The sequence below is a fragment of the Ruditapes philippinarum genome, unplaced genomic scaffold (assembly GCF_026571515.1).
Source record: "Ruditapes philippinarum isolate M1 unplaced genomic scaffold, ASM2657151v2 ctg2413_1_1_1_1, whole genome shotgun sequence".
In the NCBI taxonomy this organism is placed as follows: Eukaryota; Metazoa; Mollusca; class Bivalvia; order Venerida; family Veneridae; genus Ruditapes; species Ruditapes philippinarum.
This window is the reverse complement of record NW_026857187.1, coordinates 89,293-210,937: the sequence shown is the minus strand read 5'-3', so window position 1 is coordinate 210,937 and position 121,645 is coordinate 89,293. Positions and strand designations below refer to the sequence as shown.

Genomic DNA, 121,645 nt, shown 5'->3' with positions numbered 1-121,645 from the left:
TGGATCCAGACCAGCCTGCGCATCCGCGCAGTCTGATCAGGATCCATGCTGTTCGCTATCAGTTTCTCTACTTGTTATAGGATTTGTACGCGAACAGCATGGATGCTGATTAGACTGCGCGGATGTGCAGGCTGGTCTGGATCCATGCTGGTCGCAAACCCATTATGTTTTTTTTGTCATGACGCGGCTCATATAATTTTCTATGATATATTGTGCAACCATTGATTGCAGGTAAAAAAACTCACCAAGCGCACAGCTGTTCTACGTGCAAACAGTGAACAGGTGTGTCTATAATTTAAGTCAAAATTCAACCAATTAAAACATTGCAATGATATTAAATTACAGCATGTGAAAATTGCAAAAAATTTAACTTAGATGTTTTTACTGTTGATCAAAACATGTATTTATCATCTAGTTTCATATAAATGTAAAAGGCTGTGTTGAAATTTCATCTTTTGATGACATTTTATTTCAAAAACACCCAAACTACAATGTGTGGGATAGTAGCTTTAAACTTCATTATAAACATAAAGTTTTATGGGGTGGGGCATTTAGATTGACACTTGTCTGTCCATTCTCAGCTCAAAGTATTTGACCAAGAGTCATAAAACTCTACAGGAATGTTAGTCAGCATGTGTAGTTGTGAACAAAGTCCTGGGGTTTTGCCTGTGGATTTTTCTCAGTTATTGCCTTTGACATAGTATAAATTTGCATTTTTCCACTTGTTCATGCAAAGCTCAAAAGTATTTGATCTGTAATACTGATAATTTACAAGCATGTTAGTCAGCATGTGTAGCTGTGTGCCTTAATTTAGGTTTGCTTGTGGTTTTATTCAGTATTTGTAGAGTTTTTGCCCTTGACTTAGTAAAAAGAGTTTCAATTTGTGTTGCATGTACACCCAAAAACTATTTGACCTAGAGCCAGTAGATTGGCAAAATAGTGGAGTATTGGGCCACCCGTGTCCTTTGGACACATTTCTAGTTCATCTAAAGAATCATAATTACTGTATGCAGTGTGATAGGTTTGGCTACAGTAAAGGCTGCTCACAATTTATTGGATGCTGCACAATGCTTTGACTTGAATTGTCAACTAGCTTTCCTGTTTTGCTGTGAAAAACTTTGCTGTTACTTAGTAAGATATCAACATTGCATTTACTCTAGTAAAAAGTAAAGACATAATTTAGAGCCGTATTTAAAATTATACTCCATGGGATGTAGCAATTATCCAGTGTAGGTCCTGACCACATGGTACGAATGCTCCTCCCTATGTGCAAAGTTATAACTAAAAAGCATGTTTTGTGACAAGCGTGTGTCGGGAGCATTCGGCACTTCTGGCAATTTCTAGTTTTGGATTGAAATAAGTTTTGTTATTGTTTCCTTTGCTATACATATTTATTATCTTGTACAGCTTTATTGCCCAAGATCATCTAAATGATGAGACTGCATTATCAAATTTGTTAAGCTATGGATATTTTTGGGTGTTTTTATAATAATATATTAAGTTTGTAAATAATTTTTGGTTTTCATATATGAACACATTAAACCTTTACTTCATAGGTACTCCATTATTGCATGGCTGGACAGTGTAGATCTAGATAAGCAGGCACAGCTGTTCTCTTTAAGATTCATTAGCTTATGTCAGACTGCAGATCCAGATCAAACCTGAATGTGCCAGCTGATTAGATCTACCCTGGTGGGACAATAGTTATAATGCTTATATATGGAGTTAAGAAGATGAGTGTTAATAATAATTTATCACATACCTGTGTTGATTTTAAGACTGTCAAAATGGTATTGCACGGCCGCGCATATATTTTGTTGTGCAGTCATTTAAGTTATATAAACATGGTGTTAAAACGCCCTAAATGTTAGCAGTTATAATACTATAGGTGCGTCAATGATAAATGTTACTTTATCACTTCAAACGGTCTTTATTATGAGTATGTGATAAATAGAATATTAAATATGTGAAAGTTAATTGCTAAATTTATTGAACTCGTTGAATGAAATTATGGTATGCTCGCCTGAGGCTTGCGTAATATAATTTTGTTCACCTCGTTCAATAAATTCAGTATTAAACTTACACTTATTCTGTATCCTCTTTATAGCACATGTATTAATGAAATGAAAAACTTATGAAATGAAATTTTAAATGTGTAAACTCCTGATTGTGGTTATTTTACCCACAGAAACAAAGTGGTTGGGGGGTATATAGGAGTCAGCTTGTCGGTCGGTCTTTCCACTTTATGGTTTACGGACCATTTCTAGAGTTTGGAATGAGTTAATGTAATCAAACTTGATATATAGCAACCGTATGTGAAAATTTCATTGGTTATTGCTTGTGGTCTTCCTCGGGTCAAGGTCCTTATTACTAAAAATAGAAAAATGTTTTCCGGACAATAACTAGAGTTAGGAATGGCTCTGATATTGTAATCAAACTTGGTATATAACAAGCTTATGTGAAAATCCTGGTTGGTATTCCTTTTTGACTTCCTTTGGTCAAGCACACTGACTGTTACTCAACATATTATAATCAAACTTGGTATATAGCAAGTTTATTTGGATTGCTTTTGCGCCCCCTTTAAAAAGTTCAAGTTGCTGGTGGGAGTATGAATCACCTTATGTGAAAGCTCTTGTTTTAATTTTTAGTGATTTCCTTAGATTATGTAAAGACAAAATAATGACAGAAATTGGGGTCTGCATGCTTTATTATGAGTCCTTTAATTTTTGTTTTGTGCATTTCAAGGGCACGGAAACTGGCACATGTGCCTTGAAAGAGAGTGCTACCAGATTTTCATAGGAATTGTTATGGTTGTAGCGGGATCAATCACATAGTACATTTGTTATACTTTGTTTCATTTTTTATTTTATTTTGTAAATAAATGCACATTAAATTTGATTGAATGAGATAATTAAAATATGTGTTTGTAATTTTAGCACAACTTTACAAAGTATATTTATGGCTGTCCTACTCACCCGGCCTCGGCGTCCCCGTCCATATTTCAGATTAAAGTTTTGGTGCAGTAAAATATTGTCCACTATAACTTTGTCTTTTCTTTAGGTATCAACTTCAATTATATGTTCTTTATCATTAACCACATCTTAGATTTTTTCTTTAAAAATATTATTTTTACTGTTACTTCTTTATTTCCTAAGGGATCAACTTCATACTTCACATATATGTTCCTTATCATCAACCACATCTTATGTGACACAGTTCATAACTCTAGCACCAATATTTTCAGATTTATCTCCCCTTCAACTAGCGGATTAGGATGGTAAAATATCCGGTGTGCACCCCACTAAAATTGTCCTAGTTAATATTTATTGTCAATATAATTAAGTGTTAACATTATTAACAAAGTGATGCATATGTTCATTTGATATGCAACCGTTTCAAGTAAAAACTGTCAAATTTTACGTCCCGGATGTGAAATAAAATTTTCAAATACTTCGTGTCATTTAGATAATTTAAACAGATGGAAAATGAACTTTGAAAATAACTGAACTCAACACATATTTTAATTTTAATCACACTGACATCTTCCACGACGCCTAAGGCTCCATCCACTGTAACTAAGGTAGGAGTGCCAGCATCCACCTCAGAGCTCCCCAGGTATGATCCTTTGAGGCCTGGGCTCCATGATTTTGACGACCTGAGCGACCTTCCCAGCATGCCAACGTCTCGCCAGTTTCACACCCAGTTATCCAGTAGCGTGTATGTCCCTACGCCACAGAGCAGTTCTCTTTCTGTGGCGAAGCGGACGCCTCTTCATACACCAGTACTGCATAATGACGAGGATGACCTCCACACACATGTGCAACACCAGGCCAACAGGGAGGAGAACGTCCTTGATCAAATACTAGGTACCAGCACTCCCATGACGTTCTCCCCTGTAGGAGCGGCATCTGTCACAGAGGCAGAGAACCCCATGATACGTACCACCCGGGAGCAGGCGACCCAGACAAAAACACATCAGGAAGAACTGGCCCAAAAGTACCAGCCTCTAACAGCTACTATCGGTCACCTGGAAAATACCCTCCAGGTATCGTTGGGAAAGGTCACTTTCGCCATGGATTCTAACACCAGAGCAACTCGCCACTTAGGGCAGACCTTAGAATCCATGGCCGAATCCCTTAAAACCCTTTCAAGGTCTATGGAAAGGTACGTTGAGGACACCAGAAGGTACAGACGTGATGAGAGCGCAACAAGATCCGAGAAGAGGCCCCGCACAGAGGACAAAGAGAACTCTCCCACTCTGAAGTCGGTAGTCAACAAGAAAAAGAACAACAGAAATTAATTTGTAAAACTTGTACTTATAATTAATGTAAACTCTAAGATGAATTTTCAAATTTAAGGTTTAATGTTTTTGAATTTAGACATGCAGATATATTAAGATTTGAATCAATTTGTGATGCAAAAGTATTTCATTAGTAAGAATTATTACGGTTCATTACTCTCTATCTTTAAGTGTATTCAATGTAATGTTAAAACTGAGGAGATTATTTGAATATTTTATGTATAAAAGGACTTCATACTGTTATCTTGGTAATTACTAGTCTCTTGTTTGAAATTTATGACTATGATGATGTTAATGTTCACATAGTAATATTTATGTAAAAAAAAAATTTTTTCTTAAGGTGCTGCATCACATCACTGAATTGTTAAGGTGGTTCACCACATCTTCAATATTTGTGTAACATGACATGAATTTAATGTTATGGCAACAGGAGTTTTGCCATGGAAAACCGGGGGGTAATGTAATGATCTAGAAAAGTTTACCTGTTTACTTCATTTGTTCATTTTTACTTTCTGTCATTCATTGATCCTACTTTCGTTTTTGAAGCTTTTACTGGCAATAGCACATTAGTTGACTGGTGTCTTAGTAAATTTTCACAAGACATCAGATCAATGTCACGTATCATGCCAGATTTTATTCTAGTCTGTGAGTTAAGTTTAAATCCCTATATGTTTTCCATGCCAGAATCTGTTGTGTCATGTGTTTTCACGACTTGTTTATCTTTCCATGTAATTTGAATAATCCCTCTTATAAGTCACTATTTATGTTGCATATCAAATTAATCCATGTTTATGAATGTTTCTGCAAGGTAACTTTTCTAGAAACTTGTTAAATCCTTCACATTTTATATTTGACCTCGTTCTGTATTGTGCAGATCCGCCATCTTGGAATTGACTGTGAGCAGTTGCTACTAGCAACAGTCTGAGGCGGGCTATTTGAAATCGCATTTATTATTGTTTAAACTATCGTATTTTTGCAAAGAATGATGTTTAACTCAAGAAAGAGAACCTTTGAGGTAAATGAGTGAATTATATATTAATTATGTATTTTTCCATATATTTTTAAGTAAGATATTGATGTTTTTTATTTTTAAGAGCACCTTGCACTTTGTACACAATACACAGTTGTGAGCTGTGAGCCGCACATCTCACAATGGTGGGCAGTGAGTCTCACATCACAGACATGTGAACTGTGAGCCCCACATCACACATTGTGAGCTGTGAGCTCTGCTAGTATTTAAACCCAGCTCACAAATAATCTTGGCTCCACACATTTTTTTCTTGCTCCGAACTTACGGACGTTTTCGTCAGTATTTTAAACTTAAGGTGCGCTCTAGATTTCTGAAGATAAATATTTTTCATAAGTGATAACTTTACAACAGTCATTCTTAATTGTTCAGAAAAGTTAAATTTACACATTATATAGAGTTTTTATTCTTGTTTATTATATAACAAAGAATTAGTACTTGATATAGATCTTTTATGCTTTGTTCAACTGGTATCTCAATTCGGCGAATCTATCAGTCTTAAATTAAAGATTCGTGTATTTTATGGATACCGTATAATCTCGTGCATTTTTAAAGAAATAATAGCGATTATAAGAATTGTTTTCCTGTTATTGCTAATGCATACATGTTTTGATCTCATTTATTTATTTAATGTTATTCAAGTCTAATTATTAACTGTTGAAATATACTAAATTTCTATATACTTAATAAATAAATTGAAGTGAAACGTCAAAATTTAAACAGACTTATTTGTTCTTCTCATTATAATTCAAACATTTGGTGAAGCCCAGAACTCTAGCAAAGTTCTGATAAATAGTACCTGGTCCATGATTAACAGGCCATAGAAAGCTACCAAAACTAAAGTGTCTTGATATACTGGTTTTAACAAGAGTGCAGCAAACTTATGAACTCCAGTCGACAACTTCTAGCCTAGAATTACCATATGCAGAGAGACTGATAAGAAGACCAGGTGCAAAGAGACTTTCAATTACTAGAGCGTAACAATATTTTTTGCAGAGGACGAGATTATCATTTTATCCATTTCATTTATGACGATGTCAATTTCGATTTTCTTCTAATAATTTTACATGTGTTTCTATTGTACAACAAAGGATTTTCGAGAATATGAAATTACATAGAGTAAGAAATGTTCAATTATTCACAACAACATTTCAAACGTCGTTGTTTTCGTTTTAATATTTAATAATTTATCAAAATATATTTTCAGTTCAGGAAAGGCACGGTGAATTATTACATTATTACAACGAATGTGTCTTTTACTGTTAAAGAGATAGGTGTAGGGATAGTTCACGTCAGAAAATCAAGTTTAGTATAAAACACCCTGCTGTTTAAAATGTTTGCTATATTCTGAAGTACCTTTTTCTAATAACATATTCAATAACAAATAAAAATATAAAGTCATGCTTAAATAATAAAACAACAATTTTAACACAAATGCCTTGACACATGTGCAATCATGAGGCGTCAAGGAGAAGAAAATAAAACAAACAAAATATTTGTTAGTAAAAAGTGAATACGCAGTTCCGGACCATTAAAAAAGCTCTTAATAAAACAGTATTTTATTGCTGTTTGAAAGTTTTAGCTTCCGTTGTATGTTTCAGCTATAGAGAATAACATGCTACTGTCCCTTTTAATATTAAAATAGAGAATCAGGCGAGGCCGATATAGGCTGGAAGAATCAAAACATGCAAACAAACAAAGACGGTAGTATTTTTGTCAAGTTATCATATAACAGTCATAAAAATCGTCAAAATTGCAAGAAAATACTTTAAACTTGAGATAATAATAATAATAATAATAATAATGATAATAATAATAATAATACAAAATGTATTAATTTAATAATAATAATGATAATAATAATAATAATTATTATTATTATTATTATTAGAACAAGAATAAAAGTAATTCTTGTAATCAAATTCCTCTGCCCATGAAACATTAACTTGTAAATCGTGGTATGACTTAATATAATTTATTCCATTGCTAATATAAATGAATAAAACATTATCGGAGAGGGTTTTACTACGAAAACTAATGTACAACACGTTCTGTCTAGTTAATATGTCTTTTCAAAAGTACCAACGTTTCATAATACAACACGAAGTAACGTACTTTATTATTATTATTATTATTATTATTTATCATAAACAAAGCGAACATTGACAAGGCTAGAAAAAAAACATCATTTATTATTTATTTGTTATGTTTATTTTTGAATGTGGCCATCGATGATGCCTATTGCTTACAAGTTATGATTTCATTTAAATATTTCGGTTCTTAAATTCTCGCTTTTTGGTTTATTCGTGATTGAGAACGAATTAATTAGATCATACCACAGCATATAACTTAAACGTCTCATATCTTGCAGTTATTGTTACACTGTTACAGAATGTAATTGTCCTTTTAAATGCTAAAACATATCAGTACATATGTCCCGACTTTAGAAAGGTAAAAGATTCTAAATTGTGCTTACAATATTATTAAACTTAAGGTAGTTTCTGATTGGGGAATTTTATTTCATAGAAAGTGTTGGGCCCACAATACACATATTTCTGTCCATATTATACCATTGTGTACTGGAATTTTTGAGAACACCAACACCTTCGCCTCCTTATCTTTTTTAGCTCTGAATATGATTTATTGGACTTCAGATGTCACATGGCTCCATTTCCCTGACCGTTTTGTACATTTCCTCTAACATGATTTAGCATATCCGAAACCATTTGTATAAGGTAGATTGTGACAAAACATTTTAGTATTTATTACTCCTTAAACAACTCAACACTTTTATTCACAAGTTTTTAAATTAAATGTATTGCAAAACAATTTGATGCAATACAAGATAAAACAGCAAACTTACATTCAAGCATTATGTACAAATAACATACTTTTATGAATAAAATAATGTTACATTCAAACGTCAATTGAAGAGTTTACGATGTACTCAGTACTTATTTGAGTGTAAAACTAAGTTTTAATAACAGTACATACATATCCTAAGGAACTCTTATATTTCCAGTATTGAAAGATGAACACATTAATAAGTATTGAATATTTTGGATTGATGTACTTTATGCTATCTGTTTTGAAATACATTACATATTCATTAAAAATGAATATTATTCTCAACCACATTTTACTGTAAAAATGACACATAGTGCTTTTCCGGTCAATGACAACCTATTTTACTCTGTACACAATTTGTATTCATGTGCAATTAGGATATAATATTTAAAGAGTTTGGCATGCTGCATACATTTGATACATTTGTTTGGAGTTACATACTTTTGATCGGAATCATAATAACTTTGCTCTGAGTAAACATATTAGTTTTGACGGAAACAATTAGATTATTGAAAGCACTTTTGAGCTTCGATATAGAGGTTAAGATTTATAAACAAACTTATAACAATTACATTTACAATACAAATTGATAGGTAAATATACTGCTCAAAATAATGCTTACTACAGGTATTTAGGAGGGGCGATCTAAAATGATAGGCCACTGTTAATATAACTTTCAATCATAGTACAATCAATGTTGGTATACATATGTTCATACATACGAACATAAAAGTATAAAAAGTATACGTATTGTAAAATATCATCCTAAGTTTGGTCTACATGAGCCAAAATGTTAATAAACAACAGATACATATCTGCACAATGCACATCAATGGCCAGCGATGCCCCCTCACCCCTCCTTCACCCACCCTCACCCCCACAAAAAAAAGAAAGAAAATGAAATAAAAATTATGAAATAGTCAAAACGTATACGACTGCAGATATCATATAAGCATAACATTTTAACATCATTCATTTTAAGAAGAAAAGAAAGAAAACATAAAAAACTAAATACAATGTATGCAAAAAACAACAAAACAAAACTAACCAAAAAAAAAGAAAAAAAAACACGATCAGCCTAAAAATATTGTTTGTCATTCAAGTCGGTACGCACATACCGCTTTCATTTTCAAGTCTCACACAAGAATGCGCTTTGCAGTACCGAAACCGAAATATTTATTTAGAAAGGATCCAAATGGTTACGTGGAAATCATTCTCAGTGATGTCGGAAATATTTCTGACATTGTCATTCGTTCGTGTTTCGAGCCGCCGATACTAGTAAAATCATCATTTGACTCGAAAACGGTTATACCTTGACATTTGTTTCACTAGAATTAACCCTAACACCATAAGTCAGGTTTAAGAACAAAAATAGTATGTCGTTGATTTATTGGCTTGAGATTCGAGACAACCTATCTAAAATCGTGTCTAGTTTTTCGTCCATTTCCTTGATTTTCTCACTAAGACGATGCCATCTAAAATCACAAAACTTTGAAATACCGAGATCCCCTTTAACGGCAGATATTGGGATAATAATACCGTGTGTATTTAGTTTACCAACACAAATCCCAATACATACTAACTGATTGTCAGAATCTTTCACGAACACGAAAGCTCCAGAATCACCAAAGTCATTGAACAATTGAGTGCATGAATTTAATTCAGGTCTAACTGCTATTTGATTTTTTAAAAGAAATGTATACTCATTGCTGCCAAGTGTATACTTACGCTCATATTTAATCATTCGGACCGTGATATTTTCAAACTCTATATATCCTCTAGTGAGTGCGGTCGTTCGCCCATATTTTAAGACCGGTGTATTGTATTTTAGGTCAGATGTCCCTAGAGTTCTTCCAGTTTCGAAACACATCTCTAGCATGAAAAAAAATCAGTGATTACTTATATGAAATTTAAAGATATACTATGCTCAAACTTGATATAAGAAAATATTGATAATTACTGCCTAGTCTCTTTGTAATTATGAAATAAACATGTTTTGACTTCACACATTAAGTTGATATGTCAAATTTAAAACTCTACACACTATAGGTCGCCACAATATGAATATATATAGTGTCGTTAAAAAAACTGGCAGTTTTTTTTAAAAAAAGACCAACTTTACTTGTCCTATAATAGGGAACGTGACTTCCAATGTACAGTTTTATTCATTTTTTTATACAAATTAAACATATTCAGTAAGAATTTCATAGGTTTTAATAAATTTCTTCGATCAAAATATTTTACTCAAAGATGAGCATAGTATATCTTTAACAAAAATACTATAACAGGGACGTTTTCACGACAAAGTATTCTAATGTCTTGTTAAGTTCATGTGACTGTCAACGTTGATGTTTTCTGTCTTTACTGTAAATGGCCTTTTTATAAAAATGGTTTAAGAAACATGGACCATGACATAATATCAAGCATAATATGTTTAATCATTAAGAATATGTAGGAATCTGGTAGATGCCATAAGCTAGTTTAGAAAGAAATTATGCAGTACAAAGTTTGGTATGCAGGAAGTGCTAAGTCTGCGACAAACTTTCAGAATCTAAAGATAAATATATCAAATAGATGTATTATAGGTCGAAGTTTGGTTAAGTACCTGATTCTTCTGGGAAAAACCCGGAATCAGGAGCTGCACCTTCTATTTTGAAAACAGCAATATCGATACCACTTGAATCTTCACTTCCAGTTCGGTAAACCGCTTCTTTCACAGGACCAAGCTTGTATTCATGTTGTGTTGTGTTTGGATGAAAAACCATTGGCGACTCCTCTTTTGACCAAATTTTCTTTTCTCCTCTGATATCATGTATCGTTGCTTCTTCTAACACAACATGTGCACAAGTGACACCGCATAATCCAAAATCTTTATGATAGAAAAAACCACCCAGTGTTCCAAATGATTCAAGAGGAGTCTTATTTGATGTAATTTGACAACCCATTTTGACAGGTTTGCTATACCTTTCCGACGGCAAAATTGTTCTCTGAAATATACCCTCTCTAACATCAACCGGAATGCCATCTAAATTGTCTTCAAATTTATTTTCGTGCAGTGGAATTTTACCTTTTGCAATAACATATAAAACAATGCATGGTTGGAAAGAAACAAGATGCTCGGATTGCCCTAAACTAAACCTTTCAGATCTAACATTACTTCCTGATATAGCAGATATATATTGGTGATTTCGAAGAAGACGGTCAGAGTGTTTATTAATTACGCTTCCTAAATCCTCTAATTTAGAGAAGCATTGATTTGTCTCCAGTTGATCTAATTTTTGTAAAACTTGTTCTGATTCTTTGCTACATGAGTCAACATGAATAACAAAGACATTGTAACCAGTCTTTTTAAGTTTGTCTTTGACCTGCAGATTGTCTTCGATGCCCTTAGAAGTGAGAACAACAAACACGATATCATCATTTGCCTTTGTGTCGTAAGCCGGCCAAACGTGCACAATGGAGCTTGACATATTTTCTAAGAACTTGCTTATCAGCTCACATTCGTCATAGATTTGAGTTTTGTTTTCTTCCCTTCTTTTCCATATCATGTTAAGTTTTTTCTGGTCTATCATAGATGGCTGTGGTGTGACTATAATGATAAATTGCAAAAAAAATCACAAACATTAAAGAACACAATATTTCCGTACGTATTTTATTATGCTGCTGATAGGTAATGATTTATATTATCCCTACGTGAGGCGACAGTGTTCAACCCTTTTCACCTGTATAGAACAAAACCAGCCTGTATATCTATATAGTCTGTCCAGCTCAATAAATATAGCTAACTAACATAAAGATCTAATGCCCTCAAAAAAGAACAGTAACATATTCATCTCATTGGTTATGAAATCCCTCTTTGCATGTAGATGTTTTGCTCTGGAAAAGCGGATTCAATCACCTCTCAGAGTAACCTTGGCCTTTGACCTCGAGATCTGGTTCATGCTTCTGACACTGCTTCTCATACTGGTGGACATTTCTATAAAGTTTAATTAGACTCCCTCCAAATGTGTAGGGGATATGCTCTGGACAAAAAATCTGCATTTTATCTACCTTTTGTGACCCTAACCTTGCACAAATTGACCGTTACTACATGTTTCAGCACTGTAGTCATGATAATGACCATTTGTGTTTCTACCCCTCAATAAATGAAGGCTAAATGGTCCGAAAACACATTTTCCTCTGAACTTTGACCTTTTGTGTGACAATGACCTTGGTCATAAATTTTGCACGCGACACTCCGCCTTACAAGAGTGAACATTTGTGCAAAGTCATAGAGATCCGTCTATGCATGTCGACGTTTTGCTCCGAACAAGCACTTTTTTAATGACTTCTAAGTGTGACCATGACCTTTGACATAGACACCTGATTTATAAGCACGAAATGTCATTAAAATTCCTCAATGTGTTTCAGAGATTTGCCCGGGACAAAATTGTCCTCCGCCCGTTCGCAAAACCGCAAGCCAGGGGAAAGAAATATTGAAAGAAAAATGTTTAGCATATAATATTTTGATACGTTTGGACTACATTTATCAAAAACTCAATTGCATGCATCTCCATTTGCATTTCAACACGTAAATCATGAATTTTAGCCCAAGCGACGCGATCCTGTCGATGATTTTGTGTTAACGATATCCCCACTTGAGGCCAACGTCTGGCAGCGTGAAGTCTACTGTCGCACTGTCCTGTCACAAATTCACGTCCCGGTAGAATTTCTGAGATGATTAGCCAACCTGCGACGGAACATAAATCGATTTCGCCCTGACGTCACAATAATAAAACGGTATTTTGCCAACGTTGTTTTTCGTGGTCTTTTACATCACCTGTTAGCTGATATCTAGTTTTTAGACGACTTATAGTCGATTCCCCTACGTGAAATTGCCGTTCAACTTCCCTTGCATACATACATTGAGCATGCCAATAGTCATTTGACATTGAGGTAATGTCATTCCTGGAACACGTACCATTAAATCATTTCCAAATACAAATGTAATTTGGTTATGGTATAAGATTGACAAGGGGGTATTATTTCTTGATTTTATACATGACAGATGTCGTGCTGCACGTGCTTACCATGGTTTATCAGTAACTACACGTTTTGACACATCATTACCACAGATGCGTACAACTGTACATGGAATCTATGGCATAGGTCAACCTAGACATTTTAACCGCATAAATCATGTATACATACATTGCACTTAAATCTAAATGTACCCTTACAGAACTTGCTAAATTTATTTCTTATTAGTATATTATGTAAGAATAATGATAATAAATTCGATTACTTATATATTTCAATAGCAAAAACAAAACGTTCTATTTCAGATAATGTGTTGTTTAAATATCTTATATTTAATAATATTTACGAATTTAGAAAACATTTTTTTTTCAAAACAATTATAATTGCACAGACTTATATAAAAGGGTTGAAAAATAAATACAAAAGGATTTAAACAAAGTCAATGTTTAAACACAACATAGTATCAATATATGTATAAACCTCTGAAATCGGTATCATCCTAGAATCAGACATTTTGTCAAGACGGACAGGGTCTTGTTACCATCAAGATAAATATCTTATAGAACAAATGTATTATTTAGTCAATATGAATGTACACGTATATTGTTCAGGTTTGAATTTTGAGAAGAATAAATTGAGGAGTGTGATGACAGTGAAATATTATCAATCTTCAGTAGTGAAATTAGAAGTAATGTCGGTTTCTTTTGCTCTTGGCTCTTGTTCGCTTATTTGTAGTGTTGATATTTGTGCCCTGGCATGTATAGTGGTAGTCTAAGGTTTTCAGAACTTTTTTTACTGTACAATTGTTGTACAATTTTTGGCATATATTTCTGTTTGATAAAAAGGATAATTTTTATTACATTGTGAGTTTACATCGCACCGACACAGGATAGTTCATATGGTGACTTTCCATCATCTTTACTGTGGGTTAAGACCTCAGGTGCCCTTCCGTTCATTATTTTAGGCATGAATTGGCGCTTATGTAGAACCCCTCGACGTTGCACAAGATAGCTAGATAGCTTTCTAACATAAAAGACTCCAAAGTCTCTTCTGGGATTCGAAACCACAGCAGTGAAAGGTAAATAGATTAAAGTCAACGACCTTTACCGTTTACCATCGTTAATTCAAAAACTTGTAGAGTTCTAATTCAAATCAATTTACTTGAAATAGCCAAATTAACATCGGTTGTCTATCACCAATTTAATAAATACTGCATATTTAATATTTTCTTTTAAAATGTTTTAGAAAAAATGCTTGTGAATTTAAACATCACATCAATTGAAACTTTACCTGTTTTTTGTGTTTGCTCAATGTCCCAAGGCTGTACCTACAAAATTGAAATTGAAGTGATTTGGAAACACTTTAAATTTGATATAATGGAGATGCAATTTAAATGAAAATCGATGGCAATATGACTATTTTACGAATAATACAAGTGCAAATATTGAAATTATACTAATGGATTAAAAAGATGATAGTGATGTCAAAAGTAAATGACATGTAAAATTGGTCGTACTTATTCAATGAAGCTATGGTTGGGTATCAACTTGAAACTAGACACTTTTGTAAGTCAAAATAAAGAAATTACCACCAGCTAGTAAAAGATTCCGATGAGCTTGATCATCAACTTACTTGTTGTCAAAGAATTATATAACATGTATGAAGTGAAAGGTATGAACATTAACTCCTTGAAAAATCACATATCCAAGGCAATTAAAGTACATAGGCGAAAAAGCCGGAATTAAAAAAATATATGTTCCGTTATCATCGTTTCTTTTCCTCGCCGACCACAAATCCGAAAGGATGAAACATGCAAAATATGTTGATATTAGACTTATATGAAAAATAGCATACGTAATAACCGTAGTTACCGTATCACTACTTTGGTGCCACGTGTTCCTTCGTCGCCGTATGGTTCCTGGCGAGGGTTTTCTCGCAATCGGAGGTGCATCAGCTTTAAAATATGTTGTTAAAGATTAATGTTAATAGTCATTAGCTTCCATTCTAACCAGGTACCAATTTATTTTTTATCGACTTCGATGAAGTTCGAAAGTAAACAAAGATGATAATAACTTTTGATAAAACAAAATCAAAACATTTCAAAGAATGTTTACTTAGAGACGAATAATAAAAGCCATATCATCACCATCGTTTTTACCAATTCCAAATCTTAAAGTTACCTTATCGTATTTATCATGTAAAAAAGGATTAAAGGAGATCCAATTTCAGTAAAAAATGAGTCATATTTCTTGAGAACAATTATATATGTCATTGCTGCTTGCATGTTGTATATAGAAATTTGAAACTTCTGCTATAATGGGCATTGTAAGGCATCTTCGTATCAACTTGTTCATCTTCAGCATCTGGATCCATGAATTCTTAATATAGAGAACAACATCAAATTAACAAGAGCTATAAGAGGATATAGTACGCTAGACCTTTTATATACTGGTCGCAGTAAAGAAAGTCTTAACTATTAAAAGAATCAATTATAATATTTATATAGAGGATATTGCATAAGTGTAGTTTAATACTACATTTATTGAACGAGTTGAATAAAATTATGATGCGGCCCCTCTGGCGAGCATAAATTGTTTTGATTCAACAGTTTAAATAAATTTGTATTGAATCTAACACGAAATAGAATATTTATTTTTAAATGTTAAAATGATAATTTTCGAATGACGGCCCTAGTGTCAGCTAAATTAGCGCTCTTTAACGCATGTTTTATAATAGCTAAATTTACGTCCGGGTCAAAGTGTTATAATTACACTAGTGTAATATCGTTTTTGTATTTTGTGATCGCAAGATCAGTAAATACATAGCTAACATCCACGGTCTAACACAAAATTTCCTAACAGTCCTAACGACGCAAAGTAGTTCTCACTCAAAACTGCTTAAAAACCAGGGCTGCGTTTCATGGAGAGTCCTAAGTCTTAAGTTTGTCTTAAGTCAAAAATAGTGACAATTTTGCGTTTCAAAGAAAGTCTTAAAAAAGGTCCTAACTTAGGAGTCCTAAATTTATGACCAAAAACAGTCCTAAGTCTAGGAGTGGTTTTAAAGGTATCTTAAGATTGTTTCTAAGTTAAACCACTCAAATCAAAAAATTCTTTGTTGAATTTTGTTTTTGAAAAAGCTATCTAGAATGATAGATAATGGTCTAACTAAGAAAATAAATCCGAATTTTTCCAAGTTTTTTTTTAAATTCAGCCCTTTAACGCTGAAAAACAGTTTTTTTAAAAGATTTGTTTACTTTATTTCCCCAAATGTACCCCAAATATGCGTGCAAAAAAAGACGCTCAAATAAATAAAAATTTAATTATTTTGGCGCTGTTTTCGTCCTTTTTTTAAAACTATGAAATTAAAAAAAAAGGGTTTTTTTTAAATCGTTTTTTTTAAAAAATGGTTAAAAATTTTAACTCAAACAGGATAAAGGGAAAATTTACTTATTTTTTAAAACTTAAATATTTTTTAAAAATTCCATAAAAAATTCCAATCCGGGATTATCGCATCCCATTGAAATTTTGAAAACTTTTTTCCCGGAGGGGAAAATTGGTCAAAAAGTTTTTAATTTTTAAGACAAAAGTGGACATTTATTTTGAACGGTTTTAAGTGCAAATCTTTTTTTTCCTAAAGGGGGTAAATTAAGTCCTAGGTTTTAAGGTTAATTTTAAGGATTTCTCCATAAAAACGCACCCCGCAATTTAAAAAAAAAGGGAACCCAATTTTTTTACAAGTGCCCAACCCAAATTACAACCAACCCAAATTTTTTTAAATTTGGGCTTTTGGGCTTATAAAATTTGTTAATAAATCAAAACTCAAAAAATTACGCGAGGGAATTTAAAATTTTAATTTCAAAAAAATGCTATTTACGTGTCGTTTACCAAATACTAAAAACAAATTAATCCGGGACGGGTTTAGTTGGAAAAATATAGTTTCTAAAATTTTTTTGGGAAATCCTGTTTGGGCAAAAACTTTTTTTTGGCAAAAAATTGATTTTTTAAAATTTTAAAAAAAGGTTTACCCTGAAAAAATCCTTCCAAAAATTAAACCCTATTTCAAAAAATGAAATAAAAAATTCCCAAAATTTTTGGAAGATTTGATTTATTCGGGCCTCTGTTTTTATAACTTCTCCGTGGTGCAGGGGTAACGCGCTCGTTTAATGTGTGAGAGGTCTGGAGTTCAAATCCCAGTCGAGTCAACATTTTTTTTTAATTCTTTTTTTAGTGTCTTTGTTAAGGAAATAGCCACGATATGCAAGGATAAAGTGTGGCTATCATAAAAAATGAACATAAATGATTTTTAGCAACCGATATATACATGTATACAATCATTTATAATCCATATGTGTAATGCATGATCAAACCCACACTTGTGTAATTGTCCCTTATTATGTTATCGCTATTAGCGAAGACCCCTCTAAAGGTATTTACTAACAATATGACACTGGTTTACATTACCATGTTGATCCATGTTGATCATGTTGAGCATAATTGTTTATTATACAAATAATTGTAATATCTATTTTAATAAAAAAAAATACAGATTTTATGAATATTGTTTTCTTTTCTTTTTGTGTTTTATTGTGCTATTTTAATACTGAGTTTTTACGTTTACTACTATTTTAAGAATTCAATTGTCATATTTGACCGCTATTATCAAGACGAAAAGTTTCCATAAATTAAAGTAAAAATATTATAATTTGTTTTTATATTCTTAACTGGAAAAAGTCAGATAAGATTCATATGGTTAAAATAAAATTCTTTGCAATCTTTAATAACACGAATATAATAAAATTGTTTTGATTTTAAAAATCCATATACAATGTACCTTTTTCTTTCCAATTATTGTACATTTGTATCTCAATATAGATAAAATAAAACATGTTATTGTTTTTTTTTTCGAATTGTATGTTTATGCATAATAATAATCAATAAATTTGAGAGTTGATCTGTGTTTATTAATTATTGTAAACCAAACTAAGTGACAACATTCATTTTTGAAAAAAACTTATATAACTGTAAATATTTGTTCTGTTCTGTGACGATATCAAACATCTACTTCCAAAACCGGGAGAGACCGACATAAAACGTGTGGTACTCGCCGGTCACTAGTAAATTCCGGTCAAAAATAGACCAGGAGAGACCGGGGAATTACCTGATAGGAATACATCCCTCTATAAATAGATTTTTTCGGAAAACTCATCATTCTATTCAGCTTAGGGATACATGTACCATAATAACCCACTGTGTACTACAAAATGATAAAATAAAAAATACCCCGAAGAGCGCGATTTATCGACGGAAAAGGTTATTTCATTTGAAAATGTTTGCATTGCGAAATTCTCCAGTTCGCTATTCATTGTATATATCGCGACATTTCATTTTTAAATTATAACAAGTAAAAATGGTTTCCTGCGGGGAACGTTTTTTAATGATATAAATATATTTTCATTTAACTATTTTCAATGGGGGGGAGGATAACCAGGAATATAGTTGACAGTAATCGATAAAAATAGAAGAAGGTCTTTGGAAACTGGTGACCGTTGATGACCGGAGAAGGTCGAACATAAAAGAACTATTTCGTTTTTAAGAAAATAATTAAATAGGCCTACCATTTTATGAATAATTCGAGCAAAAAAAAATAAAGTAAACACACAAGTTTCGCAGAAAATATCTCTATTTATTATGGCAGATGCCACTACGAATATTTAATTTTGTAGATTTTCAATGTATAAACAATTTATTGTTTGTAACATTTTGAGATACATATTAAAGAAACATTGATAATTTTCAAACACATCATTCAAGTTTTTTTCACCTAAACGGTAACATATTATAGAAAATTAAAAATATCACGTAATTGTTTTTTGTTCTTAATTAGGTGTCTTATTCCCTAGAGGATTATCCGTAACGTACGACAAACGGTATTTATCCAGGTTTCCGTAAAGGTCAAGTTAACCAATCATGTACGGTTTACAGATCACATGCTCCTCCATGTACCGAAAACAGGTCACGTGCTTCCTCCATGCCTCAAAAGTTAAACGCGTACCAATACCCTGCGGTCTCCAGACCGCAGGGAATCAAGCCCCTTTCTTTTTAAAACGGAATTTTTCGGCTTTTTTTAGCCCGAAAAAGGGTTTGGAGAAGTTGCTGTCCCCCCTTTCTCATTCCTAAAAAGGCGCCTTCCCCGAGAACCCAAAAATAAACTTTATACAGGAAAACAAAAAAAGATATACAGTAGTTTTAGTTTTGGAAAAGACCCAAAAATAAAAACAAAATTGACCCTTTGGGAATTATTAAATGGTTTTATTACATTTGCCCCGGGCGGTTATTTTTGGAAACATATTTTTTAACAAATAACGGGAAAGGAATTTGAGTGTCCAACCCCCCCAAACAATTTTAAGAGTTAAAGGGTTTTAATGATTTTCCCCGCTTTTTGGATAATTTCGAAAAGATTTAATGTTTCAAAGGGCCCGATTTTTAGGGGGTTTTCCCGAAAATTTTTTTCCCAAGAACAGGTAAGAGATTTTTGGGGGAAAAAAGATTATTTTTGTTAACTTGAATCATTTGCCCAGTGAAGAAAAAAAGGAAGGTTCTTTTTTTGCCGCCCCTTTTTATTTTTAATTGGGGGCACCTTTCCTTTTTATCAAAAACGCCGGAAACCCTGTAAAAAAATTTTTTTTAACCGTATTTTTGTTCAATTTTTTAAATTTTGAGAAAATTTAATTTTGGGAGTGGATGACAGTGAAATTTTATAATTTTTCGGTGTGAAATTAAAAATTTAATGTCGGTTTTTTTTGCCGGGGCTTTGTAGGTTTTATTTTGTAATTTTTAAAATTTTTCCCTGGTATTATAGTTTTTTAAGTTTTAAATTTTTCAGATTTTTTAATGTACAAGGGGTTTTGTACAATTTTCGGTTGCATATTTTTGTTTATAAAAAAAAATAATGTTTAAAAACTTTGTAAATTTTTTAGACTTGGGGTTAAAACGTCTCCCCCGACACAGTTTTAAGTTTTTGGCGTTTTAAAACCCTTAAAATGGGGGGGAAAGACCTTAGGTGCCCTTCCGTGCATAATTTCGGACACGAACGGGAATTTGAGTAGAACAACCGACGTTCCCAGAGCAAGCTAGATAGCTACCTCAGATGAAAGAAACCAAAGTCCCTTTCGTAATTCGAAACCACAGCGGATAGGACAAGTAGTTTGAAGTCATCAGCCTGAACACTCGGCCACGGATGCCCCTTAATACATTATTGTTAATTCAAAAAAGGTTATCTATTTTTACTTTAATCAATTTACTTGATATTGCCTTAGTGTTATTGTTGTCTCTTATAAATTATATGAATACATGTTCTTCATATTTAATGTTTTTTTTTTGTTTCTGTTTTTTTTTAAATGTTTTAGAAAAAAGTGCTTGTGAATTAAAACATCAAATTAATTGAAAACTTTACCTTGAATATGTGTCTGCACAATGCCCCGACGATGTACCTACAAAGTTAAAATTGAAATGATTTGAACATAATTTTGATGTAACAGTGATGCAATTTTATACTACTGAATCAAAAGGGTTATTTCGATGTCAAGAAGGTATGTCAAAAATACATGATGTATAAATTGATCGTCCTTTTTTTAAAATGCATTGAAAAAAAATGTCCTTCTAACTCTTCTGATTAATATATAAATGCAATACCCGGTCAACAGGACACTTACATGGAAGTAAGTCATATTATTAATTACATGACCGTTACGCTACTGAAAGATGCTGCTGAGCTCGATAATCATCTTCGTAGTTTTCAAAGAGTTACATTCCATTTTAAGTCAAAGAAATGAACAATAACTTCGTTATCATTTGTTTCCTTTCCTTGCCGGGATAAAAAAATGTATATCCAAATTTTATTAGAAGTTATGTTAACAAGATTGCATTTGTGAAAAATGCTATACCACTGATTATATAATACAGCACTAAATAGAAGTGAAGGAAGTGTTTCTATACAATTTAACTTTGCCATAATGCAGTTGAGCCTAGTGGATTTGGTGGTCAAGGTCATATTTCACATGGCCTTAATTTAATGACTGTACACCAAAGGACAAGAAACTAAGTCACATTTTCAAAATCTGGGACTCAGCTGATATCAAAGTTCAATTTGACATTTAAAATTGGACACATGGTCCAAAATATATGGCTGTACATCAAAAGACAAAAAGTAGGTCACATGTCAAAGTCTAGATCACTAATATTAAATTCAATTTTACATCTCAAACTGTGCGCATTGTCCATATTAAATGGCTTAACATCAAAGGATAAGAAAGAAGGTCAAAGTCCACTTGGTAAGGGCAATTCTTAGACCCAAGGTTAAAATTCAAACAATCTTAAAACAGGCCCACCAGACAATGTTTCATGTCAAATATCTAAGCTCAAGCTTTCTTCTATTCAGAAAACATTTGTTTTAGTTCTGTTTTTACAATACATGTTTGTACATATTAAAAATCAAAGACCCCCGGGACGGGGCAAATTTTGACCCCAGGGCTGTGATTTAAACAATCTCGTAAGAGGTCCCCTATGCAATGTTGCATGCAAAATATCTAATCTCTAGCCTTTGTCAAATCAGAGAAGCTTTTTCAAGTTTTTACTATACACATGTTAGGGAATCCTATGAACCCCAGAGGTAGGACCAATTTTGACATCAGGGGCAAAATTTGTACAACTTTGATGGACGACCTTAAAATAATATTATATACCAACTATCAAAGTCCTAAGCATAGAACCTTCATACCAGAAGATTTTTAAAGTTTTTTTATATGTATATAGTGAAAATCAATGACCCCCTGGGCGGGCCAATTCTGACTCCAGGGCTATAATTTGAACAGTCTAGGTAGAAGACCACTATACAATGTTTGATGCAAAATATCTCAACTCTAGCCTTTGTCAATTCAGAGAAGAACTTTTTACTATATGCATATAAGGAAAACCTATAAATCCCTCGGGCGGGGCTAATTTTGACACTTGAGGCGAAAATTAAACAATTTTTGTAGAGGACCTATCGATGATACCAAAATCAAAGCTCACACAAGGAGACTTTTTACTATATGTACATAGTGAAAATCAATTACACCGCGTGGCGAGGCCAATTTTGACCCCAGGCTATAATTTGAATAACCTTGGTAGAGGTCTACCAGACAAAGCTTTATGCAAAATTTCGATGCTCTAGGCCTTGTGCGTCTTTACAAGAACATTTTTAAATTTATTCTTATAATTTCTTTTGGTTGCCATGGCAACACGATTTCTGCACGGCCAATTTTGGTTGAAATTGGGCTTGTTGTTTTTCACAAAGATGTTTAAGTTCACTATAACACACACACACACACGCACACACACACACATACACACACGCACACACACACAAACATACACACATGTGAATCGCTATATGCCACGGCATCGCAGATGCTGCGATGTGATACTTAAAAGAAAACAAACCTACGTAATGAGTAGTTATTGAGGTCGTTAGTAAGTGTGAGATAAATGTGAGTGTCCGGGCAGGAGCGCACCTGTGTGCATGCTTTTACATCCAGTGTGTGTTGCAAGAAATGTAGAAATGTCATGATCGTGTGCAATTGTCAAGCTAAAATAAAACACCTTTTTATGACAAAGAATGGAATACATTTGACATCATCAGTAATGTATTAATGGATATCCCTATATGTTAGTTTTAGTCACTTGTGTTAATATTCTTTGCATTGCTTGTAATCATTTATTGATTTTACTGGTTTTTATTATAGTGGCAGTCATTTTGGAAGCCCTTGTGAATATTGAACATAACAAAATAATAAAGATATATACTTTCATTCTATAACTAGCATCTTATCAACTATCATGTTTAGAGCTTCATCTGTTATTTAATGTGGTCTGGAACTGAATATATTACATATATTGAGAAATTTCTTACGGATAACAAGTGTAATTCAGAATTCATTCAACACTTGTACTTAAGAATATTTAAATGTGAATTGGAGAAACAATATTGTATATTGTTGTTTAAATGTTTACACTTTTAATTTTTTTAGTGAAAACAGGAAAACATACTTTAAACTATCTGTGTATCTTTTTTATGTTTTATGGTTATTAAGTGATCTGAATAATACCATAATATGTATTTTGCTTTGCTGTGATATAATAAGTCTTGTTTATTGAATATAAAATATGTCTTGTTTCTTGAAATACAATATGTCTTAAGTCTATAATGTACAATTAGGATCGATATGATATTGATGAAATATAAACATCACTTCCTGTAAGTTACATATTTACTTTTTCATTTGAAGAACTTTTCTCTAACGCAGCACGGCGACGAAGTAATACCTTCTCCAATTCATTTGTAAGGTCACCACATGTATTTATATCTTCATCTTGCCTTACGTAATTCCCAGGGATGTATCCACGTCGTCTACTTGCTTCTGCAAGGAAACAACCTTGATTATATTTTAAGCTATATAGTTTTCGTAACAAAAAATGAATATAATGAGTCCTTTACTGGTTAAATGTGCCGTTTCAGTTGTGAATTTACTACATAGATAGTTCTTATATTTTGTACAATAACGCTCAGTTTAAATAATTAACAAGAAATATAAATCCATTTCAGCTCAAAAGAAAGAAAGGTTTAAATGTGCAGAAACTTTTAGTCTTAATAATTTGTTCATAATAGCGAGTTCGACGAGCTGGCCCGAATGGCCTGTTCGCAAAGCGAGCTTTACGGTAACGCGAGTACCTGCTAAGTGATGGTTTTGAAAACTTTCGTCCGAAGTACCGAATTGGACACATCGCAACTTTTCGAATTTAAAAATAACGATAAAAACTGAGGAATTCTGACTGAAAACGGATGTGTAAACTGGTCACCCGCGCACGTCAATGGGAACCATTATTGGACAGGGAACCAGAATAACGGAAGCTGTGTATAAAATATCGAATGACAGTTTTAAAACGGAAAATGTAAATTGAAAATTGAAGGCGCCATTCTGTTTGAAAAATCTGATAAATAAAAACAATTTTTTTGTCGAATTTTGTTGTGAAATTATCTAGAATGAAAGAAAATGGTCCGAACACCAATATCTTTTATTCAGTCGTTAACGCTGTACAGACGTTTAAAGTATTGTTCACGTGACGTCACAATGTAGCGCCAAACAGCTAGTGCAAAACAATCAAATCAAGTACGCTATTTTAATGTCGCAAACGTTTTAAGTAGGGATGGCAACGAGTAACCGGTTAACCGAGTACTCGATCGAACGTCCGAATATCGGTTAACAAAACTGATATCCGATTACTGCGGAAAATATATATATTTTTTCTATTTTTTTGCGATTTAGAAAGATTGGTGTATCCAATTGGTTCAAAATTCGGAGATGTGCATGTATCTTCATACATACCCGTTAAATGCAATCAAAAGCATCATTGCAGAGGTGCGAAAATGATATCATAACTTTAACGAGGGCGATCAAAGTTTGGCACGCTCACCTGCTCGCTTATATCATCCAGCCCTCTTATGATATTTAATTACCTTTAATTGTATAGCCGAAGTAACTGCTTTGAAAACAACAAAGGGCGATTGCTATCATGAATGTAAGAATAAAGGTAGCTAGTATTTAGAGTAGACCCGGTTAGACTTTTGTTGCCCCGCCGATCAGTCTATACTATTTCAAGAAGAAAAAAGATATATGAATTGTTATACTTGTTTAAAACTTGATATTGCATTAATCAAAACGTAAAATATTATGTTGTTGATTTAATTATAATTAATTTGTCTCCCGTGCAGTCATATTTACTATCTACAGAATTCTATTAATTTAAATAGAAAACGAATGTAGCATGCAGACGGTGTTGATATTGTGTTAAACTTTGAAGATCACTGGAAATCATCCGAGTAACCGAGTACTCGATCGGAAAAATGAGCGGGTACTCGAGTATTGATTTTGGTATTCGTTGCCATCCCTAGTTTTAAGTTTACATTTATTTCACTTTTAATAATCTTTATTTCGCTTGAAAAATGATAGAGTGAAATAAAATAAACAAACAAAGTTTTATCAACGTTTCTAAAACTCGTTCGTTATTCATTTAACGACAGGGGCGGAGCCATATTTAACACAGGGATTTAACTCAATACAGGGTTGGAGCATAACCTCTAGACGCTTGCAGAAATCATGATCACAAAATAGACAAATATCGTTTTTTACGCCGATTTTTACATTTTTCATTCATAATTGTACTTAATTCGGTGTGAAAAAATGAATTAGACCTATTAAAGTTCATTCCGTTAGGTAAAAAAGGCAAGATTTTAGCATTTTATTATTCAAGCGCCTTGCCCGGTATACCGGAATACGGTATTTAGTGTGGTGCTCCAATCCTTTTTTTAGTCTCAATCTTTAACACAGTACGTGTGACGTCACACGCACTCGTCACTGCATTTGAAATAAAAATGAGCGATTATTTCATACCATTTCACGTTAAAAGTACATCGAGCTCGCCTAAGTTTTCTAATCTACACAAATGTATTCTTATTTCAGTTGAATTTACCTGGCTTTTGATGAGGAGCCGATATCAAACAAACAAATAAAATTTACATTTAGCCTGCTGTGTAAAAGATTTGCAAAGATTGCGATTGAACAGATAATCTAAGAGGTAAAAAGTTTCACTAGTTAAGTTACCAACAGTCTAGAACCTGGTCGGGGCCCCTGCGACGAGTGGTTCTGGTCATTTGCTTCAAACCATTTGACCCACACTTCTGTAAATTTATTGATATGAGGAAGCTATCCAGCTAGCGTACGGACGTTGGTTGTTCTTTATCATAATTATGCTTGTTGTGTTTGAAATAATGCTAGGACGGACAAATGAGGTTTTACTCTACCAGGAAAACATGATTGTGGCCATGTGACCAACACAGTGTTGGTTTTTCTTTATACGGAAGAAAACAAAACAATGCAGAGCCTTGTCAGACAGCATGGTTGTGTAGTCTGATTTGGCTTAATACTTGTGGTAAAAACTGTTCATATTCGGTTTAGCAGGATTAGAAGTTGAATAATTTTCAGTTTGCATATCGCAAATATTTACCTAGATGTTTCAAAATTAAAACTCCTGGAAATGAGATTGTTTTAAAGTGGACTCGCGACCACGGATGGGCAGACGGACGTTCATCAAACAAGATGGTTTCCGGTCAATAACTAGAACCAATGATGATACTCGTTTATCTAAATAAAACATGGTATGTAAGATATCGCTTGTAATTGCATTAGGGCCAACTAGGGTTAAGATTTAGTAACTTTATAGATATAGAAAAACGATAGACGGTCAAAGACTATATATAGGAATGAGATGTTCCAATGAGTTGCAAACAAAGCCGTCGCTTGGGATTGCTTTGGGTTCTGTAGGGATATGCTCGCTTTAACAGTTACTAAATAGAGAAATATTTTTTCCGGTTAATAACTAGAATGAGATATTACATTGAAATTTGTTTCCTATAAAGCATATGTGAAGTCCTTGCTATGGAATGCTTTATAGCCTCCTTATGATCAAGTCAATGTCAATGTTATTTTAAACAGAAGATCGGTTTCCGTTCAATAACTGATTTTTCGAATGAATTATTGCAATAAGACCATGAGACCAAGGCTGGGATTGCTTTAGGATCTCCCTGGGGTCAAGGTCAATGTCATTTTACTAAATATAGAAAATTTGTTTCTGTTCGATTATGAGATATTTCAACCAAACTTTGTGTACAGCAAATTTATATTACGACCTAACATTAGTTTGCTTTAGCGCTACGTAGGGTAGTGTTCAATGACACTTTTACTAAAAAAGACGAATTTTGTTCAGGTCAATAACTAGAGTTTACTTGACATTATCAAGCTCGTATGAGGACCTCGCTTAGTATTTTTTACCCACTCCTTGCTACTCCCGCAAAATCAATGTCAATACGATATTATTTTTCCATTTGATGTACGAGGGGTTTCAAATGTGAATGCAACTATGCCAATATATAGCTTTTAACAAGGTTTTGAACGAATTATATGTACATGTATCGTATACAAGGTTTTGTAAGCTTTCAATTGATACAATACATTTGTAAATCAGTTCAGTCTAGCGATAAACGCTATCTTCTTGTATATACTTAAGCTAAAATCGTTGGTAAAAGGTATCCTTTCACTGACCAAATACAGTCCTATATCAAGAACCGCTGTACTCATGATATACAGGCGAAAGTTATAATTAATGAAATATGTCGTATTAATGGGAACACTGAACTTTTTTTTCATCTGTCCCCAAAAGCAAATGTAAGGGAAAATTAAAAGGGTGGATTAGAAAAAAATGCAACCCGAAAGGAAAGCCGAGAAAAATAAACCTTTGCCAAAAAAAAGTTTAAAAAAAAAAAGGATTTTATTGCTACTGATGCCAAACGTTTTCAAAAAAAGGATATAGCTTTAATAAAAATTTGGGAATTTAGTAGGAGCCCCTCAATTTTTTGTTTTAAAAAGGATAAGTGCCCGATTGATACACCCCCCCTTTTCAAAGAGCAAAAATGTCTTTGGGAAAAAATTTTGCTTGTGGCCCCCCTGAAAAACAAAGGGGTTTTTAAAAATCAAATCATGGCGATTAGAACTTTTTTAACTTTTAGGTCAACGAAAAGGAAATAACAAAATTTGGGAACCAAAAAGGAAAATCAAGACCTTTCCTAGCAAACTTTTTAATTTTTACTGCCACAAAAGGCATCCAATTAAGCTCGCACGTCTGTCTCTCTGTCAATATGTTTCTGTCCGTGTTGTTTGTCCGAAGACAACTTTGGGGAAAAACCCTTGGAAAAAATTTTTTAAAAAATGCCCCTTTTAAAAGGTTTTTGGAGGAGGCATTGAGGCGGAGTGCGAGTCAAAGAACCATATCTCTTTTTTGCCCCGTTTTTGAATTATCTCCCCTTTTAGAAAAATATAGTGCGGAATATAACTTGAACATCCTTTGACATAAATTGTATAAACTGCACACAGTGGTAGAGGGTGTTAAGGTGGAGGGCATTGCTTCAGAACCATAACTCTGTTTTGCCGCGTTTTTAGTTATCTCCCGTTTTAGAAAAATCTTGTCTGTCCGGAGCATTACCTGAAAACGCTTGGACATAATTTGTTTAAACTGCACGCAGTGGTAGATGATATAATCGGTAAACATTCATTGATATTTTTATGTAAAATAAACTGTGCCCACTTTATGACTTTGCCTGTATGTACTTGCCTTGCACATGTCCCTTTGGCTGCTGCTTCGAGGAGCATATGACGGGTTTATCAATTGCCTTGTTAAATAATATTTGTAACCCGATCCACTATTTTCTTTAATATTTCACCTGTTATACCAATTCTTTTACATCTATCCAATATTCGTTTAACTTTTTTTTCAATCTCAAAGAAACTTTGAAAGAACAGAGAAATATTAAAATCCTCAAAAACCTTTTTATCGATGGTTTTTATGTATGAAGTTATATCAAGACTCATAGATATTATCAAGCCGAAAGATGATATCAATGCTTCTTTCTTGCATTTAGATACTGTCTTGTACATCACGTTTGGAAATCAAATGTCCACTAGTGCCCCGAAATGAAAACTTTTTTTTTTCTCAAAATCGTTTTACTTTTTATATTTTGTTAGGGTTTCGGGAAAAAAATCGGCCATAAAAATGAACTATTTTTTCTTTCTCCATATACGCCACTTATGTTGTAGTTAATATCTTACCAACTTTGCTACATTTGAGCATTTCATTTATTCCTGCCTAAAATTTTCATTGAATTTCCTATACTGAGGTCGAGCATTCAACTTTTTATTTTTATGTACCATACCAAGATTGTAATATACCTAAATAAACATTTTTACACAGTATCACAGACCAAGTTAATCGCTTAATCTTTATTCCCTACCCAAATTGCAATATACCGACTTAAACTTATATTCAATTATCTCATCAAGATTCTCACCGAACATCTGATTTTTTTGTATTACCAAGTTGGTTATATTCAGAAACTTATTTTTTTATTTAGAGCCGTACTACGACTTCCAGATTAAAAAATAAATAATTTCATTACTATTACCAGTTCGGTCAAATTCAGTATATTCTGATTCCGTTTCGCTGTTTCTGGTATATCCGTCTTCCTGCTTCTTTTGGTCAGTAACTGAAACTGCTACTCTTTCTTCTTCTGTTCCTGCAAAGAGTTTTACGCATCTATTTTATTCTGTAATTATGTTTAACGAGGGAAGCGACGCTGACAAACTCTTTTACATTCATAAGAGACTAAAATCTTTATTGATACGATACATGCATTTGTTTTGCTTAAGCACGGGCATTTTGTTTGGGGTGTTATCACCTACATTCTGTTTACCTACATTCATATTTACAATTATTTATGCAAAACATTTGTGTTCAATGTTTCTATAAGGATAGAATTATAATCTATTTTAAAAAATTCGTAATTTCTTGTTTGATTAAAAATTCATAAATGTGTTTAAATTGAAAGTATTAAAAATTGCCATAAATGTGTTTAAATTGACAGTATTAAAAATTGCCATGTAACAAAATTATTATGTATTACTACTATGTTCTGTTAATTCTAAGTTCTCGCATATATTTTCTGTTTGTATAATATCTAAATAACTAAATTCATATCCGTGAAACTACATCGTATTTTAATTATACAACGTATTTTAACCGGACATAATATACAATATTATACTACTTCACGTTTGTACCGTCGATTTTCATTTAATAATCGAGACGTTTATAAAGAGTTTTATAATACTGCACGTTTGTAACGTCGCTTTTCATTCGATAAGCTTGACGTTTATATAGTTTTATATACACGGCTGATAACGATTTATAAAGAAATCTCGCTTTATTCCTCTAAAATGATGCTTGCTGTATTATAAATTCGTTATAAATATTTTTGACAGGTTATATGGTCGTATATAAACGGCTGTTTGCAATATAATCCTCGTCTAGCGGCTCGGTTTAGATTAATTTTACAAACAACCGTTTATATAGGGCAATATAACATGTCAAAATATTTATAACTAATAATATACACGACTAATGTCAATTTAATTCATGAATTCTTTATTCTTTAAAAAGATACTTGCTGAATTATAAATTTGTTATATGCATTTCTGACAGGTAATATGGCCGTTTATATACAGTTGTTTGCAATATAATACTCACCTAGCGGTTCGGAAAATATTTCCAGACAACCATTATAATATGGTAAAAAATCTTTATATTTAATGATATAACAATGATTACAAGAATACATAAAAATAAGTGATAGTAATTCTATGAACATTCCGCTAAACTCAAACACCCCCCCCCCCCCAAAAAAAAAAAATAAAATAAAATAAAAAAAAAATTCCATTAAATAAAAAATATTTACAGATATTAAGTTTTATGTATTTACATAATACTATTTAAGGCACCGGAGAGGTCAATAATGAGCATCATTATGCTCAAATACTGACTTAAGAGCATAGTACGTACCAATCATCTGGAAAAGGAAGTGCCGAATACAAATTTGCCTGTCAGAAAAGTAAAGAAAAATGCAAACAAATATTACTCTGACTTCCATGCAAAAAAGTTAAAGAAATGTTTCTTCATCAATTGCCGAAAAGCAACAGAATTCAGATATGGCCTAGGCAGCAGGTAAAGTAGAAATCCTTTGAAAACAACAACAGGGCACAAAGAATTAAACAGCTTATTAGGAACAAAAACTTTGTAAAGGACCTCCAACATTCACAAACAATATTATCTTACCTTCTTATCTTATTAATAGTTCAAAACTTATACGAGGGTTGTTCAAATATGAATGCATCTAGGTGAACATCTCGCTTTTATTCACGTTTCGCGCGAACTATGTACATTATCGCATAGATAATTGTGTAAGCTCTCAATTGATACAATACATATGTAAATCAGTTCAGTAGCTCGATTTACGTTATCTACTTGTGTATACTAGAGTTAAAATGGTTGGAAAAGTCTTCACTGACCTACTAGGTCCTATATCATGAACTGCTGTATTCTTTGTATACAGACTTAAGACATATTTAATGAAATATGTCGTGTTTATGTCTTTTTCATCTGTCAAACGGTGTTGTAAGAAACTTACAAGTAGTTTGGATTCATTAAAAGATTCACATCATGCACGCCGTCCAAAAACTGCAACTGTGCCAAAATGGTTGATAAGGTAAAGGATTTGATTGCATTTATAACAAGGTATATAGCTATTTGCTTTGGTATCTCTGTAGGGGCCGCTTATACAATTCTCAGGCGTGATTTAAAAATGAGAAGGATAAGTGCCAGATAGATACCCCATCTCCTTATAAAAGAGCAAAAACTTGCTCGGGTAAGAATCTGCAAAAATTGTTGAAACAGCTCCCTTAATACAACAATAGATCTTTTGCAAATATCATCACTGGCGATGAGACGTGGGTTTACTTTTATGAGCCCAAGCAAAAGATACATAACAAAATATGAACAATCAAAGGCAGTCAAAGACCTTCCCTAGCAAAACGCACCATGAGCGTCGAAAAGGCATTATATGTAATTTGACCATTCAATGTCCTGCTATTCACATTGCAGTACCAAAGGCGAAATCGGTAAATGCCAAGTTTTATTAAGCCAATGTCCTTTATAAATTGAAGACATATTTCAAAAACAGTCGACCAGCAACTGGTCTTCTGGTGTCAGGTTGTTGCAAGACAATGCTTCGTCGCACAAAGCGGCCATTGTACGAGAACATTTAAACAGGAAAGGGTTGTCGAGCTTCCTCACCCTCCTTATTCGCCAGATCTTATCCGTTGTGACTTTTTTCCATTTCCGAGGCTAAAAAAAACACCTTGCTGGAAGAAAATATCAAACACGGAAATGTTTCGGTTCGGCTATTTTCCAGTGTCTGAACAATATACCTCGAAAAGATTATGAAAACGCATTTAAAAATTTGATAAAATGACTAAAACGTTGTACATTTCATGGTTGTTGGTATTTTGAAAGATTAAGATAATTATTTTGGGACGGTTTGTTAAGCTCTTCTGAAAATTGACACAGTTGCATTCAAATTTGAACACCCCTCGTACTCCAGACAAGCATGTAGTATTAAAAGTGTATTAATTCTTACTTCCTTGTATTTTTGCAATATCTAGGGTCTAAATACATGTAATTAAACCTGAATATTGTATGTAGGTGTTCTGATCTAATCTGCCTTTTTCTTTTCTTTTCTTTTTTTTTGCCATTTTCATATTTATGTTTGGATATTTATTTGTTCAATGTCAGACATATAGTGTGTTAGATCCTACATTTTGTATCTTGATTTGGATTGTCTTACCTGAAATTCATATTTTGCATAGTTTTGTCAGATACTCACGAATTTATTTGACTGATTAGTTAATATATGCAGACCAAGTTTTATATGGACACATCTGATATTGTCTTATATTAAATGGTATCAAAGATAAAAAATGTTGACATAAATGGAAACAAAGTGCTTCACTTATGAAATGCGACTAGCAATATTTTTAGCCAATGTTTAAACTATTCCTTAATACGTCTCGAAAGCGAACATTTTTGAGAACTAATCTTTCATACGTATAAATATTATACTGCTAACTAAATGTTGTTCTACACATATTTTTTGTTGTTCTTCTATTAAGGATATAAACTCAATTATTAGCACCTCAAATTGAACCCTTACCTAGATATATGAACCTTGTGTTTCGATAATTTTATAACTAAAATTTCAAACATGAAAGAATTTGAAATGTTCACAGTCCATATTTATTGTGCCCAATTACGGCCATTTCAAACCCGCGAGACATTTTATCTTGACATCTTGACAATAGTGCATTTTATCATGACAGTAGTGCAACATTGTTTTGTTTGTGTCACTACTGTAGTCAGTAATATAAGATGATAAAAAATATCAAAGCATGTACATTTGTTTATCACCTTTAACGCTACTCATTTTCTACAAATATCAACAACTAATCATGGTAAGAAATATACAATCGATATGTAAATGGGCCAAAACAAAAACTTTTATGGACTTTACTTTTCAAAATGTCCTTTGCATGTCCTTTGTATGGATTACCTTTGGATCATAGTCAAAGTGAACAAAGTCTGTTATTTTATTATTATAATTGTAACAAGTAAAGTAACAAAAGGGATTAATATAGTAATATTATGCATTTTGTTTCTTGTCAAATTAAAAAAAGGTTTCTTTTAATACCTGTGATTTAAGATACAATAGATATATTTCCAAGTCCCAGATAAATACTGAAAGTATAGCACACACTAGAATGAAAATAATTGAGATGAATTTGAGACAAAATTCAGAATTTTTTGTGTTATATGGTGAAACATTATTTATCAATAAAATGAAAGAATGTTACCTGAATTTAAGACAGGTATGAGGAAATTTAACAACATTATGTTTGCGGGAGTCAAAGCTATAAAAGCTACTTGACATTGATGATATATGAGGAACTGCTGTTAATTGATTATTGGGAGATCAATCCACTATTTTGTTGAATTGCTCCAAGACCTTCTGTGTTTACATTTCTATACACCCATAACACCTCATGTTCAAACTACCGAAAGGTTCTGTTGTTTAAATGTCACAGTATACGGACTCAAACCACCATAAAACCGATTGCCTTCAAACAAAATAGAGTAAAATATTTCGAGAAATCATGGTCCATTGAAATATTCACGACAAAAAATATGTCAGAAGTGCAATCAGGGAAAGAATCTACGGAAAAGACAAAAAATGTAATTTATTGTTGAATATAATTGCATTTCATTTCCTGAAAAATTCTCCAGTTTGTTATTTATTATCATAGCATGACACGAATGACCGCTTCGTTTAGACTTAAACTACTTGTATAAATAGAATTCCTAACTTTCACAATTTTAAGTTCATCTAGATATTTATAGTTTACGAATTGATGTATAAAACTAAAATACACACATAACCCATTGTGTACTACAAAATAATAAGTAATTTCATGTAAAAGAAACACTTGTAAGAAATAAATCTCCTTTTTATTTTGTCTTTTATACTGCTTTCCCAGCGGTTTAGGCGTGAAATTTGTTCCCGTTCTTATTCATTAATAATACATGCTGCGATTCACCGAAGTGGAAACCAATGTTTGACTTAACATAATAGAAATCGGAAGGAGTTCTTGATTCCGAATTTATTTTTTGCTGTTAATCGGAGAAATTAATTGATAAACATCGGGTTCATGGACAAACAAAATGTCAACACAAATAGCTCCGCGCCTGTGGAGAAAGAACTGTCAGGTGAGGAAACAGTTTATGGGAGAATCGTCAGGGGAATGAACTGGCTAGGGGGGAATAGTCTGCCACTCATTTAATTCATGATTTTTTCTTCCTTTGTACATGTATATGTTAGTGTTTGTTTAGTGGAATTTTAACAATCAAGAACCCAAAACGAAGCGACCCATAGTTCTTAATTGTTAAAATGTCCACTTGATAAAAACTAACTTACTAAGTGTTTAACCTCATTTTGCCAAGCTGGAAGTACAATGTGTGAAGAAGGGAGCACAATTTCATCTATCAGTTACATCATTCAATTTATAAAATAGATCTATATATAAATAGCAAAAGAAAGTCTCGTGACAGAGTGCGCATTATTTATATCGTGTACCTTTGAATTTCTCCAATGTTGCAATTTTCTAATGAATATTGCAAATGAATTATTTTTGTGATAACTAAAACTTTGTTATCTAAGCCCATTTTCTGTATAATTTTGTCACTGAGAGATTGAGGACACTTTCATGCAAACTTTTCTGAAATAACCCGTAAAGGGAGTGACACTTTACCCTTCCTGTGCCTGTGTGCATTAAATGATCAATGTTTAAATATTAACGTCCTCCATTTTAAATTATAATCGTCCTCCAGTGATTTATGTAAATGTTAGTTCAGAATGAGCAAAATAGTTTTAATTTCTTCATGCAATTATTAACAAAACGAAACCGACATTAAAAGCCGTATGAAGAAACTTTAACAATATCATTTTTATTCCCTATGTAGACTGTAGAATGGAAAATAATCTAAATTAACAAGTTTACATGAACATACATAATTAGCTACAAATCAATAAAATTTATTATTAATTAGTAAATATATGTACTAAGATGAATAGAATTATAATAAAAAGATTTTTTTTCTATTAACTTTTTTAACAGTTTAATGTATGTACTGCATCTGCGTTATTGTATAGATATAAAAATAGTGGGAATTGTGCTGCTTGCCACCTGTAATAGGGCTCATCGTGAAGTTGGAAGTACTCCTGACTCCCGACCATCACTGGAGGTCGAGGGTCGGGACCTGGCATGGCCTGGGGCGCATGTTATCCAAGGAAGACATATGGGAGCTTCTAGACCCGAGGTCTTACTCTGGTTGAGTCTAGGCTCACGAAACTAAAATAATGTTATCCATATTTATTGTATCTGTATATGTATGTATATGTTGTATGTATGATTTTTTTTAATAAATGAGGTTCCATATTTGTGGAATTGTAGCGAAAAATAAAACGTTGACCGAAATCTCGCTTAAACATGCACACTTCATTCCAAACTATTAATAATTAAGTGACAAAATTTGCCTGTCTATACGAATAAAAATGGCATTTCTTTAAAATGAGCGATTTTACTGGTCGGCAAATGATGTTCAACACTAAACACTTGTTAAATTCTTATGAATTATCAAGTTTAAACAAACCAAACTCTGGAACACAATTTACAAGTTGCGATGAAATATACGATTCATGTTAATCCATATGTAAAAAACATATGTCTATACCATAGACTGTATAACACAGTGTGTTTATCTTGGAGAAATAATGTTTTTTTACCATATGAAAATTATATGTTATTCTTGTGTATCCATATGAGAACCATATGAAAAACATGTGTCTGCACCATATGTAAGAGAGTGATATGTAAAACAAAAGGGGTACTTTTCTTGGAGACATCATATGTTTCTACCATATGTAAACTATGTGTGTCACAAACGTTTTACATGTGTAGCATTTTAACCTGTGTAACATTGGTGTGAACAACAAATAAAAATTACAGTACAGTGGCCGGTTGCGTCTATGGTTTGACTCTACATTTAAACCTCGTTTGTCGATATAAAGACGAGGAACTGAAAGAAATCCGCAACATTTTGTTTCAAGTGTCGTAGAGTTTTACAAAAAGTCGAGGGAAAAAATTATAGGCTGCAACATTTTGTTCCCCGATAAAGGTCCAATGAAATATCGGAGCGAGTAATAGGAATTTCAAGCTGTGACTCATTGCGTTAATGTTTCAGAATGACATTGTGTTATTTCAGAAAGACATTTGCTTCCATAAAAAGTCGAGGCGGAATGCTCAAACTCTATTTCTATATCAAATCAAAACATCGCGGATTATAGTGGCCGTAATTCGCTACATTAAGCAGGCATATGTTTGCGTAGCTGGGTATACTAAATGGACAGAAAATATTGCTATTTCTTTCGTATAACTCGACCTTTTACGTAAAGTGTGAAAGAAAAACTCGAGAGTGTCTATCATTTTATATACATTCGATATAAAATCTCGCGGATTTTTAAAAAAATGCCTACAATATTTTATAATCTGACTGTTAAATTTCTCACGGCTTTAAAATGGACGCCACCGGCCACCATAAATATCCCCTAAATAAATAATGAATATATACCCTTTCAATTAAGATCATATTAAAGTTGCCGCCCTTTGATGACGTCATTGATTCACACGGCGAACATCCGCGATACGATAAGTATATTCATATAGTGATATGAAGATCTAAATCGTTTGACACAATAAGCTTGATATTTAGTTTCACATTACATAAAGCTTGAAAAATAATCATTCAACAAGACAATGACAATGTGTCACATAAACTTGCATAAGAGAAAATCTTTAAATATTCACTTTGAAATTTCCCTGATTTTCATATCATTTAATTTGAACATATAAAGTCTCCCATATCAAAAAATACTCTGAAACATTTGATTATTGTATTGAATATGATATGGTATGTCATTTATGTATGCATAAGTAAAATTTTCCACGTTATTTTAGTTATTGCATGATCTGTATTTTGTATCAAAATTTCGATTAGCTAACATTTGAACAGTCGAAAGTGATATTTTAAACATAATATGAATCTTTTGCAAAGAATATGCGCGAACACAATAAATCGCATAATGAATAAAGTAATAAGTCATGTTGGAACGAAAATTGTACTGAACTGAAACAATTTACTAGGCGGTACAAAGATTTCGATGGACACATGATTTACAAGAATTTTCGGAATTATATTGATATGCAGAAACAATTTAAGAAAACGTGTTATATTTTTAAAAAAAGCCTTTATTAGCATAATAAAAGATTCGAGTTACTTAAAAGTAGTACTTAATTGTAGTAAAAACATTCAAGTCAATTGTTAAAATCTAATCACAGGAAAGCTGAAATTAAATCTCAAAATATAGAACCCGATGCATGAAAGAATTATTTCAAAGGTTAACTAAGGAAGTATAATCTTCCAAGATTAGATAATATTTGATTGAGACTGAGTTAACCGACGAACAAAATGCTATTTTGAATTCGGAGATAACTACAGGTGAAAGTTTAAAAAGTATACATAATTTAAAAATTGAGAAATCCAAAGGAAAAAACGGCTTTGCGGCATTATTTTATAAATCTTCATCCAACATCATTACGCCTATTTTTTATCGATTATTTCATAGAATTTATTAGACTTGCAATTTCCCTTATACTTGGAGAGACAGTATTATTATGTTTATAAGTCTCAAGTAGAAACGCTAAATTATAACCATCAAATTATAGGGGTATATCGTTGGTATATGTAATGTATAAAATATTCTCAATTATTATTTACCATAGATTATTTACATAGGCTGAAGAATTTAACAAAATAGAAGAGCAAATTTGTAAACAATATATTTACTACAAAAATATCTTAGCATTGTGGGCGATATATTATATTTGACTGTGCATTACATCACAAATTGTTAAATTGTTTACATAGGTCAGGGTTAGGGGAAATATATTGCGTGTACTTATATCTATGTATTCAAATACACGCGGTTTTGTCAGAGTAGAAGCTGACAAAGTAACTAAATGTTGATACAAAGCAAGAGAATGTAACTAGTACAATTATTTTCAATCTTTATATAATTAGTTATCTCGCTTCCTACGAACAAAAGGTTATCGAGGCATTTTCGTTACGAATCAAATTCACGATATTATATGTATTCTTTTTGCATTGCGCCGAAACAGCAAGTGAAATGTGGTATGAAGAAATTGTTGTACAACAAAATATTGATTTTAATCATTTAAATGTCCATACTAATAACTAAGAACCATATCATTTTTTACCAAAAATTTAATAGGACTATTCAAATGAAACAGATTTTATTGCTTTTTTCTAATAATTTCTGAATACTTATGGCAATGCGCACCTTTTAGACCAATCTAACTAAACATCTTACAGGTGGAATGTTTAAAGTCAGCATATCAAATAATCAACAGGCAACAGGGTGTAGAAACATCACCAATCCTAATATTGCAATACTTAAGGAGGGTAAAATCTTCCCCAAACAGCATACTTTAAGTCTAACAAGAAGGTTTATTTTAAACATTAAATGTTAGTTTATTAAATTAGCAATAGGAAATGTGAATGGGTGTAGAAACTTCACCAATCCCTATATTTCATGTCTTAAAGGAGGGTAAAATTTCCACCAATCAGCATATTTGATGTTTAACAAAAAAGGGTTTTCTTAACAATGGTTTTCAAATTATCAACATGCAATAAAAGGGTAGAAACTACACATATTCCATTACAATTCATTTTTGTTAAAGTATGATAACATCTTCACCAATCAATATATTTCAAACGTTACAGAAGAGTCGAATTTGACCAGTTAAAATTGAATATCTGAGAAGAAGGTTGACACAAGGTTGATATAACAGCAAATTGTCTTCTAAAAGGATTGAAACTGGATTATTAGCACGTCGAATTAAACCTTTAACCTAGAAATTATATGTAAGTATGAAACTTGTATTTACAATAATTTCATAGTTACCCAACTAAAATTTACAGTCCAATTTTACAAAATGAAAGACATTTGAATGTCCATATTTTAAATGATCTAAGACCATATGCCCGAAATAAATGATAGATTGTAGACTTACCACCACTTAAGGGACACATTTCCTATTTTAGATACATACATTATTTAGTCAAGTCTTAAAAACAATTTAATATAAATGCACAAACCTTGCAATGACTGTAAATCAGCCTCTTTTGATGTAATCGTATAGATTCTTTCCGACGTCATGTCATCGTTCACTTTGAAATAAAAAAAACGTTTTACTCATTTGAAACATAGAAACGAAACTCAGGCAAATAAAAAGACCAACAAAGGATAGAGGCATGACTAATCAGTATATTCTTCATCGTACAGAAGAATTTAACTTGACAAATTAACATATTAAATATCTAACAGAAGCATGGAGACTTGGACTACCATTTTATTTTTATTCATACATTAAGAAAAAAGACTTGAGCTATCAATATATTGTGTAACAGAATGATTAAAATTGAATAGACAGCATTTACTTCGTCTGACAAAAAGATAAAGTTCTTAATATTCAGCACTTCAAACACATAAGAAAAGGATAATCACTTGAACTATCACTACATTCTTCTCCTAACAAAAGGATGAAGACTTGACCAATCCAATGAACAATTTTTATATCTTACATAATGTTTGTACAAACAGAATACGAAATATGTAACAAATTAAATGAGACTTCACCAATTGCTTTATCCTTCGTCTAAAAGGAGGATAGAGAATTGACCAATGAGCATATTAAATGTCAAACGGAAGAATGGGAATCTGAACAATCAACAAATTTAATGATATTAAAAAGGGGAAGTTTAACTTGTCAGCATGTTTATGTCAAATGAATTGTAGAATTTTGCCAATCAGCTAATCGTAAGTATATTTATCTATCTATAATGGATGTATGTTAAGCACAATTAGTATGTTAATAGTATAAAGCATCAATCATGAATATATATTTATATATGGTGTGTATAGATTAATCCCCCATTTACGTCACTTCGGGGATGTAACTCTTCCTCGATGGTATACACTTAGATGAGAGTGTCTTTACAATATGTAGATTGACCACAACTCAATGGACACATTTTCCATTTGTAAAACATTATAGTCAGTCAATTATAACAAATATTTAAATCTATATGCACGAACCTGACAATGTTAATTCGTCCTCTTTTGATGTCTTCGCATATATGCTCTCCGACTCTTTATCTAGTGCATCTTTGTCGAACACTTTAATGAAATCAAAACCATTTTACTCATTTGAAACAGACATATAAAAATGTAATACAGCATAAGGTCATGAAATACCTTGCTTTGACTAACAGAAGAAGAAAACCTTAATTAATTATCTAACGTAATGATAAGGACATATATAGTAAGAATATTTTTTTGACAAAAACATAAAGATCTAAGCATATTAAACACAACAAATACCTCGAAACGGGAGCATATACACTTAAACACTATAATTTTCTCTTTACAAAATGATAAAGTGTTGACCAATTATCAATGTAAATGTCTAACAATCATCATAATTTTATAAAAGTGAAACAGGTGAGATGAGCCTTAACCAAATGCTTTATCCTTCTTCTAAAAGAAGGATAGAGCACATTTAATGTCTAACGGAAGAATGGGAATCTGAACAATCAACATACATTTGTATTTAATGCCTTATTAAAAAGGGGAAGTTTAACTTGTTAGCATGTTTATGTGAAATGAAAGGTAGAAATTTGCCAAACAGAAAATAAAAAAATAATATATTTGTTTCTATATAATGGATGTCTGTTATAGCATATATTAGTATGTTGATATTATTAAGCATCATTCATGACAAGAAACCAAGAAATAATTATATGTGGATGTTAATTATAGGTAGGTATAGGGTTTATGGTCTGAAATTTGTTATCCAAACGATTAAAATTGTTCGTGAACAAAATATAAATTTGCATCATTTAAATGTCCATACTAAATCACTAAGAACTTAGAACTTAAGAATCAATGTTTATTTCAAGATATATACTATATGAATATCTAAATAACACATTTTTATTGTTTTATTGATCATTTCGGAAACTGATGGACAAAAAGCTTATTGCAAAACAATATATTTTTAAATGTATTAATGCATATTTCTTTTGCAACTATTTGTTTTTTCATCAGCTAGCATATCGTATTAACAACAGGACAATGAAAAATCTCCAATTTCTATATTTCATGTATAACAGTCAGCATTTTGCACATGTTAAAGGAAAGTTGAAAAGACGTAGAAACTTTATGTAATAACACATTGTCTTCAAATTGGAAATGAATGATTACCAATTCAAATTAAACCCTAAACCTAAATATTTTAATATGTGTTCCTGTTGTTTTAACATGTATTTCGATAATTATATAATTTTTATATTTTATATAACATTCAAATTTTCAAGCAAAATTTCACAATATGAAATAATGCTTTTATTTCTAAAACATAATGGAAAGTAATATTCAGAACCTGATTCTTCTAAAGCTTCCAGCAAAGCACCGACATTCACAGATGATTTGAGAGTAATTTCACTGCCACAGTAACGTGAAAGTGAGTCAGCAACCTTCGTCAAGCTGTCCGAGAATTGAGTTCCCTTGAATGTTTGTAGCATTTGAGGTAAGGCTTCCTCAGATTGTAATTCAAAATTCAGCAACAGAGAGATTTCGCTTTGTTTAATCAACTTCGTTTCCTTATGAACATCACGTGACGTCATTGCCATTGCCTTGTTTTCGTGGATATTTTCTTCAGATGATATTTCAACAACATGTCGTTGTTCTTCCTCTTCATTTGAGAGAGTTTCTTTAAAAATAAAGAGGTTGATTAATAAGCACATTTGCAAAAGCAACTTCTCGACGTTTTGTGCAGCAGTTAATATATGTAATCGTACAATCAAAATCAAATACATTGCATTATTTGCCTGAGTAATGTTTCTATGTGTAAGTAAATATTGACAAGGCAAAGAAACATTCACTAAATCCATATACACGAGTAGGTTCGTTACAACAATTAATGTTTTAATATTATTGCACAAAAAAGCTAGGATGTTTTTTAAAATAATATAAAATGTAAAATGCAATGAATTAGTTATCAACATTTATTTAAACTTGCTTTTTATCTTTCTTCGTCTAAGTCACAAATATAGAAAACAAACAGAACGAATAAGATAAATGTAAGCTTTCATCATGTACTTACTAATAATATCAATCAGTACCAATTGCAAACTCTCAGATGTAACTTTGGATGTAATTGATTATGGAGCAGAATTTGGGTATTTATTCATATGACTACTTGTTGTTTTCATTTGCATAAGTTTAAATCATATTCCTACAAATTTGATTCATCTGTGAGTAAATCACAGTTCTTTACTTAAATATTTATTTATTCTTTCTTACTATGTTTATAGTAAATTGTAATATTCTAAAGCCAATGCCAGTACTTCATCTTAATTCGTCTAATTTAATATTAGATACCAATAAATTACTTTTTGTTTTAAACATGTGCTATTTCTACTTATTTAAAAAAAAAGTGCGTTTTCTCGAACTTGTTTCTTAGAAATGTATCTGTGCAACTCTTATTCGCATTCGATTCACACTGAAAATAAATTTGTATGCAGAGGCTATAAGAATTGTTGTTATAGAGATTTATCCATATTCCAACTTTATGAAATTATTAACATTAAACAACCTTAAGCGAAATAAAACTGACTCATTTCAATAAGTAGAAAAACAGAACAAATAAAAACTAGAAACCACGTGATTAATATTTGCTTTATGTGCCCTAGCTGTAAAATTCTAGCGTAAAATCTTAGTGACGGGAGATAACTCATGTATCGCTTCGGTATTTTCCGTGAGCACAAGGTGTGAGGATACAATGCTACTCGGCAATTTAATCCAAGTTTATAGGTAGCACACCACAATAATGTAAGACACAGCTTTGAAAGGATTTTTTGGATATAGTGAATGTTCTGGATTTAACCTTTTACCCCATGAGTATATTGTGAAAAATGGCAGTTTTCATTGAAAAGCCTGTTACAAGTTCAAACTGCTATAAAACTATAAAAAAAATGCTTCAATACTGATGAAACTTGGCACACATGTTGACTGGACCATGGCCTCTGTAACGGCATGAGTCGTAAATTTTCTGTTACCACGGCATCGAGGAACGTCTCAAAATCACTATTTTGAATTGTTTTTCCCATCAAAACTGATTTCAAAGTGCTGCAACTTCTCAATGAATTGAGATAGAGTAAAAGGCTTTTCAGCGTCGGTTACTAGTTATCCTGACATCGACCTGAGGCCGTGTTTAGCCTGTCACATGTCCAAAATTTTCTTGGCGATGAGGGGGGCAACCGCCACCTTCAACCCCCCTTCCCAAACAGAAGGGGGCACATCCCCCTTCTGGCAACCCCCTGATGTACTATTTTGATAGGGGGCGCGTCGAAAAGTGGTCACTTTTTAACAACATTTCTCAAATGAAAAACAGTGTTGTGGCCTAAATAGGGCATTTTTAGGGCAATAGGGCAAAAAGTCGTCAAAATACGTCTATATAAGGGAAAAGGTTAAACGACTGGTTGTCAGCATGAAATTCGTTTTTGTGACATCTAATATGATCACTTGCAAATTCGAAAACATGGCCAGAAATCACATGCTGTTGATTTTAGATGTTAAGGCCGCCATTTTTTGTAAACATTGCTTTTAAACAGCATGCACGGTAAAGACAAGTCATTTTACAGGGGGTACAAACTATTAGCAGAAGTAAAAAATCTATAAGGTTGAGCACCAGTTTGTGATATTTTGCATGTAAAGGGAGTTGCTAAAGCAGAGACGGTGTTCCTTTAGCCTGTATATTTGCAGGTCTCTTTTGCCAGAGAGACGAAATGTGTTGTTTTGGGTCTCGGGCCACTGTAGATTTTGGGCTTCAACGGAATGAATGACAACTTTTTTCACTGCATGCCTATTGCAGATGGGATGATTTCTTTGTAGATTTGCAATCTTATGTCATATATGTTCTCAACAAAATGTGTTTTCTTTTTCTAGATTGTGTAGTTTGGTATCAGAATTATTAGACGTACATGTATTGTTTGCAGGACATTGACGACAGAAACTTGAAATTAACTGTGGAGTGCTACCCTGGATTTCGTGGATTTTTTAAGAGAATATTTCTATGGTTACACCGTCAGAAATTACGGACTTGTACGGAAATATTGGTTCCCGGCCAGATGTATACATTTCAATTTCAATGTAATTTCGTATTCGTGTTATTGCAGTTCGTATTTGTCTACGTGCATTCGTATAGATTTTATTTTATTGTTATGTAAACCAGTTTGTATTCTTAAAAGGAAGGACGTTCAAGGTCATAAGTTAAAACTAAATTATTCAAATTGAAAAGGAAGAAGTATGCAACATAATATCTAATCACGTAGTTTAAACAATTGATCCTTACATTCTGCAGTATCAAAATACAAATGTTTAACTGGCAATTAAAAAGTAGCAATTAAACTTGTTTAAATCAATTTAAATTTAAATGATTATAGATAAGAAAATTAATGAATACGAATACAAATAGATAAATAGAAATTGAAAGATAAACGGGGAATAAATACCCAATTTCTGCTCCATAATTGATATCGGATTTCTTGGTTAAAAGAATCTATGAAGGGAATTTGATAAGTCATTTAAATATCTTACGTATTCCTGACATTCTACCTTAGCAAGAAAACTTAGGAAACTTTCATTGTCATTGCACTCAATATACAGAATGATACATTTACTTTTACATCCTTTGAATATAACATCTTTATTCCTCTCCATATAGCTAAGCATTCTCTCAACATTTTCTTTAATTTCTTGAAATCTACCATCTTCACTTGCCATGCTTTCAGCATGATTGAATATTGTATCAAGATTGTGTTCGCAAAGATTTGTCCAGGTTGAAGAAGGACCACCGATAACCAATTCTGTTTCCACACCAACTGTATATATATAATAACAAAAGTTACATTTCTATGAATTCATAAGTTTCATGAGCTTAAGATGTTAGTTAGAACTGACATTGAAAGACTTTTAGTGTTCACACCCTTTGTACCTACGCCAGCGGAATTCTACTTACAAGGATATGTTTGGTATCCTTTCATAAATACATGGATATGATCTAAAAATAAACATAAACCTTCAAAAGTCTGCTATTTTACAAATATATATCAGAAATTGAACTGAAAATATTTTAACCGTCATGCGTTTCTGCTTTGCCTCCAACATCTCAGCGAGTTTAAAATGGTTACATTTGCCATTTCTAAGATGAGGTCAATTCAAAGCTAGTCACTCCCTAACAGTGTATAATCATGTCGTAACTATTATTCCGTAGTATCGGGAGAACTAATTGTAAAAAACAAACAGGTTGTATACAAATTCAGTTTACACACCTTTAAATTTCTTTTGACATAACTGGCTAAATCCTTTCAATGTCGGTAAAGATGGTCTTACGGCTGCAATAATGACAGAATATAAAACTTACCACTATATCAAAAATAAATTTAACATTCTTCAAGTTAAAACTTAAGATAAATCTAATTTTGATTTAACGGCTTGGAAGTAAGGAAATTTACTTGATGTATAGAAGAGGTATTCCTATTAAAAGAGTGAATGTCTTTCCTATATACAACTAACATGTTTTGTTAAAGTCATTCATTTAATGGACGTTTTATTTGAAAAATTAAATTATAGAAGAGGAAAAGGTTTTAACATACTAGAATTAAACATAGCCCTCAAACGCACATTTCACCTTTTGACCTTTTATAACTCTTGGTGCCTTTTATCTGTTTGAACATTTTTTTAATAAGGTACTAATTTGCTAGGGATAGATGAAAATTGATGAATATCAAAAATGTACAGATAATGAAGTATACGTTATTTTCGACAAAAATAAAGAAAAATACATTACATGCTATTAAATTGGTAAGTATTTTATGAGGATAATAAACAACGTCAGTTGAAGTTCTATTTAGATTTTTTTATTATTAAGTGCGGACAAGAAATAAAAAAGGTTACTAAGTAAGATACGTGCCAAGTGCCCATTAGAAGAATGTAGTCTACATCTTTTAAGTTATAATGTTTAAAAATGTAAATAAACATGTGATATCTACAATGTAACTAAAAGAGTATAAATGTACATGTTAATTTAATACACTGGAAGGTAATTTGAAGGGTTTAAAGTATTTTTAAAGGTTATACTACCTTCTAATGGCCCGGTAGTAAACTGTTTGATATAGTTTGAACAATGTTGTTGTACTGAAATATCAAACGTTGACGCTAATGTTGTAATGGTGTCATTTAATTCTTCTATAACTTCTTCATATTTGCTTTCATCTAGAGCAGCATCAGTGCAGTGCATATAAATATCATTTCTTAAATCACTTAGAGCTCTTAGCTTATGTTTTTCAGCTTTAAGATTGCTTCCAAACACATTTATTAAAACACCAACTGACAGTTGCAAGTCCCAATTGTTGATATCGGCTTTGCCAAACTTGGGAAACAATTTCTTGTATTGCTTGTCGTGAAACAAATGTTTCAGTTTCCGTTCATTGATTTTTAACAATTCATCAAGGTCATTTTCAGACTTTTGACATTCTCGACTTAAAATTTCTTTTGAAATATATAAGCCACCCTCAATAAGTAATAAAAAGGAACGTAAAAAGTATATGTTTTCTTTAGAAGCCATTAACTTCTGACCATCTTACATTGCTGTATCTTGTAATTGTTCTGAAAGGAAAAGTAACACTAATGTTGAATATTTATCAATAAATTTGATCTTCATTGCTGGATAAATAAATAAAAAAGTTATATATATTATATCGTTGTAACTGATCTGAAAAAAAGCATTAAATCGTTGAATTTTGATTAATAAAACTTATCTTTTTCACTTGAAAACTACATAGAAATAGTCTTAAAGATTAAATAATTTTGAGAAACACTTTTTCCTTGTATTTATAATTATTGAATCTGTAATCTGCACTAAACATTAAAAGTATACAATGATAGAGGTATACGTTAATATGCGATATTACAAATATACCAAAACGGTCGTTTACATTTAGATTTGTGAATATTCAATTGTTAGGTATGATTTTATCAATAAAAATATATATTTTAATTTTGGGATTTAATGCTTTTGTTTGACCTTATTGTTTTAAAAGTTTAACAAACGCCGTTCATTACCGTTGCGTTTATAATCAGTCGTTTTAATAGATACGTTGAAGAGATAAATCTTTTCAAACGACACATGATAAACGCTACGGTACAGCAAACAAGAACTATTGAAAATATGTTGCAAATAAGTTCAGTAATTTAAATAGGACGAGACACCCTTTAATATTATATCTCATTGTGTGTTATGACGCATTCGTGTTATGTATTTATTAATCTAAATATTTAGATGTTTTTTTATATTTGAATTAAGCCACTTTTTATATTTTATAAGAAAAGAAGTTAATTTGGCCACTTTACAGACGATGCTTATATAATTTTGAGTAAGACGCATGATTAATTGCGAGATGACACGATTTATTTTGCGAGTCGTCAATAAAAATGCAAGTACATAAAAAGATTCATATACATCAGCTTTACACTTCGGGACCGATTTTATATTTCAATATATTGAGTTGTTGCTAAATTTGTTTTGATTTTTTTTAAATGGAAAGACAATGTTTTTTTTGTCTCTGTATACAAGTATTTGACTGTAAAAATGTCTGATTTCATGTTAAGGTAGTTAACCGAGACTTAATATCGTGGAACTAGGCTAAAATTAAATCATGCGTAAAAAAACTAACCTTGAAAAAACGAAACGGTATAACAGTTGTTGCATTGCATTGTCATAAGAATCTAAATTTCTTTTATCTACCCATTTGTTTACCTGTAGAAACTAGAAAATAATTTCGTTTTCAAGACATTAAATATATACTCGTAGCATTATCAACAATTAGTTTATGCTAAAATTTACGGCTTTATTGTCGATCTTGCGATATTTTTTGTTTTAAGTTTATATATCGTTTATATTATATGTTAATAAATAAGTGATTTGATATTGGCCTTGTTATTAATATTTGTCCGAGGGCAGTTGTAATTGGCACAAGGCCGAAGGCCGAGTGCCAATACGACTGACCCGAGGACAAATAACAGGGCCAATATCAAATCACTTATTTATTGACAATTTTATTAAATAACTACATGTACTTATATATCTAATACTTCAGATTTAATCCTCGGATATTTGTTTTTATTTTGATTATAACATATCTTAATTTAAGCAAAGAACAACTGTTAAACTAATTACATTTTATCAGGGTTTTTTTTTTTTGGAAAAGCTACATTTTGTAACTTTAATTGTACATGTACAACAAAAGGTCAGACTGTCTACTGTTTGTTTGTGTTTTCGTGAAAGGTACACTTTGTAAATTTATATCACAATCGGTTAAACACTACTAAATCATGACGTGAATGTTTAGAAAATAAGAATATTTTGTTTCATTTATGCCAGGTTACCTGTCGGCGTCTGCACAAAGACCAAGTTAACACAAAATGGCTGCCATTTCCCTGTAACGAATAATAATATGGACTAAAGTGAATTTCCGTGTCGTAATGCTTCCCCTTTAATTTCAATTTTCACAACTGCGCAGATCTGAACAGATATTCGTAGAGGTAGCATTTTATTCGGCACGGGGCATAATTGGCCATTCCTTTGTAAACATTTTACGCATGCGTAAAACCTCGCTTGTTTATATAGATACTGTACTTTATGAAAATATGAAACAAAAACAACCATTTTACTTACAAGTTATATTTGAACCGAATTTGCCTAGAAAATGATCGCCCTCGATTTAAATACACTTCCTTATTCCTTATTCAAAGATATTTGAATATTTTAAATTTCTAAATATAAGAGTATTTAAAGTGCTTTATTGAAGTTTAATTTAGGAATTTCCAAACGAAAATATGCGCATGCGTCAGTCGTTACACTGTAATATCTAAAACCTGTCATTTGGGCTTTAATTCCGTGTGGTATGAATACGTACATGGTGTCACCCCGGTACGGAATTAGACCCAGCCCGTTGTAGAGTGTAACAAAGAGTGTAGTCTGTGTATGTATATACTTTGCTTTGTTTACTAATAAATTTAAGTAAAAGTCTTAATCAGGAAGTTTTATAGCAATTTTTAGGGAAAAAATCATAATAATGGCAAACTTTATGCCCATTTTTCACTATTTCAAACTTAAATTTTAAGCTTTTTATAAAGAAAAAATGGATAAATTTTACCATTTTATACAAACAAGGTATAATTCATGCATAGAAAACCTGTACAATATTGGCCAACAACAAAAAACTTTATTTCATGAAAATCTGTCTTCTATTTCTGAAGATATGTTATAATTTGTAATGCCATTTTTTTATCTAAAATTCTGTTGGCCGAGCCTGATTTTCCGCAAAGTGGTCACCCTTTAAGAAATGCTCCTGTATCAATGTGAAATGTAAGATACATTGATTTCTTGATTAATATTACTTGTTCAACATAAAATTACCAAAAAATGTGCGTAAATGTTCTTTTAAATGAAATTTTATGTTCATTTAGGTGTCACCCCGGTACGGAATTAGACCCAGCCCGTTGTAGTCTAGAAAGTAGTTCTTTTAAATTTTGAAATGGCCTATTTCATATCATCTTAATTGATACTGGTTATATTTTAAGTATATCTTTAGTAATTATGTACATGAAGTTTCATTTCTGAGTACTTTAAAGGTTGTTTTTGATGTATTTTTGCAGGATTTCATTTCTGGGTGGAAGGTTTCATGAGGCACTATGCACAAGAATACACGCCAGTTACTATTTGGAATATTCTATAGTGATTACAGAAATTAAAAGCTGCAGAAAAACTTCAAGGGCTAATGTATTATTTTTTATGCTAAATTTACTTGGACTGCATTGGTGTTTAAAGAAATGGTCATGAAGTTTCGGTACCGGATTTGTTTTGTCCAGAATTTAGCCTTAAATGTGATGGATTTACTATAGGATATATGGGTCGTAAAAGCTTTATTCATATTTTGAGATTCTAAATTTAACAATGTTTGGTTTGAAATATTTGTTAAGATTATTTAATAAAAAAAAAGTTTTTTGTGGCCACATAAGTTTTTTCAGTAGACATTTAAAAAAGGATAGCTGTACATGTATCGTTTAATCTAGGCTTTCATAGTATTGTTATATTTTACATTAAAGATTCCCTGTGACAAAAATCTTCATGACTGAATTGTAACATACATGTATAACAGTCAGAAATAAAATTATTACATGCACATAATTTTTTTTTACACACATAAGATTGTAGCATACATGTTATTGTTACATAAGAACAACTGCTACATACATAATTTTGCAGCAAATATATGGTAGTAACATACATACGATCATTAAATATATATGACTGATACATACATTTGATTTGCTAACTTTTATGTACTTTTTATATTTGAACTTGTATCACTGTTAACATTATATATACTTTATGGCTATAATGTTGTTATAACATTTATGCAAATAAAATGTTGTTGTTGTATATATGATTGTGACACATGTAATTCTTACAAATTATACTGGATACTAATCATATCTTACATACATAAGATTATGACAAACATATGATTTTTACTTAAAAACGGTGTCACATTCATACGACTGTTACATTCATACTTTGGTTCAATACAAATGGTTACTACAAACGTACGATTATGACATACATATGTACATATCATTGTAACATACATAAACCTGCTATATAGACATGGTTCTTAAGTAAATATCAGAGCTGCATTAATATGAGTGTGACATATATATATAATTGTGACAAACCTTTGCTTTCTTCGGTTGGAAATTGGTTAAATTACTTCCATTTTTAATTAAGAAACCACAATATGGCATTTATTTTCTACAATGAAGAACCTTCTTTCAACGTTTTAAGCAGGACTCATCATTACATACAGGTAAATATGATATTGAACGAAACTATTACATTGTGTAATATATTGGGGTATAATTCTTCTATTTTTTGAACGTAGGAACCTAAAAATATTTCCATTCAAGTTACGGTGTAAATAGATGAAAGATAAAAAGCGGTCAGTTCAAAATGTAAATGATTAAACAACATAATAAAATTATAATATAGTTAAATTCTCTAATTATTTCCACCACTACGTCTATGTATAGAATAGAGGTCATGTACTTGTAATTAAATCGGTCAAGGTCGTTGTAACTGTCCAGATTCAAAGACAGGACGAGGACGAGCGATTAAGGGAGCAACAAGGCATACTATACTACTAATACTAATCTTTACATTAAAGATTCCCTGCACAGACATCAACATGACAAAAATCTTAATGACTGGATTGCAACATACATGTATAACAGTCAAACATGAAATTATTACATACAAATAATTTTCACACACATAAGATTGTTACATACATTCAATTTTTACTTATATAATATTATAATTGTTACTTTAGTATTATTATTATTACATACATAGAATAGTTACATACATAAGATTGTTACAAACATACGAGTACAATTGTTACACAAATATGATCATATATAAGATTGTTAATTTTTACATATATAATATTATAATTGTTATAATTAAGTATGATTATTTTCTTACATACACTTATTACATACATATGATTATTACATACATACAATTGTTACATACATTTGATTGTTGCATACATACAATTATACATATTATTGTTACATACATATAACTGGTTGACGATGCCACTTTTCCCCATCAACCGTAGAAAATGGTCTTTTGCTTAACGCTTGGTTGGCAATTAAACACTAAAGTATTTTGATGTACTAATCGTTAACGTTTAATGTTTTAAAATCTTCTGGCTGAGAAAATTAACAGGATATAATGTCAGTTTAATAACTTCCTATTTTTTTATATATTTTTTTTTCGCAGATTTTGTTTATTCTGTCTGAAACTGTTTCATATTAACTTGTTTTCATTCTACTTACTATCTGTAAAGCTTTACCCATCAACCCGGCATGTATCAACTTATTTTTATTATTTTATACCTGTATATTATACTTTACGGTACTCTGAATTTGACTGGCAGTTTCATTTTTCTGTCATATCTTAAAGTGGCATTATGCTCATTTTTCCCCTACCAAGTTAACCTGAACAAACTATATAGTTCAAAAGATTGACAATCATAATAGTGAGTAATTAAAAGACTAAAAATGCTAAGATAAGTAAGACATTGATACGACCGTGCTAGCTTCCCGTATAAATCGCCAGCAAAATATATAACTCATTTATTACACCTCACTTTAACCTTTTTCTATATAGCCTTATGTGCTGTCACAAGGTGTTATTTCGATCAATTATCCTAGAAATGAATATCAATCGTTCAATATTTTTGCAATATTCCCCAGGGACAAGTAAATCTATATGGACTTAAGAAAACGTAATGTTCTATTTCTAGTCCCCCAAACAGCCGCTCTGCACACACATTGGTTCGGTATAATAAACAAGAGGGCCATGATGGCCCTGAGGTCGCTCACCTGTATATAGGCCCCCTACCCCACCCCCCAACAACGTTGCAGGGCCAATTTTAACCCAAGGGCTTTTATTTGCACAAACTTGGTAGACACCCATAAGAAGATGTTTCATGCTAAACATGGGCTTTTTAAAAGAAGATTTTTTTAAAGTTTTTACTATACACATATAGTTAAAAACAATGACACCCCTGGGGCGGGGCCAATTTTGACCCCAGGGCTTTTATTTGAACAAACTTGGTAGACACTTATTATAACATGTTTCATGCCAAATATCTTAGCTCTATCTCTTTGGGTTCTTTAAAAGAAGATTTTTTACTATATGCATATAGGGAAAATCAATGACCCCCTGGGGCAGGGCCAATTTTGACCCCATGGCTTTTATTTGAACAAACTTGGTAGACACCTATTAGAACATGTTTGATGCTTAATATCTTAGCCATAGCTCTTTGAGTTCTTTAAAAGAAGATTTTTTAAGTTTTTACTATATGCATATAGGGAAAATCAATGACCCCCCGGGGCGAGGCCAATTTTGACCCCAGGACTTTTATTTGAACGAACTTGGTAGACACCCATTAGAACATGTTTCATGCTAAATATCTTAGCTCTAGCTCTTTGGGTTCTTTAAAAGAAGATTTTTTAAGTTTTTACTATATGCATATAGGGAAAATCAATGACCCCCAGGGGCGGGGCCAATTTTGACCCCAGGGCTTTTATTTGAACAAACTTGGTAGACACTTACTAGAAGATGTTTCATGCCAAATATCTAAGCTCTAGCTCTTATGGTTTTTTAAAAGAAGATATTTAAAGTTTTTTCTTTCGGTTGCCATGGCAACCAGAGTTCTGCATGGAATTAAATTCTTTGAACAATTTTTAAAGGTGACCACCAAAGGAACATTCCTGTGAAGTTTGGATGAAATTGGCTTAGTGGTTTATGAGGAGATGTCATTTAAAGTAAAAGTTTACGGACGGACGACGGACGACGGACGGACGGACGGACGACGGACGGACGCCGGAAGAAAAGCGATCACAAAAGCTCACCCTGTCACTTTGTGACAGGTTAGCTAAAAATAACACATCTCTCAGGGTTAAAGTGCATATTAACAACCCTTAAACTGACATGACACCCTCGGCTCCGCCTGGGGTGTCATTTCAATTCTCGGGTTGCTAATACACGCTATTTCCGTGAGAGACCTGTTATGTTTATAACAATAATGGGGGAAATTATTCGATTTGTTTTTGGTTCACTCGCTGCCGACATAATTCTGATATACGAGGCCGGAGAGATAAGTTTTGGGACTCATATCTAAGAGTTTGACATTTTTTTGGCATATCGTATTGTATTTTTATGTAATCCGCTGCCGATTTTCGTATTCGACTTTTCTATTCTGCATCTTAAAGTCGCTAAGGCAATACAGGAAAGAAATAATAAGAGGAAAAAGCTATTTCATTTGAATTATCGTATATATCTTTATTCTTATGATTTTTATATCATTTTTCAACAATCTAAACTTACTCATCAGACTGGACTGTTCCTTGTACATAAAAAGATGTTGTCACAAGCTCTGTAAACGTCGTCAGAAAAAAAGTACGAATATTTTCTTAAGGCTTTCTTCCTTGAGTTAATCTATGACAGGAGTAAACAATAAACAAATTAAGCTTGTTCAAGAACTCTATTTTTTCAGTTTTTCATTTTTTGTTGTTCTTCTTAATTAAAACTATACTCATGTAAATATATAGTTATACATTATCATCATATCCTTCTTCTTTTTCTTCTTCTACTTCTTCTTCTTCTCTTTCTTCATCAGAAATCGCCTCACCCTTCAAAGAGCATAATCGCGACAGATATATCATTAAATGATCATATCATACTGAAAAAAAAATCAAATGTAATAATATTGTATTTTCTTGATACTGCAACATTTGTTAATCAAGTGCCATTTTTATATTAAGATACAAACACGGGTAAATCCTATTTATTGTTTACATTTTAATTAAGCTTTTAAAATTCCGAATTCAGCCAAGTGGTTTACTGTTTTATTTATAAACTATAAGTATGTATGTTGCGAAAATAGCGTAGGACGAAACTCTTACCGTATCCGATTAATGTACGGGTGAAGGTACGGAATTTAGGTATAACCACTTGTTTAAGGAAGTAGATGTTTTAAGAATTTCCCAATTTTGTTTCAATCTGTTACGTTATTTAAAATCTTTTCAAGAACAAAATGAAATATTAATGTGTTGTTATTTAATTCGATTATAGCTTTATGATATGGATATATTTATTGAATTATCATAATGTAAATTTTACATGTAAGTAAATGTTCTACTTTCTCTTTCAAATTTTCTCATGACACATATATTTATGAATAGTTATTATTATACATATTCATTCAATTTTACTTCTTATGGGTTAAATTACACTAGTACTTAATTTTCTAACCTTATTGTTGAATTAGAAATGAAATACAAGGTGATAAATTAACAAGTACAAGTGTATTGATTAAATCGAAACTAAATGAAAGTTTTTTTAATGGTCATTTCTTTAACATGATTAAATGGTTTTGTTCTTAAGATCTAAAAGTTGATTATTCACATATGAAATATAAAAATGTACATTTTTTATATATACTAAATATTATATACATACAAATATATACTGGTATATCAAGAGATGATAAAAGATTTAGTCACATTTAAAGTAAAATGAAAAAGAAAATATACGCAGGTCCATTTTGCAATTCCGTGGTGTGTTAAATATAGCTACAATATACGAGATAGATACGTTGTCTATTAAACTCATCTTGAACTGTTGTTGTTTCTTGTCGCATGTTTACGAGTGGATTATTAATTTTGATTTCAACCTGGTCTTGACATCTTGATTAATAGTGCTAGATATTTATATGTGAAAGAAGTATTTATATGTGACAGAAGTATTCATTTTCAAAGTATATATTAATCATATATTTAAAAAAAATCAGTGTGTAAAAGTAGAAAAATTTCATTTATAAAATCTTTTCTCTATCCTTACATGTGTAAATGGCCTATATCAACTTATCATTTTATTTTAATTTGAACAACATATGAATAGAATTTATGATTGAAATACGATGAATAATTTGCAACATTTGATATGATGCTATCCACAGAAAATACTGCATTATTTTCAAACTATCACAATACTTTCCGCACGATAAGTTTTATAATGATAGCCAAAATACTTTTAGATAATGTGGTAAGCGCATTCCTTTTTTTAAATAAACGTTTTGCAAACTAAACTTAATTCACCAAAGAAAAATACCCTTTACATTAGCTTACCTTACACCCATACAATTCAATGGTCTATATATAAATATTATAAACAAAATTAAAACGAAGTGGCAGTTTGTCATATTTTAAACACTTGTAATTTGTATTCATCAATGAATTATTAATTGTGGATATACTGATATGATGCGATACACGCTTTTTATATTTAAACCAATGGGCAACCTTTATTTTCTGATGAATTTAAACCATGTAACCATTTTTACATTTAATTCAATATTTACAGTTTCATGGAATTTTGTTTGTGAGTGATTAAGATGTGGTTGTTTAAACTACTTTTATTTTATATGTTTAGACAATAGATTGTGATTTAGCGCGGAGGAAGGTAGTCTAGTACTGGTGTAACTCTCCAGGAACGATGGTTAGGAAACTACCCGCCTATATGACTGAAATACTGTTGGGAAAGGGCGTAAAATGAAGCAAAGAAAGAAAAGAAAATAGATTGTGATTCAAGAAAGCAAATAATCGTTATGGAGATTCAATCTTCAGTCATACAATTTTTATTTTATATTGTTACCAGTTTTCTTATGTTATACGGTATATTTAATAAAAGTATATCTCTTTTATTTGTGATTAAAATACTATTAAACTTCATTAAGTATGGAAAACTTGTTATGTTAAAACTGAATGATATTTTATACTTAAAGCATTCATTATTTATTAGAAGTAATATAATATATAGAAAGACACTGAGACCAGTTTTATTTAATATGTTTAACATGTTTCAGATCATGACTAGTTACATAACTTTCGCCAGTAGCAAGTTACACCATCTGCCTTGACCATATTAACATCAGACTTACTTGCAAAGGGTTTGACAGTAGTACAATAAACATCTATGTCAAAATAAATCACATAATGACATTGGGACAATAAAATGCATACAAAACTTTGGGTGGGATTTAGCAGTAACAAAGTTCATTTGATGGTTTTTGTTTTTCTCGATTAGAATTTCACACCATAGATGAATCCAAACACATCATGGGATGGCAGATATAGAACAGACACACTTCCTTAGGGCTTTTTTATTACTAGTAGAAGGCGGTACTTTTATTGCAAGGGCAATATTACTTCGAGAACGAAACAAATCTGGACGGGATTTAGAATCACTGTTAAGCGACTTCAAAACAAAACTTAAGCATGAATTTCACGGAAAACAGTACCAAAAACTGTTCCCAGATACCGGTGTAAACACTGATATTAACACTTGGGACCTACAATTGTTGATTGGTGTAGTATCCATAATCTTTCGGAAAACGATTTCAAAATCTGAAAAAAAGGATTTACGTCTCTTAAAACAATTGCGTAATGAGGTGTTTATGCACTGTGCAAATGTTTCATTGGATGAAGACGAGTATGACGAAGTTATCGAGCAGCTTGAAGATGCTTTGAATGGATTGGCCACTACTTTCGATAATAACACAAAGGATGCCTGTTTTACGTATATAAAGACGTTTAAATGCGGGCCATTAGATGGTAAGCATATATTTCAAATAGTAGATGATTTTCAATAACTTAATATTTTTGGTCATTTAAATAATTAGGATGATGATGATAATGATAACGATGATGATAATAACGATGATGATGATAATAATAATAATAATAATAATGATAATAATAATAAACATAATGAATATAATGATAATAATAATGGGATAGGAAAATGACACTTCAGTTTGGTTCCATATATCAACTAAATTGGCGCATTTTTCATTTACATAACGCGTTTTCATTTAAAACTTATTGAATAAGTGGTTTGTGATTAACCGGTTACATAACGCGTTATTATGATAAGGTATCTGATAAAAGTATTGTTAATGCATGAGGTAAATAGGTGATCACTAACAACATTTCTAATTTTAAATAAGTGATAGTGTCCAAATTGTCACTTAACGCGTTATAAGTTATTATTTTTCTACTTTTTAGAAATGTAATAAAATTTAATCAATAACTTTTAATAAGTACTGAGCGCTCTTACAACATAACTATGAGTATTTGAAACATTATGTGAATCTGATGACATAAATACCCAATCACACATCAAGTCTTGAAAATTGTGCAATATATCTATATAAAACAATTTTCAAATTTTACTAAATAATTCATTATTGTAAAACGTACAATTTATCTTAACTACAACATCGTAGCATTGTTCTAGAAAATGAGGAGAATCATTTTGTTTTCTAAAAAAACTTGACCCTAGAACGTATACATTTATTCTATTTAACAGCCGTAAGGCCATCAATTGCCACTATAAATGGGTTGAGCCAAACAGGACAGCAAACATTCAAAGGTAGGTTGAAGTATTTCATCGTTATTACATTTATTATCTTCTATTTAATTTTTAACATTTTGAAAGCCAAACTATAGTTAAATGTTAAATGAATTCCATACATTAATGTAATTTTTAGAAAATTAGAAAAAGTTGTAAATACCAAAATTAAAGAGAAACAAACACGCTTAAGAACGCCTTAACGACAAAATTTAAGATGTCGAGGGCTAGGTTTGGCTTTAAAGTTGTGCGTTGTTGAGTTAAATACTGTTTGTTGAAGTAAAAAATGCTATAATAAATATTGAATATTGAATCAATAAGCGTATGAATGAATGTATTATTTCATACATTGAGATTAATTATTAAAATCGTTCTTGTATTGTAGTGGGATTGAGTACAGTGTTAGCAGTAGATGGTCCGTCTGACGATTGGAAAGATATCTGCGAGAACATCATTCTAACTGTTCTCAATAATGTTATTACCGGTAGTGAAGGAGAAGACTTTCCGAATGTCAAGAACAAAGTTATCAAGTTGCTTGACTTCTTATCAGCAAACAAGGACATTGCCTTAAAAGAATATAGGAAAGCTTGCATCGTGCTTGAATTTGAATGTGGTTCTTATGACGATATGCTGCATTTGCTGAACCTATTCGACAGCTGGAAGTATAGATATTATCTAAACAAGATTGCAAATTCCCTAACGAAAGAACTTGAGCTCAATTGCTTATTAACACTTTCAACCAGAGTTGCCACTGAAAGTTTGCAGTCTATTTTGATCCATTACATAAGTAAGTAAATTCATGTTTATAAGAAATAAATGTGCAATATTTGAAAGGAAATGTGAAAAGTTGTTTGTATTTAAAATAAAAAGTGGCTTTTCAGTGATTCTACTAATTATATTGCTTAGTGGCACACGTAAATGTGTCTTTTTGTGACATCAACAGAAAACGATTGGCTTGATTTGACTTCATAAAGAGCATATATAAAAAGTCTACTGATCGTGTTTATACTGTGAAATCTTGTGAAGTCTGTGATTATGTAAGGGTCTGTATCTGTTTGTATTTTAGAAATGTTACACGAAGAAGAAACAACCGATGATTGCATAGAGATAACTTCAGATGCCAATATAAATGATGGCACTGAAGGTAACACACAGCTCCAGCAGCGTTCAGATGATACAGTCTGTTTAAATGACGACATTAGAAACCCTCTGAAACTTGATATGGAGTGCAAATCTCAAGAGGGTTTGCTGCATATTCTGAACGCATTCAAAGGAAACCAGTTGCAAGTGCATCTTAAAGATGTAGCAGATGCTCTTTCCGAACACACTAAGCAGAAGATTACATTAAAAACATCGTTGAATATTAAAGATTTCATGTCAGCATTTGAAGAAACAGGTTTGAACTTTTTTCAAAATAGAATTGGTGTAATGATAATGATATATTTTGGCTGGTAATGGTTGATATTAAGAACAAAAACTCATGATCAGGAATATGTTTTTGTTTTTAGCTAGAAAGAACGTCATATTAATATAAAATGTTTCATGACAAAAGAATCGGTCAAATCATACTGAAAAGATTCACTTTGAAGGCGTTTTTACGTACAGAACACTAACCTACGATTACGATATATATATTTTTGTGTTTTCAAAAGATATTTTAGTTTGTTCATACTAAACAATGAAAATTCGAGCAAATTCTAGCAAATTCTAGCACAGGCAGTTGCTTCAGATTTAAACATTTTTTGTCCAAAATTAACTTTCTCACATAATTTTTTGCTTAATATTAAAATCATGTGAAATAATGAAAGATAAAACGACAGACTGTGTGACTTTGTGACTTTGCGTTAAGTAGGAACGGTTTAGTTTGATGTGTATATTTTATCCGTTCAATTGCAATATTTTTTTTTGAAGCATATAGATATACAATCGTGAATTCGATTATTAGTGGTTATTTTTAATTTCACTTAAACATCAACATATTTTTATTAATATTTCAACTAGACTCATCAAGAACTTTGTCGTCTATGCGTCATACATCAAACACTAAATGAATATGTATAAATAAATGATTTTATACATGTAGCAATAAGCTTTTCGTGATTTTTTTGTATTTAATTTGTTTATAATTATTGATTTATTGATTTGTTATAAATTGATGTTAAAATAGTAATTTGTTAAATCAAATACAAAATGTTACCGGTTTCTGCTTTTCTTTATATTAAGAAAACATAAAATGTAACACTTTATGTTTAAGTCATTGCCAAAAGACGAGTTGATAGAATGTTCTTGGAGAACATCATCTCAGAACCGCGAGTGACTTCAGCAGAAACACAGCAAAGGTCAAATGAAGCAGAACGTACGTATATTTTTAATTTATAGCAATAATGTTCAAGAAATTAAGTTTGTTATTTTCTATCAGATGAATTACTTTTCTGTTGTGGTAACTCTATGTGAAAATGTATGTTATCTGAATGGAATTGGGTGGTATTGGGATTCAATAGATCTTGCTCAAATAATCGTACCTCCTTATTAATGTGACGTTTTAAAATTGTAACTTAATGCGTAGACTGCGCATGCGTGGCTAAAATCAAATTTATCTGTTGTAATCGATTAATGGATTGCTGGTCAATATCTTCAACAATATGTCTTTAATTTTGATACATTTCTTTATTGGTCAAAAGTTATTTTCTGCTCAAGTTTGCGTTTGGTCAGGGTCTTTCAAATTCTATTTGAAAGACCCTAGTTTGGTATCGTTGAAGGTAGATTCCATAGTAGATTTTTTTTTCCAATTCCGTCCATGATCTGGCTTAATTACACTGAGCTTATCAAAATGAGACATTGTAACAATTATTTTCTTAAAATATATGTCTCCCTTTATGACTGCTTTTAAAACAGTTTTCTCATTATAATATTGCTGAATATTAAAACCGCTTGTTTGCTATTACAGCTGAAATTGAGGAGGAAATCATTGAGGCAACTCAACACGAGAACACACACCAGGTGAATCTGTTTTATCATTAATATAAATCATTAAGCATTATTTAGAAAAGTCTTATTTGGTCATAAAAGTTATTTAGTCATTTCTTAATACGTAGATTCTACTGAGGACTTGAAAAATGTGTTTCTACATATACAAAATAAGAATCGTGCATATTTTCTTTTACCGGGAGATATGCCCAATATTTCTTGGAGCTGTATAGCTATAAATTTTGACAAATTAAATGCTAATGTTCTTTTTTAGAAATACATTCTCCCTCTTCAATGATAAAGTATTTCGCTTAATCTATTGGACTACGAAAAACATACTTATATAGTTTATGAAACAATCAATATTAATTTCACTTAGTAAATTTTAAATTCTCAAGTTAACCAAATACACTGAAAATATATCAAACGTTTAGTAGAAGTATACAAGTACCACATCCGCCCTATACTCAACTCTATCATGCTGATTCTCACCATTCGTCATAATATTATCATTACCTTTATTATTATTTTTTAATTATTTTGAAGAGTGCTGCAGTACAAACAGATAAAAAAGAATATACACTACTTTTTCGTGGTATTCACCCGGACACTTGTAGAGGGGCGTTAGCTGGTATTATACAAGAGACAACACATGGTGTGGCTGAATATGAAAATATCATATTCAATCATACAAGAACTTGTGCTGTAGTAAAACTGTTCTTGACACAAAGGCCAGGTATATGTCATCTTTAAAGAGTAATCTTTTTATTATTATTAATACTGCACGTCAGTTTTTATTGAATAGTTATGGCATTTGTATTATCTATATGGACGGCTGCTGCAAACTTTTGAGTTCACATTTCATCTCAATCAAAGAAAAAACACAGAATATAATAAATTGGTTATAGAGAATTTTAACATGTCATTTGGGTGTTTAAAAACCATTTCGTGCTACACCGTGCTGTCGTTTCTTGAAGACCCTTTAATGTGACACTTACCTTGATTATTACCAAGAACTTTGATTAAAGTTCGTGCTGTTACTTAGCATATTTAAACAACTGCCTTTTGATACATGCATATCATTCTATGCAATTTTATCATGCTGTACGTTATAACCAATATAATAACTTGTGTAATGCTTAAGTTTCAACTTCAATTTCAAAAGATTAGGGAACAACATCATTATGAGGTATAAATCCATCTGATTTTTTTTACATTAGATCTAGATCTGATTAGAGACACTTTACGACAGAAGTGTAATGATGATGAGAGACCCGACGTTCACGACATTCCACCAGCAGATAGCATTGCAGTGAGCACCGAGGAAGGGATAGGCAACATAGAATGTTTGGAATATTACTTTGAAAGTCGTAAAGTTTGTGGTGAGTTCTTCAGTGAAAAAATACGCCATGTTTACCCTATACATGTCAGGCTTGTCTCACATTATTTATATACAAGATTTACTGTTTAAAAATACGTAAACAATTTAAACATATAAAATTATAAATGTAGGTTTGTTCAATACATACAATCATACAAGCTTATTACTGTTTGAATATAAACCGAGATTGCAAGCTTATAAATGAAAATTCAGTTTATAGATCAAACTATTTATGATGCCTTTGAGCATACCTTTCTTAACTTTTAACCTTGGTTGTCTTTTTATATTTCAGGATATGAGCTCAAACAAGCTCCATATAAATCAGAAGATGAAAGCTGCGTTATTCTTCAGTTTGGAGATCCAGAAGGTAAGGTTTTCGACATTCGAAATAAAAAAACTGTAGATTAGATATAAATATACGAAAAGGATATAATATTCTTACATTTTCGGTTATATATATAAATGAAATGTCATAGAATATCACAGTTTAACTGTATATACTTCTATGAATGAGACTATTATTATAATTAAAGACATAAGTACTCTAGCCTGATCCATAGTGTTCTAGGATTGCCTGAATAATGCACATTTTCATGTTTTCTGTTTTCTCCGAAAATCTATTTGTAGAAGAAATTTTAGTTTCGACCGAACGGTCATTTGTGTCGCTTTATGGTAATAAATAACGAACTGGGTAATTTTGCAGGAAATGAAATGCAAACATATTCAACAATAAATTGCACTCTTTATAAATTTATCGAAAAAAAATAAGTAGGCCATTTTTACGAATTTTTATACCACATGAATATCATTTCGAAATTGTTTTTTTTTTGTAGGTTCTTTCCTGTAAATTAATAGCTCCTGTCTTTATTACGGCCCTGATTGAACTTCTGACATTCATTTACCGCGCATATTTAAATTGACCCTGATATCCCGAGCTTTTGTTGTAAGAAGTTGATTCTATTTTGTTTGAAGGCAATCGGTTTTATGGTAGTTTGAGTGGAATATTGATTTGCCGAATACTGCGACATTTTAACAACAGAAACTTTCGTCTGCAGTTTTAACATGAGGTGTTATGGGTTTATTGATAGGAATGTAAACACACTGGTGGGTCAGACGAGGATTTTGAAGCAATTCAACAAAATAGTAGATTGATCTCCCAATAAATCAATTAACAATAGCTCTTTATTTATCACCAATGTCAAGTAGCTTTTATATCTTTGACTCGCATGAATATGATGTTAGTGAATTTCCTCATACCTGTCTAAAATTCAGGTAACAGTCTTTCATTTATAAATAATGTTTCACCATATCAACATGCCATTCAAATTAATATCTGAATAACTACTAATATCTAAATAGTGGGGGAATCTTTTATTATTAAAGCAGTTGTTATATTTTATGCTAAACATATTTCATTATCAGTTACAGGTAATTGACAATAATAACAGTCAATCTTTTAAAATATATAGCCAACTCAACTCAACAGCGAAAAAAAATAGGCATAATGTTAGTTACCGTCAATTTACATTTATAAAGTCACGCTCTTTAGAACGAACCACACTTATATCGTTAAAATTTCTTTTCAAGATTTTTAGTTCATGCTATTCATCATTCATTTTCATGTTAAATCTATATTACATTGTAATTCTTAATTATGTAACACTTATATGAAGTAATATAATTGTTTTAGCCATGTTAACAAATATAAGACATGTGTATGACAGACATCATTCCGTTTGAAGTAAAACATTTACCAATTTTGATTTAACATGTATTGCTTTTGAATAAAAAATTTTCATTCCATTAATTATATATTTATATAAGATAAGAACTTGTAATAATTTGTAGATTCGATATAAAGATTATCTTAGTTTTATTTTCCGAATTGAATTTCCACATATACATACTGGTGGAGAAATTTTCACTGTCTTCACATATACGTGAATGTTGCTTTAATTTATAATGCTTTTATCATATATTTATGTCATATCTTATTGGTTTGAAAGGAAATGATAAATCCATAATGAATCCTATGAGATCATATTTTATATTCCTTATACGGCACTGATATAATTTATATCAATTAGAAATTTAAATAAAACTGTTGAAGGAGTCGTTTTTATTATATACTTATAAATGAAATATTGAGAAATATTGATAAAATAAAATGGGTATTTTCATTTTCCGTATTTTCACTGTAAAAATTTATTTTTCACTGCAGTGAAACATATTTTCCGTATTTTCACTGGTGTCTTGCCGGACTACTTTCTTTTAAATTCTGCCAGTAAACAAAATTTAAGGGAAAGTCTTTCCAATTTTATCGCAAAAAAGAGAAAAATGTATATAATAAACAGAAAATTCAAGTTTTTTCTATAAATACATGATTTATTTTCATCTTGTGGCATGAAAATTACCATATTTCACTCGTGGCTACCGCCACTCATGAAATATTTATTTTCATACCACTCGATGAAAATAAATAATGTATTTATAGAAAAAACTTGAATATCCTCTATTTATTCAGAACATGTATATTTTATATTCTATAATTTCTGATCTAGTTGTTAAGAATGTGTGTTCAAGATCATCACCTTTCATATGGGAAGGAATGGAACTCAGAGTGTCACCTTGTTACATATTTGAAGATGTAGTGATTTGGGACACGGAAACGCATTACTTGAGTATTCCGAAATCGTTTACTATAGAACTTGATCGTAACATCACAACACTTTTGCAAAGGTAATTTGTAAAGTTTTGTTGAATACCGAATATGTAGCCCGATATTTTATAATGTTAATGAACGCTTGTATGACTATAAGGTTTATATGTACGAAAGTATACGTATAATGTTCCTGTATTTTACAATAAAATCAATTATAAAACTCATCTACAGCAAGAGTGTTTTATCAATGAAGACAAAAAGTGAGAACATCCGATTTCATTGGAAGTAAGTGGGATAGATAATTTAACCTTGTGTGTATCATTTAATGTAACACAGTACAAATATATTTTCATTAATTTATGAATATTTTTGTTTTCCAGGAAATGTTGTGAGCAACTGTCTGCCGAGCTCAAGAGCAATAACTGTGTGTCAAAGATTACTGGGAAAGGGATTGAGTTGTCTTGTTCCCTTACTCCGTCTGTTATTGGTTTCAGAAGGCTTTCCAATGAATGGAAGGAAACATCAGAACATATTGTTGATAGGTTCATCAAGAATAATATCACTGAAACGTCTTTCAAAACAAGCGAAAGTGTTTGGAATGATTTCATGTTGTACTTCAAGTCAGGTACTCATACGTATAACTTGATATCTGGACTAATCTTTTTTCATTGGTAATCGAGGTCATTACCTTTTCTGTATACTTGCTAACATGTGGGTTCGAATCCCGACAGGGACTTCGGATTATTTCATGTGAGGAAGCTATCCAGCTATCTTACGGAACGTCGGTGGTTCTACACAGGTGCCCGTTCGTGCCTTAAATAATGCACGAAAGGGCACATGAGGTCTTCCTCCGCCAGTAAAGCTGGAATCGCCATATGACCTATTTTGTGTCGGTGATACGTAAAACCCAATCAAACAGACAAAAATGTGGTAATAATCCGTAATGAACGATCGATAGTAATTCAGAATCGAGGTTTTTGTAAATAAAATTAACAGCTGCTCCTCAATGCATTTAAATCGTTGTAAAAGTTATGGACTTACAGATATTTGATATATGATATAACATAAAATATGTTAGTTGTTTAAAGAAGTTCAAAACTAAAATGCATTCTTCATATGTTTTTAGAGAATCTTGAAGGATGCGAAGAGTTGGTGTGCAGTGTTGATGAAACACGCTTTGAAGTCTTTATTCTCGGCTTACGACAAACTGTTGATAAGTTGTGTGCAAAGCTAGAGGAAAAGCACAGCGAACTAAGGCAAGAAACAGAAATTGTCGTGTTTGAAGCTCCAAAAATACAACTGATGCGCGCTTGTGGGGTATTCGAAGAGATGAAATTGGAAATGGGGAAAATGAAAATACATATAAAAGACGGAGAAACTGACATTGTCATTAGAAGTTCTCCAGAAGATTTAGTGCAAGTGAAGTTGGGACTGTATGAGGTAACCAACAAAATTGTGAAAAGGAAACAAAAACATGACTTTACCAAAGCATGTGTAGAATTTATCGAGGGTAAACTGAAAGATGAGCTGACATCACATTTAAAAAGTAGATATACATCCAACTTTGTAGAATGGGAAATTGATAATAGGGATATAAATGTGTACACCTTTGATGAAGTTAAGCCGGCGATGTCCGGGGAAAGGTTTAAAGTACTTAGCGAACACAACTACGCTGAAGATACCTGTACTACCCCTGAGGACATTTTAAACGCGTCGATTTTAGAGATTCAAGAAATTGTACCTGTTACCTTTGATAAAAGAAAACTAGAGACTTTTCTGAAAGAAATAAACAATACTTACCATGATCATGTTGAAGTGCAATATATTGAATCGCAGGGAATACTGGCGATTTATGGAATGAAAGAGGAAGTAAAAGTCGTGCACAGTAAGGTCAAAGAATTCTTGTATTCAATACCGGTACAAATAGTAGAACGTGTAATAGAACAAGATGTAGGATATTTGCAGTTTCTACAAAAGTACAAGAAAGAATTTGTTCGCAGTCTTGAGAAGGCGTATTCAGTGAATATAGACATTCAGGGTAAATGGCTTAATAGTGATTATATTGGTTAAAACATCATACACGAAAGTCGATCGTTATTTTTGAACAAAGTCTTATCATTGTACAAAATATATATATATTTCATATATGTTAAGGCGTTTTTAATACTAAAGGTCTTCTGTTGAACATACAACAGTTGCATATTACTTTCATTAAAAGTAGTTGTAACATATCTCGTTCTAATGTTTCGTTTTTACTCATGTAAATTTAGGAGGAAAAAACTCGTATATGCTGGATATATAAATAATTATAATTCTGGTATTTTTTGTTTATTAGATAAACGTGTAATTGTAACGGGTTGCGAAGATGGAGTATTGAAAGCAGAGCGGGAATTGAATGTTATATTTGAAGAAATTATTTGTGAAAAGGTAATCATTCAAAAGGTTGGTGTAAAAGTTGCACTGCGAGATGATGAAAAACAAATGCAACTTAGTCTTGAAGGGACCAATCAGCGGTAAGCATGAATTTATGATTATATAAAATTCTTAATTTACTTTCTTTGAAAATGAGTTCTGAATTATATGTTTCCGTTTTTAGCTCACCAGAACCGAAAGGTCAGGGTAGCTATAAGTATCAAAGGGGGATGCTCCGGCGTCCGTCGTCCGTCGTCATGCGTCAACAATCGTCTTGTTCTCTGAAACTGCCTGGCATATTTACTTTAAATTTGGTCTGTAGCATTCTTGTGACAGTCACACTTGAATTTGTTAATGTCAATTCAATTGGCCCCTTTTAGGGGTCAACAGAGCTAAAAATAGAAACACATTAAAACATCTTCTACTACAGAACTAATTGATGGATGATCACCAAACTTTGTCTGTAGTATTCTTGGGTAGTCTTTTATCAAATTTGCTCATATTAAAGTAATTGGCCTCTTTAAGGGGTCTCTAGGGCTAAAAATAGAAAAACATTAAAACATCTCTTCTACAAAATTAATGGATGGATGATCACTAAACTTTGTCTGTAGCATTCTTAGGTAGTCTTATAACAAGTTTTCTCATATTTATTTGATTGGCCTCTTTTAGGGGTCTCTAGGACTAAAAGAAATAGAAAAAACCTTTAAAAGGTCTTCTTCTATAGAAATAATTGATGGATGATCACCAAACTTTGTCTGTAGCATTCTTGCTCTTATATATATAAGTTCTATTTTCTTTTTTAAATCATTTAGAGCCCCTTCTAGGGGCCACTTAAGCCAAAATTGAAAAACCTTTGAACATCATTTCCTATAGATGATCACCAAACTTTGTAGCATTCTTAGGTAGTCTGTTATCAAGTTTGCTCATATTAATTTGATTGGCCCCGTTTGAGCTAAGGCTTAAACGCCCCAGGTCATGGCATTTCTTCAAATTATTGTTTAAACATATTCTATGCACACATTTAATATAAGAAAATATTGACAATGGATAATTTCCAACACTGAAAAGCAGTTGTTTCTGGTGAGCGACTCAGAGCCATCATGGCATTCTTGTTAATATTTGTGTTACATTTGACTTGGTAAGGGGGAGTTTTATGCATTATTTATAGAAAGGGGAATTTATGTAATTGTAATATGTCTTAACAAAATATTATATTATATCAAACAATATGCAATACGTTTGTTGGCAGATTTCATTGAATTGCAGCTATGAATGAGTAATTTGCCATCGGTTGTTAGATAACATTAAAGTTTATTTTACTTTTATAATGCATAATCATATCATTTCACTTTATCTTTGATTTTCAAAACACTTCACCTATTGTAAACGTACATTGTTGCATAACACAAAAAGTCTATAAAAAGTCTCGCTTAAAACATATGTAGATTTTAACGCCTCCGTGGTCGAGGGGTTAGAGTCAATGACTTCTAATCCAGTAACCTCTCTGGCGTGGGTTCGATCCCCAGGAGATGCTTTGGTAGTTTAGCGCGGAGGAAGGTAGTCTAGTACTGGTGTAACTCTCCTGGAACGATGGTTAGGAAACTACCCGCCTATATGACTGAAATACTGTTGGAAAAAGGCGTAAAATGAAACAAACAACGGATTAAAGTATATATGATTATTTCTAGCTTCATGCGTTTCTCTCAAGACACGTTCATAGTTGAATAGTTATGATCTTTGATTTATCCTTTTATACAGATGCATCATTCAATTTCCCGATGAACATGCAACACGGTTGGCTTCAGGTGCATCAAATATAGATAGCAGTGATGAATTTAAAGGAAGTGTGTTATGTCCTTCTAAAACAAAACAAGACCAAGGTATGTCAAAACGCACAATTACCATATCTTCCTATTTCATTGACAGAAATCTTTTTTCTCTTATAAGTACTATTTTCTTTTTAAATCATTTAGAGCTAGAATTTTAGGTAAATTCAATACATATTGTCTTGAAATGTTTTTACTTCCCATCTTGTCATATAAATATCATAAATCCTTAAGATGTTATTGTCTTTTCTTAAATTATTTTAAATTTGTTTTATCCACGGTAAACTGGAAAAGAGCAACGTTCCAAAAGCAAAAACTACGATATTCGTATATCTTGTTATCGTTGTAGTATCACTAATGATGTAAAAAATGCGTCTCGTTATGTTTACGTTTGTAAGTACATTATAATATATAAGTTATTTTTATCAGAATTTTCTGGTGAAATACCGTACGAAAGAGATGACATTTCTGAAACAGCAATTGGCGTCAACGTTACTCTTGTTAAAGGAGAACTTGGAGAGCAAGAAGTATGTATAAAATCCATAAAAACTATGAAATTGAAATGTGAGATAATTTAGATGATAAGATGTCATACAGTCCCCTATATCGTTTACTCTTAAATCTTAACTTATGTATTTAATAGGAAATATTTAAAGTTTAGTTTTAACAACTTTAAGAAAACTTTTTGAGTATATGGTGATAATAACAAGTAACTACCAAAAGTAATGTGTTAGACCGACTTCTGAATTTGGTCAAATTTAACAATCCAACGTAAAGTTATACTATCTATAACATAGAGGCTTTTGTGCTCACTATGTTATGTTAAATAATAAATCTCATTTAAGCTAATTTGTTATCGTTCTTTCAATCTTAACAAATCATGAAATATTTAATTTTAATTTAGCCACTGTTTTATTTTGTCACGTTTAGGGAGATATTATCGTCGCTGGTACGTCTCACAATTTGAATTTGAAAAGTGGTAATGCGTGCAAATCATTAGGGTTGAAAGCTGGCGGAAAACTTCAAGAAGCGTGCAATAAGATGTATCCAGAGGGTATTCAGTCTGATGAAGTGGCAGTTATTAAAGGTTGTGGAAATCTGGCATGTAAATATGTGTATTTGACCACTTTACCAACCTGGACATCCGGCGAGGAGATGAAGAAAGTATGTAAAATTGCATTATCTTTATCAAATCAATTATGACAGTTAATTTTGTCGACATCAGAATAAAACTATATAAACTTTACAATTATCTAAAGAAAAGCGAAGTTACTTGTAAACGTGCTGTATAATAAGATAAGATAACATAAAAAGATGTCTGACATGTTTAATGGCTCAGTATAAATGTTTGAAAGCTTATATATCACAAGCCTCTTTGAGAGGGTTTACTGTATATCTTTTATCTGCGGACATAATTTATAATATATCAGAGATCTTTATAACGCATTGATAATGCAGAAGAATTACTTTATGTGATATAAAGCGAAAACTACTTTATGTACTAACAGCAGTCTTGTATATAGCTAGATTATATAAACGTCACGGTTATCCGTTATAAACGTGCAGTTTTAGAAGAGCTTTTTAAAAAGATATTGATTCAAATTAAGAAAAACAACTGACTAAGCAAAAAAGAGAAATAATTATATCAGATTAAACATATTATGCTTTGGATGCTTCTATGACAATTCTAGTCTCTATAATAGCTATATAAAATTCTTGAATGTGAAAACAACTGACTTGTGTCTTTTTTCTGGTTTTCAAACCGTGTTATATGAAAATAAATATGTTTTAGGGCTTCAAAATGATCATGAAAAAGTCGTTAGAGCGTGCATCAGACCAGGAGATGAAATCGATAGTTTTCAGCGCATTGGGTACTGGGCAGTTGAATTACCCGAAAGATCTCGTTGCGTTCCTTATGTATGATGCTGTCGTGACCTTTGATCGCTGCCATCCTCAAACTACATTGAAAGATGTCAGATTTGTTTTGTACCCAAAAGATGGCTCAACTATAAAGGTTTGCATCAGTAGCAAATAAATGAATATATTGTAAACACAAAGTTTATTTCTAATTAAAACCAAGTTTTAGGTCTGTAGATTACCGATATTATTATATTATCAAGTTATTATCTATAATAACGTTACCTACACAAAACGTTGCGTTGGATGGTACAATCATTGCACTTTAATATGTCTTGCAATTTGTTGCAGTATGCTGTGATAAAAAATTATTAGAAAACCTGATTGTACTGTTGTTCATGCCACATACATTAGAGTTGTTGCAGTGTACCATTGTCTGTTTGGAATAAACTCAACAAAACCAAGTTTGCAGAATTCAATACAACATTTGTTTTTCAATAATAAATTTGCATTACCGTTATTATATTACAATTATATGGAAATAAACAGTATAAAAATACAATTTTTAAAAAAAACTTTTACAGGCTTTTGAAGAAGAGGAAAGAATGAGAAAAGAAAATCGCGGCAGAAATCAGCACATATTCGGTAAGCGCAAGAGGTTTTGTTTTTGATAAAGTCAATAAATCCTCAAAAACTGAAACCTTTTACGACTTCTGTTCCCGATTATTTATCGACAATTTTTTAAATCTTGACAGTGTTTTTATTTTATGAATAATACATTAGTCGTGTCGCTTTAAGATGAATAACTTAACATTGTGAACATGTACATATATACTTTTGAATTGCTGCCTACAGATCTCAAAGCTGCCGAATTGACGATGCAAGTTTGTGTTGACGATATCACAACTCAAAATGTAGGTTTTATGAAGTTTCAGTAATACTGCTCTGTAAATAAAAATAACACTGACTTTTATAACTATTGATTATTTCATGAAATTGTATGTTCCAATTCTAAATATTATGTTGCACGCTAGTTTAACGTATAACCTTTAATATTTTTGCTTTTTTGTTTGTTTGTTTGTTTTTCATTTCCTTTTTTATTAGCTCACCAGAGCCGAAGTATTAGTATCAAAGGGGGATGATCTGGCGTCCGTCTTCCGTCGTCATGCGTCAACAATCGTCTTCTTCTCTGAAACTACTGAGCAGATTTACTTCAAATTTGGTCTGTAGCATCAGTGTGTGACAGTCACACATGAATTTGCTCATGTCATTCCAATTGGCCCCTTTTAGGGGTCAGTAGAGCTAAAAATAGAAAAAACCTTTAATCATCTTCTTCTACAAAACTAATTGATGGATGATCACCAAACTTTGTCTGTAGCATATTTTTGGATAGTCTTTATCAAGTTTGCTCATATTAATTTGATTGGCCCCTTTTAGGGATCTCTAGGGCTAAAAATAGAAATTCATTTAAACATCTTCTTCTACAGAACTAATGGATGGATGATCACCAAACTTTGTCTGTAGCATTCTTTGGTAGTATTAATCAAGTTTGCTCATATTAATTTGATTGGCCCCTTTTAGGAGCCGCTAAAGCTAAAAATAGAAATACCGTTAAATATATATTTCTAGGATGATCACCAAACTTTGTCTGTAGCATTTTTGGGTAGTCTTTTATCAAGTTTGCTAATATTATTTTGATTGGCTCCTTTTAGGGGTTTCTAGGGCTAAAAATAGAAAAACCTTTAAACATCTTCTCCTACAGAACTAATTGATGGTCTGTAGCATTATTGGGTAGTCTTTTATTAAGTTTGCTCAAATTAATTTGAGGGGCCGCTAAAATTAAAAATAGAAATACGTTTAAACATCTTCTCCTCCAGAACTAATTAATGGATGATCACCAAACTTTGTCTGTAGCATTTTTGGGTAATCTTTTATCAAGTTTGCTCATATTCATTTGATTGGCCCCTTTTAGAGGCCGCTAAAGCTAAAAAAAAATAGAGAAACCTTTAAACATCTTCTACTTCAGAACCAATTGATGGATGATCACCAAACTCTGTCTGTAGCATTCTTGGGTACTCTTTTATCAAGTTTGCTTGAGCCCCTTTTAGGGGCCACTAAAGCTAAAAATAGAAAAAGCCTTCGAACATCATTTCCTACTGAAATAATCGATAGATAATCACCAATCTTTGTAGCATTCTTAGGTAGTCTTTTATCAAGTTCGCTCATATTAATTTGATTAGCCCCGTTTAAGCTAAAGCTTAAATGACCCAGGTCATGGCATTTCTTTAAATTATTGTTTAAACATATTCTACGCTCAAATTTAATATTAAGATATATTGACATTCCAACACTGAAAAGCAGTTGTTTCTGGTGAGCGACTCAGTGCTATCATGGCCCTCTTGTTATTTTTTAGAATCTTTTCATTATTTTTAGATCCAAAAAAGTTAATTTTCGCTTAAACATTACATGTATATCGAGACAGTAAGAAACCTCTATATATAGCATGATAGGGCTGTGTCAGTATTCATAGTAACTATCTTCAATCAGAGGCACTCTGCAACCAAAGCTTTACCGAAAGTACGTCGTATATTACAAGCTTATTCGTTGACTGTTACATTTTAAGTCATTGATTTCTGTGACATAATGATGAAATGTTTCATTGTTTTGTTTAGGTGGATGCTATATTTAGTTCATCATCTTCAAACATGGACCGCAGGCATAACGCTGTGCTTGACACACTTTTTGACAAAGGTGGAGAACTGTTAAGGGATGAGTGCAAGTCTAAATACAATTGGCAAATTGGAATGGATGACATTGCGGAAATCAGAGTAGGAAATTTACCTTGCAAGACTGTTTATATGGCATCAATCAAAGGAGACACTGATTATGTAAGTATATTTCAAGGTTATCACAAGGTATGTTACCTAACACAAGGTCTGATACTTATATCATTTCGGAAAATCTGTCGACATGAATTGGATATAGATATATTAGTAGATGTAGAAGAACCGGATATTTAAATAAGGTATCAAAATAAATGTATCTTTAAACACTTACGTCTGTCTTTGTATAAATAAATCTGTTTCTATTAACATGTAAGGGATGTTTGCTGATTTAACATGCAAATTGAAAAATAACAGATTTCAAAAAGATTGTTAGATTAAATCCTTGGTTATATATGTGTTTGAATCATAAGTCTTTATATATATATGTGTGTGTGTGACGTAACTTTGTCTCTCTTTAAGTGTTTCGCTTTCTATAGCCATAACAATTGTTAGATTTGAACGGTAAATCCTTTTATTACACTGTCTCTTCTTAGAAGAACATGTATGTCCTACATGTAAAAGCGAAACGGTTTTGCTCCTGGTCGTTCAAAAAATGTTCCCTTTTATGTCCCTTTATTTGTATAACTAATTTATTGTTATGTTCTTGTTGAGACACTTGCTATAGCTTTTTAATTCTTTTTTTTTCTGTGTGTCCCATCATGGGATTTTTCGCCAATGGTAAGTTTTTCCTACCGCCCGCCTCAACGCCCCCCCCCCACGCCACCGCAGTTATCATACATATTTGATTCCCACATTTGTTTATTTTCTACCCTGTTTTAAATCATTCGTCTCATATAAGTAATGTTTAATAGAAATTAATGTAATTACATCTGTTATATGATATTTCTTTCTTATGGTAAGATATTATGAATTTACAACTCATAACGGCAAAATGACGTCATTCAATGCACGAAATAAATTCGTAAAATACGCCGAAAAGACGTTATTTTTGAGCACGAGACTCATAAAATTTACAAATAACGGAAAGAGAAAGTCTGATATACAAGAATAGATGTTAAGTATGCATCCTCCATCTCCAGTTTTTAATGCAATTCCCTGCTTTTGGCTAGGTTTCCTGCTGTGTGCCTTCCAAGTGGCCATATGTGTCTGAAATTTGTTCTGTGAACGTCTCTTCGACTTGTTTATCTTTGTTCTTACTTTATTTTATAAATTTTCCAATAAATATAGTCATTTCAATATCATAATTTGTTTTGCTTAAAATGTTCGCTCTCCAAATTGGGTTTATCGCGTATATTCACAGTTTGTTCTGTTTAACTTTAAATCATCTTTGGTATTATATACATTATTTCAATTAATAGAATATATAAACTGATGGCGAATATCATTTTTACAAGTATTTTAATTTAAGTTTATAATGTAAAAACATATTTTAGCACTCAAAGGAACACTTGAAGGAAGTCGTCAGAAAGGTTCTATTTCACGCTGTGATAAATGGGTTTGTATCGTTGGCTATACCCGCTTTGTTGAAAGGCGACAATGGTTATGAATTCAAAGAGGATGTATGCACAATATTGTTCGACACTGTGATAGAATGGGCGAAGGAAAATCCAGAATCGGCATTGAAGACTGTAAAGTTCGTTATAGATCCAAAGGATGGTGAAACCATAAATGTAAATTATTTTCAAATTTATCATGATTGTTAAATGTATGTAACAAAGAACATTGTATATGCACTATATTTAAATATAATAAAGAGTGCTTATAAAGTTGTTGTGCTCTGTAAACATTTAACTGACAAGTATGAGTCGATCTATATATGAAACACGATCACTGCCCTTTCTGTATCACGTGATTCAACTGGTCTGTTGCTATATGAGTGTTGCATATGAACGGTGTCTTTATCTGTGAATGATTTCATCATGCTAAAGGCTTATACATGATAACGTATGTCAAAACTAAAATCATGTCTTTATCAAGCGTTAAGTCTTATGTGGTAATAGTTTAACTTTCAAATATTTACTGTTGTCATCGTATAAAACTGTTCACAAATTAGGGAGGAAATGTGTACGTGGCCGGGTAGATCAGTCGGTAAATCTGTGAAACAGTTTTCTGTGGATCCCAGGAAAACAATTTTCTGTGAGTCCCAGGCAGAACCGTTTGCTGTGGATCCAAGGAGGAACAGTTTTCTTTGGTTGGCATGTTTATAGCCAGCTCAGATTTCACATTTATATAAACCAGTGGCATGACTAAAATATATCACAAGTTATTTTCTTTTCTAGAGATTCAAGGCGTATGTTTTAAATGCAAAGGGCATAGGAAGAAGACCATTCAGAAGTTCTCTGGATGAACAGCATGGATTTAGTAGTGAACCAGGTAAACACTTATTGGTGGACTAAGTGCAAGATTGTATCATCAAAAAATCTTAAAAAGTTATATTTAATAAATCTTTAAGAATTAAATGAAAGTAAAGAAATCTTTTCGATAGGCTGTTAAATATGTATTAAATGGTTAACCCTCAATTTCCTAAATGGACTTGACCAACTTCAATTTCGGAACAGCTCAGAGATGTTTCAATGAAAATTTGAAAGTTGGTCTACCGACATAATTTAGCTTTGTCAGTCTGCACGAATATGCACTCTGGTCTGGCAAAATATCGGTGATAAATGTTTTACACTTGTAAAGGATTAATGGATGGAATACTATACTTTCTTGACTGAAGTGAGTATTAAAACGAAATTCATGTGATGTCAGTTGTAAAAAGTTTTCAACTGTTACCTTACACTAAATTTGAAGAAAAAAATAATGTAGCACAAGAACATTTAGTTGATTAGAAAAAAACTGAAATGTTTTGTGAGGGGAGAAGTGTCTGTCTAATTGTGTCTCACAAAATAAATAATTGGAGGACGGTTATATTGTTTCCTTTAAAAAAAACTGAAAAGTTTTATTGACTTTGATTGTTGTACACACATGCATTAACATATAAATCATGTTTTACATTGTTAGGTTTGTCAGAAGGTAAGGTAAAAGTAAGGGTCCAGATGGGAGACATATTAGAACAGAAAACTGACGCCATTGTAACCAGCGTTGGCAAAGACTTTCTTTTGATCGGTAAGACATCGTGTTAATCTTACTTTTGGTCACCTTGAACTTTTACCCATCTAAAATTATTGTTTTGAACAACACCACTATAATTTAAAGTGATATTATGCCCACCTTAGGGTATATAGTGAGTAAACGGGTTAAAGTCAAAATAAGTTTACATTTTGCCATAACTTTTTTCAATATTATAATTCACTTTGCATGAACTATTGATAAACCATATCGCCCAAGGAAATTTCTAAAAATACCCATCGAAATTTACCTGTAACGTTCAATTTATTAAAAGAGTGGGGCAGTCTTTTTTATATTTTAGGCAAATTAATATTTTATCCTTAACATTTTCCAAGATTCCCTGTTGGTCAATCACCATTATAACAGTCAGTCTCATGAAATATATAATCAATTCAGCTCAACGTGACAATGATAAATTGAGCATAATGTCACTTTAAAGATTGTTAATTTCGAATGCAAATACAGGGATATAAATACAAATATCATAATAAAGTATGGTAAAACATAGAAAAACCCCTTGCAGTAAAGTGTTTTACATTTTAATAATATGTTTTATATTGTAAAAGTAATATACACGTTTAAAGAAAAATCGTAACTGTAGAATATCCGTGCAATACTTTTGCAACACTTTGTAACAATGTTGAATCCAAATTATAGTACATGCTAAACAGACATTAGTGTGTTGACTATATGAATGTGAAAACTTACAATTTAAAACTTTCATATTTCTGTAAGTTTATTAGATGATTTAGAAATAGAAACCATTTTCAAGGTTCCTGGAAAAGATAATGAAAGTATAAGCGACGGGTGTTAGAATGTTTGTGCTCGTATATGATATTAGTATGATTATTTTGCAGGGTCAGTTGCATATGCAATGAAAACCAAATGCCCAGATCTAGAAAAACAGTGTCGCAGTGAAGGTAAGTGTGTCGATAAATTAACGTTTTAACCAGCTTGGTTAATTAAACATATTAATGTTGATATTATTTACAGTGACGGATTGAAATTGAAATGAGCATTTGTATGTTAAACATGTTAAAGACTTTAACGTCGATCCTTGTATTTCGCAGGTTGGTCAACCTAAACGGCTTTTCTGAAAAACAAACCAGTAAATACCAATATTTCCCCACACGTGACTGACTACTATTCTAATATTATTGTGTTAACAGTGGAGAGACAAATGACCATGAGACTCCTGCCCGATGATTGAAATTCATTTTTAGTTGCAAAGATTTCTCATGTGTAAACCGGAACATTTGGCTCTCTAGAGGAAACAAAATATGACTATATGTTCAATAGAAACTCATTTTTTAACATCTTTTATACTATTGTTTTGTTTGATCTCTACATAACTTTTTCACAGATCGAAAGAAACTCCTGGCGTATAAATGTATACGTATCAGATATTTTCCATTTTGAATTCTTTCATAACTATCAAGAAGGAAAATCTTACATTTTATTTGACTTTTAAAATCTTTTACATTATTTCGTCAGATGCAACATCAGTAAACCATAACGACGACAAAAATTTGCTTCTTTGCTCCCCGTAATTTCACATTATAATTAATCCAAAGATTTTCTTTGCACTAACATGATAGAATGGAAATAAGATATATTTTTCTTTCCTTATAGTACTATACATGTACTATGTGCTTGACCGTTCAAAAAGGTTTAGTATCAATCAGTTAGGTCTTCATTATTATAATACTTACTAACGCAGCTGAACTTACATATTGTATTAAGTATCAGAACAAGTGGTTAACTTGAGCTGATACAGTGGTCAAATTTTATCTATGTTTGTTTAATTTTATGTATAATATCTAGAGATATCACTAAATGGTTATATGAATACAAGATTGACTATGTACTGTGTTTGAATGCCTAATCTCCAAAACATAGACCATGTCTACGATTACTTTTTACTCGACCATTTCACATAATTAAAATTTGAAACTAAACGAGAGAATATCTTGTTTGTCTTAAGTATTTCATTTTCAATTCCGCAGCGTTAAAACATAAGCTGAATATGGAGAAGGTAGTGATAACGGAGGCGAAAGGTTTACATGCGAGGTCGGTGATACATATACAGTTTGCAGATAACTTTAAAGACTGGCAATACCGGATGCGCAAGTGCCTAGAGCTAGCGAACGAAAAGTCTTACAGTTCAATTTCTTTTCCAGTTTTAGGCACAGGTAAACCCACCGTCATTTATCAAAAACTTTGTGTAATTACTATAAGATCCTATATTAATGACATATTTACCTTTCAAATATGTTGCTTTTTGGTTGGATAACTATTCCTTTTGAATACAAAATCAATAGAATAGGTAAACGTAGAGTAGATATATAATATATTTGTATATGATATCTAACTATAATCGCTTCAAAATCTTATTTATATGCTCTAGAAATAATTGCTTTTATTATGTTTCTATATCTTATGAGTCAATATGGTATTTTAAAACTATACCATTATTATTCACGTATTATTCACACAGTCTAATATAAATGGAAACGTTTATTTTAAGAAGTTCATTTAATGTTTATCTATGATTTCTGTTACTTTATGAAACTATACAAAATTGAAATATGATACTCAATTGTAGGGAAGGGTTTTAAAACGTTTTGTGCCAAGGAGATAACTAGGTGCCTTATAAAAGCAGTTAAAGAATTTGAACAGTCCCACCCATCGCCTTCCTTACGTAATGTATATTTGATTGTGTATGACAAGCAACCACAACTGCATTCACAAATTATAGACGCGTTACAAGCCTTCATACAGGAATCAAAAAGCGAAACTACTACTGGGGAACAGCAAATTTCTTCAAGTGAGTTAAAAGTTACTTTTAGAGAAAAACACGATTTTTGAAAAACAATAAATTATTTATTTTCTATGGTGATTTACATGTTTTGGAATTCATATCGGTAAAGTAATAAGGGACTCTCCTGTATATCAGCAGCGGTTTTATTGCGTATAACCTAATACTTTAAAAAAATTATTTTAACAGTTTTAGTCAAATATTTCAATGCAATCAAAGCCGACGTCTATACTTCATTTCAGCATTTAAACATTACGACATTTTGCGTTAAATAAGATATTTTTGCATTTTAACGCATACATTTCAGGTCAATTATTTCAATATTACTAAAACCAATCTCCTTACTTCATTTAAGGACTTAAATCATTACGGCAGTTTGCTTCAGCCGGCAATGATTCAGGAGAGGAAATGTGTGATATGTCTGCGAAACAATGGAAGGCAGTTGTTGAAGAAACGTCGTCTGTAGAAATCCGTGTATACTCAGATGAACGAGACAACATCAAACTTTGTAAGAAGATGCTAGAGACCAACATTGATCAAATGTATATCGAAAGAAAACTTGATAACTACACGAAAATAGTTCAGTCTCTCCATCGAGAACAAGTTAGTATTTTCCAATCAATTAAATAATGCAATAATAGTGTATCTTTCTTTTATAAATTATATTTTAAGTTTTCGGGACAATCATTTCGTATTGCCTTTATTATTATTATTTTAGACTTCATCCTATTTTTTCCTAAGTTAGCTATCCAAACCTACTTTATTTTTGTATAATCTTTTCATGCTATTTTTCTACCTGAAGAACGAAATGGTGAAGTTGCAAAATTTGTAACATTATAGGGCCTCGAATATCCTACGTGTCCTAAGTCCTAGGACATAAGACTTACTTAGGACAAACTTAAGACCTTTTCAATAAAGGTTTTATCTATAGTCAAAAACATTAGACTTTAATTAAATCCATTCTACGGGAAAAGTTTAGGAATGTACAATGGTACACGCTTAAATCTGCAAAGATTTTGATGTCCATCTGTTTTCTATTAAACATTAAAAAATTAAAGTAGTCATAACATGGGAGTCATAAGTCAGGACATTTTTTTTTAAATGCAAAATTGTCTCAGTTTTGATCTTAAATGTCAGATTTATAACTTTCTACGAAACGCAACCATGGTCTTTCAATCCATGATAGTTTAACGATATCGATTTCGATAAAGCAAGTAGTGATATTGCTGTTAATTGATGTTTTATGTTGTTGTTTTTTTCAGATTGGAGAAATCGATATGATTGCTCTTGCAGATATTACCATTGATCAAGCATCAGGTATTATTTCGATATATGGACCGAGAGAAGATGTACTTGATGTTACACAAGAAATACGTAAGAAACTTTTGCAAATGAATGACACAAAACCAGATTTAGATGCTGCAGAGAAGCTTGCCCATCTTGTACAGTGGCAGTACGAAGAAGTTACTCTTACTGGATTCAATAATGTGCCTTATAAGAAGCTGTTGAATTACAGAATAGAGCAGGCATATAGAGCTAACTTACAATGTTTTATGTTTGAGGAAAATGGTGAATGCTTCCTGGTTGACTTTCAACACTTTGTAGAATATCGAAAGTCAGATGCCACAGATAGAATAAGAGTCATTAGGAAGGATATAATAGAAGGTGTGTAATATAAATATTGTATTTTACACCTGTATAATTCTCTAGCATTATTACACATACTTGCATGTATACATAACTTATTCGAACCATCTATAACTAAAATATGTGTAATTGATACAGTTAATCCAGCTTGATATATGATTTCTTTAACCCAATATTTAATATATTAGTTGAAATGAGTCTGAGTCTCTTTTTCAAAATCGATTACAATCTTGCCAGGAACTTTTAATTCCGTAATGTGAAGAAACCACCAAGCTAGGTTACGGAAGCTATGTGTTTCTACGAGGGTATCTGGACTGATACCAGGAACATTAGGTCTTTTCTAGGTTCCTATTAAGAACTTTATATATTTGACCTATGTCCTAAGCATGCTATTGGGCAGATAAGCAGAAGAAAGTGTCGTTAAATGGGATTGCATTCGGTTTCCATTGATTTTGCCTTATCGGAGAAAATGGCGTGTCTGTGTTTCATAAAATTCTGGCAAGTCCTAAATTATGGCGATCTTAAAATAACTGTAAAGTATTACATCATATACACGTTAGTACGATATAAAGAGCTATTATAATTTCATAAATTTCATGTTTAATCGTTATAAATCAAATTTATTAATTATCTCAATTGTAACATATAAACATTATGTGTTACTTTAGCTTAGAGCTTGATTTAACCAAGGTAGCGAGATTCGATCTAAAAAAACATGTCATATAATTTAAGTGTAGTAAAGAAGCTTACTAAAGATTCTCGCTTCAATATTTTGCAGTTCCAAAAGATCTTGCCGCCACCGAAGAACAATGGATGGAATGGACATGTGAAGAAATCGAGGATTCTTTTTTGTCAGGAGAAGGTTCATATGAATACAGAAACATATTTGAGATGAAGGACATTTCAGTCATAAAGGTAAAGCTGTAGTGCATATTTTGGTTCTGACACTCGTTATACTGTAATTAGAAGACAATGTATGGCATGCAAGGTCGCATCAGCGTGCAGGGATCGAGGCCTAGGAAAATTGCAACAATCTAACCAAGCCCCAAGTGAATAAATACACATCATCTGTACGATAAAACATGCAGTACTCTATGGCAAGGTTCACAGGCTTATAATAATTCTTAAACAGATATTAAAACAAAACCCTTTAATTTCCACGTAGAATTATTGACAGTGGCTGAACTGTATTATTCACCAGATTAGATATCTAAGTAAATGTCATTTTAATTATTGTTATCTTAATAATGGCATGATGTATGATGGTATAAGACATTAACGACCTTTTTTAAACACCGCGCATATATTGTTTACGTAAGCATTTAGTCATTTATTAATAATGAAATTGTCAAAACTGTGACAAAATAAACGTTAATGAAGTATCATTATTCAATCAATGAATCAGTCATAAACAAATTTTCGAAACCGTGATCAAAAAATGTGAATGAGCTGGTATTGAGTCATTCATTAATAAAAAGAAATCGAAACCGTGATAAAATACATATTGATAAATAAGCATTAAGTCATTCATTCGAAACCATGATAACATACATTTTGTAAATGTAGAATGTATTGACTCTTGTATGTAGCAAGTAAATTTGTAAATATCTATATTGCGCTTTCTTATATAATTTTGCCAAAACTTTCACTCCAGTCATGGTGAATGAAATCATAACTGTATATTTGATACACGTAATCTTCTTTATAGGATATAAACAGAAAATATTTGGATTTTTGTGCTGCTAAATTTGAGCTTAACAATATGGCATGCTTGAATCAGTTTCCGCAATGACAACCGGAATCAGACAAGAATAGTAACACAAAAAAATACAAGAATGAAAAGTTGAGAGTTTACATCTTCAATAGTGCAAACAATGTTTCAAAAAGATATGTAATTAAAAATATTTGTAACACGTTTCGATTATATATGTTTAGAACCAAGTTTCTAAAGCGAGTGATAAAAAACTTGTTATAATACCGGTAGTCATCTATTTCAAAGGTTGAAAGAATACGGCCACACAAAATTTACCAACAATACCAGGAGCAAAGAAGACAAATCGTGGAACAAAAATCAAAATCTCGTGCAGTCTCAGACGTTGAGCGAGATTTGTGGTATGCAGTAAGCCATGATGAACTGTCAGATATCGTACTGCATGGTTTCAATACAAGTTACTGTGGACGAGGTAGTTACAAAAATTGTTTTTGTTTATTGATTTATTATCATAGTTGTAACATGAACCATTACTCATTCTTTGTTGACGGTTTGCTCTTTGTTGGTTATAGTATTTACTTATAAATCAATATTTTGTGTATTTTTAAAAATTTGAATCACTGTTTTAACTCATGTTGGTTTTGACTCCCGTAAGGGACTTTTGATTCGTTCAACTATTGGTGGTTCTATTCGGGTGTCTGCTCGGGCCTGAAATAATGCACGAAGGGCCACCTGATGTCTTCCTCTTCTATAAAAGCTGAAATGTCTGAAAATGACCTTTACCTTATCGGAGCGACGTTACACGCAGTGTCGGTCTGACGTTAAATCCAACAAAAAATTAAATTGTGTATTTTCTTGTTTTCTTTTGTAATTTTAGTATCTCCGTTATATGGAGAGGGTGTTTATTTCACTTCTGACGCATCATATTCTATACGACGTTGGCTATCTACTGCTGGCAGTGGTGGAAAAGGGTATATGTTTCTGTCCAAGGTGTTGACAGGTTAGAGTCTTATTTTATTTTGTTGTATTTGATCCTGGGTTAGTTTTGTGTTCAGATACTATTTTACTAGATTGCAAAACTATAACTACACTACTCCAACTAAAAGAACATAGCCATGTCATTATCTGCCTATAGTAACCAGATTTTAATTAAGTGTTGAAGGTTTGAAGTCAGTTAATTTTGAATAATAATTTCATTAATAGTGCATTGTATAGTACAATACAGTTATATAGTAATATAGTTACGTAGTATTGTAAAACACTGCTAATTACCCTCGAAGACTGACCCTGAAGAAACTTTTTTTACCTTTTTAATGTATGAAATGACTGCATATAATTACTTTATAGCCTTGTCTACGAACTTTCCGGACAGCCCTCGTATAAATTTGATTGTTTTTTATTGATTCGTTTTTCATCCATGTATACATATTTCAATTTTGTTTTCTAGGAAATATGTGTCAAGGACAAAAAGGCACAAGATTTCTTCCGGAGACTGGCATCTTAAGTTTGAAACATCAGTATGATAGTGGCGTAGACGACATAACCGACCCAAAGGAATTTATTGTGTACAAAGACTCACAAATTTGCCCTAGATATCTGATTACATTTCAATACATGGGATCGTGAACTTTCACGAATTTTTAACATTTTAAGAGACTATAATTGCATATTATGAATAAGAATCTCGCTATTTGGGGAAATTCAACTGATGTTTATAAAAACAACAAATAATAATGTTTATCATGTTTATGAAATAACCTTAGTTATAGTAAACATAAATGGTATCAAATACCAAACGCTTTTATATTTTCAGGACTATGTGCTATAAAATCTCCACCTCAAATGTCACATGTACACAAGTGCAAACTGTTAAACAATTACATGTATTACCCATTATCATCTTCTTACGATGCAGGTGTCATGTGTATCAACATCATGAACATTGAAATAATCATTTCCCATTACCATCTCGTTATTATAAGCTCTTTTTCTTCCGATGCTACGATGATTTCTCATAACCATATTGAAGTGCGTTATTTTGTAAATGCAGCAATCATTTCGCATAACCATCTCTTAGAGGATGTTGTAGTTATTAATTACTGCTTCCCATCATGAATTGGTTCAATCAAAAAGGAAAGACTATAGATACCCGCAATTTCCCGATGCTGAGATTTTTATTCACTTGGATATATATTTAGTTTTAAGATGAACTGTATAAAAATAATTTGCTGAATTTTAAAGGATAGTATCAAAATGCTCAAAATGTATTGACTACTCGATTTTTTATTTTCTTAAGTGAAACTTGAATTAGCAGAATTTATTTAACTAGTAAATAGCAAATGATGAAAAGTAACAGTTGAAAATTGTGATTTTTGGTCTAGTAAACGTGTCAGTTATTCAGGATCAGTTACGGTCACTTTGTCAACTGATCTACACAAGTGTTGAAGACTGCACGGTCCTGTTCTATTCAAATATTCCACGCATCCAATGGCAAAATCACATAGTCTGCAACATTTACATTTCACCACTCCCTCTTCCTATTTTTTACAACGTTTCCCCCTCCTATTTTTTACAATGTTTGCATCTTTCTATACAGTTTTGCCAATATATTGCTTAAAAAATGTATTTTATACAGAATTTCTCTGCAACAAAGTGCACACTTTATTTTGCAAATCATTAAAGCTTAATGATACTATATTTTAATTTTAACAAATGCTATGTTGCTGCTGTAAAAGTTTACATGTTATTGGATTTAGTGTTGTCTTATTGTAATTACACATGTTATTAATAACCGTTGATTTTAAAATATTAAAGAATTATGTCTCGGAAACTTCTTGTGTTATAGATATTGAATTTGTCACATTGCATCTCATTCACTGGCCCTATAAAGACGTGTTTTGTAATTTTCACAATTTTATCATCAATAATTTAGAAAATTGTCTTCATTCAAATACAACTTGTCTTACAACAGTAGAAAAGTTTTCCGACTGGACAAACTTGCAAAAGCAAGCCAGTAAAGAATTTTGTGTTTTAAAGCAGAAATTGCTTAAATTCACCCCATTTCTACACTAAATTTGAATAAGGTTTTGACAATAAACTAGCAGTCCCTGCATTTTGTAATTTGTGAAAATATTTATGTTCTTTGTAAACATTATAAAAGCAGCAATGGCTTTTAAAAAAATACAAAAATGTAGGACAAAGGGGAGAATAGCCATTCATATATATATAGTGCTATTGGATATAATACCTAAGTTCTTCTGTTCTTTTTTATATCTTCGTTAGGGTTATATTACATGTATACAAATTTTGTCAGAGGAGATAAGCTGTTAAAGAAAGCTCGCCATTTCATATAGAGAAATATCACAATGCGTATACTTTTCAAATAAAGTTATAAAAGACAAATATAACAGCATCTTTGTTGGCTTGATTTTTAAAAATCAAAATTATACTATAATTTATGACATAAACTGTTATTGATAACAGTTCCTACCATGTGCCACAAAAAGACATTCCATATAAGACGACGCCGTTCACCGCCGTTTGCTTTAAGAAAGAAAAATAAATTAAACAAAAAACACGGTACATGCTGATCTAGTTATATGGTTTATTAAAAGTCCTTTTTTAAATCTTTGAGGTGCTCTTTTATGTGTATGGAATATATATATATGTGTATGATGACAACACATGATCATTTAATTAAACGCACGGTATTCACACTTTCTTTTATGAATGCAAGATACATTTGTAGTCTATTTAATGAATAACCAAACAGCTATTCTGTAGTCTATTTCCTTCTACCTGACCGTCTCTGTTTTGATCTCAAAGGTTGAATAACAGGTATATCATCCGTTTTCTGTGTCTTATATGACCCGTCTAGTACATTATGTTCCGAGGCAACTATAAAAACATAAAAGGCATGTATACTCTATACTTGATAAATATTATATAAGAACATATATGCCTTTTATGTTTTCTATATAATATTTATCAAGTATAGAGTTACAATAAATTGTGACATACTTTTATTTCTATCAACAGTTAAACAACTCATTATTATGTTAAGATATCTGTGTACTAACCACTTAGCTTTTGTGTTTATGAAATAAAAACAACCTGATTAACTAGATAAATGAGTAAATGACAAATAAGTGTCTTACTTGCAAAATAAGAATGAGTGCCCTGAATTGCTAACACTTAACAGGTAAATAAGAGATAATCTTAATTTTTTGAAATATATGTATGTGTTTAACTATCTAATTCATGAGATAAATATTTGATTTGTTATTTATCAGATTAACACGAAGCTTATAAGTTATGCAATAGTTATGTATTTTACTGTTGGCAGAAATACGTCACCATAATAAAAGCTCGTGTTTTCAAGGATAAAGATTATGTTAAATTGACTCAACTCTTAGCTATCAAATTATATTTAATTATCGTTCAATCATTTGCTCTTCCGTTATTGATGTAATTGCACGGAATTTGACAAGAAGTTATTTGTACATATTTTCAACTATATAAATTGAGATTTACCTCTGCGCAAGGCTAACTTTGTATTTGAATTGCTTTCCTCCTCAGGTTCATAAAAACTCTTTCTTGACTTCTTGTTAGTTTCTGATGCTTTAAAATTTATAGAGTAACAAATATATATTCAGGATTAATAAACATTTTAAGAAACAATAATTAGTACTGATAAAGTCTGGATGATAAAAAAATATTTTATGCGTTTGGTTTATAAGACGTTAAGCACTTGCACAGATATTAATATCTTTAGTAGGTCTTGTATCATACTAATTGAAATGTCATATACTATGCAAAGGAAACATTTGAAGTTCAACAACGCCGAATTTTGATATATATGTCGTCCAAAAACTTGACATTTGAACAAATGTCATAAAAAATATGTATGCAACATTATTAAAGGATGGCGCATTTCCCAAAATGATTCAGTGCAGATTTTAAATGGAACACCGTAGCTTAATTGCTGTTTTAAGATTGCACACCATTCTAGAGTCGTGGAGTTTAAAAGGCAATAAAACAATGTTTCACCTAAACTTTATTTGCTTGACATTTAGTAGTCTGCGTACTAAAAAAGATCGTGTTTTTGTTCACGAAATGTCGAAACAAATGTAAATGGAGTAAAGCTTGTTTTAGCCATTACAATCCATGAACAAGCTTATTCAAAAAGCCTACAACATTTTCAATTTTGTTACTTAGGGTGACATTTAAGCTTTCTATGTAACTTCTTTTACAAGAGTAATTACTGTATTTCGTAATATTACCTGAAGCGTAGTGCCACGTATCCGTCAAAGTGCTGTCCTCACTTTCCAATCTAATATCTGCATCGTGTTGTACCTCATACAATTTGTCTTTAAAGAAATATGTCTAACAATCTTAAATCTTAATCAAAAATTTTCAAAGGCCAAATGACTTTTTTAACGTTTTGCAAAATGTTCTACAACATGTATTCTTACATTCGCAATGCACATACATTCCCTTTAGAGTATCGTGGATAAAATAATTAGATTATCTTGTATGTTGTCTTGTTTTAATTCTTTCCCAAATAACATTTATCATTTAATAAAAAACAGAAGTTACATCTTATATCTTTCATAAATCTACTACCAAAAAATAGCAAAAAAATCTTTCTTGATACTTTAAATTTCCATGAAGCCCATCAAAAAAGTTACAAAACATGTATGTCGGATTTTTTTTAAAAAAAGAGCATATTATAATACCTTGATCAAAAAAGCAGCATGGATTAATAAGTTTTGGACAAGTCATCACAGACTTTCGTAGAAACACCGGCGAATGGTGTCTTTTTCTTTCTGGCGTAACACTGGCTACAGGAAGAAACTATTTTATATGATTAATTCAGTTTTGTTTCAGTTGTTATTAGTTTAGCAATTATACTTGTAACTAAGAAGTGAACCTATTTGATAGATTTATTTGAAATATTGTACGAGTATATTATACTCTAGTTCGAAATAATTTATTTTTCTTTTAGTATAATGAATCTTGCAACTTTACAACAAAATGATACTTGACAATGAACATATATTCCTTTTATAATAACATAGTTATTATGTTTTATGTTTTCAAGGATAAAGATTATGTTGAATTGACTCAATTCTTAGTCTGCGATATCTTTAAAATATCTAAACAAGTTAAACACTCATACGAATAATATGGAAAATAACAAGTTAAAATTGCTGTTTAAAAACTTTAAGCATAGTTTACCTTTCTCTCTAACAACTAACATAACATCGGCACTGAAAAATCTCTCCTTTATAATTCCACTCCGTTCAAGGCTTCTTGAAAATGAGTCTTGCAGACGAGTAGACCTAGTGGTTTTATCAATGGTCTTTATGCCCTCCTCTGTTTTTATTTTGTCATATAGATAGTCGTTTTTTTCCTTTACATATTCTTTCAGAAAATCATATCTACAAATTATGAAATAAACCTTTATATGATTGAAAACTACAAAAATGTTCTTAATTTTTTAATGGTGTCGTATTCGCAACAGAAAATTTGCTTTGTAAAGTTTTGTCGATTCATCTGTAAACCTATAAAAACAATAATTTATAGACTTTTAATACCTTAGAAATTCTTAAATAGCTGTGTTTGTTTAAAACAATATAGACAAGATTAACAAGGAAAGCCGGCGTTCAATGAAAGTTCAATGAATCAAGTCTCGTTTCATTGGAGAGACAACATTTCCATTTTACTTTACAACTTACCCTTCTTTTCCAGTTTTTTCTAGTTGTTTGAGAACATAACTTATTCTTTCTTTCCTTTTATTCAGCCCAGATAGTTCTTCTTTAATTGTATGACTAACAAACTTTTTTCTTTTCAGCTTGACAAGTAGTTCATCGGTAATCTCTAATTCTTCGCAAACCAAATCTTGAATTTCTTGATGTAATCGAAATTTAAAAAATGAAATAATTTTTGCATTAATCTGAAATTTAGACTATCAGAATTACCTATCACTGAATCGATCACCAAATTGGACGCTTCTGTCTTTAAGAATCATGGTAGTCAATAATATCTATATCGAAGTGAATATTTTAGTCTTGTTTTTGTTTGAATAATTTTAGTAATTAACTTATTATTAAACTTAATAACTTAACCTAATAAAACACTAGATATACTATCTAACACATTCTAGCACAAATTATCTTAAAAATCCCAAGAACCAAAGTGGATTTCAGGTTAATGACTAAACATGTTAACTAATATGTCAGTCAAGGGTCCCATTCATTGGTGTTATAATATCACAAAAGTATATATATTACTTAAAACAGTATAGAATTAAGTTGCTATGATTATATTGCTGCTTCTTATTCTCTTTGTATTTTCCTTCATTTTTTTAGGTTGCGGTTATTTATTGTTTTTGTTATAAGATAGTTATTGAACAAAAACAAGCTTTTGCATATATTTTAAAGCAGTTAATATACCTTGAGAAATAATTGAAGGATTCGCTAGTTCAATCATTGCTTTTCGGTCCTCTGAAACGAAAAAATAAATTACGAGAATAAAGCAAAAAAAAAAAAATACCCGTCCAGAAACTTAGATATTTAGGCCATTATTGGTCTCTCGTATTTGTGCTGAGTAACATTGAATATTACATAAACTAATCAAAGTCATTGTGACAAAAAAAACATAATTTTATTGTCGCTTTTCATTATTAACAATTATTTGGACATCTTGTAACATACTGATAACATACAAGACAATGAATCCATATGAGACGTTCGGGACAAGAAGTTAAAGGAACAGCTAGGCGATGCGCTTTCTTGTACAACTTAAGAGTTATGTGCTGCATTAGTGAAAATACTTTTAACCACATGAAAGCTATTTTGTACTGAAATTTTTAAAAACAATAATATGAAAATAAGGTGGTGGTACACTGCTTGAAAGTATGCCAAAATGTGCAAATGAAAGTAAATCATTGAAAAAAGACTGTGAGGTTGATAGTAAGCCACCGTAGTTTTCTCCCAAACGATGCTGATATTCTTAAATAACTCTGTCTTTTACAGAAAAATAAAGCACCATCTCTTTGCGGTAATATTTGGCTAAGATAACAAAAAGCTTTCAATATCATAACCAATAGGTTCATTTCAAATCAATAATCCGCATTTTATATGCTATAATAAACGTGTTTTTTCCTTCCAACAAACCAAATTTAAAATGAATTGAATGACAAATATATATTATCTAGAATATGCGTTGCCATAATACCATAATTTGGAGGTTTGGTTAAGACATAGATGGTAAGTTTGCAGATGTGTTCCCCTGCTTTGATGTTTTCAACTTCATTTCTAAACACTTCTGGAATGAAATCTTTAATTTCTCCTGAGCGACATTTTTGCATGAGTACATTCCACGATTCCTGACTTTTTGGCTTTATTTGAAGAACGATAGAACCCTCAGTTACGCCTTCAAGGGTAAAATCTGTATGATAAAATTAATTCAAATGTTTTGGAAGTGAATTATGTAAATGTATAAACTGTAAATCTTACCCCTAACAGATGAACGCTCTTTTTAAAAGAAATACTTGCCTATAAGGGACATGGCTAACATGTTGTTTTTTTTAATAAATAAATCATATTTTTTTTACATATCGAATACCCATTCAGTTCTATTACTGATTTAACCATTGCCAATTCAAAGAAAAGAATTACACTTTCAATTAAAATGATTAAAATGATTAATATGATTGAAAGGATAAAACATATATTAAGGAATATTCTTACCTATTCTATTCTGCAATACTTTATCTAAATGTGATTCGTCTGTTTGCACGCGCTTGACCATACATGTATCTTCCAGCTGCCCCAGATACTTCCTTTTCTTCGACGCACTAGGTTGAGCATTATCTTCAATTGACAAATTCAGTGAAAAACAAATTAAAGCCTAGCAGTGCAACACATTACCCCAAAATTTAATCATATTAAGTTTGAACAATACTTAACATATGAGTTAATTGCAACGAAAATACTTTATTTGAGTTCTGTTATAACATACTTACATGCTAAACGGTCACCTTTATGCTGCAAAAACCAGTTGTGTACGACGGACGGATAAAACGCCTTAGTATAATCAAACAAAGCATGAAACTATAGACATTTGCTTTCCCTCTATCTTTCATTCGTAAATTCTTGTGTTTCAAGACCTGGGTGAGCAACCTACGAAAGTATTGGTCCCATTCTAAGGAAAGTGTTCCGATCCTAATCTGAGACACATGAATAACATGAATAACTGTAGTATTAGTTGTGTACATTAATCATACCTGTTACAGAATCACGTGTTCTCTTTTTTGTTTTCTTTCCGATATCAAGCTTTTCAATAACATGTTCCATCTCAAGTGATGCTAAAACGTCGCATACATCTTCAAAAACATTTTCTTCACATTGCTCCAACGTATCAATTAATGTTTTTACTTTTGTTTCATTATCTATGGAAGAATTCACAACATTATTATGTTCTCGAATACTGATTTTCAGTCTAGACAAAAGTTGGTCGTTCAAAGGATCAATGAAGCTTGGTCGATTCAGAGAGCTGATCAATATTTGTCTGTCATGTTCCGAAAACTTCAGGCGTGGTTTGTCGTTGCCTGGCCTGTCGGCTTGCTTCTCAGATGATTTCTTCAACGCCATATAAACTAGAAAAAACAATAAAAAACATCATGGGTTGGACCTGGATTCTTTTATGTAAAAAAGCTATCCCTGTCACTTAAGGAATGTCGCTGGTTCTACCCAGGTACCTGATTGTGCATAATATTTGCACAGATGGGCACCCTAGATCGGTCTCCTCCAGAAAAGTTAGAGAGTCATCATAAGACATTTTCAGTGTTGGTTTGAGTAAAACCCTAACCAAGCAATAACATGAAGGATAAAATATAATCAGTTACGACTGATACTTTCGCTCTTATTACGTACATGAAAATCCACCGAACATTTTGTGACCACGATGGATGCATGTCATCAAGTAGCAAAAACAGAATTTGAAGATTATGTAGGGAATATATATGCTAAATAATAATTTCTGATTTCTTATCAACGATAACCGATTGTGTAACACATTTACAACTGATCAAATTCTTTTAAAGATTTTTAATTTTAAAAGCATTGTTTTGGTAGATACATGTCTATAATTGCTTAAAATCAGCTTCTTTGCTTTCAAATATTCTGACTATTAACAGACCTTGCATGTCCAGGTCCGATATTTGTGTTTCACCAAGTACTTTTGCAAGATTGCCCTCCTGTCCACAAAAATAACTTTTAAAACCATCGTACAGTGCATCGCCACCAATCAAAACCTACGGTATATGAGAAAAGGCATAATCATATGTTAAAACTATATCAATGTAACATTTAAATCGTAAAACAAAGGTTCTTGGCTAATACTTCGCAAATATCAGTCACATTCGGTATATCAAAACAAGGTTCTAAAGTTACATGTACCTTGTTTGAGCTACGTATAAGCTGTATATATAGAAATCATTTTAAGCGAATTGCTATTGGAAATCATAATTTCATAGATGTACTTGTACATGTATAGACCAATAAGTAACTTATTCTCACATAAAAAATGTAAATTTAAAAACAACTACTTAAACAACTGTTGCTCTGCAAACATGTAGATTCATCTATAATATTTTACCCTTTTCAATAACTTTTCGGCAACAACTCGTCGTCCTTTGGTTGTAACGATACATTCGTGATCATGATGCGAAAGTAACTGTGGCATATTTCCGAACAAAAGAGAAGCTATGGATTTTGCTGTGGTCTCCTCCATTTCATCCTTTAACACAGCATATGCCTTAACAAGTGTTACCTCTTTCCGGACGTCTAAACTGTTCTTTGTTTCTCCAAGATTAATACCTACGAAATTCAATATACATATGTTCAACACGTAATTGCATTCTTGCTAAAAATTGAAAAGTTTTTTTATTATAAACATCAAAGGAATGTTAGTGATACGTACTCTGTAAACTCTGAAAGTCTAGTCAAAATCCATTATGAAAGTTAGGAAGAGTTGCGCACATAAGAAATAGTGTATGCCCGCCCGCTGACATACCCAATTCTAATAGCCAGATCTCCTCCGGAAAACATGGTTTAAAATTATACACATATATGTAAACGTTCTGATCTACTGTAGTAAAGTGTTTCCTTTGACTCTAAGTCCGCCCACATAAGCCAGTAGGGAGCGTATTGGATCAGTAGATCAGAGATGAATGATCCGACCCTCCGACAAGACGTTGTTTCACCGTGACATTTGACCACGGACATTGAGTCTAATGGTTATTGCTAATTTGGATGGGTGGTCGGTTACTTGCGTAGAAATTGGTAATTACTGGTAAGGTGGTCAACCGCCGACATATGAACAAAAAGCGTGTTAAAATCGACGTAAAAAATAAAAAAACAACAAACAAAACCTTGCTTTGCTTCAGTATTGTCTGTTACAAGCTGTTGCTGATCAGAATGTTTAATATCAGCATCATTTGAGTTTGGAATGTCTTTAACATCGTCAACTCTCTCGTCTATAATCATAAATATAAGACGTAGAACAGATATGAGCAACATAATGTGTATAAACATAATCGTTATAGGCAAGTCGGCAAGTAATTATTGCAAGCATTCTAAGATTTTTCATTTTATTTTTTAGTCAAAATTCTGCCAGGTTTCATGAAAATATAGAAATAGTTAAAAAAATGAAAACCTTAAATATCTTGAATTTTAAATCTTTCGTGTTCATACAAGACAATAGATCACCAAGTGTTAATGACAGTTATGAGTAAAGATATAATAAAATTATAATTTTTACATGTTTTGATATACCTCTATTACGAGCTCTATTGGGTGTAGTTGTCGGTTTTTTGATAATTCTTCTTGGAGATGTTGTATTCACATTATTTCTATTTGTGAAGTTAGACATATCTGAAGATAAAATGATTCTTGTTATAGAAAAATCTTAAAGAATTTTTTATATGAATGTGTTTAAATACCTTTATACTGACAGGATATATTTTTCCATTGACACAAGTTTTACAAAATATAACACTGTAATAGTGTTTTACATCTGGTATATTTAACTCACAAGTTCTACCATCATTTTAAATATGTTAGACTACACACTATCGAGATTCGGCAGAAAGCATATTCTGATACTGATAATTCCATTTGAGATTTAAATCATTACAGTACTGGAGTGATGCAAAAATCTTTTTCGCTTATTCTTACATTTTTCAAATTAATCGGTTGAAAGAAAAAAATGAGTAGGACGTCTTAAAGTCCAGTTCGGTGGGTGAAAAGGCGAGAGATTAGCATTTCATTGTTCAAGCGCATTATCCGATGTTAGTGGGTGCTCCAACACTTTTTGTCTCACTTCAAAATAAAAGATTTTTATTTTATTTTCACAACAACTGGCATTGTCATTACAATGGCAGATATCATTTTGGATTTGAAGAAAACTTTTTCGAAAGGACAAAACCTCTTTGTCCGCTAATGTGTAAGACATATCTTAAGTGATGCTATTTTATGTTGATGGATATGGACGGAAACAAAATATATATAACTAATTGAGGGTACCAACCAAAATAAAATAGTTGCAATCGTATTTATAAACGAACTGACTTAAACATCTAGTTGTGGTGAGGCATAGAACACTTTGATATAGATACAGATACATATGTGTTTAACATGTTTATATGCTTTTACATAAAGAGTCATGCATACGTTATAATATGTGACCACTTGGGCACTGTAAATTTTAGTACGTACTATTAGCTTGATGCAGGCAGTCCAAGTTCTGTCCTATCGCATTGTAATTGTATTTCCAACTCAGAACCTCTGAACACATTCCTATGTCTGAAATAGTTTCATTCACAACAGATGTATCTTCATCAACTCATCTTTATACAGTTTCATTAATATACAATGGAAGAAACTTTTATCATATGATACAATATTTTAGTTAATATTCAAAACAGAGAAATGCAATCGTCAAATAAAATAAATGTCGACCGAACATAATACATAGTTGAAATACAATGAAAATGATCCTTCATGCACAAAATATACAACAAACAATCAAGGACAAAGGCAAAATTATATTAGTTATTTGTGTCTTTGTTTCTTTGTGTGTTCAATCATTCATTCATTTTTTCATCCATTCATTAAGATTTATTATATAATTTCTGTTTAAATAAGAAATTAAATGATATTAAAATGATAATGATATTTATCATTTTTCAATTAAATTTTCACTTTCTGGAACGTAAAAAAGCAACGCCAAACACCTATTCTGATTTCCCCAAGTATTTTAAAATTCGTGTACTAATAAAAGAAATGTTACCTCATACAGTTGCTATGGAGATGAAATCACATTTGTTTTCTTTGTTTAAGCAGCTGGGCTTATACTGTCAAACATTAAATCTATCCAGTTTTTCAGTTATGACACTATCCATGTTTATATATTCGTATTGAACTTATTATAGAGGGCAGTCTTCTATTGTATTTTCATTTACTATGTTTCACTTTTCAACAGAAACTAGGAGATCAAATTTCATAATGTTCTTTCATGGGTCAAAAACATGAATGGTAGAAACGACTAGGGTTTCGCTCTGCTGTTGATTAATCTTATGAAATTACATGTACACAAATGTCAAAGCGTCTGTATGCCATGCGTTTTTTATTATTGCCCAATCTTAACTATTTGCTTATTAATAAAATAGTAATAATAATAATCCTTATCCGAAGTTTGACGGAAAAGGCCGAATAGATACGCTTGTTTTACTGCCTTTACAATCACAACGCGCTTTTGACTATAAAGGGAATGAAAACACTGTATCTCATATATCTCATTGAAACCTCGAGACAGTTTTTTTTTTGCTTACTTTTAAACTGCAAACAGATACCGTCATATTTTGCCCATGTCGTCAGATGAAATCATAATCACACTATATGAATGTCAATATTTTCAGCAGTAATTCTATTTATCTCATACATATAATTCCAATTTTTATATTTCCAAGTTAGTATGTTTAAACAAATTGTGGATAAACGCACAACAATCTACGAACAACGATGTGCTTGAAAATAAGCAATACGAATATAGAACCGTGCAATATAAATGTTTTATTGTGCACACACGACGCGCGGGTACAAGAATGGGAACAAACAATGTTACATATAGTTTTTTTTTCTTCTTCTTTTTTTTTGGGGGGGGGGGTGTAATTTTTTCCAATCGAATTTATGTGTCTTGCTTCACATAAATATGTCGGCAAACATGGTACTAATTTATAATGCCAAATTTACAAGTCAAAGAAGAATGTGATGGTGGTTATTTATGAATAAAGCAAAATGATTTCTTTAACTGCCCAGCAAAAATTAACTTTTTTAAATATAACAGTTCGGATAATACAAAATGTACTTACTTCTAAACGTGTGAGACAGCTTTTAGCAGGTCAGAATAATGATCTATAATATTTCCAGTAACATTTTGAAGAACATGAAAATTGTAGTTACGGAGACTTGTCAATTTGTGTGCATTTTTTACATATGCCTGCAATTTGTAAAAGTTGTTTGCTGTTTAAGTAAATTAATTCCATTACGTTTTAAAGTAATCATTTTACACCGGTATCTGTTTACCAAACGAGTATCAATGGTGATACTAAGCTGGTTTTTGACGACTGGATTTTAAAATTTATCAAATGCTATTAGTTTATTACAGTAAAGTAATAAATACATATTAAGTCAACTGAGGCATTTCCGTGGTCAGCTGTCGTTAAGACTTTTTTCTTTGTATTGATAAAAGTAAAACTAATGGCTAAGTTCATACGAGACTTTCCAGTTTAGTGGAAGAATACGCTATATTTCTAACCAAAGTAAGCGGGTCGCCTTGTTTTTATTGGATTTTATGTCACATCGACACTGTAAAGGTCACGCGGCGACTTCCCTGCTGTACTGTTAGAGTGTACCTCCGTCAAGTATTTTATGCTTAAGCTGGCACCTGTGTAGAATTAAGCTTGACAGTCCTTGGCGGAATTCGAGTGGTAGGTGGCTAAACCGTTGAGTGGAAGTACCAAGGTAACATGGTTGTTTTATTAGATTTGAAGTCACACTGAGAATGATTGCAAATGTCATATGGCGACATGGCAACTTTATTGGTGGAGGATGACCCAAGGTGTCCCATTTGTGTATTATTTCAGGCATGATCGGTCACCTAAGTAGAACTACCGATTTGTCGTAAGCTTGCTGGATATCTTCCTCACAAGAAAGAATCAAATCACCGATGGACTTTGGAACCGAAAGCAGTGATAAGCAGCGGCGATTTCTCCCGTCTCCGCCAAAGAGGCTCCATCAATGTTACATAAGATACCTTACTGGTGATAACAATGTCAAGCATTGAGAGGTGGCGTAAAGGTAACGGTGTCTGTCGCTTAGTACAGACATCGATGACTCGACAAATTGACACTAGTACTAATTATTTCCAACAAACAGGACTATCAAACCGAACTACATGTACATGTATAACAAATTAAATAAGTTTCAGACAACAAACCTCGCTATCAGGGATTATTCTGTCAAACTATTCTGTCAAACAGTACTAGAGGATTCTAATATAGATTAATAAAGAAATAAATACAGATACAAATTTAGAAGTGCATGGTTTTATTCAGAAGTAAAACAATATCAAAAGCGAAAACAATTCAGTGTTACATGTAATTCAAGTTCCTTTAACATCATTCTATTATATACTATCAAAACATTAACCTTCACCGGCAAGAACATACCCTAAGGAAAGTTCATTTGAAACAAAATATCTAAACATAAAAACTATGCATAACACACGATAGAGACACTATTAACTTCCAATTATTTACATTTTAGATTAATTAATATGAAATTTGCTCCTTTCATTTGCGCCCTTCCAATAAACGCACATGCATAATTTCTTTATTCATAAACAATAACGTTTGTAATTTAGACAAACGAGTTTATATTGCTTAATGATCTATCTTTCCTATAAAGAACGAGTGTGCTTTAACAAAATCTGCTCCACTGTACACCAAGCTGTTATACATTGTATATACAATTTAGATAAATTCTAAACTCTTGGAAAACCCATGGCACAAAAATAACTTAGCGTTTATATTTATTTCTAGATTGAATTTGTTGGACAATACCACATAGAAACTTAGCAAGAATCTGAAAACTTCTACAAATCTGCATAGACCCTGTTATGAATTAACTGCTCAATAAAGGTTGGAAATACATTGTATATCAAGAACTTTAAAGAATTTCATCGAATTCAGATATTCTAAATTATTAGAACGGTGTGACTACAACATAAACAAGTAATATATGGATCCTGTTTACAAAAAATGTTCATTATAAAAGTGTTGTAGTAATTTAAATTTTATAATGAAAATAATATATAATAAGAATCTTACACCGGCTGCCGGTACAGACAGGAATATCTAGCTCGAGGGCACTTGTTTTCGGCGGGAACAAGGCTCTGCCGAGTTTTTACTAAACAGTTACCCGAGAGCTAGATATTTCTGTCTGTTATGCAAGAAAACAAAGTCTGTAATATAATTATCTTGAAAAATACAAAAAATAATCAGCTCAAATACTGGTAATATTGGTCCATCACATTGTTTGTTACTGTAATGAATGTCTCCATGACTAGCTATAGTCATTGTCACTGATTTTAGCGTCTTACTTGCTTTGGGTGTAATCTGATAAATTGTTAATACAAGGGAATGTAAAGAACTAAACTGAAAATAATGATGAGTATGGCTATAAATATGAGATGGTGAATCATTTAAATAAATGTGAAAATCAAATGATGAAAAAAAGAAAAACCCGTAAAATTGCTAAAGAAAACTAAAAGTTGAACACATAAGTCTGGACTTTAAAATTACTAATACAAGTTGAGAATATGACCTTTGCAAATTTACAAAGCTAAGCTTAGTATATATGTTTAGATGTAACATGAAAACTGTGTGTAAAATAGAATACACAATCTTAACCCTAATCACACTAAATAGCGTAAATGGACTTGTCCGTCTTTCAATCTGGACAAAACCATCCATCAAATATAGGGAAAATTTCAAAAAAATGTACTGATTAGATAGCAAACAGTGCAAACTATGATAAAACTGCAGTGATGTGCAGGTTGATCTTGGTCTACACTGAAAGCATAGATTACTAAGGGTCAGTTGCCACAAGCAGGTTATAGATATTTTAAGCCATTGCAATGTCAACTTTTTCATATACAATTAACAAACAATTATTAATGCCTTAACAATTACCATCAAATTTAATGTTAAATGTCTATTAAACATAGTGCAACAATAATAGATTTTACCAGCAAATGTGGATTTTTCCTTCATCTAATTGTAGGGTACAACCAAACCTTGACTGTCATAGTTTCACACTGCACTACCTTCACAATTGAGGGATCAACCAAAGAGCCTTCTATCAATCAATTTACCAAGTTGTAAGAAGTTTGTTTGTATCCCTGGCTTAGATGTGAAAAGCCCCACGTTTTCTGATTTCCTTAGTGTATCTACATGTATTATTATGTTCATTCCTTAAATATCTAAATATAGCAAATCAATCAGGTTCAGATAATACCATGTAATTTACTCCTTTTCTCAACTCTATCCCTCTATTTCAGATCAGATATAATCAAAACAGCTAACAAGCACTTTAATAAGAATTTCTATAAAATTCCTTTTCTCTCTCTCCAGATCTATATTATTTGAAAACACTTTCTACCTCTATGATTAACAACTAGAAAAAGACATGTTATTTACAATTAAAAAAAACAACAACATTATAGTAGCATTCATGCCTCATTGAAATAAGTAAAGTGTATACTAAAACCAGAGACATAGATAACAGACATAAGAAGCTCCTATATTATACTCCATTGAAATATCACCCTCATGCCTATCAAAATGTGAAAAATTAGGCATGTTGTAGCAATTAAAACTTAATGGATGTAGACTTGATCCTTTTACATTATACACCATTTGAAAGTAAAAACTTGTATTTATTGCTGCATGTTAAAATACTGATAGCTTTCTATGCCTTTCACTTGAAATAATGTAGCAGAACATACCGACTGAGATCAGTTTTTTGTCATATGCATAGTAATGTAACAAAAGTAAATAAATAGTTTTCTTCAAAAAAATAATGTTTCTTTTATCTAAATGGGAACTTTAAATGTTTTACCTTCAACCATATACACAATTAATGTATAAGCTTTCAGAAAATGTATAATTTACTGCATTTTTATACCTCGTTAATTTGTTTTCCTTGCCACAAGTTTTAAGTTTAGCAAGCATGCATGATATCTTAACTGGCTAGGAAGTTATCTACCTCTATTATCTATGTCTCTGCTTAAACATAAAACACATGATCAAAGTTGTTTTACAAATTGTATTCATCTAAAGACATGTAAAGCTTAACAAATATAATAACACTAATCACTAACAAAAAGTTGTTAAAAGTTCAATACAAAAACAAACATTTTTATCAAATTCTAAGAAACAGTATCAAATACAACACACCAAACAATGATTATGATTTCTCACAAACCAGACATTTTCATTATAATTATCTGAAAATCAACAATAAGCTCAACTTTAATGTATATTTTCCCTCCCTAAAAAATTATTAATGCTATCACCAAAAATTTACTTTCCTTTGAGCAACTTAACCATCAAACAATAATACCCTTATGATATCTAATAATTATTTTTTATTAACTTAATGAACTGATCAGTACATTTTTATGTATTCTTGTTTCACAATATCATAATGTGTTTATAACTATAAGAGAGTATTTAAACTTATATTACAGCCTAACCTTAATCATTGTTATTCTTTACATTGTAAGTGTGACCTTTAGCTTCAAACTGGTTCATGGATGTGAAACTAGATCTAATAACAGTATTTGTAACATTTTTTTAGGAATACTCAATGATGTAAGAAAATGAGCTCTGGACAAAATTGGACAACACTCGCCAACAATGGACACTCCCTTTATATGATCCCATTTTTGAAATAATATACATTTAAAATATTACTTAAAAAAAGAAACAAATCAAGAACACATTTCACCTAGTAAGCAATTCTTTTAACAACTTAACATATTGCAGCTTAATTATTGAAACCTGGAAACTACATTTAACTTGAAAAAACTGTGCCCTATATATACAACATGGTAAATGATACTGATGAGATAATGTCAAAACACAAATGTCAAGTTTTCTTTCCTTCTTTACCCTTCTTCTGGGATGATTCTGTTTCTTCCACTGATGTTTTAGCCTCGCCTTTCTCTGACTTGGAAGGTGACTTTGACTTATCTTTTACTGGAATGAAATAGTAGAACAGAGTTAACAATGTTATCTTCCAAAATTTAAATATATAGTATGTTTTGTTGAATTCTAAGACACACTGATACTGTAAAGATTATAAGTGACATTCCAGCTTTACTTGTGGAAATAATGCACTAAATGGGCACCTGAGGTCTTCCTCTGCCAGTAAAGGTGGTAAAGGAAAGAAGCATCAACCTCCTGTATTAAAAGCTAGCTGGATGAGTGAATCTAAAGTCCATGACTTTATTTTGAATACAGTGCAATGAGGGGCAAATGATTTGAGAAATATATACATGTAGTATCATTTCTTATTGTGGTTCATTTCTACCACTACAAATTGCAAAAAGAAATTTAAAAGCTTGAAAATCAAAAATACAACTATGCTTATTGTAAGCATTAAGTATTAATTATTATTAAAGGCAATAATATGATAACACATGAACATCATCAAAATTCAAGCATTTGTATTAGAGTTCTTTTTTCATAAAAAGTGTTAACTGATTAATGCCAGTTATTCTTTTCAAATACAAGCTGTAGTGCTGTTCAAAGATCAAAGATGCCCTAACTCACACTTATCTGACAAGTTTGGTACTTTGGTAGAGCCATAGACCTAAAGATAGCTCCTAACATGAAGCTGCCCAGTAGGTAAGCCTGATCACATTTTATATGATAGCCTGTTAAGTAAACAGCATGATTCAAATCTATAGAAATACTGTAGTTATTCATCAGCAAGTCAGATCGCTTGTAAAATAGGATATAAATTTAATATTTAAAATTGGCAATAATTTGCCTGGCACTTAACCTACTGAATTTGTGTAATGGATTTACCTGTTGTTTTTTTTAAATGTGGAAAACAGTCAAAAGTTTTTGGTTTTTCAATATCAAAATACAAAATTCTAACACCACCCGCATTTTTCCCTATTGAACAGTCTATGTTCTTATGCAATAAAATCACTGTTTAACGTTCTATATTAAGACATGCGATGTAATTATTATACACGTGATGTAACCACTAAAAATATGATGAAATAAATATGGAAACAAATTAGGTGTAATTTAGCTTAATATCAGGTATTTATTTGTTGATCTTGTGTTAGAATCAAAATAATTAACCAAATCGGTGATTTTATCCCTTGATAAAATCACTGATTGTCGTTCGGATGTATATAATCATATTACTTGGTCTGCACCCTTGTGATATAATTCCTTGCATCCAAACTCCAAATTTTTTCGCTCATTAAAATCACTGTTTGGGAAATATTATTTCTTAATTAAAATAACTGCCATCAGCATGGTCAGACTGTACAAATGTGCAGGTTGGCCTGACTCTATACTGGTGGTAAAGGCTTATCACTTTCTGGCCAGGCAGGGGTTAAAGGTTAAATGATGTATCTGATTTATTATAGGCTAGAAATTAGAAGTGTGCTGCCCAAAGACACCTAGAATTCGCAATGATCCAAGTAACAAGTAAATAAGAAAGTGAGATACAGAGACTTGGGCAGCTACTGTGCTATATTCAAAACCCTATTGTATGAGCCGTTGTGATTGGAGTGTATGATCCCTACAGGGAAAAAACAGACCCTAAAACAATTACATTCATTGTATTAACACAGGTAAACAAATAAATAAAACATTCTAAATTGAAACATTCTATTCTAAGTGCAAATACCATTTTGCAAGTTTTAAACTAAAACCAACTGGAAAACAAAAATAATTTGAAACAAGAAAACAACTAAACTGCCTTTGAAAACGTGTTTGTATTACCAAGCTATCTAAAATGGCCTGGTCTGAAAATAGATAGAAAGAAACACTACATATGCAAAGAAAACAGAGATATGACATATTTAAGGTAGTCTTAATATAATGTTTTCCCGCCAAAAAAATTCTAACATCGGTCTTAATCATAAAAAACAGACTTTTCCAGGATCATTGGTTATCAATCAAATTTTTATCATTTATAACTGGAATTTAGTACATAGCGATAAAGGACGAGTGATTGTAAATAATCTTATGGCCATTGTAAATAATCTAATGCCGAAGATTTTGAAAAAATGTTCCGTAAATAACGGAAATGCTACAAAATTGGCCAAAGTTGGATTTTTTTTGGCGGAAAGCATTGCAGTACGACAACCTTAAAGCAATCATATAATGAGATAATAAAGAAATATTATGAAATTTATAAAGTTAGTGATGTACATACAAATACAACTTGCATATTCAACAATAAGCAATGAATGAAAAGATATGTCTATATGAAAAACATGGTCAAAAAGAAATTTGTTGCAATTTTAATCTATTATACAGCATGTAAAGTTAAATTCAGTTATTTTAATTGATCAAATTTCAAATAATCAATATAGAACATACAGCTAGGTTATATGGTGAAAGTCAAGCTTGTCTGTAAGACAAGAGCAGGTGCACTGATAGAATCAATTAGATTTACTAAGAATATTTGAATGGCTTTTACAGTGAGTTCTTCAGCAAAGCATTTAGAATATGAAAAACAATCAGATGCACAAATGAAACAAAACCAAAATAACACAAAGCAAATAGCCTACAAGATGCAGTGCAGGGGAAAAAGTAAATGAAAAAGTACAAAAGTTATAAGGGATCTGCTGACCAACAGCATGCTGTGATACAAAAAGTAGAAAAGAAAATAACAAGTCTATGATTAATTGCTTACAGTCAGTGTCTGGTGTTTCCACTTCACAATCAGGCGTGTCTTCAACCTCAGAATCTGTCTCTTCTAACACACTATGTACCCTTTTACTGCTAGATGCTGCAAGATAAAATCCATATAACACATAAATATTAATACTACTAATCAATTATTATTTACTGGTTGCATACATGCATCTTTGTATTTTGACATGTGTTTTGATTATTTCAAATCTGTAACACAAAAATGCATTATAAAAGAAATCCTTCCCTACATGAGATTAAAACTTCCCAACATGCGATTCAAACTTCCCCACATAAGGTTCAATCTTGTCCACATGAGATTTAAACTTGTGAACACCAGCTTAAAATCAAATAAACATAATGCTCTAGACCACTTTGCCAATGAATTTATTCCTTGACATAATTGTCAGATGTTGTTTTTATAGTAATAGAGGATGGTATACAAAAAACTGTCAATGCAAAACTAAGTTCAACACACATTCATTAGGAAACAGGCAGAAATATTCTCTTCTAAGAGAAGTGTGAACTGTTTCTGCAATGATATGTTACCAGAAAGCAAATTAACATATTAATCACAGTATTTTTTATCTCAGAAAAAGAATAATTATTCAAAACGACAATATCCATAGCTTTTAAAAAATGTTAAAACTAATACCTGAACCCTTTGGCTGTTTCCTCTTACCCACTAGGATTTCTGGGAGAAAAAAGAGAAAATAATAAGTTAACTTAAATCTCAATAAGAACCAAGAATATCTCAAATTATTTTAAAACTTTTTGATAAAAATGCATAAAATCATAAATAACATTTTCAAAATGTTTAATTTTTTTAGATTAAATAAACACTTCACTGTGGATGTCATTTGGCAGCTTTACTAGTGAAGGAAGACCTTAGGTGACACATCTTGCAACATTATTGAATTATTCATTTTTTCACAAATGGCAAACTCATAAATTAGCAACAAATAAAAATGTGTCACTGATGCTCCAAATCAAAGCTGCCTTTCACAGTGGCATATTTACATGCTTATGTATATCTTATAAAGTTCAAATTTTAAGTGGGGGCTTCAACAGCAGTTTTCTAGTTAGCAAACATCTATGAAATATGTTAACATGATTTAAGTCCATAAAGATGACAATATCTTTTTAAAATCCTCACCTCTTTTAGCAGGCTGATTTGCTCCAACCAGACTCCATGCTTCCTCCAGAACTAAAGTTACCTCCCCTGATTTATTCTCATTCTCCTTACCTGAAAATAGTCAAAATTATCAAAGTTATTTTTAGCTAATTTATAAAACAAATATCTATTTCGATTCCTGTACTTAAAAACAATTTTGTTTGGCCAAAACTTATTTTCAAAATGCTGATTAACCTATGCTTTACAGTTAAAAAGAAATTGCATGCAAAAAAAACAATAAATATGTATTCTCATTTGTTTTAACTGATTTTTACAGAACATTTATCATACTATTGGGAATTGTATGCATTTACTAAGTCCTTTATTCATTTAAATCTGATTTTTTTTTAAATCTCTTAAAGATAATTTACTCTGCAAGTTAGTTCAGCAGACGGTCAGATCTTAAAGATGTTTATGTACATGCATGATTTGACCCTTAACCTACTGAATTTTAGAAATGGACATGTCAAATTCTATTCTTGGAACGTTCCATTATCCATTTTGGGGATATCAAGAATCAAGAATAAAAATTGAAGTTGGTCAGCCACAGCCAACTCCATTAAGTCTAACCAGGCTCTATACTGGTGGCAAAGTCTAATGATTTTCAGTTCCAACAGCTTAAGGGTTAAGAATTTAAGACCTTGGACAGATATCTTTAGTTTTCAATAACGTTATGATATCAATTACAACAAACCTGTCTCAGCAAAGTAACAAACTGGATCAAGTATCTCCGGGCATGTTATTTCCATCTCCGTAGAACTTTTACTTCCTTTCTGTTTACCTATCACTGCAAAGACAAACACAAGTGTAACAATCATGTTCTTTTACCCTTATGCTTAACAACATGTGTTTTGTTTGGTTGGATTTAAGTCAATATTTAACACATGTTTTAATCATATCTTGGCAGCTTTCCCGGATAACTAACCTGTAATTACCTATTTCTCTACAAGTGAACAACTACAAAAATGAAATAATTCCACATGACTTCTAAATCAGTAGAAAATTGCAAATTTTCACTAAGTAAAGGGCAATAACTCTACAAATACTGAATATATCCACAAGCAAACCCCAGGTGTACAACTGCACATGCTGACCAACATTTCTGTAAAGTTTCATGACTTTAGGTCAAACATTTTTTAGGCTATGTGCGACACAAGTTGAAAATTGCAAATGTTTACTAAGTCAAGGGCAATAACTCTAACTAAATTAAACCACATGCAAGAGCCAAGGTGCACAACTTCACTTGCTACACTCTATGACCGAGATCAGCTGTCACATTTAAATGTCACAACTCCCAAGGATCGTGTTTGCAACCGCTGGATTACTAATCTAATGTTCTTACTATTGAGCTAAGTAGCTGGACATCTCAATACATGAAAATTAATTGACTTGAAGTTGTTCTCCATAAAAATGTAACTTTCCATTTATAATATATGGGGCCTGAATAATGTAATACTTAAGCTTACTAAATAACAGTATTGAATCTTTTAATACTATACTTACAAGCTGGCTAGTCAAGTTCAATCTAAAATATATCTTTTATTGCCAATAGTGCCCATAGATTTAAACTAAACTAATAGTACTGTACTGTTCAAAGCCTGCATTTCATTTGACATATGAAAATATGCTTGTGTGTCTATGTATGAATTGACAACAACAACAACAAGATGTATACACAAAATTAAAACCTTTACCAAAACATAATTTTTTTTAACAATTATAACATGTTAGACAGTAAGTATATCACAACTTACAATAACAGTGAACAGATATATAAATATAGAAAGACAATATGTCATGTCAACCTTGACCTCTTATCTCCAGAATTATTTTCGTGACAAAGAGATACCATGCCGTTATTATTAAACTTAAGGAGACAATTTACCAAATACCAAAAATAAGGTGAAAATTTACTATATACCAAAAAGAGAATACAGTTTTTATTCAACCGTAGACCATAAATGAAAATGAACATAAATTGTATGAAAAATACCTATGTTTTAGAACAATTAACAGGCCTACCATGTTTCTTCACCATGAGAACAACTGTGCCAGTGAAGAACACCTCCTTTTTGTAAACTCCTCTGTGATTGGTTGGTCTATTTTTAGTAACCTTGGCAGCAGTATCCATCTTGTTGTCAATGACCTTGACCTCTTCCTTGGTCACCATAGCTTTATACAGATCCTCATTCTCCTCTTTGATATATTCCTTCAATACATTGTACCTAGTAAAAATGTAACAATAGTAAAGATAACTAGAAGATCTTAAAGATCAAAATTGAGTTTAAACGTTCTGGAATGCTGTGATTAGCCTTTGCACTCCAGTCTGACAAAGCTTTAAACTGTTTGTAGCTATATTTTTGTTTATTTTTTTATAATATTAAGGATTAATTTCAAACTGACATAAAATCTGCATCAGAACAATCATTTACTATTTTAAGTTATCTCTTCTTCATCAGATTTTAACATTTTAAGCACAAAAAATAATAACAAGAGCGATCAGTAATCACATGTGTCGCCTCATGATGGCCAATTTCATGTTGGGACAAAGTTTTTGACAGACGGACAGACAGATGGACAGTGCACAACTAGACTTGGTACTGATCATTCCTGTAAAGTTTGGATAAAATTGCACCAGTAGTTTATGAGGAGTAGTCCGGACAAGATTTTGCGTATCTGGCAACACACAGAAAAAACACCTTTTTATCAAAGGGCCATAACTCAGCCAAAAATCATTCAACCGGAAAACCCGTGCAATATGCGCAAGGACTTGAGCTACAGATCAATCCTGTAAAGTTTCATTGAAATTGCTTTAGTGGTATAAGAGAAGTAGTCCGGACAAACTTTAAAAATAAAAATTATTAAAGGGCCATAACTCTGACAAAAATCATTGAACCGGAAAATGTTGATAATATGCACAACTACCCTTGGTACTGATCATTCCTGTAAAGTTTAGATGAAATTGCACCAGTAGTTTATGAGGAGTAGTCCGGACAAGCTTTTGTGTATCTGGCAACACACAGAAAAATACACCTTTTTTATCAAAGGGCCATAACTCGGCCAAAAATCATTCAACCGGAAAACCCTTGCAATATGCGCAAGGACTTGAGCTACAGATCAATCCTGTAAAGTTTCATTGAAATTGCTTTAGTGGTATAAGAGAAATAGTCCGGACAAACTTTAAAACTAAAAATTATTAAAGGGCCATAACTCTGCCAAAAATCATTGAACCGGAAAATGCTGACAATATGCACAACTAGACTTGGTACTGATCATTCCTGTAAAGTTTGGATGAAATTGCACCAGTAGTTTATGAGGAGTAGTCCGGACCAGTTTTGTGACGGACAGACAGACGGACAGACAGACGACGGAGAAGTGATCCCTATATGTCGCCACTACTCCGTAGAGGCGACACAAAAATGCAACTTTGGTATACTTACACATGTAATTCATAACCTTATTCTCCATAAGTAAAGATATTCTGAATGTGTGACCTTATTACTTACATTTTTTTTGTTGAATCTTAAATTTAGATTTTCAAAAATGTGTATTTTCCAATTTCTTTGATTCTATATGAAACCCAATACCTAATATTCTAAAATCCATCTTTTTAAACAGAAAAACATCAAATAGTTCAATATGACATAACAAATCAAGCAACGGAAGAAAACAACAAGTGTTAACTGAACAAATACCTACCCTTTCATGCCATGAGATCCAATCTTCTTTAACAAGAATCTAATTTTCTTTGATCTTGAACCTTGCTTATCTATTTCCTCTTTAATGTTATCTTCTACAAGTTTTTCACTCTTCAATAAGGAGATAAGATCTTTATTAATTTCCAACTCTTCACAAAGGAGGTCAGAACACTCTTCCAGCAGATTTTCTTGGTGACCATTAGTCATTTTCTTCTCTTCCTCTTGTTTTTCTGTAGAATATTCATAAAAAATCTTAATTAAATTTTTAAATAATGACAATTACATACACTTGTATCATAGTTTGGAAACCTTTTCGCTGAAAATGTGACAGAATTAAATCATAAATGCACAGTGAGTTAACTAAAGTGCAGGTATGAGTTACTTAGACTTATCCATCTTTCAATCTAGACAAAACTGTTCATCGTTTTTAAAGAAATTCAATATAAGCACTGGCTAAATAGTGAATAGTGCCCACCATGATCAGACGGCATGAATGTGGTGGCTGATCTTAGTCCTAACAGGTCACATTGGTAGAAAAAGTTGAGACAAAAAACAAGGTTTAAATACACAGAGAAAGCATTTACTTGCCTTTATCAAATTTATGGTATGTAAAAATTGCTTCTCATACCTTTACATTGTTTTTCCTGATCTGTTTCTAAATGGAACATAACTTTCTTCTCTTCTGAAACAAATTATAAATGTTCTATAATAACGCTTACTAATAAACTAGTACCAATTTCGGAAAAGGACCAGCCTAATTAAATAACAATAAAACATCATGAAAACCAATCACAATCCAGATCAAATGATTAAAATATATTTTTTTGCTTTACAGTAAAAATTGGTAATATCAAGAGACTTTCCTTTATAACATATTCAAAATTCTAAAAACTACCAAAAACAACAGCTTTCTAGCAACATGGTTTGAACCCACACAGCTAGAGATGCTTAGATTACTATTACTGTTTTACCTAGTTTATCAGGCTGTGTTGGTAGTGTATATATTGTAAACTTTAGTCTATATTCTCCTTCTTCCAGCAAATCTTCAACTGCTTCATTGTTATATACTACTGGTATAAAATCTTTTATCTTCCCAGTTCTGCAATTCTCCTCCAGTTTGTGCCAGGAGTCTGGCTCTTTCGAACAAAGCTGGATGACGATGGACCCTTTATTTACATTCTCAATATCAAAACCTAAAACAAATTTGTATCAAATAAATTCTGTACTGGAAAAACATGACCAAGACAAGTATTATGACAACGTTACAGTGACATTTTTTTTTTATAAAATGTTTGACCAAGTAACTGACCAAACTTTAGAAAATTCCTTAATCTTAACACCTAGAAAAGTGAGTACCTTTCTAAACCAACTTATTTCTAAGGAATATATAAACTTCCACTTAACAAAGTGGTTTATCTTCAGAAAAAAAGCAAATGTTTTTAAAAGGTTTGTTAAACTTTTCAAATTTTCTAATAAGAATATACAGGTAAATATGCTTAAAATTTCTCATGAATTGTGAAGGCACAGGTTATTACAAGCATAATAAACGCATAATTGATTTGGATGTCTCTCACATCACAAATATACAAGACAAAAAACAATGATACCTAATTGATCGAGGGCTTGGAGACGTAATGTTGAGGAAGACCGTTGCATGGATGTGACAAGACGACACTCAACTGTAGAATTAAAACACTGACGTTTGGCTGATGATGATGACGTAGATGGCTCGGAATCATTTCCTAGTAAAAAATTAAAATATATAACAGCAACAGGGATGTTTATTTAAATTTGAATTAATTTATCAAGGAAAATGCTAACGAAAATAATCTAAAACAGTCTTTCATAACCTTTTTTCAACTAAATCACAGGGGAGGAACTGTTACACAGACGATGGAGTTCTTCTGATTACTAGTCAGGGGTTCTTTTGATAATTGTCAAGGAGTTCCTGGAAAACTGATTTTATCAAAAAACCTTTGCATATGCCGAAGAAACATTTGAGGTGCTAAGTCTGTGTAACAGTTCCTCCCTGTGTTAATATTGAAATCCACACTTCAGAATAATTATCTTATTAATTTGAGAAGTACATCTGACATTCTTATAACAAAAAGAAACCTGTGAATCTAACAACAAAATATTTCACATTTGTCAATTGAAAAAATTGAAAAAATCTGTTATTTCAAAAAATGTCATCTCAGAACTTACAAGTATCTTAAAAGACAGTAGGAAAAATACCTTCAGTTGGTGTAGACTTCCTTTTCTGTCTCTGTCTACATGTAACAGGACCTTGATTTCTTTTCTCTAGCTTCCCAATCACATGTGACATTTCTATAGCACTTAAAATCTCACAGAAATCTTTGAAAATATGTTCGGCACACACCTTCATAGTAAAAATTAACTTTTTGACACGTTTTTCCGAGTCCATACAGCAATGATTAATGTTGGTGTGTTCACGAATACTGAATATAAATCGGGATAAGAGATGGTCATTTATGTTGTCTATGGTGTTTTTGTTGTTAAGGTAATACATGAGTGTTTGATGGTCACTGTCAGTAAACTTCAGGCGTGGCTGATTACTATCTGGTCTCAAACATCTTCCGAGAGATGACCACTCAAGATCTGAGAACACTGAAATTTAATCAATATACTTATGTAACGACAGTTCAACCTCTGCAAAACAACCCTCTACAGAAACACTATCAGTTCTTCCTCAATTAAAGACTATACAACAATCTAAATTCTCCGTGTAACGCATAAAGATCACATAAATATCGAGTCTTAGCAAAAACAAAAACGTTTGTCATCCAGAGGGGGTTGATCTATCACATTGTTAACCTATAAATTTGCATTTGAGAAATACAATGTTGATTCATATGTATCTGACTTTTTGGATTTTCTTTAAAATGGTATTAATACCTTGAATATCTTAAAGTGACAATTTTACCATTCACTGAAAACCTTTTTTTATTGGTCAGATTTAATTCATTTCTGATACTGAACAAATTAAACAAAAATAACATGAATCAAAATGATTCTGTAGTAGTAAGTATTTTGGATTCTAAATACATGTATGTTGAGTTATATCAGTTAACTAATATTATGAAAAGGGTGAAAGGATTTGAACAACTTAAAATTATATATAGAATTCCTAATCAAGAAAATGTTAAGCAACTTGCCAAAATTGCACACTTGTACTGCTTCTTGAATATTAACATAGTGTAGTACAAACCTTGGATTTCTTCGTTAGTGGCAGTCTCCTTGTCTAGTTTCTCAGCTATATGTCTCTCTTCTTGTTCCTTCAAAGCTTTCATAAATAATTCATGTATATCAGCTGGTCCCATCAGAACCTGTTGTTATAAATAAACTTATTTCCAGGCTGTTTTCTTTACAAGTTTAATTTTAAGTTTAACTTTAATTGTTCTTGTAAAACATTGGCGCAAGTATAATATCATCAGTCCATATAAATATAAAAAGCCATACTACAGTATATTTTGATGATTGAAATAAAATACTGTAGATATTAATAAGTCATTAACCTTGGACAAGCATTACAGAAATTAGCATTGAAATTTACAAGCAAAACAGACTACAGTGCACTACGGATACAACGAGATCGTCGGGACTTCGCATGATTCCTCGTTATTACCGGGTCTCGTTATAACTGGGACAGAACAAATTGAAAAATCCCAGACCGTCGAGCATCACTTATTTCTACCTTCGCTTTCGCGTACATCCTTTTTGAAGAGTACATAATGGGAGATAACTCTTTGTTCAGACATTTTTGTTTTATTTAAATATACATGTATATAACTATATTTAGCAATCATAGAATTTAAACAAAACATATGAAAGTCCAATCGCGTGTGATTTTTCATAAATATGTTTATTTTAAATTTCGTTTTTAAAAGTCATGCAGTGTATTTCTCACGAACACTGAATAACACTGCAAGAAAGTAGCTGCTTCCTTTGTGCTAATCACTCAATAAAATTGTTTCATGACATTTCATCACCTTAAGGACAATTAAGCCACGAGTATTGACAAAACAAAGCTAACACATTTGATCACTAATTGCTCAATTAATTTCTTCATTAATGTTAATTGACTTTTCTTTTTGGTCACCATTGTTTTTCTCAAGTTGTTAAACTGATGCAGACAAAGTGCCAATAAGTGACCTCACTAAAATTCTGAAAAAATACGCAAGGGACGGCGAATACTTGTATGTTGTAACCGATATCTCGCTAAAACCGATCTCGTTATAAACGATGTAAAATGAAAGGAAAATAGAAGGAAAAAGGCTGGGACACAAAAGAATGTACATTATAAGCGGTACCTCATTAAAATCGATCTCGTTATAAGTGGAGTAGACTGTAGTTTCTTTTTTTGTTGTTGCAATTTTCACAAATAAACTGGGAATTTATACTAGTTCCAGTATATATCTATTCAATTTTTACTGTTGGGCTGGTGCGTATTTCTGAAATTTTATGTTTTATTCAATTCCATGATAGATGCGGGACAGACAGGTGGACGGTCAGCTAAGGGGCAATGCAAAGTTTATTTCCCTCTAGTTACTTTTTTTTGTTGGGTTTTACCTAGCACCAAGAGTATAAGGTCATATTGTCACTTTCCAGCTTTAATGGTGGAGGAAAACCTTATGTGCCCTTCAGGGGTTATTTCAGACATGAACTGGCACCTGAGTAGAACCATCCACATTTCTTAAGCTAGTTAAAGCATCCTCACATGAAAGAATCCCAAGATCCTGCCGCAGTGGTGAATGAAAGTGGTTTGATGTCAACAACCATTACCACTCGGCAAAATGCCGCTCCCTCTGTCTTTGACAGGGGATAATTACATAACAATCAGGGGACAGGTGACATGCATGTACCTTTTTCAGTAACTGTTCTACAGCCTCTCTTCTCCAGGAACAGTGTAATATACTCTCATGGTCACATCGAGACAACAGTTTATGTTCACTCTGGTATAGATGACTAGCTATAGATCTGGCAGCTGTTTTCGACATTTCCTCTTTGATCCAGGCATACAACTTCACTAAACATACACGCTTCTGTATTGTCTCCCTGCTTACTAACTCTGAATGTAATAGATAGAGGATATCGAATGAGTGTAGGTTCAATACTGATCTATTGAACAAGTTGAATAAAATTATTTACAATGTGAAATTAGTGATTTTATGTACCTGTAGATGTGAGTAGAATGTTTAACTATGAAAAAGCAGAAAAATAAAAGTCTAGCCCTAAGGTCAGCACTTAAATCAAGTGCATAGATTGAGAGACATAACTATCATTGTTTTGGCCTTACCTTGTTGCTCATCTGGATCATTCTCACATATCAACTCATCTCCTTGTCCCTCTGTAATATACCAAATATATAAGTAGAGCATCAAAGGTGTTAAAGATCCTGTATTTTGTAATTAAGATTGTAATCAAACTTCAGTGAAATTTGATATATGTATATAATTATTCTTCTAAATCATTTTTCCAAACATCCAAGATTATGTTAAATATGTACTTGCAAATGTTTTAAACGTATTATTAGTAATCCTTAAAAAATATGCATCCATTTCTTATTGAAAAATTTGGCTTAGACTTTATCGAAAAATAAATTTCTAATTACCCCCCTTTATTTACATGAAATGTAAATTTGATTATATCTTTACAAATAATGCTTTTTGAAACTTACAAATTTAATCAATCTCCATTTGAGCATCATACTTATGATACAAAAATTGTATTTATAATATAAAACCATAACAAATTTAAGTTATAGTATCTTTAACTGTAGAACTCTGAAACACAGTGAGAATGCCACATGTCTTAGTATCCAGATATACATGTTTATACATGTATTTAACTTTGTATTGGAGTTTTTTTTAGATTTTCAATATAGATCTTGTGATATGAAACTTAGGACATTTGTATTACATGTTTATTGTTTTACATTCAGTCTTACAGATTAATAAATAAGGTAAACTTGACTAAAATATAAAGTATGTCTTCTAGGCTTAATGAGGGTCCATCCGCCCTTTCAGGCACTGAGAGAACGGACCCCAGACATGCCACCATTCATGTCCTTAGATGTTATTATCAACCAAACAGAGACCTATAAATTTTGTATTCAGTAATTCACTGAGATACTAATATGTATGCAAGTCGATTTTTGTGATGTAAAATATTTTGATGCACGGGAGGCCAATGAGACCATTATATGCACCATGGAGAAAAATGTTAAAATATAAAAGACAAATATGTTAAATATATAAGGACTGTAGCAGTAAATACCTGTATTACTTGGAACTATTTTCTTTGGACTAACACTCTCTCTGTCTGCATTCTCAGTTGGGTGTTCCTTTAACTTAGTCAACATCTGTTCTCCTTTAAGAAAAACCATGCATTGTGTTACAAAATTTGATAACACAGTAATGAGTTAATTGCTATAAATTTTCTTTATAAATGTAAAATAAAATCTCTTGGGTACACACAGAGAAGATATGTTAGGTTTTAAACTGCACACACTATAGTTAAACACAAAATGAATACATAGTGTAATTAGACAATGGTGTTTTTCAGGAAAGGACCAAATGAACTTGACCAGTAATATAGAGAATGCAGCTTCCCAGACATAAATTGTGCATTTCATTTATTCAAATTAGACATATTCAGTATGAATTTCTTAGATTTCAATAAACACTGCATTAAAAGTATCTAACCCAAAGATGGGTATTGTATATCTTTAAACAATTTATCCTATTAATTTCTCATTATTTATAATAGATTCTAATTGCCTCTGATCAATCAAATCACTAGACCTACCAGGTAATACTTTATACATACAAATATGTACAGTATATTGTATGTCATTATTACAAATTAAACTAAAAATATTCATTTTGAACAATTTGAAAGGTCTGGTTACAGCTTTTGTTTTTCTTTTAAACATGTAATTATATAAAAACTGAAAGGTTCCAGAAATCAGATTAAACTGAAAAAAGCAACAACAAAAAAACCAGACAAAAAACATATCAATCCACAAGATAAAGCAAAGGAAGCAAGTCCATACATAAGTTTTTCAATATCAAATACAATAGTTTACAAAGTTTACCCACTACACACTCTTGGCTCCATTCCTGAAACCAGCCAGTACTGAGCAATGAGTGTTAAGTGTCTTGCTCAAGGAAACAACGACTTGCTCCTGAAGAGGTTTGAACCCATGTGGCTAGCAATCATTAGATAATACCAGTCTGTAAACCACTCTGCCATGTTGCCACTTATGTCCCTGGTATATTTTAAGTTTTAATTTTACCTCATGTTAAATATTAGGCAAACTTGACATAATAAATACATTTGTTCATGTGTTGAAACACTTTAATTGTTGAAAAGATTCAACACAGTAAGTTATACATGCAGTGAAAAAAACTTTTAAGATCATCACTTATACATACCAGAATCTCCCGCATTAGTTGGGAGGCCGTTAATTGAAGGAACTTTGAACTTTTGTTGAGTATTTTCATTGGCTGGAATCTGCTGGAAATGATGAGACACCTTGTCAGACTGGGCCATATAATCTGCACCTGTTTCAAATATATATCACATTCTAAACTGCACTTATAATACAAGAACTGATGTTTGATTAGTATCAAGTTCCTCTAGCAGAGAAAGTTATCTAACCTAACCAAAGAAGCACTTAATAACCATATTTAAATACTTTTTACATAGCACAAGAAAAGCATTTGTAAATTTCAAATTTGATGACAGTTTTTGAAATTAAACATGAAAATAGGACTAGAATTGAATTTGTGTTATAATTATCTACTTTTGTTATTTAATTTATTTATAAATTTCAAAAATCAGCTTATTATTGATAATATTACAATACAGATTCTCACTAAAACAATTCACTGTCATTAATTAATCAAGTCAATTTTTTTTTTATTGCAGAACACTGGTTAGTAAACTGCTAATATAATTAAAACCAAAATAAATACATGTACAGATGTTTTCTTTCTTAGTTTAAAACTTTAATATCATGTATATCAACTTAATTAAGATTGTGATCCCAGAAATGGCTTAAACCTATAATAATTAACTGTGAGGCAGAAATGTTAACCACAAGGTCATCGCTCTGCTACTTACTTGTGAAAGCTGAAGATGAGCACTGCCTCCAATTTGGTGTTAACAAATTCCTGTTTTGATCTATCAACACCTCACCCTGTTCCCTTGTACTCATAACTGGCTCTGAAATAATATATTACCATTATATATGTTATTTATGATTGTTTTCACCACACAAATCGCAAATTCTGCTTTTATATAGCAATCTTTACAAGCCAAACGTAACATATTAGTGAGGGCCTGCTCTAGCTAGCCTGCTCACAAAGTGAGCTTTACGGTAACACCAGTACCTGCTAGATAATGATGGTTTTGAAAACTTTCGTCTGAAGTAGTGAATTGACACATAGCAACTTTTCAAATTACAAGATAAGGATAAAAACTGAAGTATTCTGATTGAAAACAGAAGCGTAGACTGGTGTTCTGCGCACTTAATGACTTAAATCGGAATTATAATAGGACAGGGAACCACTCAGCAGGGCCGGCAAAATCTGATTTTGACTTACTTGTCCGTTTTTATGTGAAGCATTTTTTAACTTGTCTGTATGATATTTACATAGATTATTCTTGACAATTTTCACTTGTCCGTTGGCTGTGGGACAACCTGGGCAATACGGAAAATTGATTTTGCCAGCCCTTAACCAGCATGAACGGAAGCAGTGTATAAAATGCCGAATGACTATTTTGAAACGGAAAATGTAAAATAAAAATGAACAATTATTTTTTAAATTAAATCGAGCTCGCTTAGAAGCTTTGCCTTTTTTCATATCTTGGGTTAAATCACAGGAAATTGACCTTCTATAAGCAAATAATTAAAAAATAACGGCAAATATACCCCTCTATACATTAAATAAACACAAGGAATGCAACGCATTTTGCACACTCGATACACATTTTATCTAATTACACATGTGAAAAATCAATGTCAACAATCTTGTTTAGCAATTTGGATACACAATACAAAATAATTCCTTTTACAACCGCTGATATTTTGATTCAAAGCATTGTATAATAAAAAATTGGCAATATTTACTCAAACGTCAACAAAATATTTTGTCTGGCACTCCATGTGCTGACGTTATTTTTTAATTATTTGCTTAATATATTTTTCAATTATTGATAGTCTCAATGTCAATCTCCTGTAGTTAAATTTACAAGGAGTAGGAATCGTTTGCAAAAATAAGTAAATAGTTGTTAATTGTTATTAACACACGCATTTTCAGAAATTTGTGGTATAATAAGGTAAGTAACTGATGTCATGTTTTTGCCCTGACCACATGAAATTAATTTTATTTGTATTAAAAAAAAAACAACAACAAAAAAAAACATTTATCTGATTTATTGTTAACGCTTTGTGCAATGGAAATAGAGGTGAAAAATATTCCCTTTTGTAAAATAAAATAGAAACAAGATTACGTTTCAATAGTTGTCAATGCATTTGCATGCCTTGAGTCTCTCTGATTTATAAATTAAAATTTCCCAAACTAAAAACAAAACAAAATGAAACAAAATTCCCCTTTTTAAGGTGTCGTGTAAGTTTAGCACGTTATGAAATTAGTTTATGCACTGTCTAAATTCCGTAACCTATCGGACTGTGAGCTGTATGAAACCACAATACACTGTTATCCACACAGTGCAGATAAACTGACAATGGATTATTTATAACCTGTCACAAATCATGCTAATTGTCTTTGAAGTAATGGGTTAACAGCAAAACACTGCTTTTATGGTACTTTCATCACCACTTTTTGAGCAATATGGTCTCAGCAGGGTCTTTTTAATAAAATTTGAAAGACCCTGGTCTCAGATAACATTTGGAGGGGTTTTTTTTGCTTCAGATTTATGTAGGTTCAATGAATTATAATTGAAATACAGTCATTTCTCTGATAAAAACACATCTAGATAAAGACATTAGTTGGTTTTTTTCCCATAATTTAACAAACAAAGTCACACAATGGACCTTTCCAGTGTTTACAGTTTTATGTAAATTGGCTAACTTGTTATCCAATTGCTACACTGAGATTATAAATCCCACTGGTAGGCCTGGTTTGCACATAAGAACACATGGTTTTGTTTGTGATACTGTTTGTGATCAGTTGACCTAGCAATGAATGGAAAAGGTGTGGCTATATGTTCCGCTATGAAAAACCAGAAAGGTCCATATCTGTTTCATTTAAACATAAGGCAGATATATCTCGCCCACTCACAGTTAGAAAAATGGATATACACATTATTGCAGTTTTAAATAATTGATTAGATTTATTAATATTTTAAGATATTATAATCGAATTTAAGATCCAAGGTTTGCATTAAAAACACAAATTTATCTTGCATATTTTTTTTCATGAAAATAAACTATTTTTACATATAGTGATATAAAATTATAAGAAACCATCATTCTGTTGATGTATAGTTCTGGCAGTTCTAATATTGATGTTCTTCCTGGCAACTTTATAATTAAAGATCTGATATGCCAAGCTTTCAATTTTCTTAAAGGACAAATAAAATCTGTGGCCTTCAAATGACAAAGCATCATAAAAGCCTAAAAGCTTAGCTAGAGTATTTACATAATAATATCTGTGACTATGTAATTTTGGATTTTCTGATAAAACTTCACTTGTTTTCTTCATGAAATGGGACTCACGGTGTTAGTTAAACTTGAAACTATTTGATTATAACAACGACAGCTTTTCACCTTTCTTTTGGTATTGTCTTTACCATTCCTTTTTGTTAATCTGTT

General features: G+C 31.7%; 4 protein-coding genes across 7 annotated transcripts; 1 reads left to right on the top strand and 3 right to left on the bottom strand.

Moving 5' to 3' along the window:
* Positions 1–8,368: 8,368 nt before the first annotated feature.
* LOC132749034 (uncharacterized) lies at positions 8,369–47,201 on the bottom strand. The gene is made up of 13 exons (XM_060738708.1): positions 46,683–47,201; positions 45,872–45,934; positions 45,221–45,421; positions 41,920–42,249; positions 40,575–40,655; positions 39,575–39,646; positions 29,301–29,411; positions 23,504–23,649; positions 20,646–20,682; positions 15,065–15,147; positions 14,484–14,520; positions 10,780–11,763; positions 8,369–10,046 (listed from the first exon to the last, which is right to left on the bottom strand). Exons 1-13 carry the CDS (start codon positions 47,164–47,166, stop codon positions 9,562–9,564), a joined length of 3,114 nt encoding a protein of 1,037 aa, XP_060594691.1. The 5' UTR covers positions 47,167–47,201; the 3' UTR covers positions 8,369–9,561.
* A 7,980-nt stretch (positions 47,202–55,181) lies between these two features.
* On the top strand, positions 55,182–86,658 carry LOC132749033 (protein mono-ADP-ribosyltransferase PARP14-like). Of its 2 annotated transcripts, none has more exons than XM_060738707.1 (33): positions 55,182–55,361; positions 57,325–57,851; positions 58,609–58,671; positions 59,036–59,437; positions 59,717–60,046; positions 60,905–61,006; positions 61,598–61,650; positions 62,164–62,353; positions 62,838–62,999; positions 63,291–63,365; positions 65,560–65,737; positions 66,041–66,285; positions 66,787–67,698; positions 67,996–68,173; positions 69,831–69,952; positions 70,328–70,425; positions 70,829–71,062; positions 71,691–71,912; positions 72,340–72,400; positions 72,611–72,669; positions 74,428–74,643; positions 75,975–76,211; positions 76,821–76,914; positions 77,545–77,649; positions 78,510–78,572; positions 79,659–79,844; positions 80,258–80,479; positions 80,826–81,073; positions 81,733–82,135; positions 82,896–83,032; positions 84,117–84,300; positions 84,706–84,828; positions 85,276–86,658. In XM_060738707.1, the coding sequence occupies exons 2-33, from the start codon at positions 57,362–57,364 to the stop codon at positions 85,452–85,454; spliced, it is 6,573 nt and encodes a 2,190-aa protein (XP_060594690.1). In that variant the 5' UTR covers positions 55,182–55,361; positions 57,325–57,361; the 3' UTR covers positions 85,455–86,658. The 2 variants fall into 2 exon arrangements, with proteins under 2 accessions (XP_060594690.1, XP_060594688.1); XM_060738705.1 differs by having other exon boundaries at positions 57,104–57,851.
* An 847-nt stretch (positions 86,659–87,505) lies between these two features.
* Positions 87,506–97,966, bottom strand: LOC132749025 (uncharacterized). Its single transcript, XM_060738691.1, has 16 exons — positions 97,188–97,966; positions 96,614–96,700; positions 95,672–95,770; positions 95,269–95,373; positions 94,494–94,714; positions 94,035–94,149; positions 93,121–93,492; positions 92,585–92,707; positions 92,070–92,282; positions 91,286–91,336; positions 90,569–90,740; positions 90,069–90,271; positions 89,567–89,671; positions 89,111–89,197; positions 88,362–88,448; positions 87,506–87,725 (listed from the first exon to the last, which is right to left on the bottom strand). The coding sequence occupies exons 2-16, from the start codon at positions 96,690–96,692 to the stop codon at positions 87,613–87,615; spliced, it is 2,145 nt and encodes a 714-aa protein (XP_060594674.1). The 5' UTR covers positions 96,693–96,700; positions 97,188–97,966; the 3' UTR covers positions 87,506–87,612.
* A 1,516-nt stretch (positions 97,967–99,482) lies between these two features.
* LOC132749032 (uncharacterized) lies at positions 99,483–120,408 on the bottom strand. 3 transcript variants are annotated; one of them, XM_060738704.1, is made up of 19 exons: positions 120,322–120,401; positions 118,930–119,031; positions 118,239–118,367; positions 117,079–117,171; positions 116,099–116,149; positions 115,665–115,870; positions 114,011–114,128; positions 113,017–113,409; positions 112,389–112,523; positions 111,753–111,974; positions 111,410–111,463; positions 110,783–111,011; positions 109,106–109,308; positions 107,778–107,870; positions 107,066–107,155; positions 106,565–106,603; positions 105,911–106,006; positions 104,992–105,014; positions 103,087–103,221 (listed from the first exon to the last, which is right to left on the bottom strand). In XM_060738704.1, the coding sequence occupies exons 2-19, from the start codon at positions 119,021–119,023 to the stop codon at positions 103,219–103,221; spliced, it is 2,271 nt and encodes a 756-aa protein (XP_060594687.1). In that variant the 5' UTR covers positions 119,024–119,031; positions 120,322–120,401; the 3' UTR covers positions 103,087–103,218. The 3 variants fall into 3 exon arrangements, with proteins under 3 accessions (XP_060594685.1, XP_060594686.1, XP_060594687.1); XM_060738702.1 differs by lacking the exon at positions 104,992–105,014 and having other exon boundaries at positions 99,483–103,221; positions 120,322–120,408; XM_060738703.1 differs by lacking the exon at positions 104,992–105,014 and having other exon boundaries at positions 99,483–103,221; positions 111,410–111,460.
* Between the last annotated feature and the right edge of the window lie 1,237 nt (positions 120,409–121,645).

What these genes read in the sequence shown, in the direction of transcription:
- LOC132749032 (XM_060738702.1), bottom strand. Translation starts at nt 119,023, where the DNA reads ATGAGTACAAGGGAACAGGGTGAGGTGTTGATAGATCAAAACAGGAAT. An exon ending in AACTAATGCGGGAGATTCTG is followed by an intron (nt 117,172 to 118,238) that starts GTATGTATAAGT and finishes TTTTTCTTAAAG; the next exon opens with GAGAACAGATGTTGACTAAG. An exon ending in TAGAACAGTTACTGAAAAAG is followed by an intron (nt 114,129 to 115,664) that starts GTACATGCATGT and finishes TTATAACAACAG; the next exon opens with GTTCTGATGGGACCAGCTGA.
- LOC132749034 (XM_060738708.1), bottom strand. Translation starts at nt 47,166, where the DNA reads ATGGCTTCTAAAGAAAACATATACTTTTTACGTTCCTTTTTATTACTT. An exon ending in AAAGTTCTTCAAATGAAAAA is followed by an intron (nt 20,683 to 23,503) that starts GTAAATATGTAA and finishes TTAACTTTGTAG; the next exon opens with GTACATCGTCGGGGCATTGT. An exon ending in TGTGCAGACACATATTCAAG is followed by an intron (nt 15,148 to 20,645) that starts GTAAAGTTTTCA and finishes CATATTTTAAAG; the next exon opens with CTGATGCACCTCCGATTGCG.
- LOC132749025 (XM_060738691.1), bottom strand. Translation starts at nt 96,692, where the DNA reads ATGTGTTCAGAGGTTCTGAGTTGGAAATACAATTACAATGCGATAGGA. An exon ending in CCGAAAAGTTATTGAAAAGG is followed by an intron (nt 94,150 to 94,493) that starts GTAAAATATTAT and finishes CATATACCGTAG; the next exon opens with GTTTTGATTGGTGGCGATGC. An exon ending in TCCTTCAATTATTTCTCAAG is followed by an intron (nt 90,741 to 91,285) that starts GTATATTAACTG and finishes GATTACATCAAG; the next exon opens with AAATTCAAGATTTGGTTTGC.
- LOC132749033 (XM_060738707.1), top strand. Translation starts at nt 57,362, where the DNA reads ATGGCAGATATAGAACAGACACACTTCCTTAGGGCTTTTTTATTACTA. An exon ending in TCAGTTTGGAGATCCAGAAG is followed by an intron (nt 63,366 to 65,559) that starts GTAAGGTTTTCG and finishes TTTCTGATCTAG; the next exon opens with TTGTTAAGAATGTGTGTTCA. An exon ending in AGGACATTTCAGTCATAAAG is followed by an intron (nt 83,033 to 84,116) that starts GTAAAGCTGTAG and finishes TCTATTTCAAAG; the next exon opens with GTTGAAAGAATACGGCCACA.